The 144179-nt window shown below is 34.5% G+C and overlaps 2 protein-coding genes across 5 annotated transcripts; one reads left to right on the plus strand and one right to left on the minus strand.

Annotated features, from left to right (window-relative positions):
- Nucleotides 1–3020: 3020 nt before the first annotated feature.
- On the plus strand, nucleotides 3021–66380 carry LOC142974347 (roundabout homolog 1-like). 4 transcript variants are annotated; one of them, XM_076116616.1, is made up of 12 exons: nucleotides 3021–3124; nucleotides 27487–27525; nucleotides 47902–48037; nucleotides 57909–58238; nucleotides 58577–58730; nucleotides 59751–59881; nucleotides 60062–60334; nucleotides 60419–61735; nucleotides 61820–62150; nucleotides 62252–62424; nucleotides 63054–63400; nucleotides 63630–66380. In XM_076116616.1, exons 3-12 carry the CDS (start codon nucleotides 47983–47985, stop codon nucleotides 64212–64214), a joined length of 3696 nt encoding a protein of 1231 aa, XP_075972731.1. In that variant the 5' UTR covers nucleotides 3021–3124; nucleotides 27487–27525; nucleotides 47902–47982; the 3' UTR covers nucleotides 64215–66380. The 4 variants fall into 4 exon arrangements, with proteins under 4 accessions (XP_075972731.1, XP_075972732.1, XP_075972734.1 ...); XM_076116619.1 differs by lacking the exon at nucleotides 3021–3124 and adding an exon at nucleotides 23967–24120; XM_076116617.1 differs by lacking the exon at nucleotides 27487–27525.
- Nucleotides 66381–82624: 16244 nt separating this feature from the next.
- LOC142974348 (uncharacterized) lies at nucleotides 82625–86705 on the minus strand. The gene is made up of 2 exons (XM_076116621.1): nucleotides 86603–86705; nucleotides 82625–85917 (listed from the first exon to the last, which is right to left on the minus strand). The coding sequence occupies exon 2, from the start codon at nucleotides 85912–85914 to the stop codon at nucleotides 83203–83205; it is 2712 nt and encodes a 903-aa protein (XP_075972736.1). The 5' UTR covers nucleotides 85915–85917; nucleotides 86603–86705; the 3' UTR covers nucleotides 82625–83202.
- Between the last annotated feature and the right edge of the window lie 57474 nt (nucleotides 86706–144179).

The following is a 144179-nucleotide window of genomic DNA, read 5'->3' on the forward strand; positions in this document are numbered from 1 at the left end:
AACTACCGTCAAATGTACTCAGAAATTGGGGGTAAGTTAGCTTACTTATCTGTTTCAGTCACCTAAAATAACCCTTCTTTGCGTTGCATAACCGGGTAAAAGAATGACTTTATACGTGACTAAATGAAACAATAACTTTAACACATACCTTTTAGATTCAAACTCCTATAATAAATCCTAATACCAACACAATTTTCTTATTACTGCAACCAACATACAAAAAAATACATAAGTACAAAAACACAGTGAAAATTGACCACCAACAGACAGCCCACACTTCGTCCCGTTTCCCACACACAGATGACCATTAGTGATAGCAAAACGACTAATATACATAACTATAGTCAGATAAAAGGTTCTATAACAATGGTACATCCAAACGGACACCACATTCTCTCTCATACAATTGTACTGCGTTAATTTTTTGTGTAGCACAGAGGCTTTTAGGGGACATTGATTAATAGTCCAAAGAGGAACATGTATCTCACTTTTTATTCCCCGACCATTTTATTATGACCTACCTCACCTCGCTGTACCTTTCAGATTGAGAGAAGTGAAAAGAAATGGTACCTGGGAATGCAGGTCAAGTTAGTTTGGTCACAAGGTGTTTTCAAAAGTGCGTTCAGTATAGTAGAAGAGCTCTAAAGAAAATCGCTCGTGTCATTGCCACATTATTAGTATTAAGGGCTTTCTGTAGATAGCAATTTTGTGCAATTCTATTTCTTTAATTTTATAAAGCGTATTTCTTCTTGTAAAGAGATATCCTTTTTCGGTTATCTGAAACCTAAAGTAGTAAAAAAGTGCCAACCTCAATTATAGCCCACTATTCTCTCAGAAATTTCCTTTTATGTTTTTTACTCAACTAAGCTTTTGTTGAAAGTAAAAGTCCTTTCTTTGTGGCTACTAAAAATTGCAAAGACTAATGGTTTAAAAAACATGAAAGGGAAAATAAAAGAATTAAAAATGGTGGAAACAGTTCATTAACAAAAAACAAAACATTTAATGGCGTAATGTGGCCAAGCAGAGATATTAAACAGTGGACATACTTAGCACACGTTATAATGAATTTGTTGCTCACATTTCGTTTTACGACGCTGGGTAACGTGACAGTAAACTGTATAAGTGTGTACTATCTCAGAACTGAGTTTGTAAAGTAACTTGAATAGTGTCACAAATAAACTTACCGGGAAAATATGTGGCAGAGGAAAGGCAGTTTTCAAAGTTTCAGAGGTTCCAAGTTTAAGTCAAATAAATACTTGAATCGATAGAACGTGCACATTTGCTTTGACGTTGTGTATCGTAACATGAGCACTTTGTTTTATTTCGATCTTGTTTAAAAGTGACTGTGTGGAGTGACTAGAATGTTATGCATACGATATTATCATGATATATCGTTATAACTAAATCTTTCTGCTAAAGCATCTTGCTGTTTGTGGTAAAATTATAATAATAATAATATAATCTTTTTATTTCGGGAAACAAAAAAATCACTATTAGGTTGCATTAATACATTATTTTTTACGTAATTGGTGGCTACCATCTCAACTTCTTATAAAAATAAACCATCTGTCTTGCTTATTAGAACGTATAGGTTAATAATAATAAGCCAACAAGTATTTTTTTATCATACTTTTACCTACGTCATTTCATCAACGTAAGCTAAATATACAATAATTTTCCCAGCCCATTACAACCGCAGATAAGCCGAGTTGTGCTGTCAACTGGTACATCGTTAATTTTGCGGGAAACTCAAGTTTTTATTGTGCGTAATTTTTTCCTTTTCCACCCGAATATATGGTGCGTGGTCGACATGTGACAGAATAAATGCATTTATCTTAAGGGCAATAAAATTATGCTTCGTTGCTCTCTTCGGACTATTAATTATGGAGTAAGTAGTTTTAGTTGGAATTGTAGGTTTTTCTCATTAGTTTTCTTTTCTAATTATTATCTTTTTATAATATATCTATTGCTGTCCCACTGCTGGCCAATGGTCTCCTCCCGCACGATTATTTTTATACGTCTAATGAATCAATAACTATAACCATAATATGACGATGAACACTATGGGTAATAGTATGACATATTTTTTTAAAATAACTAGGAATAATGCTATAAAATGGCATATATTTTTTAAATAAAATTAGCAATGAACTCCTTTAGTTATTCAGAGGCTTGTAAGACGTAAGTTATCGGTTATGATGTAGGTGGAATTCCAACCCACGGCTTCTGATACTTAACATATTTTTACAGATCAGAGACGTGTTAAATCCGTCCGTGGTTGTACTTCATAGTCACTGTGATCGTTTGACAATTATTTAATACACGAACTGAACAGTCCTTGTTCTAAATACAGTAACTTAATTCATCTATTCCGTCTTATCTTTGCTTCACCCTAAGAATGATTAGTAGAGAATGCCTACGGCATTATACGTTTACTTCGCTTTGTACTCGTATTTACATTGTGTTTGCGAGTTTAAGTACATTTGAATGTAAAGTATGTCTTATTTAGGCATAGTTAGTGTAATTGTTACCATGTTACAGCATTTTGAGTAGGTATAAATAAAAAATAAGCGACAGCATTCTTTAACAGCAAGAACATTTTCGTAAAGTATAAGTGCTATGTGCGTAGTCACCGTCATCAGTTGATATTTTTTTCTCGCGAAGCTATTTATTTATTTAATGTATTTATGTATAAATATTTTTCTTCTTCTTTATTTCCTTAACATATTGGTTACACTGTTACAATCACAAAACAATTTTCCAATACACTTACGTAACTAACAAAACTCTTGTCAGAATTTCCACTAAGTTTTCCAATTCACAAACGAGACGCTTAACCAGCCCTTATCCGCCCTCTACTGCACTAAGCTCTCATAAACTGAAGAAACAGCTGTGCTATTTTCGAGTCCTAGTACCTTCTAACATATGAAGGCTTGAACCTTTGATACAGAGCTTAAGGTATGCGCGCGTCTAGCCTTCGGTACACTGAAACCCTCCCCTCAGTATCGTTTCGGCTGGCAGAGAGGGTGCACGCGTTTGGGCGGCGATACCGCCAACGATATCGTAACACCGGTAGTGCAGTGTTGTGACTTTGTGATTGGACTTTATTTGATGGATTTATGGAGTAAGTGGCTTTTTACTAATTGGAATTTTTGAGGATTATTAATTTGGTTAAGAATAAGAATTTTGTGAAATAAGTTCTAGCAGTTAAGTAAGATTTTTTTTCGGTTATTAGTGAGATATTTGAATTTGCAATTAGGTTATAAACATAAAACGGTTCTAATTAGGATTTTTATGACATAAACTCAATATCAAATTTTATGGAAAGTTAATCATTGATGCACAATTTTCTTTCAACACTTTCAATTTACTGAATTCAGGATGCATTTCCTTTCATCTTGTAATTTCTTTCTACATCTGCGAGGTTTTCTTAACGTGGATTGATTTATTATAAATATTCAAAATAATTATTTCTAATTTACAACCAGCCATCAAATAGTAAGAAATAACAAGCAATTGTAAAGTGGTGCATGGTAACGACCAATAAAAGCGCAGCCATGGCGTGATATTATTTGTTAATGGAGTTAGTTATTGTTATTTATTTTGTTTACGGTTCATAACGGTTTTGTTGCAATTTTAATTAGTTGAACATGTGTATTTGTGCGAATACTACGGTTACGCAATTTTACAATACGTAAAATAATAATAATAATATGTAGATACTAAGATTAGCGTTGGGAAAATTGACCGGAAAAGGTTGCATTTTTTTATTGGTTGGAAAAATTAATTACATTTTCTGATTTGAAAAGTTTTGTGTTTCGATCAGTGTTTAATTTTTACTAAAGAATGACTAAAAAATAGACCAAGTCATAAAAAATCAAAGTCAATGATAACCATAAAACAAAAACAAAAAAAAGAAACAAAAATCCTTTTTCATATTCGAACTTCAATTCATTTTTTCCGTGAAGCCGTGAATACAAAAGCAAAGGTCATCGTCAAACAAAAATCCTTTCCGAGATCCACCTCACGATTATTCAAATATTATTCTTAGGCCGTATCTCTCCTTGTACCAACACCACAAACACGAATTAAAAAAGAAGAACACTTTTAAACACGACAATACCGGACACGAGCCATCAGGAATAAAGTCATTTAAATCTATTGTCATCTTTTCGTATCACTAAAGAAACAATAGCATAACTCTTGATTTTAGAAATTCAACCTTATATGTAACTACTTAAGTATAGTTTGTGAAAAAATCGTATGTTTTAAAGGTAGCGATAAAACAGATAGCGGAATACAAAGGCTGTACAAAAGATATCATTGCGTATAAATACGGCCTACGCTTTTTTATATACTGTGTATATTATATACGATATTGGACAAGTTAATTCTTTATACAACTATTGTTATGCCTCGGAGTTATATTCATAACGTCTTTATTACTTTTTATTGATTGATTTGATATCCACACTAATATTGTTGAGGTAAACTTTCGGTTGTTACAGAGAATATATGCTCCTGCAAACAAACTTTGTTTATATCAACATTTGTAATATATTGTTTTATTGGCAGGACATAAGTGTAATAATATGATATTATTGTGTATAAAGTTATTTTTGACATGCTAGAAAATTAAATGAAAGGTAAAATTATTGTGTATCTATGATCAAAATTTTGCAAATTATGATTATTTTAGAGCACAATTTTTGTGATGAAATTATGAGTTTATTTTGGACCGTTTAGAAGACGTATTCACACGTCTTGTGGTGTATTACCAATGTCATTTAAAATTGGAAATGGTATTGAAATAATGTACATACCTACTTATTTAACGAAGTTACTAGCTAAAATATATTTGCATATTGTAATATACAAATATATTTTATATTCAAAATAGTTACGAGAGCATATTTTAACGGTTATTAATTAAAACAAAATAATTATTATACCATTACCGCTTGAAATATATTGTCAATAAATTACTTAATTCCCAACAGGACTATTATGTACTTATTTGAGCGAATGGCCGTTTCAATTTGGCCTAAATGAAGGGACAATATATAATTTTTATCATCTATCACATCAAGCGGGTATCTATTACTGAAATTGCGATTTGATAAATCGCCAAACATTATTATGGGCGGTGGAAGAAATGGACTCGCTTTATTCGAAAGTGTCCTGTACGCACTTAGAAATCTCTCGAAAAAAGGACTTTATTGTATTAAAAACAGAGTTTATTTTTGGTGAAACGTATTTGGACCGTGTAAAATAAATATTATGGAAGTAATAAGAAAACATAATGCTACGGATACTATGATGAAAGCGGGTCTCTTTAATAAATTGAGTGAAGGTTGAATATTAGAGAACGAGTCTCACTTGTTGTTTGGGAAGAATTGAGATAGCGTATTTTTATCAGACGCCGCCGCCGTCGTTGAGATTGTAAGAGGATACTTGAAAGTGTGCGGAAAGCCTGAAATAAGACGTTCTGAATTTATATACTTACGAAACTGTATTTTTTTTAGATTCTCTTTGAACTTAGGATGAGTTTTGTACTTTAGATGACTTTGCAAACATGTTCTGGACTGAGTATTTAAGAATTATAGTAAAATATCGAAACATTTTTTTGGGTATTACGCAAATGTTGGCATTTTTTGGGAGTCAAAATCAATAAAAGTTATGAGATATAGTATCTAGACATCTAATTTTCCTACACAGCGGGATAAACCTTAGCCTAACCTAATCGATGTTCACACTAAGACCACCAGCAAGAAAGTCACAATCAATTGAAAAATATTTACATAAACTGCCATTATTCCCGTTTGAATACACTTAAATTGCACATTTAACTATTTACACAACAATTAGGCAAAGTACCACCAGTTCTTAGTACTAATCAGCAGTGCAAAATTTGTCGACTACTAAAACGTATTCATAGCATGTTAAATACAGTATAATGAGTCTTTGCAATTAGCACAAGTTATGCTTATACTATTTTTACTTGAGAAGATAGAATGTTTAGGATCTTAGAAGCACTTTGAGGAGCTATTACGTAAATCTTGCGTTTTAAAATGCTTTCTGATATTTAAAGCGGAAAGTAGAGCTAGAGATTTTGTAACGTAGTATGGTAGCGACGGCGACGTTACAAATCTTTTCTCGCCATCTCATCTGAGTAGTGTGTTACACTGATGTATAGATATATCGTACAAATTCTAGGTTTCATATGGATTTTAACATACTTAATCTTAACTTCGATGGTGTGCAGTATACTGGACATCAAAATTATTGACAACTGTATGTCTAACTTGGCAATGTCCAGTATAGCACACGCATATTCCTAATAAAGCCGAAAATGCATCAGTATGCTATCATATATTTTTCTCTTGCCAGATTAAGGGTTGAAATATGTTTTTTTTGTAGTAAATTTTGAAAGAGTCGTCTTTCTTTCGATTTTTAAAGTAAGCAGTGATTTGTTACATTATTATAATACACAATGTATCTAGATCGTTGGTTATGGTAGCTCACAAAAGCTTGATGCTGCGTTTGACCGCTTCAATTCGGACAAATGCAAGCATCGCTCGCGGCGATTATTCGAATTTTAGACACTGCAACATCAATGCTGTTGTTTAAAATTCACAGTTGGATGCGAATTGTCAAAATACGACGCTGTTCCAATTGAAAAACATTGTTACACGAAATAAAACATTTGATAGGCATAGGAAAAAGTACATTGACACATTGACAGTGTTTGGAGATTGATGGAAAACCACTTTTTATTAACAGTCTAGGCCAAAACCATAGTCACAGCACTTTAAATCTTACTCTGATGCATACTTTTAAACATTACAAATTATAAATATTTTTGGACAACTCACACACGGTCATCTGATTCCAAACCAAGCAAAACTTGTACTATGGTAACCAGATAACTAATAACTAACATACATATTTTTACAATTTACAAATAAATAAACACACCCATATTTCAACAGTAGTTTTATCTTAGTTTTGCAAGTAGGTGAGAGTATTCAAAATTAATACAGTCCGTAGTATATTTGCTTGGGCTCTTTTGAATATAAATTGTTTTGAGGTTTCGCAAAGTTCTTTCCGGGAGGGCGAGAGGACCGAATTGTTACGGCTTTTACACATTTCCCTAGTTTCCTCTACTTAAATAATAATGTGCTTTTAACGTATGTACTGTTATATAAGTATTATGTGGTATTATGAATAGGTTCGCTTTACATCGACCTTCCGTTTGTGGCCGCTCCAAATGTATTTAAACTGAATACGTAAAAGTTATTTATATGATAAAAAGAAGCTGGTTTAAACATACATTTAGAACAAATTATTTAGAATAAAATATGAACATAGATAGGTTTGCTACTTTTTTAAAACTTTGTAAGTATACATTCTAACTTGTATTGCGAGAAATTAAGCAAATCACCGACTTTATATTAGACATATAAGAGTGGTAACAAACTATACTATGATGTATTCTAACATTTAAATTGGTTATGATGTCAAAGTATTTTACTATAATAGCTAAATATATTACAAGTTACTGCACCGAAATTGTTGAGTGGACTACTAGGTATAATAGCCGCGTTTCTACAATTAATTGATCTACTACCAGTAATAAGCTTCATTGACAAGATTTCCGTTCACTACAATAACTCGGACCACTCATAACACTAGCCCTGGGAAGTAATAACGTATTGTCAGCCACGTGCGAGTCCCGGATTACTTTCAATACGAAACATTAAGTTGTATGGTTGTAATCGTATCGGTAGAACATAGGCTTTGTTAGTCTATGGGATGAAGTGCCGATAGCTTAATGGCCAAGGGTGCTATGGGTATGCAGTTGCGGGTTTGGTTCTCACGCATTTTTATTTTTATTGAGATTTTGTCTTATCAATGAGATTTCTCAATAAATGATCTCTAACATGTTAGAATTTTATTAATAAATCTTTGGATTAGTGATGTGCTGTAGAACCTATATACTATAAAAAGGTTTTTTTTAAAGAAATAAACTAAAATATTGTTGTTGTTTAAATTATGCAGAGTTCATTTCATTGCTATCAGTTAAGTAGCTAGATACCTTACTAGATAAATACAGCCATAGATAGTTAACTAAAAGATCTACAGGTTTATCCATTATATTTGCATCAGACCCTTTTATTCATATTTTCATACGTATCCTTGAGCTACTCAAATTCAAAGGCGAGTTTCCAACCAAAAACGCAACCACACAATCGATTACAGTAGACAATCAAAAGAAAGCAACATTAATTTTCGAAATAGATGACTAACCTTGGCAACGGCAACTTTCTTAAACATTCGCACACAAAGCGTGACGATAACTCAGAGAGTTTTCTTCAATACAAATGATCGCGTGTTGTATTCCCTCTGTACCTTAGAAACACGCGATAACAAAATTTTCTAATACCAACAGATTGGTAGGAGGTTTTCTCACAGGATCATGATGAGGGATATTGAATTATGCCCGGATTCACGGGTGATTCAAGGTTAACGTGAAAAATGGAATGTTGAGAACATAACCTTGTTTATTTAGGATAATATACAATAAAACTACAGATTTTATAATGTACGGAAATAAACATAAAGTAAATGGAATAGTTATAAGAACAATTAAAATTATACAAAAATTCGATTCGCAATCCATTTATAATTTAAGCTCTACGACGAAGTACTATAAGGTATTATAAAGAAAAAAAGCGTAAAAAGAACAGAGCCAGAATAGTAATTATTGTTTGTCACCTTTACTCACTACTATAATAGAAAATACCGTATACTAATTACTATAATCACACGAAGCACAAACAATTATCTCTACACACCTCATTACATACACACGCTAGTCACTCAGTAGCATCAATTCATAACAAAACCTCCCTTCACGTCTAGGAACAACGAACCACGATGTGTTAATTTAGCCTGTCATGCGATGAGTTACAACAATGTTCGGATTGGGGACCCTACAAAAGGTACGCACGCAATTCCGTTTTGCGTGGACGAGAAAAAAACCGTTTTTCTAATCACTTTGTATGTTTTTCCTTCGGAGTTGATTGACGTGTTATTTTTTTAACACGTTAAGGATGTTACGGACGTGAAACGATTTTGTTTTGTGATTGGGGTGGTTACATGCGATTAGATTGACTGAAGGAAGTAGAAAATAAAATTCGCCTCGTTAGTATATGTTGAACATCGATATTCTGATATTTATGAGGTACATGATAGAATACGGAACGAAGCGCGAACACATATCTTATCCTCGCATTCCTTTCGCTTTGGTCGTGGTCGCAGGTTGAGTCTAAGTCACCGTTACCAAGACCAGTGTCTGTAAGTTCAAAAGTTATAATTACATACTTTCAAGGGTTTTATTACGAAATAGAGGACCTGCATCCTTGTTTGGCCAAGTGGCTACTTGAATAGAGTTTGCTTTTTGTTTTTTATGTCCCCTAAAGAGATTTCGATTAGATAATGACTTCAAATCTAAACTAAACTTTACAATAAACATCGTGAGCAACGTCTTTAACGATGCCATTCCCACTATCTTTATAGCCAAATCCACCTCAAAATACATTAAAACTTTGTCTCTATCAAAGTGTTTAATTGTCAAACGTCAGGGTATAAAACATACAAAACGCATTTACGAAAAGGTCAAGGCAATAGGAAACTAAACGTGAAAGCGCCAATTAGATTAACAGCAACGCTCCTCGGCTTGTTGGCAAGGGGGTGTCTATCGAATTGTCTCTCCCTCTCCGATCCCTAGACACTGAAAGAGATGGCAACAGGGTAATTAGGCTAGGGCTGTGGTCAGGTTTACGAGTTTACTTTTGCTCGCTTCTATCAGTGAAAATATTTACGTAAATTATACTTAATTGCTTTTCATTGGATTAAGAGGTTAGATTGTATTGTTGTTAATGTAAAGTTTCATTTTAAATATTTATATGTTTCTAAAAATAGCAGCTCGTATATAAGTTAAGTCATTAAGCTTTCTTTTACGGTTTTAAAAGCTTAATCGTCATAAAATCAATAGCAGTGGATACAATTTGAACCAATATTTTTTGTCACCTGCCATATCAAATCGTTTTATTACTCAGTACCTTATAAAACCTGTGGTAAATCACGGACTATTATGAATCCAAGAATAGCTTAAAATTGCGGGGGTTTTAAGCATCCTCAAAGAATTATTCTAAGAAACGAATAAATTTAGAACATCGTGAACAAAACGCTTAATAATAGTATACAATAAATCCATCACAGTCTATTATCTATTGTCTAAACCTATATATTACAACCTTTTGTTTCTTTATTTAGTTTAATGTGCATAAATCACGGTCAATACATCCTAAACTTAGACCCTAGAGACCTCTAAAGCCTTTCTAACTACACAATTGTATCTTCTCACAATAAATTCGTTACGCATCGCGGTAAAAATATTTTGTCCAGTGTCGTCCACCCGCACCCAATTGTAAGACCATTTAACACCCGTGATGCATTTTTGAGAATCGTATGCCCAACAATAGACCAATAATTATGTTACCAACGTAATAATACTAACATTGTAAACGACCATTGTTTACACAGAAGCGGTTAGTGTTCAGCATCACAATTCAAAAATTTATCTTTACGACGCCACAAGGATAATACGACTCTATTAGAAAGAAAATAAGGTTTATAATTGAAAGGATGGTCCGCAACTGTATTTGCATTTGGACGCGTGTACCCAGTGATTTATATTCGTCTTTTGTTTTTGGCTGTTTAGCTAGCATCAGTATCAATGGTGGAGTGGCTCGGAAGGTCGTTATTCTTGCATTGTACCACTAGTATTGTCTCCGAAACGACATCGTTAGTGCGTACACCGGGTGGTCGAGCCTATTGAAATTCTATTGGTGTGGTGATAAATCATTAGAAACCATTCCTTTAATTATTCGATAACAACAGGTGACATTTTTATGTAAATCGAAATAATTTCTCACAACTACACGTGTTTAACAACGGTACAAGTCGTAAAAAGTTAGAGCGTTTGAGGCGTTAAAAATTACGAGTATGAATGCAGTGGAGGAAGACTTTTATAATATCGATAAAAATTGATAAAGCCCCATTCAAAATCGTCAATTTTTAACTTTATCGATTCACATTCGAAAAAGGTTTCCATTCACGCATTTTTTCATACAGAATTAAGTGTCAGCCGTTGATATATCGCACTAAAGACAACAAAGGGAATTCACGTCCGTTTGTCAAAATAAAACGACATCGACCTACGCGTAACATGGGGACATCACACATCGAAAAACAGTATACATGGCTTATATAAATTACCAGTACGACCAAATGTTTCTATAAAACTATTTTACTCTGTGGAAAAAGTATTTGTGATCCTAAAATTCGTGACAAAACCGATATAGTATTGTTGTTGGGAGATGGGTAAGCTGTGATGTCGCCTTTGTCCGTGATCGGTGTTGAACAATAAGTGACCAATGGGAATAGGTTCTTTGTCGATAGCAGCTGTGTTTTTACTTTATAGATGTCTATCGGACCAGAATGTGGTATGTGCATTGATAGAGCTAGTGAAGGTAATAAAGTTACGATGACAGTTGTAATCCTTCATGTTTTTAGAGATATGTTTTTTTGGACATTGCATTGTGTCAAATACGTAATGGTTTCGGCACACTTTTGTTTAATTATATTGAATGTTGTTGAAAAATTTATGGTTTTATTATGAATACATAAAATTCTTAAATCAATTATTTATCATCGGGAAATAAGCTGAAGCAAAAATAACAAATCCTTAAAATTTATATCGGAAAAACATCTTAAACTTAAATAGCAAAACTGTTGTAGAAACGAAATTAATCATACGAGGCAAAACAAAAACGTCTGTAAAAAACCACGTCATAACAATCATACAACGAAATTCAAATAATGAAGCACGCAAAACATGAGCCAAATGACCTCTCAAGCTTAACGAAGCAACGAACAGACAGAATTAAAACGGCAACTGAAGTGTCCACTGAAAGATTTCAGGGGCATTCTACGTTAACACCACTATAGTAATGAGGGGTAGTGAAACTTTGGAACGTTTCCAGCCAGTCTTGTAAACATTTGGGACTTGACCAGGGATGAAAATTGTGTTTACGACTTACGACCAATGTTGGCGCGGTTGTGACACTCGAAATTAATGTGGATGTATTATGTTGGCCAATGTTTGCGGTACTTGGTTTTATTGGCTATAGAAGTTTGAGAAATGATTTGGGAAGTGCTTTTATGGCTTATTGGGTATGACTTTTAGATGGTTAAGTCAGTTTTTTTTCCGTTTGTGATTCGATCTAATTACTGACACTTTTGTAAGGAGAGGTAAAAAATTATAATATACGGTCTACATTACTTAAAACATTTTTTAACCCATTACTGGCTCACGGCTGGGCATGGGTCTTCAACCGAATATTAGGTTCTTATTTAAATAGAGACATTTGAAAAAGCTACAGAATGAAACAATATAGCTACTTATAAAATTTGAATTTTGTTTACAAAATAACATTATACCAATGTTTAATATCATAATCCAAACCTTTTCAATTTTAAAATGTGAATACCGTTGTTCAAGTATTAAATTCTCCCGCATAGAAATTCAAAACAAGCGAAGCTTTAATACACGAACATGTCGCAAAATGTGTGCGGTTATAAAATATCACTTCACATTTACGTCACCTAATAAGACGGCGTTCTCGAACAACTGGGAGTATTACACGTATGCACTTAGCTAAATAAAGTTTATATTTTAGTCGGTAATACAGCTATAATATTCAAGTCACGTCGTTTCTGTGTTATTTCTAACTTTAGATTAAAAGTTAAAATTGAGAAATTTTAAGTTGACTATAAAAGTTTTGTGTTTTGACATTACTTAAATGACAGGTTTTCAAGAAAATACATCACGTTTTCATATACATATATTATTTTTATTCCACCATTTCACGGCTAAAGTTCACTATAAAGATCTTGAGAACAACTTAAATGGTTTCTATTTCATCACAACTAAAACTAATTATAATTAATAGTAGAAAGACAAAAACCTCGTCGAGACTATAATACCTATAACACATTGGGTTACTGTATGTGTGGTTTCATAACTACTAGTAAACAAGACATTACGTGGTGTATAATGAAACACATAAATATCAATCAAGTGAAAGCGCCGCCTTTCTGCGTAATGAATTTTACTATAATATCTCGCTTGAAATTAACAACAAGAGCCTTGTAAACTGTTGTTATAATTATAAAGTCATGCGATTTTTTTCTTGTTCATTGATAATTAGATAATTTATTAGTAGTTCAATTGTCATTCTGTACAGTAAAAATTGTTTGTACGGCACACGCCTAGGGGCGCTGATCATATTTCTGTATAATTAGTCGATAGCCAGCCAGTTGTTGAATGTCGGTTGTAGTAAAGGTGATCTTTCTCGGGTTTTGGTAAAGCGACTTTATGACTGTTCATATAAAGAACAAAACATTTTAACTTGGGCTATTAGCCTAATTGTAAAAGCTATGCAGCCATAGTTTCAAAACACTTAATAATACGTACACAAGAATCTTTACAAATAACTTAAACGTAGGTAAATTACTTTCACGTTATTCATCAAATTACAATCACTCCATTTGTTCTAATTGTTTAACACATTTCTTGAGGGCATGCAACAAAAGTCTTGCCCAGTAGTGGGACAGTAACGGGTTAAAAAAAACGTTTATTTTCTCAGCTTCATGAGTTACCGGTCAGATTATTCCAAAAGTCCAAAAGTTTAACTAAAAAATCCAAGCGAGCTATTTATCTCTATAAATAAATCGTTCCCCGTCGCAGATTAGAAACTTTACGCGAATTGAGTTTTAATTAACTTGCACTTTTCAGAGAACATTAATTAAATTAGTTAAGTCTTACTCCGAGGGGACCTCTTTAGTTGCATTGATTTACCTGTTCCAATTAGAATTTAGACGGCTCTAAGATATTGAGGATTTGATGTTTTAATTGTAATCTTTAAACTTGTTGAAATATTATTTATTATATATACTTTTGAATATTAGAACTTTTGAACTGCTTTGTTTTGTATCTGAAAAATAACAATCTTGGTTGGTTTTGTGAGACAGTTGGTACCTACAGTTCTTTAAGCAAACTTTATGCTTGCTTAGGTTCATCAAAGACCTTGTTTAACTTAAATCTTCTAGAAAGCTCTAAGTTAACCTTATCCTAGGTTTCAAAGTGATGTATATGGTTCTAATTGCAAAAGTCTTTATCATTTTTTTAAACCAATCTCGTTTGAATCCAGGCACATACACGAACGACGACGTTTTCTATAGAACTAGCTAACAATACGTATAATTAATACTTTATTTGAACAAAAGGGAAAGCATTGTCTATGACAATACTAAAATCTGTCTACAGCTGTTATGTTAATGTTTTTGGGAAGGAAGCGTTTCCGTGGCCATTGTTTTATTGACTTAAGCCGCACGCGCATATAGTGCGACGACTTCGTAGGGATCCTTGACATGCACGATTTTAAAGGTTATAATTAACAAGCGGCTGCCCGCAACTTCCTTCAGTGGCTTTAATTTTACCGTTTACACAACATTTGATATTGCTCACTTTTTGATGTCACAACATTTCATTATTTTTGATATAAAAGCTTCTCACCCCTTTCACCTACTTGGTATGGAATTCCCAAAAAATCCTGGACTCTCTTCAAGGAACGCACATGCCAAATTTCGGCTTTCTGTTTGTCAGTTAGTAACGGAAGAGTTGTATAAATCTTATTATATAATTTTGAATCTCCTGAATAAAATAGTCGTGTCAAACCAGTTATTTTTAACTGCACAAGCCTGCGGATCACTAATGTTCTAAATTCTGAATTTTTTTTTACCTCCGACACGACACGAACGTCACGAACTCTACATCCAAAGCTCCCTGCGAAGCTGTCAGACTATAGCACTGCCACAAGAACATTTTGTGTGAGTGGTATTAATAGTTCAACTAACTGTGTTACACTTCAAAAGGGTAATAAAATACAGGTTTGATTGGATGAAACTAAATAGAAAGAGTTATTAAGAGAAATTGCTTTGAGTTTTTGTTAATTGAATTGTTTTGAAGTAAAAAGGGGATTTTGGGCAGCGCGTGCAAGTTGTAAAAGATTCAAAGGACTAACTGTTGTTATCTTTATATATATAATTTATCTGTAAGTGTGTATGTCACTGAACTTCTCTTAAACGACTGGACCGATTTTGATGAAATTTTTGTGTGTGTTCAAGGGGATCTGAAAATGGTTTATATTCACAATTTTGTCCGCTGGACAATGTTTTTTATTATTAATTTTTAATTTATTAGTAACGTGTAGACAGGACAACGTCTGTCGGGTCCGCTAATTTAAGTATAAGTTTTAGATGTGTAGTTGTAGTATTTTATTTATATTCCGGTCAAATAACAGGTCTGTATGTGTGTCCAGTTATGATAGCGAATTTCTCTAATACTAACCTAAATAAGAACTGATAAGATTAGAATTATAATCAGTCACGCAAGTGCTTGACTGATAGTAGTATTTGCATACAATCTGAACATTCCGGTTACATATTATTATGAGTATTTCAAAGTGAGCTCAATGCAAAAGGATACTTACTTTCAAATTCAGTGGTTACTTGCCATAATAGTTCAAGTTATGGACAGAAATTAGTTACAAAATAAGTCAAAATAATTACAGAAAGTTGAGACGCTATTCATATTCTTAGCCTTTTCCATTCAAATTTTAATCAATACACCAATGTTCTATCACCATTTATTACACGAACTGATCAACTTTTAATACACGAACTAATTAACTTTTAATTCACGAACTCAACAAATTCATGTTTGCATAAGATAATGAGTACAAGCCGCGGCGCCGTAAGGCCGGCCTTACATTATCTTCAGAGTTTGTGGGCTTTAAAGATTAACTGTTACTAGTATGTTAGTACATTGCGATTAACCCGTCTGTAACGCGTCAGAACAGTTTTACGTAAACATTTGTGAAGTCTTTTCTTAGAACGGGAGTATTGACAGTGCTTTGATAAAATTAGTTTGTTGTTGCACTTATCTCTTGTTTGATGGGTGTAAACTTAGAAATGGTACGTAAATTTAAAATATGTTGTAGTTAACTAACTTGAGAACTTGAAAAATATACAAAAACATAAAACACGAAAATATTTTAGGTATAAGTAATCTACGACTTTGCCAAATTTCATCTAAATCAGTGCAGTTAGCCAATTTTAAAGGGTTTTGTTTTTTTCATTCTTTTTTGTCGTGGCAAAGCTGTTCCCGTCAAAATACATGGTTTAGTGGCAAACAATACATGGTTTGGTTTTATGCTTTAGTCGAGAATTTAATCTGGTACACATCAGCAGTCATACATACATCTTTACACATGAATAGTAAACAACAGAAATAACATGATAATAAAATTCGTATGACACAGAACTGGAAACTATAATACATTGCGTTGACATCCATCAAAGAGTCCGTAAGCCTTTACTTATAATACATACATAGTTGCGTACTTTTGCATTATCATCACAAGTCTATTATTCAGTGCCAGTATAAACTGCGTTGTATTAAAACGACGTGTCATAAGTGCATCAATTTGTCATTCTACCCGCATCTCATCTCTGATCGCGGGATGAGTTACGTGGGATCATTGCTTAATCTTCGTCGCTTGTTTTAAAATGAAACTGTATTGGCTTGTGTTTTAAAGTTGTGCAAAGTGACACAAATCCCGAATTAATATTTATAATAATAATAATAATAAGCCCCCTAAACAACCATACGTCCAAGTCGACCATCAGACATACGTGGGGGGCGGACACGCGATAATTTTATTACTGGCGCGGCTAACATGGCTCTGGAAACCCACTCAAAATGGAGACTCGATCAATGAAGAAACGTTTAGGACCGCTTCCCGGGGGTGACCGCCGGGGCACACCTGGAGCTGGCGCTGGGTGTCACAGCATACGAACCGTCAGTGGTGAGGAGTTGAGCAGGCGGGCTTCCACCAACCAAAATGCGACAGCCGACATCACATCATCTCATACATCATCACCAACCCATTCCTCATCTTCAAACAGCCTTTTTCCATCACCTTCTTCCTCTCCCAATCCACTACATAAAAATATTCATTCCAAATCATCATCAACTTCATCATCTCCATCGACAGTAGATGTTGTTCAAGAGGCAACCGCCTCTCATGATGGACCCACTACTGTTCAATCACGCGCAAGACGTAAATGGACTCTTGAAATGAACAAGTTTATATGGCGCACTTATCTCATCACCACGCGATTAGAAACTCATACACGAGGATATTTAGACCCACTACACAAAGCATTTACTGAAGAATTTCCCACGATGAACGCATCAAAGCAAAGCGTTGGTGACCAACGCAGAGCTATAATCAACAATAAATTACTCTCCACTACCACTTTAAACGAAATAAAATCCGAAGTAAAGGCCTTTCTACAACAAAATGAACTCCCACCCCCTACACTCACACAAGCAACAACAAGAATGAGATGGTCGAACGATATTAATGAAACTATACTCAGATTATACTACGAGGTCACTGAGCTTGAAACCAACTTAACTGCTCAGAGGAAGAAATTACACCACCGTTTTATAGAAACATACCCACACCTATCTCATCTCTCTGAACAAAGGATATCCGATCAACAAAGAGTTATAATAAACAACAGAATGATATCCGCCACTAGAGTTCAACAAATAAAAAGGGAGGTAGAAACAAAGTTACAAATATCTCGTACAAACTCACATAACCTTTCACCCAATCACTCACAAAATCACTCACTAAATCTTTCATCGAACCACTCACCAAGTAACACTCAACAGTCACTGACACACACACTAGATTCAAACTCACACGAAAACACTCCTACAAACAATGAAACTCCACAAAGGCATACTCATGTATCTACCACGAATATAATTGAAAGCAACAAAATTGATCAAGAATTCCATACCGCATTTCATAAATTTAAAGACACCGACCCTACATCAAGACCATACTTGCCGAAACAGAGACCATCGAGAAAACTAGCTTTAATAGTTGAACACCTAAACAAAAACATACTACCAACCGTTTTAACTTTAGATCAGGATTTTACTACACTACAAACAACCATATATGTAGCAGCGTATACAGCAATCAAATGTAACGGAGGTAAATTAGAATTCGAGAGTACAAATGTACAGACACAAAACTTCAAACCTTCTTGGCAAAGGAGATTAGAAGGCAAGATAGACAGATTTCGGTCAGAAATAGGACATTTAACACAATTCATCCAAGGTAACAGAAGTTTAACTATTTTGAGAACAGTAGAATCAATAAAAAGCAAATACCAGACACACGCACAATACGAAAACAATAACACGGAACTAGAACACTTTTTAGATACACTAAAACAAAAATTAAACGCAGCTTCCAGCAGACTGAAAAGATATTTAGCTTGCTCGGCTAGAAAGAAACAAAACACACAATTTTCTAATAATGAAAGGGTTTTCTACCGAGAATTATCACGAACACATGCAAACACTACCACACAGGAACAAAACACACCATCACCCGAAATTCTAAGACAATATTGGGCTAATATCTGGGAGACCCCTCTTGAGCACAACGCAGATGCCGAATGGATACACACCGTGAATGAAACCACCAGCCACATACCTGATATGCAATTCGAACACATTCCCATAGATACATTTATAAATATTGTAAGACGTACACATAACTGGAAGGCACCTGGTACAGACAACATCCACAATTACTGGTATAAAAAGTTAACATGCACTCACCCATACTTACACAATCATATCAACACATTCATACAATCACCACACAAAATGCCTCAGTACATAACACACGGTATCACATACATGCTGCCAAAAGACAATAACACGGAAGACCCTGCTAAGTACAGACCCATCACATGCCTCCAGACCATATACAAGATTCTTACAGCATGTTTAAGCGAACTTATATACAATCACTTAACTAGTCACGAAATCCTTGCTGAACAGCAAAAAGGTTGTAGAAAGAATAGTCAGGGATGCAAAGAGCAACTGATTATTGACTCTGCCACAATAAACCTAGCATACACTAATAAATTAAATATCCACACTATGTTCATTGATTACCGTAAAGCCTTCGACTCAGTACCGCATAGCTGGTTACTAGAAACACTCCGACTCTACAGAATTAACCCCACCATCATTTCATTTCTAAAGTCATCTATGCAAAACTGGCAAACCATCCTCAAGCTGAAACAGCACTCCCCACCATCTGCTATTGAACCTATACGTATTCTCCGCGGTATATACCAAGGAGATGCACTAAGTCCACTATGGTTCTGTCTAGCATTAAACCCGCTATCTCATTTGCTCAACAATAGCAGTTTAGGATACAAATTAAATATTACCGGGCCTCAATATATGCTATCACACCTGTTTTATATGGACGATATCAAACTTTTTGCCAATAATAAAAACGATCTATTTCATTTAGCTGATCTCACACAAAAATTCTCAACAGACATCTGTATGGAGTTTGGAGTAGATAAGTGCAGAATATTGTCAATCAACAAAGGCAGACTAGAAACTAATAGTTACAGCCTCCAAAATGGGGAGGATATAGAAGCCATGGATGAATATTCTACATACAAATATTTAGGTTTTAAACAAGCACGTAAAATCCAACATAAAGAAACAAAACAAGAACTCATAAAGAAATTTAAACATCGCATAAACTCTGTCTTAAAAACGCATTTACATTCCAAAAACATTATTAAAGCCATAAACACATTCGCCATCCCCGTCCTTACTTACTCATTTGGTATCATAAACTGGTCACAGACGGATTTAATTTTCTTACAGCGAATCATTAACACACACATGACCAAACACAGAAAACACCATCCAAAATCATCCATAGAACGACTCACACTGCCACGCAAAGAAGGAGGAAGAGGACTTATAGACATACAAAATCTACATAACAAACAAATCACAACACTCAGAACATACTTTCACAATAAATCACAACATTCATCTCTACACAAACACGTCACAGACATTGATAAAAAACTCACACCACTTAACTTACAGGACAAAAACACACAACCCAACGAGAAACTCAACACTTTAGAGCAAAAATTAACAAAGTGGGCAGGAAAGTCGCTTCACGGGAGACACCGAACCGATCTTAGCCAAAACTACGTCGATAAAGAAAAGTCGAACGAATGGCTTAAGAGAGGGGAACTGTTTCCCGAGACTGAGGGCTTCATCTGGCTATACAGGATCAGGTTATTTTAACGAGAAACTACAGGAAATTCATAATTAAAGATCCAAACCAAACCACAGATTTATGTAGACATTGTAACTCCGCCTCAGAAACAATACAGCACATAACAGGCGCCTGCAAATCCCTCGTTCAGTCCGACTACAAACACCGCCATGACCAAGTCGCTGCAATATAGTCCACCAACATCTAGCCCACATGTACAAATTTATTCCGCAAAAAGTCCCTTACTACAAATACAAGCCTAATACCATACTAGAGAACCAAACCTGCAAACTCTACTGGGACAGAACGATAATCACCGACAAAACAATACATTATAACAGGCCAGACATCACATTACACGACAAAACCACTAACACTATTTACATAATAGATATAGCAGTCCCCAACACTCACAACATCCAGTCTACAATATCCGACAAGTTGTCAAAATATCAGGATCTTGCAATCGAGTTGAAAACGCAATGGCGAGCAGAAACAGTCCACATAGTCCCTATAGTCCTATCATCAACTGGAATCATACCAAAAACCCTTACGCAAAGCCTTGATATCCTCCACATGCCCACACACTCTCTACACTTATTCCAAAAAGCCACTATCCTCAACACCTGCCGCATTACACGCAAATTTCTCACATCATCATCTATTTCATCATCTTTATTTTCAATTTAACGCGCCGCGCTTGGCTTAGGCCCGCGTGGTGTGTAGTTCACCCCTCCAAAAGAGGGAGATATAAAATGTTTTTCAATAATAATAATAAAGCTTTATTTTCAGACCAGGTCCATAAGGTTTTTACATCCATAAATATACAATTATTATACATATATTAATATTATAACAAATAACTAAGTGGAACATTATTATTAATCTAATTATACATACATATATAGGTAAAATAATTATTTTTTATACTGAAATGACGACCGGTGGGTCGTCATCCAGTGCCACATTATGGGACTGTCCATTCTACCTGCGACAATCGCTACAAGGCTATTGGGGCTATCGCGCACTCGCCGCATCAGGGACGCAATTCTAGATCTTAATAGAGAATTGAAATCGGGAACGCCGGCCTCAGCGAACATCCCCGACGCACTGCAAAAACGCGGTAGCCCCAACATCACCCGGAAGGCGTTGTTGTACTGGATGCGCAGAGCGCTGATCGCGCCTTGTGTATAACCAACCCACAGGGCGCACGTGTACAACGATTGGCAATAGGCTCGGAACAATGTTATTTTGACATCTTTTGTACAGCGCGCGAACCTGCGAGCCAGCATATTACACCTGACCGCCAACGCTCTGCGTTCCCTCTCTATGTCAACATCGTCTGACAACTTCTCAGTAACCCAGTGTCCCAGGTACTTGAACCGAGTGACCCTATTGAGCTGCACTCCTCCCAAAGTTACCGATGGGACAGGTTCATAGGTTTTATTGTTAGATTTAAATATTAAAAGTTCACTCTTTGTTGCATTGTACCTGAGACCATGGGCCACCGCATAGTCCTCACAAATATTTAATACGTGTTCAAAAAAAAGCCTTACTATCGTGTTATAACTCCAGTAAATGGGTTGTGGAGGTCCGAACAGTCGCTCCATGTAAAATACTGGTATATTCAGCTGCACCTGGTGAGTGAGACTGAAAGCGGACTCCAATATAGTTGGAAGAAAGGCTAGGCTGATTATATGCGTGAAAAGAAATCCGTTTGAAATAAGAACTTTTGGAAAAAAAAGTATTTTGTCGAATTTGTACTCATATTGGAAGATTCTAGAAAACTAGTTTTAATAAAAAAAAACAAAAGCTTTAATTTAAAATAAGAAGCTAGCGAACCATCGCTTTTATTTTCTTAATTCAACTTACGTAACGAGAACAAGCCTTTTCAGACTACAATGTGACTTTAAAAACATTTAAAAATAGAACGAACCAAAATAAAACTTCTTTTTCCTCTTACATTTGTGTAAAAAGGCGGTGTACTTTTGTTCAACGAAATAGACATTTACTATGTCCTTTTTACTTCAACGGGCGACTATTTAATGGTACTGAACGAAATAAATCCAATAAGCAGTTACACTAAAACACTTCCAAATCTAAACGATTTTCGAATTGAGCAGCGAGTCTGCGCGTGCAGAACTACTGAACATTTCCTTTTACGTACACTGAACTAAATTTAAACTAGATCAATACGGATTATTCTCAGCATCCAGTGCAATGGCGATGCAGACATTTTATTAATAGAATCCTCTATCTATTAGCTATTTCAGACTGATGAGATCGTGGGCCGGTACAAATTGATTTTTATTAAACTGTTCAATTAAGCTGTACTTTGTTCAAGTAGGAGTTTACTATGTCTGCCGTTCGAGGAATGTCTATTTTTAATTTGATGCTTTTAAATAGATGTTAATGAATAAAATGAAATTTTTTAGTGATGTGTAGAAGTGATAGAAGATAGAAGATAGAAGACTGAAAAAAACCCAAGCAATGCGATACTAACGATGATGGATAACAAAAAATACTACAATAGATCAGTTAGGTTATTTTATTACGATTAAATCTATAGACCCGGTTTTTTATTTAGGCAAAAGTTCTTTCACTTCGAACCTATAACTTACACAAAGAAAATCTATTCCTAGATGACTCAATCCATATCGTTTTTCAAAGTTTCTTTTCATATTCCGAATACTGGTTATAGTTCTTTTTTATCTATGCCTACATCTAAAACATCAGCTTTGACAATGATATTATTGTATACAACCACGCGATGTTCATCATTAGATTGATATCGATATTTTAAGTCTCGATGGATAAATGATGACTTACGAATAGGCTTTGTGTTGCTTTTGCTTATGAAGACATTATTTTGTTTAAATTTAGTACAGCAGGCTGATTGCTAGGTTGCTGGTTCGATTCTCAGACTTCAATATTACTTATTAATCTAATTACTTCGTAAATGGTAAATATTCATCTCAGTAATCTATTAAAAATAAACTGTTGATTATAAAATTGGGCTTTTTCGTACTTGACTTACTGTTCAAAGATAACAGGCATAATTTATTAACTTTTTCACTAATCAAGAAAAACGTCTCATGTAAAGTTCAAAGTGCAAGCGAAAGAACCAATTCAATTAATAAAAGCTCAATTTTGATATCTTGTTTATAATTCATATTACAAAAGAGATTTCAATCTCGTCTCAAAGACAAAACAAAGTACAAAAAGCCCTCTAACCCAAGAATAAATAAAGTAACAAGTGCAAACTTCGATTACGGCCGAGTCAAAGTTTTCAATTCCAAAAACGCCTTAATTATCTTGCGTCGGAATCGCCTTGAGGCCTCAAATCTCTGTTTAGGATATCACGTCAAATGATTTTATCTAATTGAAGTACAAAGTCGACGTTATTAATGCTTAATAAGATACTTCCTTATTGATGCTTGAGCTTGGCCGTTTTCTGGGCAAATGTTGGCCGGGGTTGATTCGCCCTAGCGGTTCCCCCCCACCTCCACTGCGCTCCCCTCAACCGCCCTTGTCTAGACTAGCGACGAGACCGACTTAGTTGCTTCCCAGCTTTCGTACGGGAAGGGTGTATCGCTCCGTGTGCGTTTGGCGCGAATTTCAAACGTCAATGCGTTTACGTGACTTTTTTAAATTTGGTATTCTAGTGGATTGTTGAGTGTTCTAGTGACTGATTGTAGATTGTTTCTGTTATAATGGATTTATGATTATTGTAAGTATTTAACACTGTTTACTATTATTTTAGAAACTTTTATTTTTTGCTCAACTGACTGAAGTTTTATTCGATTTATTATTTGCTTACTAAATTGATTATTTTGTTATTGAATTAAATTTGCATCAACAACATTTCTTTTACGGTTTCATTATGAGTACTAAAAACAACATAACAAAAATATTGACGTCAATATTTACCCATTACACAAAAGTTAATTCCTTACTTAAACAAAGTAATTATTCACTCCGTAATACCACAAAGACGCGCAAATAAATAAACGAGATCAAAATTTATTTGGCACACCCTCTGACAAACATTTGAGCCAACGTCACCAATCTTAAGTGCTGCCATTGTAAAAAAAAAGATGTCGAAATGTACTTAAAAGAGAAAAAGTCATTTCGAAGACATTTTGCGGGGTTCTCGAGAGTTTGCGGGCTGAAAAAAGTGAGTTCCGGCCGAGCCGCCGACCACTTATCGACGCCGTCGTCGCGACGAGAATCAGATGAATTAGCGAAAATGTACTGAAACGTGTGCGAGAATATAAAAAGTAGATTTTTGATATATCGCTCTCGATTTCATGTATGAAAGCTCTACAGTTCAGGGAGAACTCAAACTGAAATAAATATAAAATACGTTGCTCACGTTTCTGAGCAGATTGTTACTCAAAACTTTTTAAATTATTGTTTCGCTATAATCAAATTTTAAACTAACTATGTTTAATTAAAACAAAACAGATTACAAACATAATTTTGTGATACAATTTAAGACTGCACTTTGCTTTTACTATAATTTAAGTGGATGAAATCAGACTTGACTATAACAAACAAAAACAGAACCATCTTTCGGACATCGATTATGTACATTCATCACCAAAAAAATTTACAGCATGACAATCATGCCGTTATTTTGTATAGCATTCTACATTGTCTGCTCACTAATTGATAGATTGATATTGACTATCACAACATCGAGCTTTAACATCTCTATACAATGATACACACGTAATAGGTTCCTAACAGACTCACTATTATCAATTAACATAGTCCTTAATATGAATTATGCAACGTGTGTCTTGCTAATGCAATAACGGTTCAGATAATAGCAGATAATGCGGTATTATTTGGCTATTTAGAATTTACTGTCATGATATTTCAAAAAAGTAAGAGATATGTTAATTTAATTGATTATTTTTATTTTTAAAAAGCTCTATCAACTCTTTTACTCTTAAAAACACGGAGCTGTTGTGACCATTATATTATTCTTTATTTAACTGTTAACACTTGAATTATTATACAATTTTTTTCCAACTTTTTTGACGAATGATACTTACTTGGTCTTTTAATTTTAACCATAGTGGACCAATGATATACTGATAAACTCACTTTTATTATCTTGGCAAGTTGTTTTTAAAGCATATGTCCCTTATCTATACTATTTTATGTAGTTTTTTATAATTTCGCGTAATATGCGTATTTACATTCGAATTTGTAGTATTAGTAAGATCAGATTCTGAACGGATTTCGTAGGATATGTTCAGGTCAAACAAAACACCCAGTCTCATTCAAAAGATATAAAGAATAAAACACCTCAATGCACATTTAAAAGGGTTGTCTTAGCTATAAAAAGTGTATTGGTAAGCAGACACACAAATCACAGTAATAGCCACGTTCCACATCGCAGCAAAAAGCCGGAAACACGCGTTACAAATAGATACTACATAGTTCTTGTAACAACATTTGATACTCTCGCTCTGTATTTCACTTATGGAAAAAAAACGTTTGTTTATTTATGTCTTCTTTAAAGTAACTTTACAAAGTTGTATTAGGTTTTATAGAGTCGATGTAGACTGACGAAAAAAGTAGTGGCAGATTTTTAGCCATTATATAATTTCTTGATTGGAATATTGTGTTGGTAAAATTCACCATGAAATTAAATAATAGTCACTTTTACGTAATACATTGTTTTTAAATATTGAGCCTATTGTGAACTTTCCCATAAAATGTTATGAAATAATTTTCAATGTTTCGTCAAAGATTACAGATAAAGATTACGTTAAAATTATTCATCATTAGCTGATTTCGGTAGGAATTGCTATTAATATGTCATAATTGTTTTGAGTAAGTTAACAGTGAATAGATCGGGCATTGAAACGCTAAGAAACATCTACTTTTGAGGCAGAAGATAATGAAACTACTGATGTGTTTTATCAAATGAAACAATATGTAAATCTAGATACCTCGGACAATTTCTATTAATGCAAAATAACTATACCATATCTATAAAGAAAGCAAGATCTATCTATTAACTAAGTAGTCCAACAAAATAAACACTTCCAATTCTAGAAGCATGAATGAGCATCGATCTTCATTCATAACAGAACAGCACTAATGGCTCGAATCCGTCTAGCGGCATGAGGTCATCGGTTGCACCATCTTTACATACAATGAAGAACAATTTCATGCGCATATTTACAGCTTAACCTGACTGTTTAAAATGATCTTTTGTTTGCAAAATAAACGTTTTCGAAATAATTATAATGAAGAAAAGGAGTTATGAGTCACTTATGTCTGAAGTTTAAAGGATATTGGGAGCTAAAGAGAAATTTTGACAATACAATCATAGGTCGAAATTTCTCTGCAACGTAAAATGTAGTGATTGACTAATTAATGGTCTATAGAGGTTACATAAAGTTTCTACGTAATTCACTTGCCGAATTCCATATTGATATTATATTATTTGTTGTTATTTCTCGCTCATATGGCTGAATCGATTTAATTATATTGTTTACTTTCTCCGCGGTTCCCGGAGGCATAAGTATTTTGTGTGCCCTATAGTATAAATTCGAGATATGCTTTTTAGTCATAGGTAATTATTTTATTTTATCTGTAATGGTTTAATTAGTTGTAATAAAAACAGTAATGTCTTCAACTTAAAAATTTGTTAGCGGAAACATCTTAGATTAAACGACCTTAAAACTTAAATGGTATTTTATTGGGACTGCTTATTTTTCTACTTTCTGTTAAAGAACCAGATACACAATTATAACCTCAATAATAAAAATCTTATCGAACAAATAAAAAGACCATACAAAGAATCAGTCGCGATAAACATTTCACTCTATGAAATGAAACTTTTATTGTCACTTTACTTGAGTTTCTAAGCTATAAAACCCTTATCATTATAGTCATCTAACACCCGATAATCGGAACCAAGAATTCATTCACGTAATACGACACCACCTTAACTTGGTAACAAATAGATCAGAGTCCTGTCCGCATCGAAAATTTCCAATTTCAAGAGGTCACGTAATTATTCCACTTGCTATCAGGCGCCTCTCGTTTTAAAAGCCTATTCTTGTTACAGATAAAACGAAGATATCTCCTGACCCTAGAGTATCTTTAGGTACGTATTTTCAGGATAAGGAACAATGAATTTTAATTCCTTTAGCCGCCCGGCTCGTAAATAAGTCGCTTATCGTATAGGTAATTGGGAATGTGGGCGACCGCTTCCATAACGCATGGGTTATCGATACCGAACCATAAATTAAATTATACAATCTTAACTCGATCGGGTGGTTTGGTGGTTTCGACTAAATGATACAAATCTGCCCCATTTCATCCTTTTATTGGCAGCGGTATATACATTTTATTTTACTTATCAATTTAGATGTTCATGGTTTTATGGCTGGAATTTAAGCACTCTATAAATCCATTATGTTTACAGAAACTTATTTTAATGAACGTATCTCTTTTAAAGAACGACATTAAGAAAGTGACTTATTACAATTGCTAAATTATTCCTTTCGTACTTAACTTTCTTACCGAGGTCACAGGTCAACGTTCACCCATTATGTCTGTTAAACGTTTCAAACAAGATAACACTCTTTCATAAAATATTTATTCTCTCGTTTTCATAACAAAACTATTTGCCTACTTTTAAACGAGACTGTCTGTTTAGTTCGCTGCCTTATCTCTGAGCGACAAATATATCAAAATGCTACTTCAGAAGTTGCCTTTGTAGAATTAAGATAACGTCGACTTAAAATAATATTATAAAAGTTTTATGAGGACACCCAACGCGAATTCATTTAGAATCTTTATTACGTTGGATCGTTTTCCTAAAGATGCTTTGATGATCTTTGATTCAACCGGAAATGTATTTCTGCTTCTATTTTTAGGCAGAAAATTGCTTATAATCAAAAACGTATCACAGCTCATTGAAACCCTTCAGTAACAGCGGGACCTAAATCCACCATCCAGTCTATCAAAATCGAATAAAGTACAATTTTCCCCCATTACCGCCCTTCATATCTTCCGTCATTTCACGTATCGCTTCCGAGCCCAAAAGAGGGTAAGATGTAAAGATGAAAATAATAAATCCGTATCGAATATGCACGGCTGGAGCGAATGAAAAAATTCTTCGCACGAAAATATTATACTCAGCCGTATAATTCGCCTGTCGGGGATTCGTAGCGATCCATCAACAATTAAATGTTGGGTTGTTGGCGATACATTATCGGCCGTATTGCGAACGTTCTGATTGATGGCGCTGGTGCCATGAAACCATAGATGCTTCCCGCTCCATTGGCCGACGCTCCATGGAGACTACTGTCATTGAATGACCGATTGCTGATTCCCGCTACTAAATTCACACCTACCGACACAGCTTTAATTGAAATCATAAAGCATACGGCAACGCTGATTAAACATTTTAATAAACAAATACGTTCAAATAATTCTCCTCGGGGGTGGTCTTTGATAAAATTCGTGCAATAAATTTACATGGAGCACGCAGATAATTACCTCCATTTAACAACCAAACAATGTGCACCTGATAATATTAATATTTTAGAATAGAGCGGCTTTAATCACGGCCTCGAATTCGAGCTTAATTATTCCGTCCGTCGGATAATTAATTAAACAAAAGACGGCATGCAGCCTAGGTGAGTATTGAAACTGACTTCCATTGTTGTTGGGATAACAGGGAAAAATCCGCGATGCTTCCGGCCTCGTCCCTACTCCTTCATTGTTCGACCTTCCGCCTCATTCCAATTTACGCAGTTCTTTCATCGCGTGACTGATGCATTTATCATTCGTGTTTGAGAAATTTCTTCATCCTCTATAAATTGTTTATTGAACGGGCGTTTCTAATCGCGCCGCTATGTCGATCTGGATGTCTTTTTGATTCGGGTCCGTACGACAGATTTGTAGGTATTTAGCGTGAGGTCGTGGGGTGAGTCCTTCGTTCCCATGGCATTGGGGTGTTACGCTATTTTAGTGCGTCGTCGTAGGGTAATTTACGAGCATGCAATGCACACAAGCAGCCCTGCTTTTAGGGCGATGGTCTGGAATAACGATTTTTCGTGAATTTATGTCCCTTTAAAGATGATAAGTGATGGTGCTACGATATTCACACATGAGTTTTGGAGAAAGACATAATATATGGATGGTACGAAATTAGTTGCATCCCTTTTATAAATCATCGGTCATATTTTGATAGCGATCTAAATATTAAATAAAATTACAGTGTTTAGCCAGGTCAGGTAGGAGGTAGAGTGCTTGGGGCAATTAAGTAATTTATTCGATAGTTTACCGAGCGTTAAATTGAATTTATTTTGTTTTTCTTAAGCGGTATAGTGGCTTTGAAGTGTAATACTATTAATTGACTATAATACCGGTATTAATTACAAATTATACAGGATGTTAAGGATTTAAACTATAACCATTTATAACTTACACCAGTAGTTTTTATTATGACAGTTAAATGTAAGTAACACTTGATTCGTATTTGAAACTTATCCTGCTTATAGATGGTTTTCGAATTACAAACTTAACATAATATTATAAATGTTTGATATTTGAGCTTATTAAATTCACGATCCTTTTCAAAAAAGCAAAGCAAGAAACCTTAGATATTTTAAGTAAAGCAAATGTACTTTACTCGTTCCATAAATACAGATATTCCTTCAACATAAAAGGGGATACTTAAAGCTCTATTTCTCCATATGTGGCGCGTGAAATATTCAAATACATAAACAAAACCATTTAATAGTTGAACTGTTGGACCAATTTGTTCTCAAATTATTTGTCAAGACGGTCCATTCCGAAAATTGTTCCAGATTTAGAGGCAAAGGGGTCGGCGACAACCATGTTCCGATTTGAGACAATGTCTATTAGTATTGGGGTTGAAATCTCGTAGAATTGTACCTTAAAATATATACCACGAAGATTGTTATATATTTCAAAAATATTTTTTTTCACCGACCGTGTTATTCTAAATTGATCAAAACAGTTATTCTTACTATTCTTGTCTTCTGTACCCAAGATTACTCAATCATACAGAGTTTGTAGATCTATATATAGATTTAAGACATGATTTTTTGAGACGACAGAATATTTATTGATCAATTTTTCACATTTTTTCGATAGCTAAGCAAGAGCCATCTCAGGTCAGAAAATTGCGTCACAGTATCGGCACCGTCAAATTCGCCAGTCTAAAACATCATTGACATCTTCACCCATCCATAAATCATCACATTATACCAAAACTCGATAATCTTTTATGGCATCGCGCAATGTCACGGAAAGCCCAATGAGGTGCGAGTGTAGCGCATCTGCCAGTACTGTAGGCTTACTCCCGACACTCGAATTAATTTCCGATCGTGTTGAATTCGAGTTTATGTAAAATCGCACTCTAAAATTCCAAACTAACGTATGGTTTAACGCTATTTTTTTATTATACTAGTTAGATTGTTTCATTCAGATTATTTTCATTTTAAATCAGCTTCTGATCAAACGTTGTTTTGAAATTTTATGGTGTGATTTTGACATAAACTAATGTAACGATTGGAATCGATTTCGAGAGTCGGGAGTAAGCCTGCTGTTCATTATAACGATCGTTTGTGTCCAACAACCGTCGGTTTTAGCGCTATTTACGCTACTGATAGCAATTGGCTGTCATGGAAATTAATATGGTTATCATATATGTTTATTACTGCACGTTAGTGGTCAAGCTTATGTGCAATTTAAGTTCGATCGGGATTTTCGGACGGTAATGCTACTTTATTGGTTCGCAAGAGTAAAGTTATTGAGTTGGTATTAGAATGTTATTTGCGTTTAGGATAATATTTTCTTATATGTATGGAAATTAGTTACATTTTAAGATTTTATTCTTAAGCCTGTACTCATATCAATGATGTTTATGACGAATATAATTTACGTTTGCTTAGCGTCTATCTTTTCTAGATTAAAATAACAGCAAATAAAGTAAACAGAGCTTATTTTAAACAGCCTGTATGATTTACGGAAAAGACATTCTTAACATACCAATTCGCAAGCACGAAACACAAATAATAAACAAAATAAAATAGAATTTACAGCTGCAATAACAATTAAACACGCACTTATTTACATTAAACCGCTCAAAATATTATTGAGCAAGCAAAGTTTGTTGAAACAATTTTATTTGGCGCGTCTACGCGTAACGAGGTCTACAACCTCCCTCCAGGAATAGAACAGTAAGTTGAGTATATAAATTAGCTGTCAGGGTGCTAATCGCTCCGACAGGCCGCGATGAAACTTCAGAATCCATCAGTGGTCTTCTAAAAGGCCAACGTGTGTTCAGAAATAACTCCACAATATAACCAGTTATTTATATTGTTATCCTTTTAGCGAAAGCCCTAGAGAGATCGTTACTTTTAACGAATCGCATTCTATGTTTGAACAAGGATTTCAACGTCTTCGATTTATGAATGCGATGTTCTAAAATCGATTTATCGGATTAGTTGCAGCTATTATGTTTTTTGTTATTATTTTCCGGCTCGCTTTTTATTTGAGAACTTGCCCTAAATGTGTTATAAAAATATCCCGCCTTTTACTATAAAGATTTTCATTTGAGATTCACTCGTTGTTATTGTGGGTTGAGTTTAACTTTGATCGGCGTAATGAAATAAGACACTACAATTTTGTATTATTTTATGTAAAGCTTTTGATCAAATCGATACACTAAAATCACTGCAAAACTTCAATTAATACTACTAAAGTCAGCAAACTTCACGCAAATTACGACCCCCTCGTCCGAGATTCACACGGTTCGGGGAAAAAACTGTCGTCTGCCGAACATTGGCGCACAATAGAGCACAATTACTACGTCGGGCACCATAATGAGCGCGCCAATGAGATAGCAATAAAATTTCGCCGCACAATAAGGCCATAATTAGAATTAACTGTCTCATTCCCCGCCCACATCCGATGGCCATCTCTATTTTGTCCGATTCGCCCCATTGACGCTGGCCAGAGAAACTCATTTTGCCAACTGATACGTTCCATTCAATCAGTCTCGCTTACTGATCACGAAGTGCGATAATAATCGTAATGTCCTCTCGCTACATAACAAAGATGTGTAAATATTACCTCTGAATACTTCACATTGTATTCTGCGAGAGGGAACAAAGGCGCGCAGTTAAACGGGAACCAGCTCCGTCGAAACACTAAACTAAAGTGGACTCTTATATCTTCTAACAAGAACGTTGCAACAAGAAATTGAGACAAAAAACCTTTTAGAAAAACACATGCACTTTCTTAAACATCGAAGCACAAAAACCTAATAAAAGTAGCTTTGTTGAAGCATCTGTTGTGTACCGTGCCTTTATAGTTTTCTCGAGTGTTGGTTTTTGTTGAGCTAATTAAAGTTGTGTGTTATTGAAATTCACGGATCGCAGACGGCCCTTCATTTAGAAGATTTAGTAGGAATTATGGAGAATAGTGCATGCATTGTACGAAGCACAATGTGCTATTGTTTTAGGACTTAAATGTGGAGGTTTTGTGTTAATAACTGTTTCAGTGAGGGGTCCGTTTCGTGTTTCGGTATTGTTGTTTTCGGTAGAGTGGAGTTTTGAAATATTCTCTTGCGTCTTTGTGGAGATTCATGAAGAGTAAATAGAAAGGGTACACTGAAGCAACGTGGTATGTTTATTTAACATTTTGGTAAAATATATTTTAATGGTTTGTTAGTTAGTTACACGCAGATTTCTACTAAACTACGATGTACTAGGTCGGTAAGTTTGCATTGTATAACAGATAAACATTCATAAACACTTTGTCGATGTAAATGCGATAGAAAATACATCTAGCTTTGAAACTAAACAATAGTCCTTACTAATCCAACAACACACAATCGATAGCAAAATGTCACTAGCAATAACACCCGCGGGAACGTTCACAAACAAAGTAATATTATTACAACATAATTTATCAAACGGGAAACAAACGTATGGGAAAACAAACACTAAAATGCAAATGTACGTAATTACTTGTACCCATAAATACTGGTCGAATCAAACATAAATAACATAATGGAATCTCTAAACCGAATTCATAAAGCATTCGTTGTGAAACCGGAGCTGTGAATATTAACAGGATTTGATTACGGACTGAAACCGTTTGCCTGTTTTTAGAACAAAAAATACACCAACTAACGTTACGGTATTTAATTATTTTGTTTTTCGTCTGCACAATTTCGGGGAACGTGAAAATGAACAGACTATGAAACTAGTAGCGAGGAGAAAATCCGCTGTAAATGAAACTTTGACTTTTGCTTTTTAATGTTATATTGTTACGTATAAACATTACTATAATCTGTATGAAAGGACTTAAAGGTTGTGAATATGTATAAACTATACGACAGTACGTAGGTTAAGAATTGAAAAATCTCAAATTCTCATATCAAATCCTAGGCCAGGCGATGACAAATGCGGATAACAGATGTAAAAAGATTTCTGAATGTAATTGCAATAAAGTCAATGTAAGAATTGTAGTTAATTCTACCAGTTAACTAACTTAACTGGTAAAATAGACGTTTAGAAGTCTAGATTAGTACGTCAAAGAAAACACATAAAACAAATTAAAAACAAACAGACATTTTATAATTAAAACGTTAAACGTTCTTGTTTCAAAGCGACTAACGTAATATAAACTCAAAGTAATGGGATGTTCGCGAGTTTGTTGCTTCAACATACAATTGTCACTAAATAGACTAACTACTTAAGCGGGATTTACCTCCCTTGATGTGGTTCGCGGCATGTCGCGATCTGTACAATACACGTGTGTACTACGTCATAATTATGTGTAATGTGCACGTGTGTTTACCGCAGCCCGACAATACGTCATCGTACTCGTCTTAACGGATTATGATCTCGCTCATATCCTCCTAATTAATAGGATACGGCTGTTTGATTTTATTACTAAAGTTTTATTACAGGAGTTATACTTTTTATTACACTGGAGTGTATCAGTTATGTAGAATTTTGGATTTATTACTTTCTTTTGGTGTTACTTCGATATCTAGCGTTTTATAGAACTTGCTGCTATTGTAAGTTATCTTATGATAATAAGGCTAATAAATTCGAGGATTTTAACATCCAACATTATCGAAAACGTTTCTTTAAGGTAGAGACTATCAATCAAAGCCTTTGAAATTCAATCTGTGTTTTTGGACCCTTCAATTAAGCATAATTCGAGATAAGCCTTTAATTTTTACGTCACGGGTGGGCGCAAGGAAAGTGTAAGCCGGTCATTAGCCACTTTTTGTAAAACTCTTTTACCTTTTGTCTTAAAACACATCATATTTCTTGAACATAATCCATAATACATGAGATACGGCGCTCCTCATAGCAATTATGTGTAATAAATTTCGACTTAGATCAACAGCTAATGCCTAAATATATTTTTTTATCGTAGTAATTTCAAACATTAAGCACTTACACCTAAAATTGTGCGGTTAATTTTAGAAAAGAGGTTAAATCATATTTGATTTTCGTTCGAGCACCATTTGAGTGGGACAAAATCACTCGACGCCGCGACCCGCGTTATCATCGAAAATAAATGACCAATTAAACAATCTAATTCATTTCGGTCGGGACCCAGTCCTTGGGGTGGAAACATAAATCAACATGCCGTCGAGTGGCGATAAACATTTTGTGACTTCCAACCCAGGTGATAAAAAGTGTCCACTTTTTTGGACAGTCCGCACGCAAAGAGCTATTGAAAGGGTGACATTTTTTAGCTCTAACGGCTCCTTAATTGTTGCGGCCCACCCTTCACGGTTAAGCACATCCCTTTTTAACAAAAAATCATCCTAAATAAATGACCTTAACGAGACATTTGGAAGTTGGCGGAACAAAAAACTAGTAGGTAGCCGGTGGTAATTGGTCGTAATTCGTGTGCGATAAGGGGAAATTCTTTGATTCTCGTTTTACGGACGCCTCTCTTAAAGTCAATATTTTTAATGCCGCATGCCTAGACATTAAGTGGCCGCTAATAGGGTAAGCAAATAAGGAGGTGGACACACTTGTACAAAGTACCAGAGTGCAACCTCGATGCGGATAAGAGGGTCAATATTTTGATAGCGCGCGTGGTACGATGGTTTGAAACATGTGGTCAAACATTGTGCAACCGAGGTATGGATGTTTAATCGTTGTGGTATGTATAACTGCTCGTCTCGGCAAAACAAATGTAACCACGCTTTCGCCACGCTCTCGAGACACGTCGTTCAGGCGCCAAAAATATACACCGCGATGAATCAACCGCTAAGTCGAGAAATTCCTGTACATCAAAGGCGGGTTTCGCGGAACACGATTTTATATTTTGTACCTTATCGTTCGGAACGTCAGCTATTTTGATTGGAGACTCTTTGTACGTCATTCATAATTACGATGTACAAATTATGTTATTAATAAAATACACATATTATTATAATGTGGAACAGCTTGTTTGGAAATAATTAACGAGTACCTAGGTATAATTAGCATGACGTCATGATACATCAAGTTTTTTATTCTTTCTTAGAGTCGTATCACACAAGAATGTCTCATACTCGTGAACGTATGTTTTTTCACTAGCATGACTTATTAAAACAAAAATTATTTCCCAATTTTGAGCTCTTTAATTTTTATCTGCGCGTAAATTCACAATTACAGCATTAAACAAATTAGATTAATTACAGAAAGCAGCGCGAATCAAAAAACGCTTGTAAATTTTTAAAACACCAATTTTAAAGTTAAAGGCGAGGTTTAATGACGTGGAAAATTTGACACTTGGCCGAGGGCGGTGGGCGAGAGTCAAATTATTCAGCGTTTTATTGACGGCCCGGGAGATTTACACACAGCTGGCTCCACGCTCCGTGCCTCGTGGCGATGAGGCGACGTGCGCTAGTGTGCACACAACCTTACTTTTTATAACGTATTTTGCATATAACATATTTTCATGTAAATCCACTGAGGCTTTACTTGGTTATTCAAATTAAAAATTACAAGGTAAATAAAGTTGTGGTGCACCGAACATGACGGGAAACATAAATAACTATTCCGTTATATTTATGACACTGGCTTTATACCGAGGCTTTATTATGTAAAAATTGCGATCGCATAAATCACGTACAAAATGTTATTTTATGGTAACAACATAGCCGTTTGATGTTCTAAAGCTTTTCACAAAATATACTAACTAATTTGTATCGGAACAGTGATTTATCTTCTTGAGTTGGACATTAAATACAAGATTTGTCGTTCGATTTATATGCTTGTTTCATAATCTTCTAGGGTTCCAGTTCAACGAAGCAGCATCATACGAGAAATATTTGATTTGCTATTAAAAAATAACGAATTCTAAGAAAACGAGGAATAACCTATTTATAACTAAATAGAAAGTAGTTATCAGTTTTATTTCTAGTTATGGTCAAAACAGAAGACTTAGTCTATTTTAATTGTATTAATCTCTAACACATTTCAGTAGCAACATTGTAGCAACATCAATTTTAATAATTCACCACTTTGCTTTTGCCAGACAGTGAACTAGGTCATTCACCACATGTGACCATTTATTATCTTAAATACTGAAAGCAAAAACAACACAATAGCTCATAAACTTCCAAAGATATGAGAAAGTCTGAAATATTTTCAAATATTTACTGACCGTATGGTAGTTCAGCTTGTACGGTAAAGAACCATATTTATTTCTACGTACCTTTCTGGTATACAATGAAGTCCATGCCAACGCTCCTCATTCTGAATAAAAACATCATAGAAATATCAGCATTTGGAAAGAAAACAAATTAATGTTTATTTATTAATTTCATAAACAAGAGCTGTATACAAGCGAACTTTATGCCAAAGGTATTCTCTACCAGTCAACCTTGTGGTGACGCAGAAATAAGGAGAGAAAGTGATTCAAACAAGTTAAACTAAAATGTAGTTACAATATATACCATTCCAGCAGCAACAAGCTCAGAGTTTAAACACAAAAACATTTTTTAAGTAATTCTAGATTATTACGGAAACACAAAGTTAAGATTCAAATTGTATTAAAAGGTTTTCGATACATATTTATTTCGCTCATTGTTTAACAAGCTCAGAATCTCGGCCTCTCAGATAATCTTCTTAAATAAATAAAGGAGCTGATAAAATCTTGAAAAATTGTGCCCAAAGTATCCCGATTGATGCCAGATGAACTTGCTATCTATAACATCCGGGAAAAATTTAAGTTCCCATGGGAATTTAAAACAATAGCAGGTGCATAGACAATGTTTCGTTAATTTTTAATACGTTGAAAGGTTCTATTAGACGATAAGGCTTTATGTCTAATATTATTGCCTAAGCTCACATTTTATTCGTTTTAAATTTAGTCTTTTTCAGTCAATATTATTAGGACAAGGAGATTCAGGCTAAGTAGGAATAGGAAATGTTCTTTTTGCGTTATTTATTTATTCAATGGGTTGTTGAATAATTTATGAATTAATGGTTTCTTCAGTAATTAACATTAGTTCTAATCTTCTTTTAGACACGAAATTATAAATCTATCTTATATCAAAGACAACAAATAGTTAAACTAACCGTGAATGCTTTATCGATGACTAAATACCAAAACTATATGACAATCAATAATTCTGGAATATTTGCGGGAGCCCTCCCAGACGGACGACTAAAATTCCTTGATCCACACACATAGTAAACAGATCAAGAATGTACGATAATCCCAAGGTTATCTTACAATTATTCATCTTTATCTTAAATAAACATTCTGTTTGACACAAAGACTGTACAAAAGATATAATAGAACCATTGTAAATATAAATATAGTAATTAAAATTACGTATTTATGTGTCAAATGTGTTAATTGAGTAATTAATTGAATAGGTTGTTGTGTGTTTCAATGGTGGTTTGTATAAACAGTTTTATTGATAAATATCAATTTGTCCCTGTCAATGGTCGAATACGGTGATTAGAATCTATTTAAATGTGTAAATATAATGTGAAATATTATGAAAGTTTTGATATTTATAACATATTGTTCCCATTATTACATTGATGTGTTAATACTGAATATTACTCGCACATATATATGCCTTAGTTTTGTTACAAATATTTTTTGTAAGGTCGTTCTAAGATGTACATAGATAACTGTCAAAATATGTTCAATTACTTTTAAAGACTTTCGGTGAACCATTCTACACTTCCCAGGTATGTATCTGTCGTGTGTGCAACATATCACCGCCTAACACCTTAAACTCGCAGTTTTCTTTACGATCGGCGTCGCCAATCATCCAAATGCCTAATAAAATGAAATGATACCATAAAATATGTTTTATACGTATATTTTATCAGCAACCGCAAAGGAATTCAGAACTTTGATCGGTAAACGTGAACATCACATAAAGTTCTGCTCCTTTAGCCGTTTTGACAAGATTTGGGACGACTTCAAAGTTGCACCGTTATTTATGGTATTTACGTCCTGAGGTTGCAATATATGGCGCTGTTTCGATTTTGATATCATATTTTCTTCCTCAGATCTAAATATGTTGATTTTATTATATAATAACGTTTGATGAGCGGTCATTAAAGATAATTTTGTCATTAGTTTTCGCGGATTGGTCGTCGTAAAATTAAAAAAAAGTTTTATTTATTTCGTTTTTTATGGCCTGTCATAAACGATCACATTAAAGCTTTTTACGCAACATTTGCGGCAAAGTCGGATGCAAAGTTGATATTTATTTAGGATCGAAAGAAACTGCAGAAGATACCTTACCGATCTTTTGACAATCTTCTACACGATAACATGTCATGCAAAAGTTGATAAATAAATCTTAATGTATAACAAACATAAGTCAGACCTTTACACGGTTAAACGAGCTGCTCTATACAAAAAAGGCACAAAATATAAAAAGTTACTTGTACCAGGTGTGTCAGTATTTTTGTGCGAACATCGTAAAGTTTCAGTTCTGTCTCTCTCTCTCTCTGTGATAAATACAGGGTGTTAAGTCCTACGGTCCATTGTTGCATTTTTTGTAACACAATGCTGTTTTTGACGCCTCCGCGTTTAATCTCTTTTTATTTACTCACTTGTCCTGCATTCTTGAACTTTTTTGGACATTTTTTTCGTTACATCTAGGATTATCGCCTTTCATTGGTGTGAATGATATGCCGACAACGTTTATATTACGTCTGTTACATTTACTGTAGATATATTTTTTTACATTTTAAATTATTTTATTTATCAGTCCTGTGCCTTATCAATGTGGTAAAATATTTGACGACTTTCTACGACAGCTAATAATATTTCGTATCTGCGTAAAACTTAGGAACCCTTAAAAGTAAAATCATGTAATAATACCTACTTATTCACTGATGATAATAGGCAATAACTTAACAGAACCAACGTAAGGCTGATTATACATTGCAAATATTATATTTCAAATCCCCAATCATTCATAAGCATCCTAAATCCTCCCTAACAATAATCTTTCGGGCGCTTTGTGAAGCCGCTTCCGTCGTGTACAATAGATGCATGCAAACTTTGTGAAATGGGTAAAAATAATCCTCTACCCGAGCCCAATACATCACGCGAACTGTCAGTACCGACCGCACGAACAAAAATATACCATTGTGAGCGACGAGCCGCGCTTTGTACCAAAACTTTCGTAAAAACTTGCGCAATTTCAGTTGTACGCACCGACGCAATACTACCTACACAATACCCTCCTTACCAACTCGTAATATCCAAAAAAAAGTAATCGTCCCTTGTCAAACACTTTTCACACGGAACGTCTTTACTTTCAAAATTCCGATTGTCCATTAAGAAGGATCGTTAGCTTGTAAATCAACGTCGCTATTGAGGGATTGATGGTACCAGCAATTAAAAAACTAGCGCTGTCGACAAATACGTTTGGGACTGTTCTTAAATTGGAACAGGCACTCGCATCTTACGCGCAACTGACAATTAATCAATTCCAAAAGTGGAGCGCTTCATATTTTAGTAGATTCGAACGATCAATCCCTCTTTGTGTGGGTCCGCGTCGTCACCGCCTCCACAGTTACGGCCCTTCAAAACAAACATTATTCAATATGTATGTTTTCATTTATTTTTATAATAACACCCACGTTTAAAGTAACCGCGTGTGATCGTTACGGGCGCGCAGGTTTCGTGAGACTTTCCTATAAACTTTTAAGGCTACCGTCTAAATATTTTCATATGTAACAATCATTAGGGCCTTGACTTATTGGTAAAGTTGCGATACAGTAAATATAACACTTCCAAATCCAAAACATCGGCAAAATGTAGTGACGTTTTAAGATATTTGTTGTCATTGCGTACGATTTAATAAGCGGCTCCGTATTACTTTGGGATGTTAATAAACAGTGTTGACGAGGTTACTATGTGAAGAATCAACAGTGAAAGCTCCTACGGTTTAGTGCGTTTGCTAAAGTTATCTTCAAACGACGCTGGAAGTAAAAAAGTCAACAGTCGCATTATGTTTTCGAGTGTCGTCCGAACTAACCACGATTGTTGTCACATCCACTTCTTAAAATAACATTATGAGAGTTTTATAAGTTTTCCTAACTTATTTTCAAGTTTACACCCACCCACACGTATTTACGCCAAGTATTTTCTAGAATAAACACGAGGGAGATTATTTCATTCGTGATAATATTAGGTACATGCGCATCACTTTTTTCATTTGTTGTCTTCGAGGAAAGGTCGTCTCTGGAGTGCCACAAGCGGTTATTATATTTTCTTTTTCTCCGTATATAAGGCTTGTATGAGGAAGACAACGTGATTATTTTTCCTACCACCTTCTTCATAATATTTGTAAAGGTGGCGAATGAGTCACGCATTTCTATGAAAACTTAATCATAAAGGTTTTGTTTGTGTAGCTTAATCTAAGTTGTTATCATAACTTAAACACACTTAACCCTTAGCAACAGACGATCACAACTTAACGGCACTTCTCAAGGAGCCATTGTTTAAACAAATAATTATTTTGGACCAAAACTTGGCTGTCATCTTTCAAGTGGCCATAAATTATAAAGTTAACCTTGGCCGTTTGTTTTAAGTTCAGCGTCTAGACGCATCGCATATGCACAGACGCATATGGGTCTAGGCGAGCATATGCACGGCGTGAGAATTGTTTTATTATTGTGGTTAGTTTTATGTATTTCGGGTGCTTTGATTGTTTACTCAGGGAGCACGCTGAATAACTTGAGTGGGTTATAGTCAATTAATATGAGTTACGACTCAAACGATGTTTTGTTTGAAAGTTACGCTGCGGTTGTGCGGGTAATATAGAAAAAGGGTCTGTGTATTAGTAAAATAAGGGTTGATCAGAATAAGCATTTTGGTAACATCTACAAAATTGTTTTGGCAATCCATTATACAATGTTTAGCGATTATCATCGTGTTGAAAACAACATTTGAATATCATAACCGATACTAAACAACACATTATGGAACATCAAACAAAATTCCACACAATTCTGTATGAAAACGGTCAGAATTAATATTCGAAACACAGGCATACGAAGCACATTCCCAAAATATAATATCAGCCGACATGCCATTCAAAATAGATAATCGACAAATCGGTACCTAAATATTCAATCGGAAATCGGAACTCGATCCAACTAAAATATGACGGAACTGAATTGCTACTGTTAAGGCACGTGTACACATGACAGTTTTACGTCATCAATCATCGAACTTAGAACTTTAATAATTTTGTTTTACAACTAATTGCGTTTGAGTGCAATTTCTAAATTGCGCATTTGAGCAGCTGTCTAGGGCATCAATACACTTCATTGTTTATTTTGGTAACTAAATATGCTTAATCGTGGTCAGAATCCCGAGTTTCGACAGTTAAATTGATGGCTAAGCGTCAAAAATCTACTCTTTTATAACAACAGGACTCACTAAATGTGTAAATCGAATCGAATGTGTCTAGCAACTAAAAGTGTCGAGTGTACTAAAGCCTTAACTGATTTTAGATTGGATTCCAAATCGTCGGGATTATCCATCACTATAATGAACTAATATTGGAGATTACTGGAAATCGGAACTGCTTCTATTTCAATACAATTAGGTTTATTGGTAGTTAACAGTTTCCCATTGCAACGTAATGTAGGTATCGTTAAGGCATCCGTTGTCGTGATTCTCGGCTTTATTGAGCTCCTGGTTTGAAACGACTATATTTAGGCTTATACAGGAAAGTCTTTATTGCACTAATGCAGGATTTTAAGATTAAGATCTTTTTGTCTTTTTATTTCTTAAAGAGTTTTTATATTTGCATTTAATATATTAGGCTTATAAATTGTTACTTATTTAATGGTAGACTGCCTACAAACACCAAACAAATAACTACTTTAATACTATTTTGGCCTTTTGTAACATGCACATATATACTCAAATAGGACCGTATCGAAAAAAATATTACTTACTATAATTATTACTTTAAATTTATTTTCTAACTTCATCTTGGATGTTGACGCCATTGCCGAAGAGTTGATCTAATTAAATCCTTACATAACAGATACTAAATATTCCCTAATCCGTGTATTTACAACCGGCCGATATCTTATCTGGCGGCCAGAGCGTTATTACAGGACAATATCGTAACAAAACATTTTCGAAAGAATAAGTTATGGGTGCAATCAGGGCAGCTCTCGCTCTACAGGTTAAGTAGACAATAAAAATGGTGTCTATTTTTTCCTTTACGAAATTCTGTTTCAAACTTAATTGGATATGCGCTAGTAGTTAGTAGGATAATACTTGGAAAAACTTTTAACTTGTCTAAGTATATCTTTTGAAATAACCATCTTTTTCGCAATTCTCTCAAAATCTATTGCCTTTTAGAACTATTTTTTTTAACCCATGATTGTTCCATGGCTTGGCAAGGGTCTCCTTCCAAACGAGGGAGTAGTTAGAATTGTTATGCAAAAATGAATAAAAAAAAGTAAGCGTTTATCATAGAAAGAATTTAAGCCTGTAGACATTTTACTATTATCGTCAAAAAATCTCTATCATTTTCATTTCTAACAGTATATGCTTGTTTTCTTCCTTCTTTGCGTACTCGATTGAACAAGTATGCATATGTTACTGTAAAAGCCCGGACTGTGGTAAATCCTAAGATTTTCCGGTAAAACCTAAGATTTACCAACTCTCTATGGAAAAAGTCCGAACGTTCTTTTATTTCGAACTTTTACCACCATTTAATTGGCAAATCTTAGGATTTACATAATGACACGGCAAAAGTTGATAAAGTCATATTGTAATGTGTTTGAGCCGTAATATAATGATATTGTTAGGGATATAATTATATACCGTAACATAGTTATAATGAGAGTTTGAAGATGTCGCCGGAGCCCCGCTTCGCGGGGCTCCTCCTTCTGGGTGGTTTAAAAAAAAATAACCACGAAGGCTGAGGTGGCACCTCAGCCTTCTAACCTAACCTACCCATGTCGGTTTGCCGAAAACTCCTTCTTTATAACTATTAAATTATTTTATATTAGCTACATTTACCTGACCTTGAGGTATATCCTAAGATTTACCAAGTGAATAGGGGTAAAAGTTCGAAATAAAAGAATTGTTCGGACTTTTACCATTGAGAGTTGGTAAATCTTAGGTTTTACCGGAAAATCTTGGGATTTATCACAGTCCGGGCTTTTACAGTAACACATATATTCACAATCCAATATGACTAGTATCAAATCATAGAGGCAATAAGCGAACGTTACCGCCCGACAGCGGAAGTTGTCAGAACCACTTGACTTCGGATAAACTAATTTGTGCCAGTCAAAAGTTAGGGTCATACATTTGATAGTGTTCATATACAGAAATGGGCAGAAGTTTAATATAACAGACTAATATTATCAATGCTGTTGTTGGAACGATGTTCTGTTTGTGTAATGTGTTTTTCTTTTAGATTGTTTCCTTATATTCATATTTTGAAATATATGAATATATAATTATAAAAGTATAGTAAAACAAAAAATGGCCACCCACGTCAACATTTCCTATTATTATCAGAAGTCTTGGTAAAAGAGTTTATTCGTGGGGGGTTTCCATGTTCGTCACTTATAACAAAAATCCTGCGCAATTATTATTATCACACGTCGAAGAGATGCGGGCTACATTACTATCAACTACCTACTTAACCACCGCTTTTAAGAAAAAAATAACAAACTAATGTTATTGTTTTACCCCTTTTCTATCCAATTATCATTATTGTAACAAACAAATAATTAGCAACCCACAGTCCACTTGAAAAAATAAAACTTAATTCCAACTTTAACTACTACTTCCTACTTGTACTGTCACGAAACTCGCCAAATCCTTTTATGGGGTTAACGTTATACACTTGCAGCATTTCAAATTGAACCTTTGCAGCAGAGAATAAGGTTCAAAATCCTTTATGTATGAATGAAGATTTGGTAAACGCTTTTCACTTGAGTATTGAATATTTGTAAGCAATCAGACATATCGATATATTGGATCAATGGAGAAACTGTCAGTATAATTGAAACATCCTTGTCAATCTCAATCTCTTCAAGTTCGACGAAACGTTCAAGTAGATTTCAAGTACTTTAGTTATGATTACGCAGTTGTGACGTCATTATTGTTGTTATGTCAATAGTGTTTTGGCTTTAAGAAGGGGGATAATGCAGACAATTTTGTTTTATTCTGCATTTGTTATAAAAGAGTCTTGACTAATTAGGGTTTGAAGACTGATAGAGGAGTGAAAACACATGTTTCAGAAAATCTTCTTAAAATGTACTAAAAATCATTATGGGCTACATTTTAATCACCACTGACACTAAGCTGTAAATATGATATGTGATATAAAATTCAACATTCATCACTAATTTCTAATCTAACTAATCCAAAAGATTGGTAGATTTCCTTATTTCTGTCTTATAAATATCGTTGTAAACTTCAGCTGTCTTCATATTAAAGAGGTTTAGTATAAAGACGTTATGTAGGCAGACAAGTAAGCTGTCGACGTGTCTCGGTGCTTCACATGTAAAGCCGATGTATTTATGCTATCCGAGGATCAAGACGTGTCAGTCCTTATAGCACCGATGACAGGTTCACTTGTTATGTCAAGAAAGTGTGTATTTTTCATAGTGACTTTGTTATAGAAATTGGGCTAGATATAATTGCGAGATTTTCTTGGCTAAAGTAAAAAAATAGGACTTAGGTTCTAGATTTTCGTAAACTTTGATATAGTACATCATAAATGAAATATTTTAACGAATTCTATCATCATCATCATTGGTCTGTGTCCATCTATTGCAGATGATTGCGGTGGCGTTAGATAAAATAATAACTTTAGCTAAGAAAAATAAATACATACCAGATAAAAAATTAAAGATCGGAGAGAGGAAAGCTTTAAAATCGTTTTACAAAATATAGTAGAATTAGAACGTATTGTGTAAAATTAGAATGAAATATTGATTACATCAAAGCGTCTTTTACAAAACTCAAAGACGACTCTTTAATCAACTGATTTAGATACTTTCGTGAAATATTTCGTAACAATATTTACTGTTACGAGTCAATGTTTAAGCCAATTTGTCACATTGGATATAAAATATACTATGTCAACTAATATAAAATAATAAACAAACACGAAACGCATTGCCGGTTGCCCAATTCTTTCAGTTCAAAAGTAAAACTAGGTGAATCGAGATTAATAATCGTCATTTTTAACTTCTTCCGAGTGTTTTCTACAAAATTGTGTAAACATAACATATATTAGGAACGGTTTGTGAACTTCGCGACATTTATTGAAAGAACACATAACTACAACACGATAAATGATAGTGATTAAATGTTTAACAACGTTGAAACTCCTAATTTTCTTTAGAGAATGTTAAAATATCTCGTATATTTAAGGCTTTTTAATTAATTTGGATATTGAATGTGACATATTGGGGTTGGCTTTTAGCATAATTTTACGAGTCAAGTATGAGTTTCACGGGAAGAGTCTGCTGATGTTTGAGCTTTTACTACACATTAGAATCGTGATGTGGCAATATGTTTTTTACTGCCAGTTATTGTGACTTTCATCTATTTGAATTATTGTAATCATAATATTATAATCATGGAGGAATATACATATGTAGTTTAACGGATCGTTGAATTATTGTTAATTTTACATGGACAATCAGTAAATAACACGAAATAACATACATAATTAACAAGCCTATGGTTACTTGGCAGATATCCTACAAAACGAAGTTTAGCAATAATTATCAATTTCATGGAGTATAATTGAATGCTTTCATACTTTTTATATGACCTACATACTTTATTTTGAAGAGATTAAGTCTGGCTGACAGTTGTTTACAATGCTCTTAATGGTCTAAATAAATATTATAAAGTTGTTTATGTTATTTCAAGTGTCGTTTGATTGACATGAGATTTGTTTTTATAATTTCGTTATAAATAAATAATAGTTCACTGGAATTGAAGCACTTGGCTTCCAAGAAGTTATTCAAGATCCGTGACTTTTAAGTGTATAAGAAGTAAGAACTTTAAATTACACGAACAAATTAATATTGGATTACATTTTTCCAGAAGTAACCACTTGTGTTATCAAAATTTAAGGTCTAAGGTGCAATTCAGACATATTTATTTATACAGCCAATAGCTAGTTATTTAGTTGTGTCATCGCAAAAGTCGCAGATATAATAATATGTAAATGTCTGTTAATCCTTTTCATCAGCAACTGATGATTTTAACAGCATCTCAATCGTTGTATTGTAAATAAAAATAAAGCAGTATAAATTTGATTCTCGCCCCTCTCGTACCTAATAGATAAATAGACGGAAGCACTCACTCCTCAAATTTACAGCCGGACCCAGGGGCCCAGTTATCTCGTTATATTATTGAATAAAAGGCAAGGGTTTTACCTGATCCAAAGTATAACCAAACTAAATTACGAAGGTCCTAAACTGATGAATATAATAAAATTAACGCGTACCTATTTGAATAATGTTTTCAAGATATTTATTTTGCGTCGAAACGGTCAATGTTTGAGTTGCCGAGTAATTTTGGATGGAATAATTATAAGGACCTTCCATTTTGATAGTGGTTGTGGTTGTTTTATTTTAAGGTTTAATTACTGTTCTGTTACTATAAGAGTAATTCAAATTACTGTATCATAGTTTCGAAAATCTGAGTTTTTATTTATTTTCTTCTAAAACTACTTGTGGCGGTAGACGTATTTACCACTACAACTTTTATGGTGATCACTGCTCTGCCATAAACAGTAGGCATATGATCAAAGTTTGATGATTAACTTGTGAGCTGTCATTCACAAAAATCTAATTCAACCAGTAGATGTAGAGAGTATCGTGTAGAAACTAATCGAAAAAATCTTTCTCTTTATCTTCTTTTAATAGTGTTAATAACACTTCTAATTATATTCTAACAGTCATGTTTTTTGTTCCAGATGAAAGAAAAGACAAAAAATGTTAAAGCCTCTGTGTGCTCATCACTGGTTAAGCTGAGAATGTGGTAGAGCCTCATCAGGATGGATCTCCTGACTGTAGTGTCGTCACTACTTGGACTGATATGCTTCTGCTCAGGTAAGACTTTACAAGTCAAATAACATATTCAACCAATACCAAAAGAAAACTTAATAGTTAGAATGTATGGAGAATGCACCAAATGGCGTCTTGTTATCATTTATTTTGTACCATCGGAAAACAACATGATTTTTTACATTATTGTGTCTTAAGTTCTTTCTATATAAAGTGTGTCTTAAGTTATGCGTCAATTGTCCCATTATTTTTTGATATGCCTCAAAATAATAGTTTTCTGCCATACGTAAAGAATATGCACATAGAGGTAAACTGCATGTGTCTTACAGTGCATGTTACATAAATATTTATGTTAAACAGTTAAATACAAGTCGAGTCAAAAATTCGCAGAAATGGTAATCATTAACTTTATTCACTATCTGAAAATTCCAGGCCAATTAATTCAATGGTTTGCGAATTACCATTTTCCTAGAATTTGCAGCGCGGATATTGTATTAAATTGAAACAGAACACAGTGAATACAGAAAACTTATCCTTTAATAGTAGGTACAGTATTAACATGAGGAAATGTAGTCGTAATATTATATTACTACTAAATTGTCTTTCTTAGTATTTGAGTTTAAACTCTAACACTTTTTATTTGAATCACAATTAACGATCAGATAATTACGCTATTTGTTAATTCTCTAACAAATTGAAAATGTCAGGATATATATTTTTATAATATGCATGAATTCGCGGAAGGTATTAAACGATGTTTATGGATTTCCCTGTATTTTTAAATAATACTCGTTGATTTAAAATAATGATAGCGAATTGTCTGTCACCCAATTAATGCCAAGTATTATCATCGAATTGAAATGTGTGAAACATATATGTAACACGTTTTCATCCTATAGGCAGAATCTAAAGAATGTATGGTAGATATGAGTAAAAATTTCAAAATATGTAACTACATTAAGTCTTTACATAAATAAATGTCAATGCAGTACTTAGTAAGGGTTCCAAGCCTACACTTAAAATCACCCCAAAAATCGGCAGTTAAGTTTCACAAAGTGATAAATAAAATAGAGTGACACAGTTATTTTCGTGGCGGAGTGTTGCCACAAATCTAAGATGGTACGGCAAGGCACTAAATATCTGAAGGGGATGGCAACCCCATGGGATTGGGGCTATTACCGATTGAACCTTGACTGCGCTGATTCTTTTGAATAATTGTACATATAATTTGATATAATTGGCCCATTTTTTCTTTTCTTTTTGTTACCTTTATGGGGAATAGAAAGAAACAACTAAATATCATTGACTAGAATATTTGAATGTAACATAAGTTAATACAAAACTATTTGAGTAATAAGAGCACTATTTATACACTAAACTTAACTATTTTACAATGCCAAAATAGTTTCTCGCCTCGTTTTTGAAATTTCTACAACAATTAGCCACATTTTAACCTAAAAAGTCCCCTATACACATCCGACACTCAATAAAGTTTCAAAAAACTAAAAAAAAACGGCCACAAGTCGGTAAAAGTCGTGTTTTACAAATAAACACAGTATAATGATACTCTCGGGGCTAATACGCAGCGGGAAGCGTAACTTATTGACAAATCTCATTAGGTTAACAAAACACATGTGTGTCCCGCATCTGTCTATAGAATATTTTAGAATCAACTGTGTATAAATATACAGTGTCTGGACATTGTCTGGGAATGGATGCAGTTATTTTTGCCGTCATTTTGTCTATTTTATATTAACTTTTAAACTCTCGCGTTGCATGTTTAATTAATATGGAATAGGATACGGGAATTAACGCGAAAACGCATTTAAGCTTAAAATGCCTAACGTTTCGACGCAGGTAGCACTCACCGTAGGCTGACTATTTTATGTTAAGTACTTGAAGACTTAATCAAAACTAATCACCACTTCGATTAAGCCTGCGTTAAATGAGATAAAGTTTTATTAATACACTGAAAAATACTTTTGTAGGTGAAATAAGCCTTGCTGTAACTCTACGAGGCTATAAAGTGTAATATTAAGAAATACACAATCTATTCATAGTCGTAATTTGCATATTAAAATTTAATAGAAAACTGCATGAAATAAGACAATAATTCATTAAAATAATAAAAATGAACAACATTTGAGAATAACTACAGTATTATTTTCCCATATTATTATATTCTTCAACTAATTCAATAGACCTTGTTACCGCTCTCGTGGAACCCTAAACTGGGACTCTCGCCCGTGGCGTCTATCAAAGCGTAAAGAAGTTAAGCTAATGTTAAACGACGCTTATCTTTTGTGTGTAATGCGTAACGAAAAAACTAGCACAATAGCGGCGGAACTAAATCACTAACATAGAGATTTTTAGGGGAGGTAATAATATTTTTACATGAAGTTTATGGTATCGGCATACTTTATTATAGAGTGTATTATTAGATGATACGGTATTCGGGCTTGGTTACAGTTACTCTTTACTGCCTAACTGATCGTGTGTGTCCGATCATAACTACGAAAAAAACTTGACTTGGGAAACTACTACATAGTCCTGCTTTCTGGGCTCGGGCAGTCACTGTAAGAGCTACGTTTATTTTGATCGCCCTAACACCCAGTTTTTATGGACCAAAATGGTCTAAATTATGCTAGTATCTTTCAACATCTTTATAAACTACAAACTAAAACTATCATCGAGTTAAAATTCTCAATTTTTGATTATATATCAAAAATTTAAACAATTAATGATTATAATAGTATCAAAGATACGCTGCCTTCATCAAGCCAAGATAACTCCAATTACTCTAGACTGTAGTAAAGCAAACCACTTCGATAACAAACCACCCTACAATCCAATATGCGATAGAACGTGGTCCCCTTTCTCCGAAATTACTAGACCGAACAAACGGAGCAACTATCGATCCTTAAGTGACGTGCTCGTCATACATAGTCCTTGTCATAAGGTACAGATAGAAACAAGAGTGATTGCTTGTGACTCCTGCCTGTACCATGCGTGTATTCTTGTGGTATAAAGGAAGTAGTGAAAATTTGCTCCGAATAAAAAATCCTGAACTTGTTCACATTTGTTTCTAATTGTACCTTTTGACACAAGACTGACAAAGTTATGACTAATCCTTATGATGTATTTTAAGCAAATCTATTATGTCGTTTTGCGAAGATATGTTTTTCTATTCTCTGTAATATTTTTTAAAATTGTTCTTCAATTTCTAATATGAAGTAGCACTACTGCGCATAATAAAAAAGAGCTGTTAAAACTACGAAGCTTTGAAATAATAACTCAACCCAGCAACCTTTGTTCCTGTCAGTACAATATCCGAAAACAGTTTGTCTACGCATCAAACGCATCGGCTCAGCTTTAATGGAGTTTTATCCTTCATAGGATCATCCCCGGCATGGTTTTAAGCAAAATTACGTTATGTTCGACATCACGATGGATGCCGGTAGAACTTTGTTCTACGTCCATCAAAATATGGATGCTAAAAGGTTCATATCGAGGTCAAACGGATTATATGGAAGTAGACGAAGAGTTTTAAATCGTAGCGTTTTGATGAAGGTTTTGTATCCTGCAAGGAGTGATAAAATTGTCTGTTAAGTATCTTTAGACAAGCTTAATAAAACAAAATGATTTGCTAATATATCACAGAGCCTTAACTACTGTAAATTTAAACATATTATGTGGACAATAGGATGTTTAAAATACAGTAATAAAATAAAATATAGTATTTACGTTTTTGCAGCATTCTCCCTATTTTAGTCACAGTTGGTCATTATTACACAATGTATAAAACTATATTAATACTCTTCAACTTCTTTATCTTTTTCCACAGCAGCGATAATACACAACAAAAATAAACAGGATACAATGGGCTTATTCGTTTAGTGCCTTCATTGTTCGATATTTCGAAAAATGCCGTATCTCAAACACAGTCTAAACAATGCACTGACATTTATGAACGCTGACACGTGTACTGACCCCTATAAAACTACACTTTTTTTCCTATACGAATATAAATTCCGTTTTTTGAATTCCGTTTGAACAGGAATTGTTGATAAATCAACGTATGGATGTGGAGTATTGATTTTCTTTTTACTTTTTTGTTGAACGTAACGAGTAATAAGCCTTTCAAGTATTTTATTTATACCCTTTCAGAATAGGACCTAATGGTAACGTAATTTTCTAGAACTCTATTGCGCAATAATGAGCGAAATTTTATTTTCAATGTAATATTTCCTATAAAGATATAAGAAGCTTATTCTGAAGGTAGCAGGAAATCTAAAAAAATTATCTCCGACATCAATTTCACTATAATATGAACATTATTTGTAGGCACTTCATGCTCTTCTTAATGAATAATAAAAGGAGCTAAGGATTTATTTTCCATAAATAAAGACTTTATCTAATCAAAATGCAAATTTTGTCCTAGTTTTCAAAATGCAGCAGCTTATCGAGTCAATGTCATGCAAAACTTAGATTCTCATAAAAACAAGGCAAGAAGTATTTCATCACGTCCCTATACGATCTTTATCACGTTCCTAAATAGATGTCGCTAGCTAATCAGTAAGCAAAGAGCCGTCTCCAAAAAGTTTTTGTTCCGAAGATCAGATAACTTTCATTCGCAAAACTTATACCTTTTTTTTAAGATTGGAGAATACCAGGCCGCTAATAAATATGGCTACCGATTTGTTTTTTTTTTCGCTCCATTCAGGTTTTTAGGAAGACCGTGTTTTGTTTTTCGGTGCGTATTAGATGTGAACATTATTTTTTTTGTGTTAAAGCTTGCGTAGACTCCGGATAAGGATTGTTTTATTGGTTTATGTAAATCGTGTACAACAGAGATTGAAATCTGATTACCATGAAACTTTTACAATGGAACATTTTCAACACAAAAGTTTTATAACGCATGTAACATCGAAATAGACAATGTCTCGAAAATAAAATACTATTTTATGGCTCAAGAAAGGCGTCTGAACACAAAACTGTAGGCTTTGAATTTATTTGAACAAACACCAAGTATCTTTGATCTAACACATTTTTGTTGTATCAAAATCTGTTATTCCATCTGCCCACGCGCCGACATAACAACAAAACGGAGACGACGCGACTGTCGCCGACGCATTTCCGTAAACATCACTACGAAACGGCTACTCGCAAAACCAAACAAACTTTACCGCTATCATAAATTCTTTAAAATCGCTTATACTATATTACAACGCAATAAAGTCTAAAATCGAACGTCAGCAAATTGTCCCCGGAATTTCGTATCGTTTATTGCACGGCTGCCCCAGTTTGAACCAGGTATCGGTCCCTAAGAAAGATGACACTATGTCAACAATTTGTCCCTCATGCATTAGAACGCCTTACAACACAAACAGCACAACTCACGAAATACATATTTAAGTAATCCGTCCATCCGTCGAACTAATTCTTAGCACATGTGTTTAAGTTTTTTGCACCGTAAAATATAAGTGTTATTTCATTGAGCGTGACTTAAGCTATTTTGTGCTTAAAGGTTCATTTATTACCGCGTCAGTTTCACGTGTGAGTGTGACCCGAATGTGTGAAATCTTCTAATAAAACGCTAAAATGCTGGATAATGCTCTTTATAGTTATTTTTTATCTGAGCTTTAAGAGTCCCTCAGCCGGGATTATCCGAGTGATGGGCAAGCTTATAAAACGCATTTGTTAATATATTTCAAATGTTATGTGGTAACGGTAGTCTACCCATATTGAAAAAATCGTATCATTGCATAATAATATTGCTTTATAGTAAAAATATGAGATACAACAATGGCGTTGACGATGAATTAAATAATACAAGCAAAATATTTTTTTTAATTTAGGGCAATGTAAACAATAAACTGCGTTGTTACAAATTATGAATGACACATGTCGCAATTTGCAGTAATTAAGCGCAATACCTACCGCTAGGCGGAGTGCCCTAGAGGCATAGAACAAAGGGAAATCGAGTTGCGAAAAATATGTTATTAATTTTGCACTAATTGCGTGCACTCGTTTGAAACGTCGCCAACGCACTGCAAACTAATAACGTCATGCGCTTCATATTGCAAAGGGGTCCAAAATTGAACACGTGTTCAGTCGAAAAATCATGATTACCTCCTAAGGGAGCCAATCACTGCCATTAGAATTAGATATTCGAAATTCAAACGGCTATCAAGTTACTTGGGGTGACAGTTATGAACGCTTCAAAATGTGCGCTCACTCCGTAATTACGCAATTACATTGATGCAATTTGATTTTTCTGTGTAAAATTGGGCATTGCGAACGATCAAAGGGAATTAAGCTTTGAAGATTATGTTTTCGCTGACGGGTTTATTGCAGCATTCAATTCAAAGTTCCGTTTACACTTCAAAACAATATCGATAGAACTGAAAGCGATCGTGTGTTCTAAAAGTTTATTAGTTCGGTCGTGTCCATACGAGAGCTATCAATTTCGAACCGACAAAAAACATTAACGGATCAGTTCAAACGGACTTGCAACACTTTGGCCGCGTGTCAGCCGACTTAAATGCGAAACCCGTGTCTCTATAACCGATTTTTTTTATTTATTTTTCTCTCGTGACGCGTGTCGACATGTGCCTGTAGTAAATTAGTAGGGGACACGAATCACCCTCGCGAACTTTTTTCAACAAAGATTTTTGAACAATAGCCCGTAACTACTTGCGTGTGAGTTGAAAAGTCACTCCCGTTGGCGTTGGCGTGTTCGTCGTGGGTAGAGTCTATAAATTACAATATTTTTAAAGCGTTACTAATATTGTGAGGAAGCTTGTTTTGTTTATGTTTTTATTGAAAACATGTGAACAGAAATCGTTCTCTTAGAAATTGTAACTTGTGTCGTTATACTTATAACTATAGGATTACAATCGAAGTAGTCACTACTCAAGTTACCTTGCGAGCATGTTTGTTTGCTATTAACTATGATTGTGTGGCTAATATTATTCTCACACATTATTATTTCTTGTTTGTTCTTATGATGATAAATTATAGCTTAATTCAACAGGTAGAATATAAAAATAACAATAATATTTTCATATTATCTTACGCAAACACCTTTTACGTCATACAAAGCATCCCAAAAAGCCTTTTGTTGCGTCCTAACCTAAAAATATTGTGCGAAGAATAGACAACACCCATGAGTCCATGTGCATGAATGTGGAGCAAAAAATACTGTCCATACAACTACAGTGTGACAGCTATAAATTAACTGTCGCCGTCGTAAAGAATACGCCGATATGATACGGTTCACTACATAGATATCAAGTTTTGGGCTATGAAGCTAGCGAGCAGTTAAACTAAGAAGGAGCGATTTTGATAGCGATGTATACAAAGCGTAAAGTAATCAAGGTTTCATTTATTTTTACGCTCTGAAAACATAATTTTGATTTTTTATTATAATGTTACGAAACCTCCGGTAATTTTTTGTCAAATTAATATATTTACACTGCTCAACACAGCTACAAAAGTGAGTAACTTGGTTTACTACTTAAGCCGTATTCATTGGACTAAATTTATTATTATAACAAAAACCCTTACTTGACTCTTAACGTAGATAAAATTAAAGTTAGCATTTTTTTATAAACTAGTTAATTATTTCTTTTAGGGGTGCTCCCACACAGCAGTTATATAACGTCAGAAACTGACTTATAACATTTGTTTTTAAACAAATTTGATTTCAAATTGTTTTATTATCGCGTTACACAATGTTGTATAACGTTATATAACTGCTGTGTGGGAGCACCCTAGGATGCTTATAATAATTATGTTCAAATCTCCACTGTAATATGATACTTTCTTTTCAACCGTAAAGCATGGAACACCTAATAAATTGTTATTCATATCACAAGTGAGCTACTATAGCGCTGTTTTCATAGCCTTACATTCCTAGACGTGCAGAGATAAAAATAAGATTTAGCAGATTGCGAGGAACATAAAATATTGTTTATGTTTATCTATACGTAACTTTATCGCACATAAAACTAACTTTATCGTACGGCTGTGCGTTAGAACTATATCGATTATTGGACATTACACTCGATGTATCCTTCCTTGAATTTATCGCTTCAGTGTACAGTTTTATTAGTAGTGTATCATAATATTTGTTTTAATTAGTAATTGATATAGGTACTGATCACGATCGCATAAGAAAAATGATGCAACTCAACTTTTATAAACTAAATATTACGTAATTTGTAAACAGCACATTAGTCAGTAAGGTTATTAATTTGTTGTGAAATGTACCTTTTTTAAAATGTGCATAAGATAAATATCATTGGATCAGAAAGCAAAAAGTTGAGATAAACCTCATTGAGATAATATTCATATAATGTCATCGGTACTGCGCATTTCTTTATACACAAAAAGACTAAAATATATAATACTGAACTTGCATATAAGAAGGACTATGCAGTGTAAAGCATATTATATAGAAAGTTAGCTAAGAAAGGCAAACACGCGAAGTAGCTATTATTCTTGTCACTATTATAGTCACCAGACTTTTTTGAGTAGCTTTTGAAGGGTCTCCAAAGTTTTTTGTTTGAAAAATATTGTGTAGAAACTGTTATGTGTGTATTATATTATACGGATACCGACTTTTACTAACAAAATAATGAAGTACACTAAATAATTATTACATTGAATCAAATAATACTATTATATCGAAAAAAACAGCAAATAGGATTGTATTAAAGTTACAGAAAGAGCTTATTATTTTTAGTTACAGCATTAACAGTAAAGTATTATTATTCTTGCGTAATTGGGTCAAACAATATATTTCCAAAAACACGTAATATAAATAGGGCTGCACACACAAAAATCGAAAGATAGCAAATCGAATGGAGATTCAATTATAGATTAGCCCTTGTATCGTACCGCATTCACAACGTTGGGACACGTGAATAAATAAACACAATTACTACTCACAAAGGAGTAATCCCTATTGATTTCGTTCGCAAAATACAACTTCGCCTATGAAATCGACTCGCATCGATTATGAAGGTTCATTTTGCTAAAATCGGACACCGAATCGAATTTTTTTGGCATCGATTTTTACGTCGTTACAATAGTGGCCCGTAACAATAGACATACATCAATTCGAGTGTCAAAAACTAACATCTGCGCGTTTCGTTGTAAACAGAGTAAAATAGTGGGGTAACCCCTGCATCCTTGGGGGACCGTGTATCGGCAAGCCTGTGTTTATAGCTCATTATTATTGTGCGACGCTTTAGAGTAACTGCAAATGACATACTCCACCTATTATTAAAATAAACCGTAGCCTAGAAAGGTCTTTTGTTGTGTAATATTTTAAAATAAAGCTTGTGTGAGAAATTGCAGTGGGTGGGTTGGATGTCGAAGCGAACGTCGCCTTTCATTACGCTTGCCCAACACGCCACTGCATAAACACTTGAATATAAGTGTTTACACAGTAATTTATATTGTTAGGGTCGATGCCAGTGACGTACAAGTAGCTCTGCTAATGTACTACGTAGAGACAAAAGACCTTACCTGAATATCCGCCATTTACTATGTCACTGTAATCAAAAAATAGTTGCGTTCCAAATGTTATGTAGTTATGTTATGTAGCTATTGGCCGTTTTTTTTTTAAGATTTTATCTCAGCTACTGTATTATTCGAACAAGCCATGTGTACAATTTCGATCAAATTTTATTTATTAATAACTGTCTATTTACAAAATCTTTACTCATGAACAATTCATATTTATATGAAAGAACTCAAAATACTAAGTGTACCAATACATATTATGACTATTTTATTAATGAAAACCAATTATTATTACAATAATTTATTGATAACTGTGTCATTAATCAGCCCCAAAACGAGTTCAAAGTTCTGACAAAACCATTAATCAAGTTCCAATCAACAGGTCCAGTGGAAGGCGGTATGAGCGATGACTACGGCAGCAGCGGAGAGGCGCCGTACATCATCGAGCAGCCCATCGACGTCACCGTGGCACGTCATCAACCCGCCACCCTCAACTGCAGGGCTGGAGGGTCCCCTCCTCCAACCATCAGATGGTACAAAGGAGGAGTCCTCGTCGTATCAGATACTCACAGAAGCCTTTTACCCGCCGGAGGACTGATCTTCCTAAGAACCACCCACGGCAGAGCACACTCAGATGCTGGTGTGTATTGGTGTGAGGCCACCAACCCATACGGCACGGCAAGAAGCAGAAACGCCACTTTGCATGTCGCCGGTAAGTTTTAATTATACAGTCATTTTGCAAATGTGTTCCTTGAAGCGTATTTCTATTTTCTTGTTGTTACTAGGTCGCAGCCATGTTTAATTTTTATTTTGCAAATGGCCTGAACACACAAAAACAACGTAACCTACTTTTTCAACGGTATTAACCTTTCACATTGTAACTGGAATAAGGGAATCTCAGTTGCCGTGTAATATCTAAGAATAGAAAGGCTCATTAGGTCCCGGGGGTGTCGTGAAAGTCAACTAAGGATATCATGTGTATAAGGCTTCATTATATTCTATCTCTCAACCGGAAAAAAACGGTAGCTATATAAAATGATTTGTTGGCAGTTCTTCGTGAGGAGTTCAGATTGGAACCTGTATCGAGTCAGTCGGCGCAGGGTGAAATTGTGATACTAGAATGTTCGCCACCTCGAGGCTCTCCTGAACCAACAGTATACTGGAAGAAGAATGGACAAATGCTACATTTCGATGGAGATTCTAGGTCAGTATTCTTTTTTACTTAACGTTTTCCATGAAACGCAATATTTCCCAGTTATAAAGCAACTTTTTTTCACTCAATACCTTTCCACCTAACTTTGCAATTTAAAATAAGGGAGTTTGAGTTACCCAGCGAAAGTTACGTCGTCCATGATAAAGCGTAGTTTGAAGCAAATTCGAGGGTATGCGCGAGTGCTCTTACGTACCCAAGTGGGATGGTGGAAACGTGATAGTCTTGAATGGCTACTCGAATAGAGTCGTTTGATATCCGATATCTCGTGCGCCATATAAATTCTACCACGAAGTTCACAAGTAATCAAACTAGCTAATTTATGCGGACCTAACTGCGGGAGCGAGTACATTCTTTTAAGAAACGACTTTGTAATGGTCGCAATTTACTCCTGAGAGGGTATTTATAGAGCTTAAAGAGCTTCGGTGCCTTGATTAAGATCTTGTGATAGTACTTTGGGATTCAATTAATATAAAGTTAATGTTTGCGCTAACGCTTTAAATAAAAAATATAATTTTCTCTCAGGTTCTTTCAAAATGTTACTTGTACTACGAAACAAAACATGATTGACTTGTTAGTATTGTTTAAAAATCAAATTCAATTCACCGCTGCAGGGCTTATCTAATCCTGATGCGAATTGAATTTTGCTCAAAAGTTTTATTGCCAAATTTTCACTTCCCACTCTATGAATTTTTATGAGCGTTACATCTTGAGGGCGCGTTGTTACGTATGGTGGAGCATAAAAATAATTAACAGCCGTGCGCAGGGGTAGGTACATCAAAGTTATAAAAGAAGGGGATATTTGAAGAGCTCGACAAGCAATCAAGTAAAAATCTCAATAGTTCTGACTCACCGGACCCTTTATTAAATGTTAATTTCCCATTGAATTATTCCGCCCCACATTTGAATGACTTTGTTACTATGCATTTTGTTCGCAGAAATAAAGAGTTTCATTATAATATATGGAAACAAATGTTTATTGTAGACGATAAAGTTGTTGTTTTCATACCACAGGATGCATTTAGTAGACGGCGGCAATCTCGTAATACAAGACGCTAGGCAAACGGATGCCGGCAGGTATCAGTGTATAGCGAGGAATGCAGCTGGAACGAGGGAATCGGCTGTTGCCATGCTCAGAATACACAGTAAGTGCCACACTCGACGATTCATTACGCAACTTGAATTTCTGCAAGCTTTGCCAGCGAAGATATGTCGTGTTCAATTCATAGCTGTATCTTGTATTATTTTGAATTAATTTGTGGTTGCGCGTTGGTAAGCCGTTTCTCTTTTGTCATGTAATTCAGGAGACATTTCTCATTGCACAGTTAAGCCGTACTTAATCACGGGTCCCGAGGACGTTGTGGCGCAGACCGGCGGCAGCGTCACATTCCAGTGCCGGGTGGGAGGGGATCCCCTCCCGGACGTGTTGTGGCGGAGAACCGCTGGAGGAGGCAACATGCCACTTGGTCGCGTCAAAGTTCTTGACGACAGGAGCTTAAGACTCGACAACGTTATTTTAGCGGATGAGGGGGAATACACTTGCGAGGCTGATAACTCTGTCGGGGCTGTTAGTGCGAGTGGTTACCTAACTGTATATGGTAAGTCATAGTTTTGCACACGATTATATTTGTATGTGATTTTATGAATAAATTACGATACTCATTTTGATGTCATTGTTATAGATCCGCCTACGATTGTTCTGAGACCAAACACGATAAATGTAGAAAGTGGAACAGTTGCAACTTTTACATGCACTGCTACCGGCACGCCAGAGCCAACCATGTTTTGGAGTATAGAAGGAAACAGAACAATTATATTCCCGGGCACAACAAGAGATAAATACTACGCAACGACTGTACTCGACGGAGTCACTGTACTAACAATCAACGACACAAATAAAAATGATAGTGGAAACACGATCGTTTGTTCGGCGGTAAACTTTGCTGGCAGTTCGTTTGTCAGAGGGAAACTAACCGTGACGTCAGACGATGACCGCCCACCGCCAATCATAACAAACGGGCCCTCTAACCAAACGTTACCTATAAAATCGATGGCAGTTTTCCCCTGTACAGCCGTCGGCGCACCTGAACCAATCATTGCGTGGTATTTCGAAGGGGAAGCATTAATACAAAATCATAGAAGGAATGTTACTAATGACGGCACTCTCATATTGAAGGATTTGGATAAAACTGATAGCGGCACGTACACGTGCGTCGCTTCATCTCATCACGGCAAATATGTGTGGAGTGGAGTGTTGCTCGTGGATAGCCCGATAAATCCAAATATTCATTTTTTTCGAGCCGCCGATGTTTCTTCGCTACCCGGTCCGCCAACAAAGCCAATAATATACAATGTAACCGACTCGACGGTTACCATAACGTGGAATCAGAACAATAAAATAGGCTCATCGTCAGTTCTCGGATATCAAGTAGAAGTATTTTCTCGAGAAACCCTTTCCGGAAATAGTACACCAAGGAATTCAAGAGGTTGGATGGTGCTAGCTCGACGGGTTCATCACACGCAATACGTAGCAAAATCATTAGTGCCTGGGGTCACTTACATGTTCATTGTACGAACGGAAAATTCCCATGGGCTATCCGGACCGAGCCCCGTATCAGACGCAGTCACTATTGGTGACGATGCTAATTCTCTATGGGAGACCGGTGTATTCTCCAACAATACCGAATTCAGGAACAATATTCTAACAGACAACATTGTAGAACTGATTGAGGCAACCCCCATAGACTCTAAAACCATAAAACTCATGTGGGAAATACTGAACTTCTATTATCTAGAGGGTTTATTCATATATTTCAGACCCCTAGACAATATAACGACCGAGTATGAAATGAAAACTATTTTACATTCCAACGACGTCTCCGGATATGAAATAACGTCTTTGAGAAAATATACAAAATACGAGTTTTTCCTCATACCTTTTTACAAGAAATTCGAGGGGAAGCCGTCAAATTCCAGAGTGGCTCAGACATTGGATGACGGTAAATACCTAGATTATATTAAATTTTATATTCATTTTTGAATTTATGGTTATATTCTTGCTCATGTAAATTATTTTCTTGCAGTTCCCGACGGTCCACCGACTAACATAGAAATGTTCATTTTAAATACCACAACAGTTCATTTAAAATGGTCCCCTCCGGAGGCACATTTACAAAACGGTGTTATAACCGGCTACAACGTCGTAGTTAATTGGCTGGACATACCTGCGAACAAATCCATGGTGGCCATCAACACGACCGTCCATCAGACAACGAGCCTAATTATGACTAATTTAACGTCTGGTGTCAGTTACTCCGTTCAAATCGCCGCTGAAACCATTGGACTCGGACCTTTCAGCCAGAAAGTTTATCTAAATATAGACTCACGCTCGGTTGGACTGGATCCTTTATCGAGGTAATTTTATGCTGAAATTAACTCGACAAAAGATAATACCAATGAGATGTCATTGTGTGTAACATCGGACGGACGTTTCTGACGTATTTATTTTATTTCAGATATCCGATAAACGGGGAAGTGTCCATAGTGGCAGGGGACTTCGTTATGGAAACATGGTTTTACTTTTTGATTGGAGCGATTGTTCTGTTCAAAATAATTGTGATTGGCGGCATTATTTACGTGCGGAAACACAACATTTTCGCGAAAAAGTCAGCGCTCCCGAACATTTATGGTAAGTGCCAGTACAGTGTCGAGTGCCACCCTCTCAACGATAATAATAAATGGCGCGCGTGTATATCTTTGATTGTTTGGAGCGGATGGGTTCACATAAAACAACCGACGCGACGTTAACTCGAGAGTAAACAGTTATTCAGCTTATCTCGAAACGCTATTTTTTCCGTGGAATCAGCATCAGAATTTCAAAATTAAAAACATTCCTCGGGTGTCGTGGGGTGGTGCAGGGCGCCGAGCGTTTGTTTGATGGAGGCTTTGCCATGCGACGGTAAGGGAGGGGAGCTAGATTACTTTCGAGTTGAAAGGTAGCGCGAGCCCTCTCGTGAGCGCAGTGGATCTCTTTCACTTTGCATTCACGTTCGGGGCACAAAGGAATGATACAAATCCGAGAAATAAAGACCCAGTAAATGTAAATGTTTTCTATTTTGTTTTCTCCAGGCGATTCGTTTGTTGACTCACCCAGTTACCTTTAAGCCAATTTCCCTCGCTTTGTTTGTTTTATATTACGTTTTACATCTTTTAAGTATTCAGTAAACGAGAGCATTTGCATTCGGTTTATAAAATCGTTGACAAACAGCATTATAATGATGCAAATCCCTGTACGCCTAATTGGAGTTGTTGTTTTAGATTCCAACGGTACGAGCTTAGTGACTCAAATGAACATAAAAGCGGCCGTGTCTTTGTCACATCCACTGAGCAGCTGTTACAACAAGAACACCGTGACTAAGACTGAGTCACTGTTGTGGATGGAGAATCAGCCCGGATTATGCATGTCCGGCAATCAGACCACTCAGACCAAAGAGAAAACTAATTCTGAATACGACAAAGTTGCTCAGCAATTACCTGAATATGCCGAAGTGACGTCTTCACGAGCGAATGCAAATGAATGGAACACAAGTAAAACTGCAACTTCTCCGGCGGCGTACGCCTCAGTTACTCTCGTTGCCAATACCAGGCAGTGTGTGAGTTCATTGGTAAGTGTCCAATTATATAATGTTCTCGGTTTCGAAAATTTGAAGTTCTGCCAACTGTAAGTTGTGCCATTTAATTCATCCACTTTACGATATTGCCTTAAGTTATACCGAATTAACGAGATTTATGCTATGAATCATTTAGGTCCTTAGCTAATTAGTGTGTAAGCTAATTAGAACGCGCTAACATCACAATTTCCGCAATTAGTAATTGTGCATTTTTTTTCTGCAGGGCTGGTTTCCACCTACTGGAAAAAATGTCGACTCTTTCGATAATCGTTATGCTCCCGAAGAGGAAATGTACCCGGCCAGCAACGGAGGCTATTACAATAGAAACGTATACAGTGAAAAATACTTTCAAGGTCATCCCAATGTTCTGAAGTTTTATGACCTGCCTTCTTTGGAGAAAACACAGAAAGCGCAGTTGCGATACAACCAGAGTTTGGATGAAAGGAAAGGCGATAAAAACACTAAGACTGATGTAACACAATCGCTTATAGGTCGAACATATGGGATTAGTTCTAGGAAAAACTCTGAAACTGAATCGACGTACCGAGCGTTCGGGGAAGAGGACACAGACGAGGAGAATTACCCCGAGGACGGTGGTTACGATGAGTTGCAGGCTATGCAGCCGCAGCGGCAACGACCACAGCATCAGTACGAGAGGCCGAACTTCGACAACGATGGAACCAGGACTCTTGCTCGTCTGACGTCGTTCAGACAGGGTCAGAGCCTGACTGCTAGTTCAAAACCGTCCCTTGCGCCGTCGCACCCTCCCCCCGCGCCTCATCCCCGCGTGGACTCTGTGACTCGGTAGTATCACGCCTTGCCGATTTTCGGCGACCTGTGCCAAACGGACGTATAGACCGATATTGTTTCCTAGTAGTGTAGTGAGTTAGTGACGTCACTGAGTGAGATCACAGTTCTTCCTCATGTTGTACAGTGCCAGTATTCTCGAGTAAAGGACTATTGATTGATTTTATTCGACGTGGAAGTGACAGTGAGTGATTTTGTTTTCGGAATTTTCATGAACTACTAAGGCCTAATATTGTGATGTGACTGGCCTACCGTTTAACAGCGCACATAAACTGACAGTGATTATTTTATTTAACAAATAATTTATATCTAAAAAGTATTCCTAGTCTCTGTATAATAGATGTAAATAATGTAAATAGATATTAATTTAACAAATACGAATAATGTTCTCGAAGTAACTAAACTTGATAAAGTTAAAATATCAATTCTGATAAATGTTTACAATGTTATTATTGGAATTGGAAATTCAATTGATATGTCCGTCTGAATATCAATAAACGAATTTGTAATCCTATATCATTAGTGTAAGTGTAACAAATAAACATAGAAACAACAAATTAACGCTTGGCAATAATTTGAAGTAACATAACCTTATTAAATGGAGTTCATAGCATTGTAAATATAAATAATAATAGACTTCAAACTTGAATAGTGTTTCTGTTTTTCTTACTGCATTTTTAGGAACAAGATAATTTATTTGAATAAAAAATAATTAATTATTAGTTCTATGATCTATATTATATTATTTAGTTTTATTTCACGTGCCATATGTAGAAATTCATAGCTAAATAATAATAAAGTAACATTGGAGTTGTGAAATGAAATTCAAAGGAAGCTTTTACAAAACTAAAGTTATAATCTACGTAAGATAATGTGATATGATTTTATATAGCCACTTGTTATAATATTAAATAGCACGACTTGTATTGCATATCAAAATGTATTAGTCATGTAATAGTTAAAAATGTTATTAATTAGGACGCTTCCATATCTGAAAATGAAAAAAATATTATAACATGTAATCGTCCTTCATTTTGTAAATATGTCAAATGGAGTTGACTCGCCTTTTATACTTCAACTTGGATGTATCTGACTGTTCTTTTTTGGATTCTCGAATGTTAAACTATTTTGGGTGAAGATCACAAGGATTGCGAGTCGCGGTGACAGGCGCCCGAACGGTAGACAGGCATTAATTTAAATGAGCGTGCTTCAAATGCTATAAAGCATGTTCATCAAGGAATCCCCTCGAGGATTCATTTAAATTGATGTCTTTTCTGACCGCTTGGCCTCGAGTAGTCGCGACTCGTATGTCACTGCCCTCATTTAGATACCTTGCTTTGCTATGTACAGCAAATTCAAATAATGTAGGATTAGACTGCCGGTTCGCTTCCGATACTAAATTCTTCGTAGTTCCTATTTTTGCACTACGGTTTTATCAAGTGGGCAATAGGCATTTCACATAATAATTATGAATAATGAAAGATTATTTATTGTTATTATTTTCAATCATGTGTCAAGAACTTTTATGAACACGTTTATAAAATCAGTAATTATAAATGTTGTTTTCTATTAATTTGAGATGATTGCTCGTTTTTTGGTAAATGCGAATTCTTGATGGTATATTTTTAAATAATTAAATTATCAATTCAAAACGAATAAATCTGAAAGTGTATTTACATATCGAGTAAAATAAAACTTTTGATAAAACTGAACGGAAAATTGCTGCCATTCATTGATTTATATTTATAAGTAATGGGTCCAACTGTTCGTATTTTACATTGAATCGTAATTATTGTAAAATATGACCGCGTAATTAAAGTGAAATTTCAGTGCGCTTTTATCGCAAAAGTTTAATTAAGCAAACGTTTAACGACTTTTATTTCATTTTATATGATTACTCGAATGTGTAAATGTACTTTTAGGTGACCACTGAATATAAAACAATCATAATATTTGTAAAGTATAGCAAGGTGTCTGTGCAAAAACATTATTTTTATCAAAATATCAAAATGCACTGGAAATGCCCAGAAAGCCTATTTTTGTGTGCGATAAGATATGACCATACTTTGAAATAGATGTCAACACAATAATTATATAAACTTTGACGGATTTTAATTTTTGTATTAGTCTTTGGATACCTATTTTTAATAAAATAATTTAAATACTATTTTGACGTATTTTTATTATATACTTACCCTACTTCGATACTATCAAATAAATAAGCGACATCTACTAACTAAGTACTAATGACACAAGTTGGCAAATTTAAAATTGTAGGTGCCTAGGGATTTTGTGTCACACACAAGACTTCCTCCGTATATTTAACATTAGTACGAAAACGCTTACTTTAAAGTCACCGTAATCTAATCTAATAATTGATGAATACTCTGTAATATGAGATGGATTTTAATATGGCAATAACTAATTAACATTAATAACACATAGGTAGCAGGTACAGACAAGTTTTGCATTGTTGATATAATACTGTATTTAATTTTCATACTAGACTTATTAACTCTACAGTGTACCAACCACTGCATTCGGCCATCAATCCAACCACGTACAAAACAAAAATAACACAATTCACACAAAATAAAAGCTCCCAGTAAATCCGGTCAACACATCATTGTCACTCTTATCTAATTCCCGTAATTAAATTCAATGGCGTCCACCAACAAAAGCATTACGTATGAATGAAAATTTAAATCGCTGCAAACATGAAGAGCCATTGTTGACGAACTCATTCAATTTATGAGCTCGGAAATCTCCGTCGTACAGTCGTCGTAAGTTTGTTATTGGTTGGTATTTAGCATTGGCTTGTGGGCAGTGCTGCGTGGCTGTAATGTGCAGATAACTAACACATTAACGCACATGCCGATTGGATTTTGTTTTGTCTGCTGGATGTGAATGTGTTTATGGAATATGCTTGTGAGTCTTGGTTTGATGTTGCTTTGTTGTGTTGCTATAAGGCGCTTTCAGTCTGTTTTATTTACTGGTTGTAAGGCTTTATTGCTTTGGACGTTTCATTTATGGATTTGTATTTGAGCCGAACGTCTCTATAATTTTGTTGGTACGTTAATAAGTGATCATGCTTGTTTAAAATTTTACATAACGTCGTTTAGGGAACTCATTCTCTCTTCGGCTGGTGTAAATAATTATGACATAGTTAATCATTTATTGTACGAAAAATGTTTTAAGCATACTAGTTCTTTGGCTAAGCTAATCTAAGCTTTGTTCTAAGCCCACGCAAATATGACTTTTGATCATGGGTGCGTGGTAATACCCTAGTAATAAGCAAAAAATACAATAGGTATATAAATATTATGTTTTAACTTTATGTCTGCTAGCTATTCACCAGCCTTGTCTATTTATTACCGTTATCATTCACGGTGCTTAGTAGCCAAATTAGTAACGACCACAAAGAGGTTGGCGTTGCTCCAAAACACACGACAGCATGTACACAATGATCCATTATATCACTATAATGTATGTTAGGATTAACTGTAAAGTAATACTACTAATTACTCAATCACATTACACTTTCTGGGAATGTTTTTAGGTATGACAACATTTTCTAATTTGGGGCTGCCATTTTCAGTTGGTTAAAATCAAAGCCTTTTTAAAAATTATGTCTGGGAATCTCAGTGTGCATGGCATTACCGATCGAAGGTACTTTTCGTATACGTACATAATTACGCCTTTTTCCTACAGGGGAAGACAGAGACCAGTGAACGCCGCTTTGTTTATTGCAAAGTAATGACAGAGACAAAACTATTAAACATGAATTCCTTATTTTACAAGCTCATTTCGTATAAAACATCACGGCGTTACACTCGCGTAGTTACAGTAAAAAAAACGTCAGAACAAAACGAAATCCGTCCAACTGCGTTCCGATAAACTTTTTAGAACGAAGTAAACGTATGAAAACACGCCAAGTTTTTCTCTTTCGCTCCACTTTTTTCATATTTCCCACAATGGGTGTGTACGGCAACGGTGTATGTTGCCTCGGGTGCCATTTTAATTTTCCGCCAGCCTGAAATTTACGCGAAACGAATGAACCATCTATTTTAATGAGGGTTTAAAAGTTAACTGATCAACGTTCGCTGGGGCTCGAGAACATAGAATAGAGATATATGATTGTACTGTAAACTATAACGTATTTTTCTATTGTGTGCGTGCTCCATATTTCATGGAGCGACCTGCCCGGTATATAGTGTGTCAGCTGAAATGAAATATAGGGCTTTGCGTATTTTAATATCCAATTTTACTCTTGCACCTAGTTTACTGCTCTTTGTTGTCGATTGTCTTTGTTACGTCTGACTGTTATAACAAAGATAGAGAGATATGCTTGAATTAAGTTAATTCAATAGTCATAGTTTTCACTACCTTGATTGAATGTGTTAGATTCTGCATCAAAGTATGTTTCACTACAAAAATTTGCGAGAGATTGATTTCCAATTTCAATCACAATGCTTTATGATAAATAAACAGCACTTATCACATAAAAATCCCAATCCTCTCCCGTCATTACATCAAATCGGACGAGCCACTCGGCGTCATGCCCAATGACGTATGTGATTGAATTAGGGGTTAATTGCTAAATGAAGTGTCTCCCGCATCGAGTTTGTCCTTTTGCCTGATATGATTTGATGAGGCAAGGTATTTTCCCAACCAATTAAGGTAATGGAAAACTGTACGACCAATACGAACGACGTATAAGTGGATTGTAAAACTGATCGGTGAAATTGTCAATCAATTAGTGAGAGTAAGCAGAGGTAAATGTATTTAATTTTATTGAAACTTGTTGAAGCGATCAATGATGTTGATGGTTTATTTTTATAATGTAATTGTGTTTTTTGTTCCCAAGTTTGTTGATTCGTTATTAATCTATAGTAATAAGTATTATGTTTACTTAGCATGTTGGATTATTTTTTCCATAATAAATAATATGAAGACATCAATTATCGAGAAATGTAACTAATAAATAGAATTAATTTATAGGTTCGATTTGAGATGATTTTGGAATTTTAAGCAAAGGACATTTTTGGTTTCATTTTGGATACCCTTTATTTTGAAGCGACTTCCAAAATGCCTGTCAAACTTCTATTTCAGTTAATCCTTCTGAAAGTTTATTTTGCGAAAACCAAATGCATTTTCTATCAAAAATCCAAGTCATATAGGAAGGCAGCTATAATATACGCTGGTCCTTAAGCCGAAAGTGCCCTTAATACTGTGCTTAAGTGGGCGAGCTTCAGAAATGTTCAGAGGCTTTTCAGGGCAACACTCCTAAGCCTTTTAATATCGCACCCCTAGACGTGCTTATCGGATCTCTTAACTGTTACCGTTTTTAATAGCGTTTGCAGTTAAATCTGGTGTTCTTTTTGCAACTTGTATACAGTGGCTTGTGGTTATAATGTAGGAAAGAGTTGAATCGAATTGTTGCGTGCAATGTTTTGTTTGATGGAAATACCGTTTCAGTTTTTGCAGTAGATAATAGTAGTATTAAGGTTCATTTATTTTTGTTACTCGTATAGTTGTGGCAACGAAAGAAACCATTCACATATTATGTAATATGATGAATCGACATCAATACTCTAGTTGCGTGACGTCCAATTCTACATCCTGACTGCAGCATGCATATAGCATGACAACTCAATTCACAATTGACACAATCAGACACACAAATAGTAATAGGCGCAACTCACGCCTGCATCACACGATAAACGGACGTGTTTCAACTTAATTCACTTAATACTCCTCGGGGTCACTGTCAAAGTAACTACGTACGAATACACAGCGACGATTGCCCAAATTTAATTACGCACTGCATACCAACCCTTCTGCCTCGATGGGGCAAAACGGGCTCTAAACTTCGGCCGCCGTCGGCACATGGGGCCGTACTTTTGTAATTTTATTAATGACGTAATAACAGTTCTGTCAGACGCATGTGTGGGCTATGAGCGATAGAGGAGTCGTTAGCTCGGACGGGTTAATATTGGAGGGTTGAATTGCGGATTATCTATGAAATCTATGGTGTTATTTGGTATTAAAAGCGGTGGTGAATGGCTTTGTCGACGCTCGCGTGTGGGCAGTGCATGAAAATATATGATTCGACAATCTCGCTGTTGTAGATACCGTAGTATACTTTTATTTGTACTGGCTATCCAGAAAAGTTAATGAGCAATGGAAATATTGCAAGGCTTTATCTCATGAATACGTTACCAAGAATTAAGATCATCACTGAACCGGGAAACTTATCATTCATAATTTATCTTTTATTTAATTTGAATGGCAACAGAGTACAATGTTAAACGTTAATAAAAACCATTGTGTTATACAATGTTTCCCTTTCAGCTTTTCTCAGAAAAAAAACTTGTTTATTATATTGATATCACGTTGGTTTTGTTTTACACCGACGTTGCTTTAGATATTCTAAGAATAATACCAATTAGAATGCGATAAAAGAAAAATAAAAGGTGAAAATCAGCTGTGTAGACGATTCAGACTATTTTAATGGAAAACTATAGCTATGCAACTACTAAACTATCCTGATACATAACTAAAAACTCTTTAGAATGATTTATAAGCTATTAAATCAAATCTATCAAAAAAAAGCTTACAAATCAAGGTAAAATTTAGAAAAAGGAAACCAATAAGATAATTCTGAAAAAAAATCTTAACCGATTTTCTGCGGCCGCTCTACCTATTCTCCAAACAGTAAGTTCAAAACCTCGAATACTAGGAAGCAAAACGTTCTATAGCAATCTTAATTAGCCGTAAAACATATGACAAAACTACTCCATAAGCCAGATTAAAACTGTCTCTGTACCAAGTATCAAAGGATGTAATATAACGCACAGATTGCCACAATTTGCTTCCCGAAAAGCTTAGTTGGAAACTAGAAACATTGTAAGGGAGTCTGCACACGATATTGCTTGAACGTGGTAACAACGCAACGTTACTACGGAATAGTCGTTAGCACGTAAGTAGCAGATTGTTTGCGATAGCCCGTTTTATCGTGCGTTTTTGTTGCATTACAATGTGTTGCACCTTAGTTATATCGTTTTTTTTGGTTTTAACCCATAACTATCTCTCTGTCGGGTCTCCTTCCGAACGAGCAATGGGTTAGTTCTATCATATCGTATAAAATAAATGTATACTATCAATGCTTGTGTTGAGTGTGTTCAGCCGTAACGGAAAAACTTAATTTATTTTAAAATGCTTTTTCCTAAACGTTTTTTTCAGTATAATATTGTATGTTGTTAAAAAGAAACATGTGCCTAAGCTGTAATATCAAAATTTTCTCATATGGCCAGATTTTGTCTGACCGCCAGATTAAACCGGTGTGTCGACAACAAGCCTCTATTACTCACAAACTTGATCGTATTAAAGTTTTCCGACGGCTGCTCTGAAATATGAGCAGCACTTCGTCGAAATTCAACTTGCTATCTGATCGAAGTATAAGTGGAGGGGAAATTTCGTAACATTAGTTATTTGAGATTAAATGGAATGGGTTGAATTTTACATTGGCTAGTAAGAAAGTTGAATTCTTCTATAACATTTTATAAAAACGTGACCGAACTTCCATTGTGATTTTTGTAGGAAAATTAATCAAACCAAATAAGTATTAATGCCTTCTTTGATTGTTTGAAACATTTCTTAAAAAGTACGTCACGGTTTTGGTCACTGTCAATAAATTGCATTTCATTATAATAGTTTCTTGAGACACTCAGTGAGCCGACTGTTTATGAGTCTAGATTTCAATAAACATTGCGCTCTAGTCGTGTCCATGAAAACGAAAGGCAAATCGCATGTCGTAACCGAGCACCCTTTCTGATTTTACAGGTATTCTAAACAAATTCTTCTATAACTATTGTGTCACCATAAAAATGTTGCGTGAACTTCACCGATAAATATAAATAAATCGATTCTTAGCACAACTTTGTTCATGAGGCGCCCTTTACTACGCTACGGTGTCTAGACACGTAAATATGGCATACATTTGTTTCCAACTGTAATTATTCATTGTACAAAACTTTGAATGCCTCTGAAAGTCCTCATTTTGTATAACGAGTTGTGTTTAATTCGTTTTAAACGCGAGCGATGCTCGACGGTTTTAATGGAAAATATAGGTGAGATACAAATTAAAATTTTGTAAGCCGAATTTAATTTTCATGTACTTAATTAGACAGAGGCTGGTACTTAAGTAGATAAACGTGGGATAGTTTATAAATAACAATATTCTGGGGTAAGCGTTACCTTTATAATAGGACGTGGAAATTTATGGTATAGCCTTAGGAACGATTGCCGTAAAACTAATCGTAAATAGGTTTTCACGTTTCCTACGACGCAATCATTCATTGTTTATAATATTTGTAAGTTAGTCTAAACAAAAAGAAATAGTTATAAGGACATTCCAGACAACACATCGTTTGACAAAGGGTATACTTTTGTCTCTGCACCCCCCTGTTCAGTGTAGTAGGTATTAGTAGGGTCACCTTCATCATCCTAATCAGAGAACAAGCTATGATGACTACACACACATTAATAAATCACGCTCATTTGACTTAACACCTTGATAGCCTAACCGATAGTTCACATTATCACCGTAGCTCTCAACTAACCGAACCCATTCACCTCATTGATGGACATACAACTGGCCACAACAAAAGGCAAAGCCTCACATGGTCAGCGATGTCGCATAGAGATAAGTACTGCACAATCCATCATTGCATTAGAGGGGGCGGTATATTTTATTGATTACTTTTTCATACAATTTCTGCACCCCTAGGTCTTTTGTTTTTGAAAATCGCGTCCCTGTTGGAGTGAATTTTTGTTGTAAGGGTGTTTTTATAATTAAGGAGTGACAGTTTTAATCGACTGGCGTGGTGTAATTGATGAAGGCATTTTTTTACCTATTACTAGATTTAAATATAACGCCTATACACTAACTATACATCACAGTAGGTCCGCTTAATGTTGCAATTGCTTTACCACATTAAGCAAATCAATTGATTTATACGATCAGAGCAGTATTTTACAGCAGCTGGGGTCATTATAATTATCCAAAACCTTGGCTTTGCAGCAATGTCGTAGACTTTAAATTGCTTTAAAATATTTGTAAACCAAAATACTTCGACATATATTTTTTTTAACCAAATTAACCGTGTAAAATTACATATCAGAAATATATTAAGCCACTAACCTGTTGATATTTCGTACAATTAATAGATTACGTAATAAACGTTTTCAGCTAGTAAAACAAGCAACTTTATCTCTGTTTAAACCGCAACATATGTATATACGGACTTACTTAATGGATATTTGAATTGGTAAACAATTTAACCTGCTAACGATTAAGTTCCTAAACTTTATAACAAACATCATTACAATATTTAGTAAGAAATTCAAATTTCAGTATTAGTTTTCGGTTCTATTTAATCAAAAGTATTATATAAAGGTTCACAGGTAGGTGAAAACGCTATTTTTACTACTGGTAGGTACAATTTTTTTTTATTTTGCTACCTTTATTGTTTTGATAAAGAACTACAACCTTCTACGGTTATATAGCTTATGTAGAATATTGTTTATTTTTTGGTCATTATAAAATATGCATACAGTATATAAAAATAACGTAATATAGTTTGTAACTTTGTATCGTACAAACTTTACTAGATTTATAACTTGAAAGTCCAAAAGTTAACACAGAAATGCAAATTTTCGCATTTGCGTTCTAATTAGGTGTATTTATCGCCTACTTCCTGCAATTAACTGACTCTTACTTCGGTGAATTATTGCTAATGGAAACCGACAATCTCACCGCACATGTTCGGCTTCAAATTAAACTAAAATTGTCGTCAAAATACTCCTACACGGGAATATATTAGACCCAGCTGCTAATTCTTAATAGTTTATGCAAATCTATGTCAAACGGTTCCTGAATAAATCTTCCGTCCCTTTCTAACGTCATCTCTCTTCAAGATGAAAACAAAATGCTGATTTGCATGTGCAAATAACATTGTAGTGAAATACAAACAGCAATTTGGTTGAGTATTTTGAGGCAGCTGCGTCGTCCCTTTTGAGATTGGGACAAGAATTAAACAATAATTTCTTGTTTCTACCAAATGAATCAAGAACTAAAATGTCTTGTTGTGTTTGTGACTAATAAAGCACCTGATCCGCAACCCTTTGAGGTATTGGGGTAATTGAAAAGTCAGTCCTTTGAACGACAAACTTGATTCGCGCGAAGGGTGAAGTGACAGATACCTAAATTGTACCAAAATATCGAATTAATTTATATAATTTATTTTTCTAACTGTCTATATTTGAAAATAAAATAGATAGATACTACACATTTAACGCAATCATTTTAATTAATTAATTCAATTCATTAAACACCATTTACATAACAAAAGACACAGAATTTATCTCAGCCAATAAAAACCGATGACGTAAACAATCTTCGTTAATCAATATTAATGCAATATCCAATTCATCCCATCGAACTAACATGATAAATTATATCTGCGAATGCTGTTCCCTAAAAATCAACAATAGTTTCTATCAAGCGGACGGCGAAAGCATAAAAGTGTCATGTGCATAATGCACACAATAAATATTCCCCTACAGACCTCTAATGGTATTTAGCCTCTAGAGATGTAGGTCACTATGCTATCTATGATTTCCCAGTCTCATTGCATTGTATCCCCTTATTTTGTTTGCATAGAGTCCAATTTCCATATCTCCAAAATACTAATCAACCGTCAAAGGAAAGTCAACTTTATTTTACTAAATATAGAGTTGGTTTTTAAGTGTCTTGTTTGTAGTAGCAAAAAATGCGCACGCGACTAGGGTTACAGATTTGTGCATGCATCTATTGCGTAGGGATCGTCTAATGGTTTCTGCATTCGCTCGGTGCAAGAGTGCATTTAATTTATGGTCGCCAAGAAAAGGGTGGTTATCCATTGTCAACATTATCTTAAATATTTTATGCCCTATTAAGTCGCTTTTTATTTTCTCAGGCAATAAATTTCGCCGCAATATAAGATTGTAAGGGTTCCGAACTAACCCTTTGTTTTTCCTATACCAATATAAAATTCGGTAAATATTTACTCTAACTTTAATTTATGTATTATCAAATAGATTAAAAGATTATAGAATATTTGAATGTACCACACAGTTATACACCAAATCAATCTAGAAAAAAACAAACCACTATCTATGCCAATTTGTTCAGTTGTGCATCTACATTGTGCTCAGTAAAAAAATACAAATAGGTCACTACAATACGGGCTTAATGTAATTTACAACTAAATCTATTCTTCAGGAACAATTAACTTTGTGATACTTTAAAAACTCACTACTTTATATTATTATTTTAAACCACCAATATTTCCTTTCTATGAACAAAAACCAGAACAAAACCCCCAAGCCCGAATTTCCACCCATTTCAGTTGTCACAAACATCCAATCCATAGCAACAGTACCCAGTACCATAATATCCATACATCAATAGCAGTGACAAACTCCGTAAGCTCGTAATTAAAATAGACAATAAACTTCATCCCTTATACCGCGTCTTAAGCCCGTACCTAAAGGGCAACAACCCCGATCTGTTTGCACAGTAACCTACATAACTACTTAGCATAAGGGATGGCATCATTAATGGCGGACGATCGGGGGAGACCGTGACTTTGAATGCATTGAGCGTCATTGAAAAGTTTGTTTATAAGATTTTAAGCTAATTTGGAAGTGTCAAAAATGTGTTTGTTAGTGACAGTTTAGGGGGAAAGGTAATCACGATGATCAAAATTTTAATGAGTTGTCAGTGAACGCATTTTTATTTTCAGAGCAGAAACCATCTTGCAATATCGCTCACCACCTGTGTTAATGCGTTACAATTTGTCGCAAGTAAAGTTTACGATACGATAGAAAAAATATATATTCGAGCATTTAATAACTCATTTACAGTAGTGGTTCTTAGCAACATTGTATTTTGTTATTGCTCTCATATTTCAGGTTGAGTTTACATACAGTAACCAAAAACATGCACAACTCTCTCTCACACGATAAACTTTAAATTGCCATGCGCCGGATCGAATGGAACAAAAATCTACAAAACTAAAATTTACATCTGTAAAAACCTTTTTCCTATTACATATCGGCTGATTGGATTCCGTACTAAACCATGGGTCGTATAAAAGAAAATGGACGTTAGTTCAGCTCCAATTTCAATATCAGATCGAGTCCGTGCCGATCTATTGTGAGGTACGTCCGAGTGGTCGGAAGTATGCACGATGAGCGTACAGTGGGCGTCACCAGTGCCTTTCATGCCACCCTGTACGTATATTCCATTCAAATTTTTACCCTCAGAATGGTGAGCATGCTCGATGAGTGCTCTAACGTCCATTCAGTGCAATTTGATGAAGCCAACGCGGTGTACCCTATTCAAACTGAATAGGATTGGCCACGACAATGCTATGATTTAATAGAACCGCACCGAAATACTAGTTCACGTACTTCACGTGCAACGACAACGTTGTTTTCGACGTATTCAGTGTGTAATAATTGAGTTAATATTATAGGAATTTAAGATACGATCAAAGGCGTCTCCGGCTTTGTTGGCTTGATAGAAATTCTAACAACAAAGGTGTGTGATAACGCTGTTAGTATAATGTAATCAATTATACGGTTAAGCGTCTATTTCGATAATGTAATTTGACATATTTCGTTATAATTTGATGTCGTATCTCGACACATGTACTTACGCTCAGATATTATTTTAATACTATACACGGATGATTAGCTAAATATGTTAAAGGTTAACGTAAAATAAATTAGGAAAATGTTGCCACATTTTTGTCTCAAACCATAATTGTAATCGACGATACTTGAATACCCTCTGTTCTTCCTTGTCTCTGAGAAACACAAACGATCTAAACTCTCATAACATTGTTCCTAAAATTGTACACTAAATATGTCGTATCACAGACAATTGTACACAGTAAAAGCTCTTAACACAATCTCAAATACATACGGAGTGCAGAAACTCAACGCCAAAAACCGCAAGTACTTAGGCGACAAAGCGGCACATTCAGACACAAGGATACTTGTCGCTGTTTAGCGGATTTCACTAAAGCAATAAATCTGCCAACGACAAACAACTAAAACTGAGTTATAACAACAAAGTCAAATTACTGAAGGAGTTTACCGCATCCAGAGGGTAGAGGGGAGGCAACCGACACGGGGAGACTACGGCCGCGGAATACTGATGCAACCGAGACTCCTAACTCTCCCAAGATTTTCGGATCGGGATTTTCCTTTCTTTACAATGGGTCCTACTCTTGGGGCATATCAATTGCACGCGGTTATGTCGTTAGAAAGTTTCTTGCGGGCCACACCGGCGTCCCCATCGATTTTCGAGCTTAACGGGAAAGTATGTGCGTGCGGCGAGAATAACTTAGCCGCTGGTTTTACACTGTTGACGGATTCAAGTATGTGCTTGATTTGTGGCGGGTGCTTGTGAATAATGGGCCCAGCGGAATTTATTTCAGTAAGCTTACTTAATTCGATGGTGAGATTATGACGGGCATTTTATAAAGTCTAGTATTGACACGTAGGTATACATTTTACCTACGTGTACTTTGCACTAGCAAAGAAAAGATTTTGTATTTAATTACGAAGATTTACAATTAGGACTAGGTGTTACAAAAATTCTTTGAACAGTTTGCATACATATCCATCTTGCAATAGAAAATAAAACACAATTTCCTTTCTCCAATAAAATCAATTCTTCGTTTCAACTCAGTATATCATAATAGACTTAATACCCAAGGGATCACTATTTGGTACGGATAATCCCCTTTTACAGAAAAATGAATAGCCAATACTTTCATGTAAATTAAATGAAGGGATCGCATGTGCCTAATGTGGTACATTTGAAGGGCGATCGATTATTTCATAGAGAATTACTTATAAGCTGGTTAATGCCGGCCAACTGTGCGAATATTGATTGATACTGTGCGTTTGACCGTGTGCCATTGATATTGCAGTTCATATGTCTGAATGATTTTAATTTGGTTAATTTAATTATGTAGCTGTGTTGTTGAGTATTGTTGTATGCATTGGACTGAAAGATCAGATTGTAACAAATTGTAAATACATAGAATATTACAATTTCTGTACCTACTATTAAAAATTTTTGAGTTTTATTTTACAATATATTCATCAACAAATATGACTTTCCTACAAATCTGAAAAGACTCGTTTCGCGGCAGATTTACAAACTTACATACAACAGACATGAATCATAAACAATTTAGTTAAAACTAGTGTTGTTTTTTTTCTCTGTATTAATATTAGTATTGCTTAAATTATAATTAATATATTTACATCATTTAGTTAAACTTTATAAAAACTAAGTTTAAACCAACATAGATATAAAGACTTATCTCAGAAACTAATTCAGTCAAGAAATTCTTGAAATTGAATAAAAGAAACAGTTCATTGAATTCAAACCACATTTAATTTACATAGACAGCGGATCCCGAGTTGCAATTGTTTTCTATTGCCACTAATGTATACGTTGTTACGATTGTACATCTTGATTTTAAAGAACTTGTTTTAGCAACTGTTTTTATTTAACCTTTGCAGAACTCAATATTAGTCTAACAAACAAACTACTTTATCATAACAAGAGGAAGAGATAGATCAATAAATTATAAGTTTGCATGATAGATGCAGATAATCGTTATGTCGTGTCTTAAACTGCCGTTTAGAATGAGAATCAAATCTGCTACTATATTTTACTTTACTTTTATAACAATAATAAAATGTGTGATTATAAGAAGATACAACTACCAACCACGCTCGCCTATACTTATTAGAAACTTTAATTGTTTGATTGATACCTACTTTAGGAAGACACATTATTTTAAGAATAAATAAAACTTGATCATATAAGACCACTTAAAATAACAATAATACTTACATAGTACTCTACCAATAACTTTGAGCTAAGTTAAGCTCATCTTTCAACATGCAAAGACATCTTTATCTCCCGACCGTCAACTGTTCCGTTGCCTAGCAACGAAATAAGGCAGTAAACAGCACAGTCAGGTAAGAAGCCGGATCAGTGCGGGCCCCGCCTAAACTCTGCTCACGCAGTCGGAAAATTGCATTCGTTATCGCATATCCGTATCCAACTGCCTACTTGCATCCGCTGCGATCGCACTGAGGGGATCTGACTGTGTTCGGATGAAGCTCAAATAATACTTAAGTGTCTGTTCTTTGTATATAATTGTTGATACTATTAGATGTTATTAGATTTTATTTGTATAAAGTATTCAATACAATACAAGTATCGGTTGATAAATTACCTGATAAGCAAATCGTAAAATACATTGCACATTCATAGTTTTTGAAGATGTATTCAATTTAATAAATATTTTTATTTTGTTGTTATTTAACTGCCTATGCAAACATGCTATTTAAAAGTAAATAATTATTGAAGCCTTGTTTTTAGAGGTAAAGAAATAAATTACACTGAAGCAAAAGTATTTTGTTTGCCACTGACCACTCATATTATCCAAACACATGTAAGTGCAAAAATAAAAAAATATATTGTATTAAAGTAAAATGATTTTGTTTGCAACCTGACCACTCATGTCCACACTATCCCCAACTCTACAACATAGACAGTATTACAAATGTCGCACAGTCAGTATAAATAAATACCGGGCACAATTGATTTATTACCGATCGCGGCTCAATCTACAGCGAGTCCAAACCAATGGACAACCATTATTTAAACCGAACACATACATCACTACAATCATATGGGAAAAACACTAGTTTGTTATTACCTACGATTATGTTTTTGGTAGATAAGTGTTGGTTAAGTTTCCAGTTAATGTTTGTTGAGGTGTCTCTCTCATGACTCACGTCAACAAACATTACTAACAGTACTAGCGATGATATGAAGTTGTAAGGAAATTATTGAGAAAGAAGTGTTTTATGAAGTAAAGTGTTTGTTGTTTTTTGGTTTGGCATAGGCATGGCTATAAGGGATAGGTTAGTAATCGCTCGGTTCATTAAGGGTTTAAAAATAATACATTCCATGCAAAAAAAGTACTTATTGGTATAGAATTATGAGCGATTAAAATATTAAATTGGCGTGTTATTATGAACCAACAACCCTTAAGCATAACATACTAATCTGTAAATCTTGAAAAAAATCTATGTATTTATCTTAGAAACTGAAATTAACGAATCAATCAGTTGATTAGTAACGTTCAGAACCTCCCAATATTGCTTATACAATTGAACTATTCATTTCCAAAACACCAAAGCTACACCCCATTTTTACCTGTACACAAAAACTAGGAAGCATAAAGCTGATTCGCCCCACAACTGCGAGCTATACAAACATACATACATACATGAATCCCGCCCCTCTCCGTTCAGTCTTGCGACAGTCGACATCTTCTGAATGACCTATTCATTCCCCACGTTCATTCTACTAATGGAGTTGCCTTTTTAAGGTGCAAATAAATAGTCACAGCTCAAAGACGCCCCCTACCGGTGAAGTGCTGCTAATTAATTAAAAATTTCCTACACTCAAATACTTTGCTACTTTAGTCTGAGTTCCTGCACATTTCTCTCAGCTTTCAAACTATTTTTGTTCTTATTTTGATTATTATATTAATGTCTTCTACCGACGGGTTTCAAAGGACATGTTTTATTTTTCTTTTTGCTGTTTAGTAGAAGATTTTATGTTGGACATTATTTTGCTTCTTCGGAGAATAGATACGTTCAAGTTAAACAATGGCTCGTGCTGATATTGCTGCTTTAAATATGGGTGATTTTATATGTTATTGTTTGTACTTCGTTTTATAATTCTATATTATACGTTTTCTCATTAATTCAGAGTATAATATGGTTATATATCAGCCGTGTAACTAAACTAATTTAATAAGTAAATTTAACAAGAAATGTTTGATATTTGTCAATGGTGTAGCGAACTCCATTTTGAGAGTATCAGCCTTACTATTTTTTTAATTACATTTAATTTAACAAGATAAACAAACCTGATAATATGCGGGCTGAATAATCGAATAAATTTAATTTTAACATTGTCTTTTGAAATTCCGTTATGCATTATTAGCGAAGACAGCCCAGTCTCGCTGGCAGACATTCTTTAGCTACTGGTGTACTCTACATGCCAATATAATTGAACATTCTCCTCGCCGAATATTCGAGAATAACCATCCACAGATTTTACAATTTCAATGTGACAATTATTAAATGATTATTGAATAACTTTTAAATTCATTATAGACTAACAGCCTACCCCGGTTTCGTCTGATTTGAGCAGGTATTTAAAAAAACCTTTACAAATTTTACACATAAACTTTTCTTTTGAATCACCCTATCTATTAAGAAAAATCAAAATCCTTTGCGTAGTTTTAAACAGACATAAGGACAGACAGACGCGAGAAGCGATTTCACTTTAAAAAGCGATATGAATAATATTTAACGTAAATATTTTTTGTAAATGGTTAAATAGTGTGTGAGTAAGTAAGAGTGGTGTATGCGGTTGCTGAATACGAGGCCAGGCGAGGAAGTTGAGTTTTAGGTCAGACAAAGTACGATAAGGTTGTCCGATTTCTAAACTATTCTCAGTAACCAGCAGTGAAGTAACTTACCCAGTATGAGGCACAGTATCCGCATCTTGTTACACGTCTATAATTAAAAGCAACATTAAATTATTGTATTTTATACACTGCTGTCTGTATTTTTTTCGTACAGTAAGTGCCAAGTTAATAAACAGAAGAACAATAAATATAAATCAACAATATTTATTCGCACTGTTGCCTAAAAACTCATAACCATCATCATGTACAAAATGCTGATTTTCAATTACATCCAACCACTAATGACTACTTTCAGACGTAGGGCTGTTCATTGTTCCTCCAGACAAAATACGTGAAGCAGCAGATGTCCGCTCTTATTTCATGCGGTCCTAATAAGTCGGCAATAAACCGGCTCTTGCATTTATAATCCACCCCTCATTCAACCGGGTTCGTATTGATAATGAAAATTCGAGACGTCTCGCCGCGGATTTCGCTGTTGTTCAGCGGATTCGATTCTGCGCTAGGAAATTATTTGTATAGCATGAAATAATGTTGTTTATTTTTCTCTATAAACGTTTTGTTTTGTAGCTGCTTTTTATTTTATAAAAAGAGAACTTCAGTAATAAGAATTTACCTTCTGCCACTTTGTAGAATAGGTTTAAAAAGCACTACCAGAATCAACTGTTTATGGCTTACATAAAACTTTATATTGATTGTTCGGAATGGGAATCAAACCCACGACCCTGTGGACAGTAGTAACAATTTACTTTATAACAGAGCTTCTGTAAGCTTTATATTATTTTATAGTATAGTAAAATCATTTTTTATATTTGACTTCTATAGAAAAATGAGGCTTTGACTATGAAGAAGGGTCAGTAAATTATACACTTTATAGATGAAATTAGGTTTTATTTCATCATCACAATCGGCTAAAATGTTTCACATCAATATAATAAAGTGACTTAATCTAAGTTTTACTTACTTTTAGCAATTTCAATTAATATAAATTGACAAGTTTAACTTTCTTTCAATACAAAATAAATATTCCCAAATATATTCAAATTTTAAACAAAAATAGGTATGTTTATATTCCTGTAGTATTAGATACATCTGAGACAGTCTTTCAGATACAAGGTATAAATGAAAAATAATATAATATAATTAAAAAAAATAAACTCGTTAATTTCAGCTTTACTGAAATAATTACAAATTAATCTCATTTTTGTCAGAGCGACACGTCACTACGCTTTTTAAAGACTTATCTTAACTTACACCTAACGCTTGTGAAAATCTAAAATAGTACAAATCGTATAAAAGTACAAACGTTGAGCATCGTTACAATCATCACGAACCAATTTATTCTTCCAAACAGAAGCAGCACAGCATCCAACGATGCGATGGACACAGGAACTTTAAGCAGCCGTAGCATTGTTCAGAATATTTCTTCTTGCCATAAGGTTCACAGTCCTCACATACAGCTCTATTTGCAGCTACATATTCGGATATCCCTGGTTCGTTCATGTTGAAGCAATCGGTGCATAAAATATCATGATGTACAACGCATACTACTACAAAACATCTTGAGCATTCAGAGAACATCACCTCTTTATCAATCAGGCAGCAGATTCCACAAGCGTTCAAAGGACCTCTAACTCTAGTAACGGATTTCTGTACTGGTTTTAGTGAAATCGCTTGGTCTGGTATTTCTGGAATTTGCAGTTTTACTTGTTTTTTTTTCTTTGCTTCCGTTTTTCGTGGTGATTTATGCTCACTGGCCTCTTTTTTCTTCGTGGTCGACTGAGGTTCTTTTTTTTTGTCTTTATGGACTGATGTGACCGGTATGATCGGATGTGCTGGTAGTATGGGTGGATACAAAGCTTGAGTACGTTGCACGGTAAAGTTAGTTGAATGTGGACCAGAATTGAGGATTGACGTTGATATTGTTGTTTGAATTGTCCCACCTTGCATCATTGGTGGGTACATATAATTTGACGTAGGGTTGTTCAAAAATGGTGCAACCACCTGGATCGGTATGCAGGGTCGAGTAGATGGGTAAATAGTCTGAATTTGACTTACTATCAGATTTGATGGCAGCCATTGAGTATTTAGGCCCGGTGGCATTCGTTGAAGAGGGAAATTAAATTGGTTGGATGGACGCGTGAATCGTGATTGCGGTACTGATGGACTTCGTTGCATTGCCTCTGATCCAGATGCCTGAAGCGGTCTTGCAGCCCGGTTTGCTGGTGAATATAGTGATTGTATTGAACTCCATTCTACATCATGTCTATTTGAATCCACTAAAGGGGTATTAGTGATATTAATTGGATGTACCGTCTGAGTTTGTGGTCCAGTAAAACTAGGAAAATATTTCGGAGTAGTCATTGGATGGATTTTAGCCGGATTGGACTTTGGTTTATTCAATTCGATACTAAATCTCTGGCGCTCTTTGATGATTTCATTAATTTTTGCTTTTATGTCATCACTTGTTTCTGAATCAGTTAATCGGTCATTCAAATATGGCAGCATTAAATCCAATGCAAGTTTGTATAGGAAATCACCACGGCTGATAGCTGGTTTGCCATATCTTCCTCTATTTAAGTTCAGAATGGTAAGTGCATTAATGCCAGCTAAATCCAAAATAGCGTAGAAAATTGCTACAAACCAATTCGTTGTTGGTCTTGAGCAACTGTATCTGCCCAACATACTACTTATAATATTAACACCATCTTTTGTTGAGTTATAATAATCAAAAGCTTCTGGGTTTCCTTCTGGTTCTTTGGTCGCTGATTCAAAGTGCATATTAGAAATAAGAATATCGGCTTCCTTCCTTCCCGTATAGTAGCTGGACAACTGCAGCTGATCTGGAATGTTGTACAGAAATATTGACGTACCCAAGGGTCTGTTTTCTGCTGTGAGTATGTCAGGTGGAATTTCTTGATGTCTTTTATCCACTGATCCAACGGTAGTGATTTTGTATTGGTTCAGCATGGTTCTTGCTAAAGGAATCGAGGTGTACCAGTTGTCACCATATGTGACGTTAATGTTTGTTCCATGTATAGGCGTAGTCAATCTTTCCACAAGATACTCAGACAACATTGCTGGACTCCTTGGATCCTTATCCCAGTAGGGTATTCCCGACATAACGTAGCGGTTATTGGAATCACACAGAAGTAAGAATTTGATCCCGTACTTCTGGTGGTGATGGGGAATCGGTACCTTTAATTTGCAATTTCCGTTAAATTCGACAATCACGTCGTCAATAGTGCAATTTGTAGAAGGCCGAAATACTTCAGAACATTTTTTCGTAAAGCTCACCCAGAGATCTCTAATCAGACTGAAAGGATCACGCTTCATTTTATTCTCTCGGTTAGTATATTCATCAAAACGTAGACAGTGATTCAAATATTTAAATCTTTCTTCCGGGATAACAACCTTATAAAAATCATTCCCACGCCCATTCCATAGGCAAAATTTCGAATCATAAGAATCATTTTTAGCAGCAAAGAGGTATAAAATACCGATAAATGCTCGGAGCTCGTTAACAGTTAAGGGGTAGACACATCGCGGCGGTGGACTGATGTAATACTGTGATATTTCAATCTCATCATTCGTATTTAAGATAATCATTTGTAGCATGTTCTCCGAAAAATATACATCAAATGCAGCCAGTTCAGTCTCTATCTCTCTTGCTGCTCCTATCGTTCCCGATAAGTAAGGTGCTATTTCTCCTACGGAAACTTTGTGAAATGGCGGCGGATCGGCCAACCACAGATACCGGATTTGCCCACCACTATGTATATACATATTGTCTGTTGGTTTTAGAATACGACCATTGATAAAAAATATGGTGTTACCGATCTTCGTGATCCCTCTGTTTAAAACAGGTATCATCGGGAACAGCGAAGTCTTCAAGTAGTCAATCACTTTCATCCTCTTAGCTGCTGAACGATTTTGAGTCGGCTTCGAGTTTTGTTTTCGATCAGGATTCCTTCCATCATTCTTGATGCCAGGATCATCTTCTTCGGCAGTTTGTGTTCCTCCATTTGACGGCTTTTTATTAGGATTCATCACCTGTAAAAGAAGAAAATCTGATAAACAATGCCCGATATTTCTGCATCTATAGCTAACTGAGCGTAAAATATTATTTTCATACCGCCTACTTTTATTAAAAATATATATCAAATCCACGTCTAAAGTCCAGTACAGTACAATATAATGCTGGACACAAATCGTTCTCAATTATCTCAATAACATCCGGCTATCCATCTCGCGTCATACGGTACGATAAGCAAATAAATCTAAAGTATCTTAAATATTTATAAATTAATTCACCAAACAAGCAAAAATGCAAATATTATGTTAAAGTCAAACTTATTATTAGGTATTTTAGGTTAAAGCAAACAGTATTTTTAAAACAAAAGCTATTTTATTAAACACTGTATAAGTTTAATCTATTCCAATATGAATAAAAGCAATATCAAAACACGATCACTTCATTTTAAAACCAAATAAATGCATCACTAGCTGAGAAGTGAATCGCTTGAAAGTCTATTTCAAACTAAAGTTTTATCCAAAGCTTTTTGAGCACACCGTACGCGAGACGACAGAGATGGGTATACGAATGAGCGAGATAGAACGAACGCGGCCGCCATATCTAATATTAATTCCGTATTAACGCGAGATACACTAGAATCAGACGTCTGATAACACTAGAACACGATACAATGCGTTAACAGAAGTAAAACGATATACGTACCTATGTTATAAATGCAATTATTGTCGATAAAAGGCGGGAGGCCCGAATGCGGGTCGGATCGCGCAGCGCGCGTCTTTTTTCCCCGCGCGACGGAGGGTGACTGACGAAGGGTGCAATACACCGAAGCTGCGCAGTTCGTCAAAAATTAAACAGATATGCGCGAGAAGCTAGACATCAGGGCTTAAACACCCTTATTGCACTCACCTGAGGGTCGATCATTCAAGGTTATTTGTATGATAAACAAAGATGAAACTCCGTGTCCGGTCCCCTTGCCGGCCGTACAATATTGATTAATTGCACTAAAGTGCAGTGCGTAATGTTTGATTTGTTGCGTATTTATGTTATTAAAGTTGGAAATACTGGGGAAATTGTGGGGAAAACTCGTTTCCCTCTAATTTGTTTGACGTTGAAATCTAAGTTTCCTTTACCTAATAAATTATGTCGACATTGTTATCGTCGTAAATAATTTTGTTTAATAAATACTTAATACGTTTTTTCAATGAAGTTTAGCTTGAGATATAATGAACATCGGGTTTGAGTTCGCTCTAATGGTTACGGGTCCGCCAGAGGTCAGCAAGTAACTCGTCAAAGTTCACCTGTTTAAGGGTCACTAGGTCAACATCCCTGACGCTTATAAATCGAGACTGTTTTAAAACTCATTTTATCAAACCTGTTTATTTTGGAAGGGTGGAAGGATAATAGCCTTGTCACTGCAATTGCAGCGTTATATGTATTTATTCGATTTCATACCCAGACAAAAAAAGTCGTTTTGAATAGGTGCACAGTACCTATACTTGAAGAATACTTGTTCAATCATTCATGTGCGAAATTAAAAAAAAATACAATGATGTCTAGTGTGTAGGTACACAAAAACGTCATAGGTATGTTATTATTCAGGATAGTATTTCATAAAACAGAACATTACTTGGAAATCTACATAATAACCAAACGAAAAAAGTACCTGTTGCACATTTAACCTTAAAATCAAAATAGTAAACAAACTCGTTCCAGTATAAAAGTAAATAGCAAAATGCGAACATTGACTAGTATTCAGTTGTTTGTATTTTCGCAAATGATTAACTTGCAGACAGGTGGCCGCTCTCCTCTACTAAGTTCTGGGTATTACATCAATGTACTCTTAAAATAAATGGTTAGTCCTCAAGCCAGTTATATTTAGAGACCACCCAACGCGTAGATTAACACGTTATGTATTTATTTTACTATCATATCAACAGATACGACTGTAAAATGATATAAAGTCAATAAACTGGCAGTCTTATTTGAGTATTTTAAGAACTTTTCTGTAGTAGTAAAGTTAGATGAGTAAATAAAATTGCATGTTTCGTTTAAGATTTGTCCTGAATTGAACTGAGTGGAAGTAGGTTTATGAATTTTATAAATGTTAAGTATATGGGCGAAAAATAAACTAGAAATATTGAATGTAGAGTAATAATATAGTTGGCATTCAAAATAAGGTATAAGTACATGTCTGTTATTCCGGGATAATATTTTCATAACATGTAACTTTTTTTCGGCTTCCTTTGGATAACTCAAAAAGCCAAGTCCACCGTCAATCAAGATGAGTACATATTTGTGGTATATTGATACTAAAAAGACGAACCGTGACAGCATGAATTCCGAATGTCAAGCTTAAACTGGCTAAATATATTACAAAAGTAGTATCCAAACTACAAACTAAAAATCACGCCGGGAAATCTATAGTGGAAATTTTCCGAACTTTAAATGCAGTAAGGATAACCGTGACGTTATCGGGCTTTGTGATCGCAGCGCGGCCCGACGTCATGAATGAGTAAAGGAGAGGTCATGAATGTTTTATAAGTTGTCGGTGATACGGCCCGATCACACCTACCTGAAGGACAATGACACATATATTATTATTCGTGCGGTTCACGGATTTTTTTGGCATTCGGTTAGCCGTTTGGTATGACGGGTCGGGAGTGTAGTTGGGTATGAATATAGTGGGAATTTTTCAACTGGTATTTTTTGTTAAGGATTGTAATCTTTAGCTGTTATAATACATAGTTCTATTCAATTAGGATACTACCTAATGAGGATTTCCTTGTCCTTTATTTGAAGATGTTCGTAAAGTCTTTAACAGTAGCTTATTTGGTGCAAATTATAATACCGTAAGAGTTCATTATGTTCAGATTATTTTTTCAAGTTTCTTAGACACCCTAAATTCAAGACCTAGTTCAAACGTTGCCATTAATAGCCAAATAAATCTATGTTTTAGTTGATTGTTGCTGTTAAGTTTTCAGTGAGAACATTAAAGCATAGATAATTTCCAACTCCCATTAACCAACACACACGAAATATCAATCGTAACAACAGATTTCCCGGATCGAAGCGAGGCGGACATTCTACCCTATACCCCATCCGATAATGGCGGAGGATTTATAAAATATTCAACGTCTTCAATGTTATTTATGAGCGCCTCCGTCGAACAAAAGCTTCACGTTAGTCTCCCAAGGTTTGTTAATGTGGAAATAAAAACAAGTTCTCGCTTAATGGTAGACGAAATGTTCGTGGGTGGGTTTTTCAGGTTTGCTTATGTTCGATGTGTTTTTGATGGCTGAAAATGACTCCTCTTCAAGCTACACATATTTTTTAACGGTTCAATTTATATTATAGATAAATATTGTTTTGAACAATAGCTAATCAGAACATTTATTATTCAGGAGATGAAAATTTTAATTAAGTGTAAAAGCATAAATGTGTGTTCAACGTTGTAATTTATGAAACGCTTTTGAACTCTTCTAAATTAAACGATCACAAATATACCTATTGTAAATATGGTAACATATACTTTATAATGCCCTAAATCAATGGGTTTCACGATTCTCTGTTAAATATATGAAATGATCACATTCATCACAATCAAAACTATTTATCACAACAACTTACACATCAATATTCCTTAACCCTTACTCGTAATCAAAATTTCCCCACACAAAACGACAATAGATAATGAAAAAGAAAGTCCTATAGTATGAATACAAACGTTAATAAGTGGCAGGTTGGAAGGAACGATAAACACATATCATTGGAAGAAAGGGTCGTAGTTAATTATATGTTTGATTCGTATTCACGCGTCGTATGATAGATTGTTTAAGGACCTCGTATATACGACTTTATTTGAAATCATTTTTGTTCGGTTATAACTTTATTTGGATTGAAATGATTGATAGCCAATATGCTCAATGAATGTGTCGGTTTTTAACGTTTCAATTGTAGAAACGTGTTATTAGTAACGATCATATTATGCTGTTATATTTACTAACTTAGCTCAATTATCTACTTCTATTGACTACCGACAACCGACCTGTCATCGAGAAATTTTGTATGAAAATCTGTACCTCGATTCTCTACCACTATCGACTACCGATAACCGGCTAGCTATCGAAATTTTGCCTTTGGAATGTACTGCCAAAACATTTCCTACGACACCCGTCAGAGGCGCTGATCAGATTTTCATACAAAATTTATCGATGACAGGTCGGTTGTCAGTAGTCGATAGTAGTAGAGAATCGAGCTGCTGTTATCGAGATTTTTTTTATGAAAATCTAATCAGCGCCTCTGACGGGTGTCGTAGAAAATGTTTTGGCAGTACATTCTAACTGTACAGAATCGCGCTACTGTTATAAACACATATTGCTAATAGTTGTACAATTTACTTGCTATAGCAACTTAATTAACTGCCTATGCTGCCTGCGATGAAATCTTAATTGCGATTTTTTCTTTAAAATAATATAGGTATAAATCAGAAAAAGAATTATCGTGAATGCTATCTTAGGTAGATAGCATTCACGATAAAGTTATCAACGCTACCATGATTTAATCGAGGTAAAGCTCATATACTATACTAGCTGACCCGCGCAACTTCGCTTGCGTCACATAAGAGAGAATGAGTCAAAATTTTCCCCGTTTTTGTAACATTTTTTACTGGTACTCTGCTCCTATTGGTCGTAGCGTGATGATATATAGCCTATAACCTTCCTCGATAAATGGGCTATCTAACACTGAAAGAATTTTTCAAATCGGACCGGTAGTTCCTGAGATTAGCGCGTTCAAACAAACAAACAAACAAACAAACAAACTCTTCAGCTTTATAATATTAGTATAGATTAATTTATGATTGCACAAAACAAAAAAATGTTAACACAAAAACTAAAAGCAAATAGAAATTACGTACGTTTCCAAGTCATAAATATCAATTCACCGTTTGCATAATTATGTCAAACCACTGGCGGTGTGCAGGGCACTTTTTATGCGATTATACGAAGGAAACAGCAACGCCTTTTGCTTGTCGCAAATAATAATTACCCGTCTCCTTATACGTCATGGCTGTGGTGAAGCTTGTAATAAAAGTGCTGTTGAATTTCTAATTATTACTACAGAATTGTATTTTGTTTGATTTATTGGAGGCTTTTTTTTGTTTGACTCCTGTCTGTGACTTGGTCTCGTCTGATATTTAAGTATCTGTAGATCGTGTCACTTCATCATCATATTTTCGAATCATACAGTCCTGTTATAAATACACATATGTGCATATTTTGGATTTTCCTTAAAGTTTATAGCATATCTGAAACATCTTTAAAAGTATTTTACGCCTCTTCTTTATGAAATACGAGTAATATAAAGCATTATGAACCGAATATATATTATGAAAATCCGTAGGCGGCTAGCAACAAATGGTTCACAAAATTTAAAAATAATTTCAGCATTCTTGGACTAACACAAACAATTACCGCTATCTCACTTTTCAAAACTCATCTGCCCTAATCCCTCAATTTTCAAAGGCGACCTTCAGGATTTAAAGGTCAATTTCAAAAATAACTGAAATCAATTTCGTTTGAATTAAAAAATAAAAGGTGCCGATGTCCAAGGGGAAAGTTTCACGAGATTAATTCTCTTGATAAAATTTCACGGTTCAAGAAATCCAACTACCGGTTGCGTGGGGCGATGAACGATACTGATTATGTTCGTCTCGACTCAGACTGCCGAACTTTTAGAAATGGACCACTTTTGTGCGACTGTCACAAAGTTTTTCGTCCTGTATGTTTGTTTTATTTTTTTGAGTAAAATTGCAGCAGTTATTTTTCGTGTTAGTCGCTAACTTTAGAGTCCCGTGATAATATTTTTACATAACATCGGTAACTAGCTAATATGTAACATATTAAAACTACGGGCCATATTTTTGTCTTTAACTTACTATAACATAAATCTTATCTAAAATCTTGGCGCGAATCACCTTAAAACAAAAATAAAATTAATCACACCAGGAAAGGCAACAAGTAAATGAACACGACTTCTCAAATTTCCCTTCTGATATTTCACTAAGTCTATTTTTGTTACCGTAGTCGCTACGTCTGTGCTACGGGTCGTAGAGGCTCTACGAGTCCCCCGAGATAGAAGCCTTCGTAACCTTACAATATTCTGCCTCCGCTTAGAGCTAAGCTTCGCTCTTATTATTTTCTAGATGATTTTTAAAAGCTGTTTACATAAGTTCATGTATCTATTATGTTAAATATATTTAAGAGGTGATCGAGGAAGTTTATGGAGTATGAAGGCTTTTGTGACGTCACGGGTTGTGAGTTTGCGCTTTTAGCGTATTTTTATGTCATCACCTATTTCGTACAATGTGATGAGAAAGTTTTTTTTAGTACAAACTTCTATGGTTTGTTTATTTCAACGTATCAACTGTTGGGTGGTGCTTACTAAGCCAAATGTTTTATAATTTACTATTAACTAGTTAATTTCTAATGTTTTGCATCAATGTAAAGTGCTCTTCTTTGCCAGAAATTAAAACTCAAAATTAAACATGTCCATGAAACCCTATTTCATTAATAAGTAGAAAGCAACCTAACTAATAAGTAATAGGAGTTGTATGTTATCTAAAAATCAACTAATTTTTTGTTAGTTTCGGACAAAAAAGGTATAATTTGAAACCCACATCACAAAAGGGTTTTATGCGATTACTTCACCAAATGAACATTCTCAAGACGTAAAAAAATCCCACGAGATTATTGCATAACATTTTCTTTATGCCAGCGGTAATAAACTAGACCTTCTAACTCTAGTCTACTTAGAAAGTTACAGGCAGCCGCCGGCTATGAGCCAAGCCAATCTGCCTTGTTATTTCACACAATTAGCCAGACAACCAGCCTCTGATACTTAGTTAGGGCTAAGCTGAATTTCTTGCTAATGTGAGCTTCAACCTTTTTTGGCAACTCGACATGCAGACAGTTTTTACGACGATGTTTGTAAAAGGAACGCTAAAATTTTACAGCCAGTACTTTTTAGGACGTTTTTGTACTAAAAGTGTTTTTAGTATAAAGGCTTTAGGGATTTGATAACAGTTTGAAGTGCTAAGCGAGCTGACTTATATAAGCAGAAATTTGGTTTTATTTTTTCTTATAACAGATACACTGGGATTTTATATTTAGGTCTATTTAATACATATAATTGTATATTTGTGAAATCAAGAACACAATTTTACATTAATTGCTAACTTAAGTACCAACTTAGGTATTATGGAACGTTAAAAGTACAAAAGCAACCTCTAAATGGATACACTGAATTTAAGCATATAAATATACAATTTACTTTTAACCATAATAACTGAAGTTCTTGTCGGTATCATCACTTTTATAGATTTACAAAAAAGAAAATACAGTCAATATTTTTTTGATAATCGTTAGTGTCGCAATGCTGGGCAAGGAGATGAACAACAGTCCACCACACCAAAAATGTGACATTAAAATTTTCATGCTTTCCAAAAAAAGTACGTTGAAAATAGATGAAACAAAACGTAGTTATTATTTATTTTATATGGCGCATAACATTAGAATAAGTAGTTTTCTTAACTCGGCGGTGTTGCGTGTTAGCGGTTGCAAACTTGCGCTATGTGCAATAAAAACTGTGTCAAGACGAGGAACTCGGTCTCCAAGTAGAATGAATGCGTTATGAACCTACGCTTGCTAGTTTTCACACATCTAAGGCGTAGGAGGGAAGCAGTATCAAACGTTATTATAGCTACGTAGGTGTATTTAGTTTTTTTTTAAATCTGTTATAATAATAAATAAATATAATTGGACAACTAACATACGGTCATTTGATTTCAAACTAAGCAGCGCTTGTTCTATGGTAACCAGACTTATAATAAACATACTCATATACTTATAGAACCGATATGAAATGATTGTTTGAATCCGTCTTCTATTTTTAAATTGGAGCGTATCCATAAACGCTGTTCGAATTTTATATTTGTTAAGAAAAATTGAGGTGAAATAATAATATGCTTTGCTTTCTTTCCTTGTTATCTTAACCTCGAGCCGCAATTTAATAAGAACAATCCTGAAAAAATCTAAGAAAATGTAATTAAACAAAGTTACGGTTACAGTTAACGATAAAACAACGTCCCAAAAATTTCATTTTAACAATTTTTACAACAGCCTTACCTTATTATCACAGAAAATATCAATTACTCAAGGAAGGGCCTGAACAAAACATGCTCGGTAATAAAGGGTAAAAATGTAAGGATAATATTTACGAATTTTCTCTTAATTTCACGTTATTATCTTTATCTCATCACGGTAATTCTCAACAGACTGTTATTACGTAGAATAATGTTCAACGTTCACTGTGAAACAAGGGCCCGACGTGGCGTAATTTATGTGTTAGGGCGAGGCCTGTTCATCGTAGGGCACATCTGGCTTTATTCAAGACACTACCTTCCTACAAGAACCGAAATAACGTAGTTGCTATTAAAATCCACAGGATAACATAGAACGCCTTTTGTGAATGAAGCAGCAATTTATAGTTACTTATATATATTTTGCTATTCGATTTTCTACAGGCGCTTATCTGATGTTCGAAGAAGTGGGTCCTAAAATATATTTGTCGTTGTGCTTCATGAACATTATCTGAACAAATAAATACAAGAAATTGTTACAATCTTATTAAAATTAAAATAACATATTAATAACATTGTATGTATGTATATAACCTCTCGAGCGCCCCAATGTCAAAATTCAAATATACCGTTAAGCGTCCGGGCCAAAAATGGCGCACGTAATTGAATTGGCGGTTGGCGTTTAAGCGCCGATTCCGTCATATTTTAATACTAACACCCTAGTCATACCTTATATATTTGGAATCTACATAAAATTTGCTATAGATTAAAAAAATAAACCACAAATAATATTTGATAGTGGTAGTACAATAGTCGGTTTAATCTGAATATTTTGTGCTTTAGGCATGTGTTTGAAGAAAGTCTAAAAAATATTTTTAGGCAAAAAAATTAATATGACGAAAGGTCTTATCGTGTAGTTAATGAATAATGACATTAAAATCCAACTGTAAAATATACTCAAATCTTTAAAATTAGTTAAAAAAAGGATTTTCAATATTGGTCATAAAGGAACATGTCGTTGGGTCAGATGTTGTTTAAGGTGCTCTTTGGCCTATATCAACCACTTATTCAAGTGTGTGCATTAGATCGTCGTCTCGTTTCATCAGCTTCAATGTCAAATATGTTTGAAAGGGATAAACATAGTTTTAGCATTTCGTTTCTACGTTTTTTCAATGTAAGATCGTTTTGCCGTACCACGGTGGCGGGGCGCTTGACGGGGGTAGAACATTCAACCGTGACACGGTGGCCGGGCGCTTGAGAGGATAAGTATGTATTTAGAAGTTTATAAGTATGTTTATCAGTTATTTGGTTAGCATAGTACAAGCTCTGCTTAGTTTGGAACCAAATGATCGTGTGTAAGTTGTCCCAAAATATTTATTTATTCATATTAAATACTGCCTGTTTCTATGTCACAGAAAATGTTCAACACTTACAGAACATAACGTAGTTAGATATGGTTACAAAGGTTAGTTATAGTAATTTACCCCAAAGAATTTATTTGAAAATAAAAAACAGGTTACGAGGTCAGCTGACCGCTCTAAATATAAAAGATACGAACGAATCTTTACTTTTCTTTTAAAACCAAATTCCAAGGTGCGTTAATAAACTTACCGCTATAATTTCATGTTTAAAACAAAATCGTAATTATTATTCATGTTTCGGTATCTTACACCGTATTTCGGTTAAGTTCGGTAATGGAAAAACTTTTTTTAACTGCCCAAATCTCAGGTCCGTTCATAAATATCTGTTAAAGCAAGCTGTTACGCACGACCGCTGCACTCCTGGGTTGCCAGATTTCAGAGTTGAATTTTCGCATTTGTAAGTCGAAATTCAACATGGTTTTAGTTAAACAATGTTCATTTAAGTCTGTAGTTGGGTTTTAATGTGCAAATTGTAGCCATTATTCTGTGTATCAGGGTGAAATCGCATTTGTATTCCTAGAGAACAAAAGCTGTTTATTCAAGAACATATCTTGTTCTAGTTTCAATAAAAGCATTTAATATATCTGCGATAGAGTGAAAGTAAAATTATTCCAGTATTTTATATTCAAGTAATGTAACTTTTCGATAATAACAAAAAACTAACTGGAAAAGTTGACAGTTTAATGTCTCTTACAAAAAAAGGAATCCCAAGATTCTTTGTAATATCTACCATCAAATCAGGGTGCACCCTTTCTAATCTGGCAACATTACGGTACCTTCAGTAGATCACAACGAAGGGTCAAACATCACGTACATAGGTCATTATTTAAAGGACCTCATTTTGAAAATATTTTTGTTTTTTGTAAGTCGTAAAACGTGGAGAGAATAGACGATTTTCCTTAAAGATTAAGTTAAATTAGGTACAGCGTTAATATGTTTCAAGTGTTCTTTATGATTTTGTACTTACATAGAAAATATCTTCTTCTTTTAGATAAAAAGTGGTATCTGTTATATTTTAAACTTTGTATAATTTTATTCGAAGTAAGGAAATCTGGTTAATGTTATTCTATCGTCTCAAATCCATGATGAAAACCAAAAATACAGTTACTGGTATTCAGAGGGCAGATTTCTCTCAATCGACTACAGAGTTTCAAGTGTAATTTACTGTAATATTTTTTTATGGACATATAATCAGCGTCGCTAGCGTGTCCCGCTAGTTAATTTTTGATAGCCGACAGACAAACTGTCATACACACGATATATTCCAGGCGATACTATAGATTCGAATATTTGAAATCGCTCTATCCCTAACAACGCATTTTTTAACCAAACAAAATCCCCAATATGCCTATAATACTAAAACACAACATAACTTTAAACTGCAGCCAAAACCTATTCAAAATCCATTTCACCGTCGATAAATATTCTAACTTAAAATATATTTCTAGCTAGAACCTTTACAGCAATGCCTTCGCATTTAAAACCACAAAAGGAGGTTCTCAGGTCGAACTAGGATGTGCTATCAGTAGCCAACCGGAGGTTCTCTCTTTGAGTTATGGCCGACCACTTCCGTGCAATGTATTTCCTGTGTGCTCGATCGCCACGGTCAGTTAATCGCTCAATGAATCATTGCTAATCATTGCTTAATGTCTTGTTAGCTTTTTAGTGTATTTTGGTAGGAAATGTATGATACATGTGGGTTGAGATGTAGATATTTTGTTAATTAATTTTGGGGTGTTTATAATAAACGTCATATGCCACGGATTTAAACCTAAGGTGTGTATAAAAAAACACAATTGCAGCTTGATGTAACTATTGACCTGGTCAGCATTAGTCTTTAAAGTATCTTTATAGGTCAATTTAAAATGAATTGCGCAAAATGACGCGATGTTTAATATTTTGCATTTTGAAAGTATTTGATTTTAGTCATCTCTTTTAATATTAAAAAGCTTTTGTAATTACAAAAATTTACCTACCACGTATAATAAATTATCTTGCATCTTTGAGGTCAATAAACTTTAAAAAGAGGCAATCAAAACCAAAAGCTTGCAAAATAATAGAGTTATTTCAATCTCAGATCATAAACTGACATATTGTGGCTAATACCCGCTGTGTCTCATAATCGATTAAGAGATTGTGTATCAGTAGGGTGGGCACAGACGTCCCGGAGTGTGATAATAAGATTATACTCTGACCTATCAAATGGATGTGATGCAATTATTATGACTGCACATGGATTTTTCGCCTATTAGTGTTTGAACAAAAAAGATTTCGTCTGTAAGTCTATATCAAATATTGCAATTTAGAGAGAATTTCAATACAAATTTAGTGGCATGGGCCATGCGTCAAAATAATAAAATCAATAAAAATTGTAATTTAATAAGTTACCAGTACATACTCCGAATTGGTGATGAGGCTCCGAGGCTGTGCCTCACAATTTACACACTTCTGGAGACTGAACGCACTTGCTTTTCTTACTTAAAAGAAAGTCTTTTCACTGTTAACTGAGTATAGGGCGAATAGAAGGAACTATCAATTTAGTTGCTATGTTGCTGGTAAATTCAACAAAATTGATATATGTTTATAATGGCTTATAATGGCTACATAGTGTTGTATAATGATATGATCGATGAGAAAAAAAAGTGTGTACAACAAACATTCATGTTTTATTTGTCGCATATCGAAACCCTAAATCAAAACATCCCGACAATACACTAGAAAATGAACGCAAAAGACAAAAACCGTACAAACACAATTTACATTCCAATACTTCCCTATTATGATGTAAAAATTCATTTCTTTATCTACATGTACGGAATATTTTAAGCTTTCATTAATGTTTGACTTTCGCCACGATCTCGGTTAGAACTCATAAATATGTAATACGGTGAGTCGCGGACTATGCAAAATTTTCAGCGCTCCCTTTGTAAACAGGTCAACTTGAATTTGATGCTGCGTACCAGCGTGTTAGATCGAGCGTTAGTTTGATTGATATTTTATGGAAATAGATCTACGATCTTTCAGTTTTAAAAATCGTTAGCTAAGCAATTTTTTCTCAATTTCTTTATAACTACGTTTTCGGTGGTTACATAGCAAAAGTCTTATAAACATTGTTTCAAATAATGTCAATTTAGCTAAAGACACGTTTCATTTTATCTAAGCTAAGAGAGAAGAGATAGGCAAAATATGAATTATAAACTGCTATCATACAATTTTATTTGATAAACAAATCTTGACGGCTCAAAAGATATAAATCTTGAAAACAATAAGAAATTCTAATTACTTACCACAACAGATGTTTAGAGGTTACCCCTCAAAGCAAATGCAAAAATTCATCCACGTTATAAAAATCCAAGACATTTTAAAAGGTCAAGATGGAATTCCATTCGAGTCAGCAAAATGTCGATTTGGTCTTATTTATTAAATTCCTTCCGTGCCATCCGTAACAGAAGCAAAAAGAAAATATTTAAAAATGTACACTTCTTATTTATGCTTAAAAATACCACGTTTATGGTATGAGAAAGGACGTCTTGGAATTTAATTTACTCTTGAATCGCTACTGGTATTAAATAAGTGGGTAGTTAATTTTAAAATAACAGCGACGAGATTGTCTCCAATATTAAAACATAATTTGGATACCGGGAAGAGGGGTTAATACGAGGGCTTAATAAAAGAAGAGGACACAATGTAGGTACGTTTTGTATTTATGTAGCGGGCTTAAGTAGAGCCAAAAACGGGAAATCAATAATTCCACTTGAACAGGGTAGGTTGAGCAACTGTGTATGACGAATTTCCGAAGTCAGAATAGAATGAGCATCATAATTTTGTTAAGATAGTTACCTGAAAACACAAAATTGGAGGAAAGGTTGTTGCAGAGTTTAAGAAATCAAGCGCTTACTACAATGGTTCTAGCTGTGCGTAGTACACATAAATATTTCTGCTATTTTTGGGTAGATACTACTGATATAAATATATTTTCCGTGAAAGAGAGAGCTTGGGCGAGTTTTCCAATAAATTAAAGGTCAACCTGTATAAAAACCGTAATAAAATTCATCTTCAAAACCAAATCAACTTCCGATCCCATCCAACACAAAAATGCTCATCTCGCATCCTGACCTATAAATGCTTAATTCATATTCATATTTCACATACGCGTCCAAAAATTTTTCCATCACGAATCTAAATAAAGCCACCCCTTGACCGGTCCTCATAACTTGACTCGTCCAATAATATCGTCATATTTTTCTAACATTGCGAAATTGGTGCGGTAAAGGAAGGGAAAGTTGGAACGAAATTGCTGGGGTCGTGTACTCGTAATAAATAATATACGCAATCTGCGACTGTTACTTCAGACGACAAGACACGTTTGGGCTACGTGTCCGAACAAGTTCAGAAATAGTAATCGTTTCTTAAGAAATGTGATTTTTATGTATCGTTTACTTCAGTTTTACTTTTATTAGTTTTGGGGGCGAAATGTTGAATTACGTAAATGCTACCAGGCGGATTTTTTGTTGCTTCCGAATGTCATTACGTTCGCGTAGCTTAATAGTTAGTGTTTAATCACTGTAGTAGTAACAATAAAATCAAAGGGATATTTAATGAATTGAGGTTTTAAACTAAAACCTCAAAAAAGTTAAGTAAATCTATTCTCAGATTAACTGACTGAAACAACTAACTGAATAAAAGGCAGAAGAATGTGTTCCAGTTGTTTTTATCTGAAGGCGTTCAATCGATCATCTCAATGACTTGCTGTTTATGAAGAAATTCAAAAGATTCGTTTTCATCATTTCGTCGCTTCACTGTTAGCAATCTTTGATTGATGACAATGAACCTGTTGCTGAATATCTTTTAATAATTGCTTTTAAGCGTCGTAATTTTATTTTTAGCCGAGTTTAGTTTACTTTTCCAAGCATGCACTTTGACACTCATTCCCAATACGTCGACGTCGGTATAGTGCTAAATGTCATATTTAAGTAACATTGTGCGAATTAGTATTCAGCATATTATTCTCTATAGTACCTAAAGTTAGTAATTGTTAAAATTCTACTGCAAAACATTTAGCTAAAACAAACAATATACGTATGATAGTTTACGTATTAAAACCAAAAACACATAAAATCCATTTTATTTCGATCCATACTCTAAATAGATAGGCAATGGACGTTTTGTTTTCGTCTATCAAGAAGATATATTGAATATCCCCATTTATTCATCAATAAGGTTGCAGATAGCGTCATTTATCGGTACAAATGGGGTTGTCAATTATCGTAAATAAGTGAATAGGTGCGCTAGTCGGGTGACGGCCGGTGCCGCCTATTCGCTGTCTCTGGCAAATGAGACGGGGCTGATGCGCCCCTTGCATTCACCGATCACTTTAAAGACGTTCGAATACAACGACTTGGCGGTACTGTTTGTTTATGGGATTATTTTCTTAGTATTTGCAGTAATAATTAGTTTTGTAATAAGATAGTTTGTTATAAGAGCAATTTATTTACTGCTTAAGTTTCGACACAAGGGATCATTTTCTTAGATTTCAGTGATTAAAATCTTATCCGGACCTCTTAGCTTTTACAATTTATTCACGTCGATAACCCAATTTTAATGTATTTTTTCAATACTTTTATTAAACTCATTAAAATAACATCGCTAAATGTAATAAATTAATGACAACGTTAAGAAAATTCCGTCTGTAATTAATTAATACCTGCTAATTTTTTTCAGAGAAATTGTCCCGATTCTTATAACTTAGACCAAAAAAGAAATTGAACGTAAGATTTTCACCTATTCACCTAATAGCCAATTGGACCGTCGAGTGAAGTTAATGAATGAGTCGTGAACTAGAATTGTTCCATAGAAATGACTGTAAGCTTGAAACTTTATTTGAAGATTCATTAGATTATTTTTCGTCTAAAATATATAATTTTGGAACTCACAACAGTATATTATTATAGTACAAAATCAATCCAAGTCACATTTGCTTGCATTATGGTACATTAAACATGATAGTTGCAAAATATCCTAAAAGATGACAGCGGTGCAAATTAATTCGAAAATGTTGTAAATCAGAGTAAAGAAAAGTCATACACTAAAGCAAAAATTATCATCTAAGTAATAAAAAAATGTTTTTTTTTTATATACCAATAGCGTTCATCAGTTCCCATGCTTGAAGAGAAGGGTTGTTTATGTAAGACAAAGTTGGTGTCGCAAGTTGTGCTACGTGCACGGAGTTGAATTGTGGGCTAGACGTTATGCGGAAACTTGCTTCCTTTACAGGTTTACTATGACAATGAGACGTGTAATTTGTGTATTGAAACGACGTTTATTGTACAATAGGTTTGTACAATGAATAGGTAGAAGCATTTTGATTCTTTTTTGGGCCATTATCTTTATTTTTGAAATGTGAAGGGACTTTAGCTTTGAGTTAGATTTTATTTAAAAACTGTATTGATATAAAATATATGAGAAGCCAGTTTTTATATCATACTTTTATGATTTATGGTGATTTATAAGCTATGGTTGAAAAATATTAGTTTGAAAAGAAAAAATATGGCTTTACTGAACGTGACTACGAAAATGTTTTGGCGGTCGATATAAAACCACTATCGAAATGATTTTAACGTGTGCCACATTCAACCAATTTGATCCATTGGGCATGATTCCAATAACACGATACGTTGAATTGACCGAGTTCAACATACACTGAATAAAATATGCGCTTAAGCTCCGAATATACACATTTTTTATACACTGACATTTCACAAAAATAAAACAGTATAAATCTCCTTTCATATCATTTTAATTACGTAAAAAGTTATGTCGGTGGCCTTAAAACAATTAACGGACGTGTTCATAAAAGGACTGTGAAAAAAAAACAAAATTAAAATAAGCGTAAAAAGTAACATCACGCACAAAAGTTAGTAACAATAATACTGTGTGTTCAGAATTAGCATAATGCTAACGTGGTGGAGGCCCGTGGGAGCGCACACGTGGCCAAACATCGAGACAAACGCCAGTGTACCCCCGGCCCCGCACACCCGGGCCCGACCACCGGAAAATATTGTGACATTACAAAAATACAGAATTGCAAAAACAACGCTTGTTGATGTTGCAATATGTTTTGTTTTAGATATAAAAGAACATTTCTTTCTCTGTTAACCTCATAGACAACCGCTTTGTGCGCAATGAAAAAATAAAACGTGGCTGCCAAAAACATAAAGGGAAAATATTTTCGTTGTAATTTTACTAAAGTCATAAAAAATATAATTTATATTTTCACAATAACTGATAGGATTTCAGTATCTACCAATGGCCATTTATTATCCGTGAAAAACGAGATATTGGAAACATAAAACAATTCTACACATCACGTAGTTTGTAAGTTTATTAAACATATAAAACCCAATAGTCCCTCCGATTCATAAATGCACCGCACCAACATTGGGTTAGATTCCCACGGCTACCAAATATTTGTGTAATCCACTGATAGTTGTTTTAGGTCCACATGATATGTATTGTTTCTTATTTGACTTTCCATTTGTCGTGATTATTCTTATAGTACAATAAGCTAAAGTACAGATACCAAGCATATTGGTAAAAAATATTCTAGTCCCTTATTATAAGTAGGTACCGCCTCCAAATAGCGTTCTCAAAGAATATTTAAAAATATATTTCTCGGAACACTTTTGTCACCGAATATCCGAGCCACCTACTCTAAAAAAATCCTTTCGCTCGCAAATTTTCTTTCAGTCTCAAAATAAAAGCCCAACTTGTTGAGCCCCTGTAATAAGCGGACGAAAACATCAGACTTCGTACGGTAATATTTTAATTACTTCCCCTACTGTCTTACAACTTCTGAGCATATTGTACCCTCGGCCTAATTAGATAGGAGGCTTTTAATTAAGCTTTTCATATAACAAAGAATTTACACTGTCGTGAACAAAACGTACTTGTTATAACCGTCTAAGTTGAAGGCTTAAAGCCCGTATAGAGAGATTATAGGCTAAGTCTAGTCTTAAGAACTTAGTTCAGATGTTATGTGAGCAGTAAAGCTGTGGATTGCTTGTGTAATAACAATGTATATAGTCTGCTCGATGTGGTTTAGTGATTCTAGTGTCTGTTTTCAAGTTGTGTGTGAGATTTAAAGTTTATAACTACTTAAGTTAGCTTTAAGTATCACATTAAGACAATTAAACTATTTTATGTTTGTAAACATTTATCTCACGACTACATTGTTATTTAAACCCTAGATATTTATATTTATTAATAACCTATTCTAACAATCCTTGTCAATAGATCTGGTATAATCCTCTATCTGTAAAATATGGGCTACAAATCGTCCTAATTCCCTGTTCATAATATATTATATTTTCACCTGTTCACCGGGTTTTTCCATAAATATATCATAGAAGATACTTCACGCAGTAATCCAGTGGCTACGGCAGGATAATCTACCATAACGACGCATCTCAAGCAGGGTCAAACAGAATTATAAATCAACAGGACTTCTGAGTGTTTAATATAATATTCATACGGTAATGTATGGTTCGTATGTAGGTCACATTTACATGGATTTTTGTATGAAGTTGATGTTTTCTGACGTTTTCTTTTTAATGCAATAATGTCGAGTCATTACTGTTTTGTGTTTGAGAAGGGTAGCGTTTTATAAACATGTGATATACATTGACATATTTGGCGTACATTTTTCTTACACTTTTGAGATTACTTTTCTTCAATAGAAAAAGTTTAAGTTGAGTTAAGTGAAATGTGTATGTTATATTGTCATTTATATTGTCTTTGTATATCGTTACCGGACAGTTTAGGCTTGATTAAATGCATTACTCTTAGTTTCACACGGTCCCGATACAAATATACACAAAAGTCAGTTACTTCTTCATGCTTTTCATCTATCGTTTCAATTATTCAGAATGTCGTAACTCCAACTTTTAGTAAAGAAGATCTCTCAAAACATAAATATTTTGAACTCTTTTTCAGCTTTTTAGATATTTAACAAATTCACATCTTGAATGAAGCTTTCAATCAACACACTGGTATACACTGGTAATCTAATCCATTGTTAGTGTAACTGTGCAAAGGATTTAGACCTCATGAGCACACAAAGCAAGAGGCGTCACAACTTAACTACTCTTGACTAATGGCAACCCAATCTTGGACTAATGGATAAGGACTGTGCTTGTTGAATGACATTACATGTGTAGAGAATTGTTGCCAGTATTGAATAATAGGCGATGTAATTTTTAGCGTTGGTAACATTAAGGCGCAGCGCAGACGGCACACTTTTTGTGCGATCGAGTCTGTGTACTGATGTGGTAAAGTCTATTAAAAACTTAAACTTACCGTATTTTGTTTTTTTCTTTAGACTCATACATGTCCAAACAGGAGCGGAATAAACAATACAACACACTTCATCCCACATTTTTCTTTTTAAATGTCTATCATGATATTCTGCAGACTCGATCGCACACAAAAAGTGTGCCGTCTGCGCTGCACCTAATCCTGTTATGGTGCCTTGTTAAGAGTGTAATGTGAAAATAAAACTGAATAGTCCATTGACCGTCTTTTTATTTCTAACTACAGTAAGATTTGAGTAGATGGAAATTTAGATTTTTTTTGTATTTAAATATTCGGCAAATCAGATGATACTTACAAGAGTCTACAGAAAAAAAATATATTCAATATAATAGAGATAACTTAGTGAGGGCTTAATAACGAAGTTGAATAATAGAGGTGCTATTTAATAATATAATTTATTAATAATTCAATACTACTATAATTATTATAAAAACAATTTAACACAATATAAATTGTTACGTGCATAAATAGAATAGAAAACGTTCATTAAAACTTTAACCATTACCTTCGCTATAAATAGAAACAAAAGGCCATTGCCTTACCTAACCCAGTATTTTCTGCAACTGTTCCATTTCCCTCAACCCTAACATTACGTCAACTAGCTAACAAGCAACTTCAATAATATTAAAGACCACGTAATCGTCTTAGGAAAACCTCCCCGGTAAAAAAAATTGCAAAATTATACACTACAAAGCGCATCGATGTCTTAGTAATTGAAAAATCGTTGACTACTGCTTCAAACCCACGGTCCAAAGGTTGATCACCTCTGCCAGCAATTGATTTTTGCAATGCCGCATTATATTGAATATTTAATCAGATTAGCGAGGTGAGCTTTTTCTATAATTCCTATAGCCGCCTAACTAATTATGTACTGTAGTGGAAAGTATAGAAAATGTGAAGTGAATACCCAGTCATTTGTTGTTATTGTTACCGCATAATTGAACTAACACACGGAATATAAAATGTAAGGATATTAAAGGTAATATAATATTTCTCCGAATAAAATGCGAAGCATAAGTTGCTGCATCAAATTATTATTGAGCAGCCTACGTCGGTCTTCAAGTCTTCGCGTAAAAGCAGAAAGAAATCGATATAATTTGAAACCCAAAATTTACAATAAAGAAAATGAAAACATATTTTTTTGTTTTTTTTTTGTATTTTAGAGGGGAAAAGCAACCACTTAGCCATACATTACGTAACAATACCGCAATACCAAAAACCCTAAGCATAAAACAACTGGCAAAGAGTCAACAGTCGCATTACACAGCCTTATTTCAAGCAGATAAACCACGACTATAAAACATGACCACAACTTCACCAAACAAAGACATTGCTTAAAATTTCACCTTTTGATCTTTTCACCGAATACTTTTTATAAAAGAAACATTTACTTTAAGGATAGCGTTGGTGAAAAATTAGATAATAATCTTAAGATTTTTTCTTCTTCAGCCCTTCGGTGTAATTACGTCTTTGTGGGACTAGCGAGCTCTTTGTTTGAAGGTAAGGCTGTAACAAAAGGCTGTATGAGGGAAGCAAACAATGACGTCTGCTGTGAAACCATAGCTCGGATGTTTCCCATTCACGTCATCAAAAATCAATAGCGCTGTAGGAAGCTGAAGGCGCCTAATTATAAGGATAACTTGTCTGATGTTGTGTACAGATTTTTCTTGTGCTTTGTATGTAATTTGTTTCCTTTTTATGTAATTGATATGTATATGTACGTTGAGGTTTTTTGAGGAAGTATTTTTTTAGAGTCATTATCGTCGTAATTGGCATTGATATGTGATGATTCCCAAGTAGGATTTGCGTAATAAAATTGTGTTTTTGTGATTCTTAATTATTGGTAAAATGAATTGCGTATCACCTAAATCAATGATATCAAAGTTTCACTTTAAGGCAATAGCCGGAAGACAGACGTAAACCGATTTATAATTATTATAGTTAAATATTTTTATTAAAATGATCTTTTATTACACTCGGTCTAGTCTGAACTCAATGGCCTTTCATGAAAGGTAATAGCAATCTCATACATCATAACATATCAATAAAAATTATCCGCGCGAACGCGTTCTCCAAAGATAGTTTTTCATCTGTTCAGACATAATGCTCGATTAACACTCCATAACGGTCAACCGGAAGTGCGGCCGCCATGTTGGCAGCGAGATAGCGGAAATATATCGCAGGAAGTCGACAGCCATTATTCAGGAAAGGAGTTCTTCCGTCATCGGTGTGTGAGGGCTCTTATTATTTTTGGCGATATCTCGAACTACTGATAAGGTATAATGAGTTATTAGGATATTGATACGAGTGGAATGGTTTGTTACCTTTCTAATTATTTATTAATGGTGGTCTTTGTCTTGTTTATTTGTTTCGGTAAGTTAAGGGATGATTGATGTATATGTAGAGCAAGTGATTAAGTGTACGATGCTTAATATAACAACTTAACATAGTATGGGCTTAATGTTCATGCGGCGAATGAAAGTGATAGTGTCAACTAATTGTGTAATTGTGCGATCCACAAATAATTGTTTCGGATCTGGTTGTACTATGTGTCCGTCGTTTGTATGTTTGCAAAAGTCTCCGCGACACAAGAGCAATTCTTAGTGCGGGAGTTGTCTTCATAAAAGAACCGTTGTTCATTCAATAATAACGATTATACAGGGTGTAACAGACAGGCTACCGAAAACGAAAAAAAAATGATTCTAGACATGATTCTGGTGCTTATGGCGTTGAAAATTTTCATCGCTTTTTTCATGATTTTTCCGATTTTTTATGCGTTTTTTTCATTTTTTTTCGGTATTAATTCGTTAATACTACACAGTGCAACATGAATATGAGAAAAAATCCGTCATATTACTGTTTTTCACAAAAAACAGCAATGGATTAAAACAACGTATAAATTCGCTATCAGCTGTCCGCGGCCAACGACACCGCGCCGGCGGCGGCCGGCCGCGACGGTCGACGTACCTACGCGCGCCACACAGACACGATTACGCACACAGCTGTCAGCCTCACTCTCACTAGTATGCAGCGTTACTTAGTATTTGTTCTTCTATGTTAAAAAAGAAAATGACATAATTATCCCGCTCTCCGATAAAAGGTACATTAATAAGATTTAAAATGTGTGATATCTTATTATTATTACACGTACAAATACATACAGAACGACAAAAAATACTATTGATATTCTTTAGCGCTATAAAAATCTCTAATAAACAATTTAACAAGTATTGTCGCTTTGTTCTATTTGTTCTTGCAAACTTATTATTCTATTCGATATTTACACGCTCATTCATACAAGCGCGGTGCGACTCGAAAAGTAGATGGCCGTAGTGACGCGTGACGCCGCGACCGCGCGTGGATGTTACATAGATGGGATGCGACAAAATGAATGCTAAGTAATTCTCCGGGGATAATGAATTATGATAAGTTAGTTTCTCTGATAAGAATATTAATGGATATTGATTGTTATCATTGTTATGTACCTACATTTTTTATGGTTTAATTAAATAAACGTTTCGTGTTTATTTTATTTACTTTAATCTGATTTTATGTTATTAAATATCAAAGTAGGTATTTTAAACTTACATCAATAATGTTTGTAATGTTATTCGGTATTTGAATAAAACTACAATGCAACGAGTAACAACTGTGACAAGTAAAAATAGTACCTAATGCCACATCAATATTTTATTCAATCTAATCTCTCGCTGGGATCCTAACTCGTCGCTCGTCACCAAATCGGCGGCGCGCGCACGGACGGCGCGGAGGGAGCGGGTGGCGCGGGCGAGGGGCGGCGCGAGTGAGCGGAGAGGCGCCCGCGCCGGCGGCTCTCTTTGATAGTTCGAGCAATTCGCTCGCGGAAGACGGAAGCTCTTCACCGGTGTCGTTCGTTATGTCCTATTCGTCGTGTCGTGTGTGAACTGTTGTTTATTATTACTTGTTATTGTTCCGGTTTTGAGTTGTTAGTGTTTTTATTGTTATTATTTTTGTTGTTATTGTTTTCGAAGTGCAGTTGTGTTCGTAAATAGGAAGAAATGTTGATGTGCTATGTATGGTGAAGCACGTGGAAGTGCACGGCGTGCTCTGCACCTGTACGTCCGGATCCAAAGGTACCTACTCAAACTCTCGCCATACACCAGGTAATTGCGTGTTGATAGACATTGATAACAATTCGTTTTAGCACTTTCTTATTATTGGTTACATTTTGCTATTATTGTTTGATTTCACGTAAGCCAAGTAGGTATCTACCTACTTACAATTTTACTATGAGCTATTGTAACATACGAGCGTACTTACGATACCTACCATAAACGATACATGAGATTGTTATCTAATAATACATACTAGTGAGCGCATAGACGTGGTGGTACGCGTACGTACCGCTGATTGTTGGCAGCTCCTCGCATGATCAATTATTGTATCAACCACATTGTAAAACTTTTGGCGATTGAAAAGAGTGGCCGTGAGTTTCTCGCTAGCTCTTCTCATAAGGCTCTACCCCCTTTCCGAGCTAGTGGTAGATTCAGTAATTGTAACGACTATCGTAAGTGTCAACATTTGACCTAAATGAATAAATGATTTGATTTTGATTGTGATACCTACGACGCGTCGCGACATGTCGTCGCTCAGCGCGCCGCCGCCGCCAGAAATCTCGTAGGCATGCGCGGTGATATATCGCGTTGTTCACTATACATTGAATGCTCAAAAATGACTAACTCGGGAACCAATCATTTCCGAGAAAAATGGTTGAAGTAAATTTCGCGCATTTAGTGTCACAAAATTAACACTGAAGTTTTCGGTTAACCGTCGTTTACACCCTGTATAATGGGCAGATAAGTATGCAAAGTTAATATCCTAAAAAACATAAAGACCCATATGCTATGGTCACAATAAAACTAAAATAATAAACTACAGCAGTAACTGAATTTCAAATAGTCACAACTGCACGAACAAAGTACAAACAGTAAATTGAACGTAGCACAAATTAAAAGCTTGCCTAGTAATTTTAAAACTAATTTCAGCTAGTGTTAATTACTAAATTACAAAGTAATGAGCGTTCCAACTATCGCTCGGTTGCAAATTTAAAAAGCTAGAAACCCTTCTTTGAAAGTTTGCAGTCTTAAGTTGTAAAAGCGGAGCGAAGTATAAAAATAACAGTTCGGTAGATCGCCCGTGAAATATCAATACAAGTTCCTAACTATTGGAGTTCTGGACGTTCCAACTTTCATATTACCTACTGAGTTTTTGTTTTAGAAAATAAGTTGCGGTACCTGATTCAATTTGGCGTTTGGTGTTTTTGTTGCAAATTCGGTTTTATCTGATATTTTAGACACATCAGTGATTTGCTTTAAATGACTATAATCAAATACATGTTATGTAGTTACTGAAATTATTGTTACGTAACGTTTTTTTATGAAGTTCATAAATATATCTATACTTCTATACTAATATTATAAAGCTGAAGAGTTTGTTTGTTTGAACGCGCTAATCTCGGGAACTACTGGTCCGATTTGAAAAATTCTTTCAGTGTTAGATAGCCCATTTATCGAGGAAGGCTATAGGCTATATATCATCACGCTATGACTAATAGGAGCAGAGTACCAGTGAAAAATGTTACAAAAACGGGGAAAACTATGATTCTCTTATGTGACGCAAGCGAAGTTGCGCAGGTCAGCTAGTTGTTTTATAAAATGTGATCGGAGAACATCATCGTCCGCCACCGCAAACTATTCTTATACTTCTTTTATCTGTTTTTTCTGCCTTTCTATGAGTTTTGTGTATATTCAGAAACATAAAGTTAAATGACGCGAACTAAACAATAAACTTAACCTTAGTATTGATACGCACTTGACTTTATTAAAGAACGCTACCTATATTATCACGACAAACCAACAAATAACAAGAAAACCATAAAAAAACCAACACCAAAACCTCATTCTTTACACCACAAGTAAGTTATGAACAAAAAACCATCACAATGTTCCCTGGAGACGAGTCGTAGAGCTAATGACGTGTTCTCGTCTCGACACGTGTCGGCCACGCGCCAACATAACCTCTAATGTGCAATACGGAGACTCGAGAGCAACGCAAATTGGCAGGACCTCGTTGATGACAAACCAAAGGGTGGAAAGAGTTGTTAAGGATCGTTTCTTTTCGTGTTACACTGTTACGTGATGAGATAGGTTAAGGAGTGTTTGATTTTGATAATGTATTTGTTGGTAATTTTGAAAGAGTTATTGGGGTTCTATGCCGTGTGGTTTGCGGTTTCTATGCTGCTGGGCGTTGTAGGTTCAATCGCTTTTGGTCACAGATAATGTTATGTAGAAAGATATGTTCATAAATAGTTCTAACCCCCGGTTTGTGAGGTATATTTAGCGGTAGTTTATCTATTCAATAGCGTTTAAACTCATACAAAAAAGAACGCTATTGAATAAATAAACTATATTGTGTCGGCCAGGCGTCAACGTAACTTCTAATGTGCAATACGGAGACTCGAGAGCAACGCAAATTGGCAGGACCTAATTGATGACAAACCAAAGGGTGGAAAAAGTTTTTAAGGATCGTTTCTTTTCGTGTTACACTGACGGAGTTAAGGAGTGTTTGATTTTGATAATGTATTTGTTGTTGATAATGTTGTACGAGAGAAGTTAGTAGTGTGACGTGTCTGACGTGCGCAATATCGTAAGTTCTATCCTTCAAAGAATTTGTATGACGCACTATACGCGATGATAATATATATACGTAGTGGTTTGCTTGTTTTAAATTATGTTCGTGAAGTTAGTACATCCTATAGAAAAAGAACTGCATTATTAATACAATTGCATACGTTTAAATTTATCAGACACTAAAATAAATAAGGTTTTGCTATGTAATTAGACAGCTATTTCAGCCACAAATTAAAACTGTTTTTGTCGTTAATCTTGAAAACAAATGCTAACAGAAAAGACTTGGTATAAAGAGTTTTTCTTATGAAATTGTTAATGAGTGTTTTTCTAGGAAAGCCAATTTTCAGGTTAGTTGCCTCTAATGACTATAAATGTTCGCATCATATCCTCTTATTACTTTGTCTCAAGTAGTCTCGAGATACTTCGAGGACACTTAAGCAATGAGCTTAACTACGATCTCTTGTAGGTATTTTTTAGTAAATAAATAAATACTGCAAATTAAATATTTTATAATTCTACCATTTTCAGTATAATTCTATTTCGCAGTTGTGCTATTGTACCTATTAGGCTTAGAATTAAATTGAAGTAAATAGTTCGAAAGCTGTTTCTTTTGATTTCTTATTAATTCCTAGATACACATTTTGATATGATTGTTTGTTTGATACTGAAATCCCAGTCACGACTTACCCAATTTTTATTAGAAATATTATTTCACTAGTAAAAAGTTGCAGTGCATTATTTCCGACTACCATAGGCTACATTTTATTGAAAATTCACTCGACACCGCGAGCCTCAATTATCTATTAAACATGCTGACATAGCAATCACAATCAAATACCACAGCAATTACATTAGGGAAGGCTAATGTCACCTTGCACCATGAATAGCTTTAAACCAAAGTGCATTACTACATAATAAGACTAATATATCTGAGTACCACAAATCCATTAGTTATAATGAATCGACAGAACGACACCGCATTCGTCTGTTGACATTGAAGTGTTGTTTATCAGTAAGATCGTAGATTGATTGATAAATAAGCTAAAAAGCTGTAAGGGCGACATAATTGAGCGAATTTCCTCGCTTTCCAACATAGGGTGGTGTTACAAACCAACAATAGTGACACACTGTGATGTTGTTTGGTAAGCTAGTGTTTGTTTAAGATATGTATTGACAAGCAACTATGAACATTGAACATGGTGTGTGAAAAAAAATATAAAGTTTTGTTTTATAATGTCAATTTTTTTACTGAAGTAAATTGTAATGTGGAGTCATCATTATTACTTAGTGAATGTTAACAATCATAATTGGATAAAATGAGCTAAAGTGTTTTGTTTCTGTTATTAATGTTACTATCGGAAATATCGGATTGAAAACAAAATATTTGATAAAGAGATAATTACAAAAGCGGCCTGTTGTTAATTACCTCCTTATTGAAAAAGATGCAATGTATTTTTTAGAACGAAACATTCCATTTCAAATGCATTATGCCCTAATACTTCATCAAACGAAATCGCAATTACATATAGGTAAAAAAAACTTGGATCTCGTTTGTAACTTCCAATTTTTATCCTTGTTGTTTGTTTTGCATGATGATTTGATAAACAGCCGTGTGTACCACACATTAGGGTGTGCATCGTACCGTGCGACATATCTCAAATTAATTCATGTTTTGTCATACCCCACTTTATATTCCACATTTAATGACGTAGCACTATAAAACATTTTCACTATAAAGCCTTTATCCAATGCGTAAGATATCGCGAACGTGCGTATCGCTGTAAATGGAAAAACACGGCTTTGCTCTTACTGGACCACGGGTACGGGACCGACAAAAACCAATATTTGGAAGGGGTGCCATTCAAACTCACCCTTTGGTTGCAAAAAAACGGGATATCTTTTGATTAATACGTCGAGGTAGACATGTTATTGATTAGTGGATTTTTGGACCTATTTAGAATGGGAACATACAAAACCTTTCAGTGTTGAATGACGTGGAGGTGGAGTTATGTCAATAGTTTGTGAATGACCGTCAAATAAGATTAATAGGTATTCGTAACTATAATACCCCACTTATAAATTCTCATAGCTGATCATGGGATCCGCCCACTTAGACAAAAAAGCTAAATAAAACCCTCGAATATGACGATATTCAATTGTTTTTTAATGAAATTTATCTTCTAAAATAATTGCCAATGCAGGCATCGGACTATTTAGTATACATTAAATGAATCTATGAAATTAAAATAGAATTTAAACAAATAAAACTATCTCACTTATTTTTCTAGTGACGTTTAATTAAAGTAAAGTAATGATTCCTTTAATTATTCGTAATGAGTTCGGGCATTGAAGGGCTGAAATTCGTTGAAATATTTTATTACGGCTCAATGGAAGCAATGAGAGTAATGAGCGCGCGTATAACTGTCTTTATATAATTACCTGAACATACAAAGGTGCATAAATTTAACGAAATGAGTAATGTATTTTGTAATTAATTCCGTCTGTGGTTTTTAATCAAGCGGTATGTGTTGAAAATATGCGGTCGACATTCATGCATTCATTTAAAACAACTATTTTAATTATTCACTGAGAATCAGCTCGTGTTTGAATGCCAACAAAGTTATTCCGAACAGAATGTTTCGAGCTCAAAATTACTCTGAACGCAAGCGAGCGTGACGGAGGAAATATTATTTAAAAGCCAAACTTTGTCACGATTGATAACCATAAAAGAAGTATGAATATATTCTACCTTGCTCAGATTTATTAAAGGTATTACAGGAAAATGGGGAAACGTTATTCAAGCGCAGGTGTGCTGACGATTTGCTAAGTTGCCATATTTTTGTAAGAGAATTGAGTTAGGAACATTTCTCAGATAGCACGTAACGTATTGTTCAAAATCTTATATCTGGGGCCATTATTTACTGCGAGCGGAGCCTATTCAACGATGTGGCACGTTTATTGCGTCATAATTTTACACTCGGTGTACTCAGAGATGTATACTTAATATTACTTAGTGTCGTATAACGCCTTCTCCAAAAAGATGCCAAGATAATGCTGTAGATTATTTACTTAGGAGATTTACGAGTTTACCAGCAGTATCTAGCATTAAAATACCTATATTTTAGGTGGAATTTTCAGCAGAATCATTTACATGCCGGTCACGTACAAATTAAGCAAAATTAGTATTAAATACGTGAGCCTATTACTAGTTAATGATCGGTAACTTGATCAATGATAGTTCAATTAACCTATAATGATGTACAAAATCAATTACAAATTACTGTTGATATACGATGCTTACATAAACTGCCCATTTAATCAGTATAAAATTTAAGCCCATGTCTGTCCATAATTACTTAGCTTACAATAAAATTGATACCACCATTAATAAATAAATATCTCATTATTATTGTCGTACAAATAAGAGCATAAACAAAGGCAGGTAAAAGGTATACCCGTACAACAAGCTTACATTTACTTAGCATTAATAATTCATACTCATTTTCCTTCGCGACAGTGTTTCATCTAACGCGTCCGAAAGTAAACGAAGAAGCAGAACACAAGTACTTGATAATAGCCAATATGCGAACCCGAAATTGCTTTCCTAACGTTATTCCCGTAACTAATATTGTACTAATCCCATTATCGCTGGTTTCTATTACGTGTATTAACGTATCGAAGGTTTCTTTTCCCATCTTTTTTTCTTTAACTAGAACTTTGTCGTTGGGTTTTTATTAAAGATTCTAATAGCCTTTCGCAATCCTTTTTCCTATACGTGCCCGCGCCTCCACTGTGTGTTTAATTAAAACTGGTATTCTCTATTGTTTGCCGTTCTCGTAGAAAATAATTTGTTTAATATTTTTATCGGAGAGATTTTTTTGTTTAGTTTTTTATGGCTTAATTAAATCGTTTAAGAAACATTTATAGTCCTTGTAGGGAAATTAATTTCAAAATATAAAAAAAAACATTACGTTCAGTTTTTTTGTTTATTCATACTGATATATAATTGTATACATATAAAATCATCCTTTTTTTTTGTCACGTGTAAGCAGAACCCATAGAATGACATTTGCTACGACCCAGCAAACTACTCTATTTACAAGAATTCATATATCATAGAAGGTATTTTATATTTAGTTACGCTATATATTTTCTTAACAGCTTTAGTCATAGTCATAGTTATTTGACTAATGTTAAAAAATGTCAAGACTCAAAAACTATTTGTAGAGACTCCGGTATTGTGTCTTTTTCGTTTGGTATATTTAACCGACGCCCGTGCAAGTCAGACGACATCTCGTTTCACTAATGGTACATACAGCTACCGGTACTGGATTGGATGGATTCACTTTTTGACAAACCTTACTCACGTTTTATGGAGCTACAAAGGTTAACTTTTCAAAGAAAGATAAATAGAAAATAAGATTTAAAGTTAAGTTAAATCTTATTTAGTTATTTATTTTGATGTCTTGCAAAAACGTCAGCGTAGTACTCGTAACCGGCGGTTCTGAATGACAAGATGTACCTAATAATGTGTATGGAGCAAGTGAAGTTTGTAAGGATCGTACTAAGTGGTGTTTTCTGGTCTCTGTCTACCTCTATGGAAAGAAAGCGTGATTTTATATGTATATTATTAAGTAAACAGGTTAGCCTTTAATATGAAAGATATTCTTATTTTCGTTGCATAATAATTTGTGAACTTATAATTTTCTTGGTCAACAACAGCAGCGTGCGTCATTCTAGTTTTATAAGATTAAAATTTGGTGTCGTATATGTAAAACATTTTTAAGATTCTTAGACGTCTGCCTACCACTAAAGGAAAATATGAGTGGTTTTATACATATATGAATTTATATGAAGATTCTTTTCAGTTGAATAGGGTGAAGACATGCACTTTGACAGTTACCGGTGACTTGAATGCATGGAAATAGTGTCAAGTGACATGTCAAACCGCCACTTGTATATGATTGTATATTGATAGAGTTGACTTTTATTAGCAGTGTATATTTGTTTACCTTTTTCTGTTAAACCGTGTAACCTGTATTTTTAGTTTATGATTTTAGTGTTAGGTATTGATTTTAGTGTTTCTTAAGACTAGGATTTTTATCATAACAGAAGAATTACGACAAATTACATACATACGCCAAATCACTCATCAACTAGATGAAAGAACCAAAGAACGCCACATGGTACGATCCTTACAAACATACAAATGAATTATTATTTAAAGCACTTTAGTTCAAAGTAGAGTTATCCACTACCATATGGGATTCATAGCATGGAAGAGAGAGAGAGAGTTCAAAGTAGAGTTTAAAATTGCCAAATGATGATCTGAATGAATGATTTTACCAAACGTATACCATACTATATCATTTCGTATTCGTCATTAACAAACGGCAAAATTTTGCTTTGGATTACTTTCTGTTCAAAAACTGTTTGTATATACTTTTATATACACATCGTTAACCTTTAAGCGCAATTCAGACAGAAAACGAGTGCTAAATCAAACTTTATCATCATAAGCTAACTCCACTTACTAAATAAATATGAAATTGTTCTCTCATATCCAGCTAATATCACATAAACTATCTCAAAAATGCTACTTTACTACAAAGACGTTATCTAAAATTAAAACTTGCACAATACTGTGTAGTCTAGGCTAGATGGATGGCATGTACAATAAGGCTATAAAAACACAAAATTACACCGGCCTATTGTTGTTGGGTGAAGTGCTCTTGCAACTCTTCGCAGACAATATGCATATTCACAGTGGCCGACCCTTGTGTGCGTGATTATATACACTATACATGTACAGTACCTGCGTCTTGGTAGTGTTTTTTTAATAAAAGTGCGAGTTTGTAGTATGAGAATTTGTGAGCTTGGGATTGTTTTATTGAGTTTGGTAGTGCACGATTGGTAGTTTTTGATACTAATGTTGTTATAGTTAATTTTAACATTTGATAATTAATCTTTTATATACAGGGTAGAAAATTGATGGGTTGTGCAGGGAAACTACTTTAAATATTGAAGATATCTGAATTGTGTATAAGCGCAGACTCACGAAGTAAGACGACTTTTCATTTAAGTACAGTCCTAATTAACTTGTGCTAATTTGTTGGGATAATTATCTGCATTTACGATGCATTGTTTACTAAAGCTACATCAATCGTCAACTCAAACATACCAGTACAAAATATATCCAAAAAACAACATTACACCTAAATAAAAAAGGAAATCAAATCCGTACTTTAATAACATTGTCACAATACACTTATAGGCCAGTATTAATACTGTAACAGAACACTTTTTGGCACACGCTCCACGTCGCAAAGAGCACCAATAACCTAAGGTAACGGCATAAGCCTACCGCGTATGCCTACTTAAAGGCATTTATATTCATACAGCCTGCTATTTACATAGCATCCCCAGTGTAATGTTAGGAAGTTCCATTTCTAAGGGCTCCCGTAGAATACACTCGCAGGGTAAACCAATGTCGATAAAGATAGTAATCAGCCAGATTTGTGCTTTTTTTGTATGGAAATGTAATATTGTTGTTTAAATAAGTTCGGTTTGAGTATTGCGGGTGAAGAATGGTTTGTCGTGAAATTTATAGTAGTGGTTGTGCCCAGATAGAAGTAAATAAATCCGAATAGAATGTTCGTGAATAAAATGTAGCAGTTTTGGATGGAAATAAAATAAATCGGAAAACACAACAATACAATTTTTTACCGAGTTGTGCTTCGTTTCTTCACTCGATTTCTACAAACCATAAAAAGCCTTTTAATAGCCCATGAGTATACTGCTGCTGGGTCAGCCCTCAATAAATATGTTCAAAGAAATTAAGGCATGCAAGATTTCATCACGACGTTTTCTTAAATCGCTGAAATAAGTGATTATTATTTTTAATACACACGTATCTTAGAAAAGTTCATGGTGCCTCTAGCTCACTTGCGTGAGAGACAAGTTTAGATCATTCGGCTGCATTGCTAAAATATCACCTGTGCGTTTTATATTTTTTACATTTTGATTACTTCTAAAATACAAAAAATACGTAGCAACATCCAAAAGTTCTCAATAGCCACCGAACTAGTAACTAAAAGTCACTTTAGTAATTTCAAAGCATTTTCAGACAAAATAAAATTTATGACAAACGCTTCATTTGATATTAAAAACTTATGAAACTTACTTAAATACATAATCTGTAAATACATAGTCTGCTAAAACATCTTCCGAGACAACATACCAATATACTACATGTCATAACTCTCAACGAAAAATGGAAACATCAATAGCACGATTCTGTGCAACTATCGACTACCGACAACCGGCTAGCTATCGACATTTGACATTTAGAATGTACTGCCAAAATGTTTCCTACGATACCCGTCAGAGGCGCTGATCAGATTTTCATACAAAATTTCTCGATGACAGTTCGATTGTCGGTAGTCGATAGTAGTAGAGAATCGAGGCACAAATCAATTGATACAGCAATAAAAATCAGTGTTCCATAACTTGCGGCTGAGTTATAGACACATGAGATACGAACTGCAATAGGAATGTAATATCCAACGAATAAGCACTTGAAATATTCTACCCAAGAATTTTATAACTGAGAATAAGGCAAGACGGATATGAGCTTGTATTTCTTGATACATTGATATGTTTTATATTATGTATTTGCTTTTAAAAATATGTTTCTGATTGGTACTGTAAAGATTTTACTTGTAGTTACTTATGTCGGAGCTGTTTTTTTACTGATTTAGAGTTTTGAAGTTGATTGACAATTTACTCCGGTTAAATAAAAATCGAACCATTTATAGTATACAGAGGTGAAATGTTAAAACGTGTCATTATAAAAATTACAATAATTAATCGTCATTTCAAAAGATAGAGCCAATAAGATGATGTGAAGGTATAAACATCACATCATACTCAGAAACAAATAAAGCGTAACCTTTCTCACTTCTTAGTCGAAACTTTTTACGATTTCATGTCTCGTGGTTGACATCTGCAGAATGTAAAAGTAATATGGCTTGCACAAAGTGTCTGATATTTTTTTAATAAAAAATGATAAAATAAATTAGTAACACCGGTGGAAGGCGTAGCTAATTTTATTCTTCAGAAAATGTAATATTAACACGGTATCGAGATAGCTCGTTCATAACACACTCCATACCTTCGTGCCTGTTCTGCTATAAATTCCAGTGAGCGTATTTAACAAAAGAGATTCATCTAGTAGATAGCTAGTGAAATAATGAGCGCATTTCCTGATCCCAACGCGCGCTGTGCAAGCGGTTGGTTAGTTTCCTGTACTGGACTTTAATACCACGTATGTTGCTTTTTCTTCGGCTTTTAATGAAGCATGGTAATTTCAACTTGAGTTTTCTTTCCATCACTTTGGTGTATTTTATTATGGTGCTGTAAGGGTACAATAAATTGAAGAACATTACTTGACACGATATTTACGTTCCTATTTTGTTTTGTCCATATTCGTAAATCTTGTCGTCACAGTCGTCAATGGTAGCTACCACTCGTCATCCTCTTTGAAGAGCATTAGGGATCCAATTGTGCTGGTTTCTCTCAGAAGATATTCCCATAGACTTTAGTGCTAGCTTTACTCGCATTGGTTCGGTGACATACCTGAAACACTCGCAAATAGGTTGGGCTAAAACAAGAATAGGTTAAATAACATATATATTATATAACGTACGTTTTAACAAAACAAGACATTGCAACCATTTTAAATGAGATAATTAAATAAAATAATAAACAAAGTGTTTTTTTTTCTTACATTTTATTTAATTCTCGCGAAGCGACGTTTATCAACAATCAACTACAACATTGGATTCAATATTCGCGTAGGGCTGTCAACATCGAACACAAACATGATAAATTAATTATATCGGCCATTACGTATCGATGTTGTGACAGGTATTGATGACAAATATCGGTGGACCAATGATTATAAAGTTTGGTCAAACTAATTGAGTGCTTTTGAGTACAATTTAATTGATTCATTGAAACAATATGCGTCTTTTTAGGAGATATTTTGTTAACAACACTGAACAATCACATTATTAGGTAGTCAATAGTGATCGTCACCTAACTGGCCTTTTAGTAAGATCTCTTATATTTGTCACTTAGACATAAAAGATAAACATTAAAGCAGTAAAGGACATTATAGTACTTACCTCCTCTATGTTAAAATCGATACTATTAGTAGAAAGGCAACTATTGAATTTAGAAAGTAGGTAGAGCCCAAAAACTACAATTTATTTTCACATAGAGGCCGCCCGCGACCTCGTCCGCGTAGAAACTCTGATGTGTTAACTCCGATCCAAAAGGAACTCCGGTATACAAAGTGCCCTATGTGTTATTTTGGGTCTAAAGCTTACTTTACTACATACCCAATTTCATGGTAATCGGTTCAGTAGTATTTTCGTGAAAGAGTAACAAACATCCATACATACTCACAAACTCTCGCATTTATAATATTAATAGGACTGTAGGATAGAAATCAAAGAACCTAAAGTAATCAAAAATGAATTTGTAGACCACACCAATATGTATAACATATCACAGAAACGTATTAGCGTGCCGACCTCAACCAATGCACTCACTGCATACAAATACTATCTAGTTTATTAATTTACCTCCAGCTATTATCAGTACATAAGTACAGCGATAGATATCGTGCCTGCGTTGTTAACACAAACACGCCTCGGCCCATTTAATTATACCTTATTAACTTAATGGCTATAGCCAACTAACTTGCTAATTTAAAAGGTCACGCGTACCTAGTATTCTGAAGGAATAAACTAGCCTTCTTAATTCGTTTGGGTTATACACTCGGTTTCTTATTAGGACTTGAACACCAGGTGTTTTGGAGCGTAAGTAAATTAAAATATATATTTTGACTGGTAAGAAAATTGGTTTTCTTGTAGATTTCTGTAGTTGTTATTCCGATTTGATATAAACATTCAGTGTTGGCTTTAATATCCAGATACTGATATTATAAACATAAGTTCAAAAGCTTTTATGATCTCTCGCTCTAAATTGAGTATGATGTAGTTTCGTAATACAAATTGTTTACTATCCGAAATATCTATGCAAACGAAAACCAAAAGATTAGTAGCAGCTAAAAAAACAACTATTGCCAGGTTCAAAATATTAAAGTCAAATTAGGAAAATCGGAAAAAAATTTATGAAATCCGCAATATTAATCGCTTTTCTCTTTAATTAATTTCATGAATTACGTTTCCCTTAAATATGTGTTAATTCAGGTAACTTAAATAAAGTAGAACCTAAATTAAAAGTCGGTCCAAACGCTGCTGCTAAACTATAAAACAAGTAATATATCAAAATCACCCCAATTCTAATAAAACGCAGCGACTTGACGTACCGTTGTTCACTGCATACCATAACGCTGTCCATACCTCAGAGTTTCACTAATGAAATAAACTTTCAGGTAGAGTGGAGAAAGTAAAGCCTTTAATATTCATAGGGTGTACGGAACCCCTGTAAATGTTTTATTCGTTAACGAGAGTACAGGATTAGGGCAATCATGTCACGTAGTGTGGGCTCGCAATTAATTCCTAGTAATCAATTACGTTTTAGTTATTACGTCACCGTTGTGACGTGTTTTGTGAAGTTTCATTCATTGCCTGATTATAAGGTTTTGTATCATTAGCTGTTAATTTTGATCTAATGAAAACAAACACGGAGATAAACATCTTTTTTCTGCATCTCATTGCAACGTCATAATAAATGTATGTTTCAATATACAAAAGTTACATTTGATGAGCAAGCAGTCCCAAAACGAGTTAAGAATAATATAATTTAGATACACGATTAGTAGTCATAATTTATATTTTGTCGTTGTTCACTATACATATCTGTATCATGTATCAACTGTACTAGAAAATTCAAAACAGGTTAAATTCCAACGCAATACAACTCGAGACGTCCAAAACAAACGACTCACCGGCCAAGTAACAATCGATGTCATTATTATCTTCAAAATGCGTTCATTTCAGTATAATTTGCGCATTATTCGCATTATTTCCGCTCTGAGTAAACCAATGTAAGGATTATCTGTAAGAGACGTCCCGACGGTATCGTCAGTGTCTGGTGGGCTTAAATTTTCATTATGTTTATTGGATAATTCGCTTTCGAGCGGCGTGAGGAGCTGAGATAGAGGGGATTGTCAATGCAACGCTGAGCATTCCTTAACGCACCACTATCACCCGTCTAGCTTATACGAATATAACAGAGATGAGTTTACTCTCCATTGCCTGATTTTAAGAATTAGTAGCTGATTTAAAAAATGAAGTTAGTAAGTAAAATTCGAATGAGAAGCAGTATATTGCGTCTTAACTTTGGTACATGCAGAAATATCCAAATTTGGGTAAAATGCAGCAATAATAATTATGCTTAATTATACGAATTTTTGGAAAAGTTTTTCTTATATTCTTATTGTTTAAAGTTAATGATTATTCTTACGTATTAGTACTGATAATATGTATATAATAAGGCATAAAGGAAACTCCTACCAAGAATTAGTATTTTTACTAAAACCTTCGTTTAGTTACTGTTGCAAAATCTAATTTTGTTATTTGCGTAAAAAAATATACTTGTTTGCAAGATCGGCATATAAAATTGATCCAAGAATTACGTCACATTTCCGAAGAAGCATTTTAATAACGAACAGTTTCACACTCGAACGTTCTCAAAAGCAGGAAATTATTTCATTTTGTGTATCCAAATCCCCCTTATTGAATGGCGGAAATAAGAGAATGGAATTTTCGTGTGTTATATTTATATTTTGTTGCGTCACTTGACAGATTGTCCAATGTTATTAGTTGTAAGCAAAACTTTGCTATTCATATTAGAGTAATTTTTATTTATCTTAATCATTTTATGGCTATACATATTACATTTAGATACGAGTTTCATGACGTCCTTGGGTTCGTTAGAATTCGACTTACATGACATAAAGTATTAAGTATAATAGCGTTATGTTGCGCGATACTCTACGGTATAGACGGTTGACAATCGGTTAACTATCGAGATTTTTTGTATAAACATCTCATCAGCGCCTCTAGTGGGTTTAGTCAGAACTATTTTTGCAGTGAATTTTAAACGTCACACTCTCGATACTCGGCAGTACCGAGATGCGATTTTTTTTTTCTCTATAACTACTTGGTTGTCGCTTGTCGATAGTAGTAGATAATCCAGCTACTGTTCATAAATTAAATAGCAACCTACTTTGTATTATATAAATCATTTTGTTTACCCTTTGACTATGAAATATATTACCTATACATAAAAGACAATAAGTATTATATAATATTGTGATATAGATATCATATCACGACATCATATCATAGCCTTATTGTACAGAATATTGGATCGAAATGGAAGCATTAGCCTAATGTAGGCTAATGTTGTATCGAACGTACCTGTGTTATTGTTTTGCTTTTATTGGTAAAATATACAAACAGAATACCTTGTTAAGCCAACAGAAAAGTTAGGTAGTTTTCTTTAATACTATTTCAGAATTTTCCTTCCCACTTTCTTGTTTTAGCTTCTGCAAATAGTAATAATACCAAACTACTAGAATAACATTTTCGGGTTGGTAGAAGATTATCTGAGTATTTTGTACACGAAAATATAATGTTTGTAAGGTTTTTCTTTTTGGTTTTTAAGTAGAAAGTTGTAGTGCTAAAATAGCACGAATTTGAACATAGAACAGTATATTAATGTAATTACGGTTTAAACACTACATTCATGTAGATCTTTATTGAAAGGTGATTGATATACTTCAAAATACTCATATTTACGCAAGCATGGCAAAATAAAAGTTACGTAATCCGGCCACTGATTCTCATCAAAAACTCATAAGATATCCCCAATAATACCAACCTAAGCAAATTGGAAGCACAATATTTTGGCAGGAGGCACATATTAATAACACATCGGGTTCTGCCCAGTTCGCAAAATGACTGACCCAGTTTCCCTAAGTTGACACTATTAAATGTACTTACTGCTTACGTGTAGTTTACAAAGTGCAGACTGTGCGCCAGTTTATATGTATTATTACGGTCCATACGGAAGCATTTGATGTTTATCCAAAATCGTATGTTTGTTTATTTTGCTGGACATAATAAATGTTATTATGTGCTACGGTATTCTGCTACGAGCCTACGAGGCTACGAAAACCTGCTACGCAATCGTCTAAGGTACAGTTTTAATTGTTTGCTACAGTGCAGTGCTGCATCAAGGTGAACTTCAAGGCTTTTGTTAAAATTGTGTATATGTTTGTACATTTTTCAAGTTGTCTTCAGTTTCCCTCACTACATGATACTAGCCAGAACGATAACATATGTCACCTATCATAAAAATAATGTGTAGTTTCATCGTTAGAAACAGTCACAAAACTCCATAAATGAAACAAGATCAGGAGATCATTTACTTATCAACACTTATCCCCCAAAAACTCCAAAATTAAGTGCTCAAAACATACACAACACATGGCCGACAGTTATCCAGCAAAACATTGTTGATGTTAAATAAAAGCCGCTGCAATCCTAGCCAAGAGTTGGGTGCGACAGCTCCAGGTCAGTCCCGCGGGATGATGAAGGCGCGTAATTTACTGTGTCCCCGTTACACCGTGACAGATGGCCGGCCATGTCGCATAAGGAGGTGCTTCACCTACGAAACGATGGAGAAGGTTTCTGAAATTTCTGGAAATTTTCATTCTTTAGCTGACTGAAATAAGCTTTACTCCTATTCGGTAAGAAAGTGAATTTCGACAGCTAGTCAGTGCAGGGCACGTTTTTTTCTTTTGCAATTAGAAAAGTCTCTTACAAGTTTAAACAAAAATCCATAATCTGTAAAAAATATCTTGTCACAAAATAATTAAATAAACATAGTCTTCTTAATATAAAAATGAGTATCTTTACCCCTGAATCATTAATTATTATACCATCACTGCACACAAACGTTATGTCCTTAATAAGTACCTAGACTTCTAAAAAGACACAACTAATTCTCTTACACCGTTTGAGAGAGAGGTTTTGGAACTTTCAACTTACCTTCTCCACATTCACTCATAAGAATGAATGTTTCGTAGCTGAATTGTAACGTAGGCCTCATTTACTAAAATATCCGGCCATCTGCGACCTCATGGCTGTTTAAGGATATTTATCATTTGCACCGTACCGTCCTTACATATTATATTCTTAGAATGCAATTTATTTGAGTGGTAATACGAATTTGGGGATTAGGCTATTTGTTTATTCTTATTTATGACTGAATTTGGAAAAATATCTGTCGTTTAGAATGATAAAGAGTTTTACAGTTATTAGTTAATACCACTATCAACCAGCTACCAACAGCCGGCTAGCTATTGAGAAATGTTGTATGAAAATCTTAACAGCGCCTCTGGCGGGCTCCGCAGGTACTATTTTTGCAGTATACTTCAAATGTCAAACTATCAATATTTGATAGTACCGGCTGTAGAGAATCACGCTATAGTTACTAGCTTTTGGAATACTCGTAAGCAGTAAAACAAATACAAAAGATATATCAAAATGAAAGAGCATCGATGAGATGTTTTGATATTCTTTCAGTGACATTTAACACAGTCATTGAACACCAAACACAATCAGGACAAAACAAACCCTATTTCTTCTTATTAACTTCGCAGTTAGTTCAACCTTTTGCCCTTTCCTAGAAATAAAGATAATTCATTACGAAATGCTACTTACTGGTATCTTTGTAATAAATAGTCCTCTTTTATTTATGGCTCAGGCACCGAGACAGGATATTTGGCTCCCTTCATACATAAATATGAAATAGTTTCTTCATTTACCTTAATGTTAGTTGTTATTACTTTATTCATTTGTTACTATATAGTTTTATTTATCTTAATAAGATAAACTATAGAGAACCTTATGAAGTGAATAATGAAAATAATTTTTCGAGTGTATTTTTTCGTTAGCAGGAATAATAATTATTGATCATGTCCTAAAATGACAACTTTAATTTAGACACCTACATCAAGAAGTTACGTGTAAGTATCTCTTTTGGTTCTGTAGTATACATACCTTTATTGTTGAATAGACGTACACAGAAGAATATATTAACATCCCCGTACACTTATTTCGTTAATTTACTATCAAACCAATTATCTTCCTGTCTTTCAAACCACTACTCTTTCACCACAATAAAATTATTAAAAGCAGGTGCAAAGACCGAACTTAATTAACGGACCTTAATTAATCAAGACGATCAACGTCTTTCCAATTTAAATTGATTACGTTGAAACAATAAAAGTAAACAGAACTACCGGTGTGGGGAAAGTTTGTAGATTTTAAAAACAAAGTTTTAGCACTGGCGTGAAACTGCTAGAAAACTTAAAAGCTGGTTAAGCTTGTGTACCCACGGGTTTATAGTTGACGTTACTTGATATTTTGGTTTGAGAACTAATTAGTTAGGGATTTGTAGAGTTTTGTGTTGGTGCGGTCGAGACGTCGTGGATTGGAATACAACACACACTATTGACGTGACTCGTAAAAATCATCTCAAAAGACTCGTTTTTAAACCTTACTTTAAGGTTTTATAGGATTGCTCATGAAACAAAAACTTCCTTTTTTTATTTGCTTATAATATCAATATTAAGCTACCCAAAAATGGTACTCTATGTTGGCTGTGAAATTTAAGTAAATGATGACACCATATAAATTATACTGTTTGATTTATATTACTTCTGGTGCGTCACATTAAACTAGATTTTCGAAATAATTTGCTTTGTATAACTGTATTACATACCTATTAACAGTAAAATCTATGTAATGTATTAATAAGTATCTATTTAACGTGAGAACATAACCGTAACCATATCAAGTCGGAAACGTTCGGCACTGATCATAGACACATTCCGTTTTATGGTATAGGTTTGTTTTCGATACCATTCGGGAGCACATGAGTACGTGTATAATAGAGAGACAGAATTATTATTTTTATGCTGCTTATTTAGTTATCATTATATTTTCTTTCGGTTTTACAAATATGAAGGCTGTGTAAGTGACGTCAGAAGTAAAAAAATGTCGGCCCTTGTTTAAAAGTACAAAAAAATATTACCACTTTAAATTATCTACGAAATAAACAAACATATTGACGTACAGAAAATAAGCATGACCAATAATATGATTACATTAACTTCGGGCGTTTTGGTGTGACCTTAAATTCCCGTGCATTTTGGACAAAAATCCTCGATTGTTCGCAGCAAATCGTAAGCAACTTCATAAGCAGAATGCAGACAAAACGCCTAAGTTTATAGCTCTGCTGGCAGTAATATCAGTCCGTATATTGCATATCGTAAGCCGACATCAGACAACACCTTGGCAGGCACTCCAGCGAAATTGGAAGAGAAAATAAACAGAAAAGTTCACGTACAAGATTACACCTGAGGAGCTGGATGCAAACACGATTTCGGCAAGATGCTTCGACTACTGTAGTTTCGATTATGCTAAGTTAAATAATGTGTATAGACAAACCTGCTATGGCAATGATTAGATGAAAATGGAAGATGAAATTTAGTAAAGAATTTAACAATTGAAAATCTCATGGTGTTTCATATGTTATTGTTAGTGCAGTTGACAAATAAAAACTGATACTTGAATTTTGTTCATTTTTATTTTTTCAAATAAAATTCTAATACTGACAATACTATTGATATTGTTCCCTAAATGGTCTTTAAAAAACAACATAGTATTACTAGAATTATAATTTTAAGTCGAACTCTCTTTTTGATCCTACATTTGTTATCATTAACAGTATTAAGATTACTACACTTGTAACAACAGCTCAACAACGACTAAGAAATCACAACAACACAAAGTGAGTTGAGCACCGCATTATCACGAACAATTTTGTACCTCACAATAAAGATAATAATTATATAACAGATCCTCAAATAAATTAAATTTATATCTTACAATTGTACATCGTTAAGCAAACCACACAATGGATAAGTATGAACTTAAAACCAGAGCACGCAACTCGTCGAAAGGGAAAACATAACCAAGAAAAGGTTTCCACGTGCCCGAAATCCTTTTATTATTTACAAGCTATTTTCCGCCAACTACCTTTGAGCATCGCTTTGATTCTCACGTGAGCCGAACGTTAGTGTAGTTGTGGAAAAAATGCCGTATGATATGGAACAATAAATTTGTGGTAACTTTTGTTTTAGAAATATTATTAGTGGCCTTACTTCGATCTTTGACATTTGAAATGTACTGCGTGGGTTCGAGTTGTTCTGTCGTTTTTGTACTGAATTGTTCGGAGGTTACTGTTAAGTGTTTTCCAATATTAACTGAAAATCTTTGTTAAGTCTGAAGTGCCTATTATTTTATAGTATAGTATTATTTATTAGGTCTAAATAAAGTACCTTTTACTTACCATTTCAATTTATTTTACTTCGCGTCTACACATTTTAAATAAATAAATTTCAGCCTTACGACAGATATTAAATCGCGGCGTACTTAAGCCATTAGGTGAAAAAAGACGTTGATCATAAAAAAGTACGTGAATATTCGAGAAATATTATGTTATATTTTCCCTCTTAAACACTGTAAAACCTACAAAAAATAACAACGTGCATAAAATATCTTCATGTGAAATTCATATCGTCGTAAAACGTTTTAAAATTCGCGTCAGGCACTTAAGCCGTTATTCATCGAAGTGCATAGTGCATAGAAATCCTTTCGAGCGAATAATGCCGTTGTAAAAACATGTAACTTGTATTTTTATAAAGTTTCTAGTCAAGTGTACCAGTCTTTAAAGATTAAACAGATAAACTAGAAAAGTAAAAATGTATCTGTGAATGATGACAAATAAATACACGCTTTTAAGATCAGCTAAAGTTTTGATGAATTATTTCCTTATTTCAGTTTTGTATCAAAAGTTTAACAAACAGCTAACATTTGCTAATTTATTAAACAAAAAATATTCATTATTTTAAAAGAAAACATCATTCTTTCTGCAAAATATCTTGAACTATCAAAAATAACGAGGTCACTGCTTCTAGTCTAGCGAACAAAAATATCCATGTATATTTTCCTTTATACAAACACCAACAAAAACGGTGTGAGTAATTCAATAAATAAACTATTTCCTTAGTTCTACCGCGACAGATATCACCATCTATTTATATACGGAAAGGGTCAGAAAGCCGATTACAGGTCGCGCTACGAACGAAAAGCTTTCACTTGTAATCCACTAATGTGAGTGGCTTATAAAGGACGACCAACTTATGATAACTCTGTCGATGGAATATTATCGGAAAATCTCCTAGCTGCCCTTTAAAAAGGGTAAGGTTAGCCAAAGTTTAGCTTTTGAAAGGTTTTGAGGCTTGTGTAATTAGATTTGTATTATAATGTAACTCAATCTATCCGCCTTTACAGTTTATTTAATCCAATTAGGCACAAATTAACGTAATCGAATAAATACAAATTATATTACCTCATAATTAATTAAACATTTATCTTACACTTGTACTTGGATTTAACGCCTACTTTCAAAGTTTTCATTGAGATAAATCTAGCAAAATAAATCCACAAAATTTTATAGTACCCAATCAGCTGCTATTGTGTTGTGCGCATAATGAAACCTTTAGTTTTTTAGTTATTTCTGGGCTAACACTATTTCTGAAACTAAGTTGTAATAAGTCATACTTAATTCTATAAAAACGAACTTTTTATTCAAACAAATGTGAACGAAACTACACATTCAATCTGTAAATTCGTTCTCATATTCTAACCTAAGTAGAGTGGCACACTACAACTTAAACTTACCCACTGAAACTAGTGGAAACAAGGAAATTATTAGCTTATAAATACTCGACGGGAAGTCGACGAGGCCACAAATCCTTTGGCTCGAAACTCGTACATTGTGTACCTGAAACTACCCTCAAATGTGTTTTTGTTTCAACACGAAACAATAGTTTATACATTATTCATATTGCCGAGTAGATTAATCTTTGTAAGAGGCATGTTCGTAATACAAGTATATTTTATTGCTGTATATTGTTAGTGAAATAGATGACATGTTATTTGTATGTTATATGATTATGCTTTGTGTTGAGGTGCGTGTGTTCTGAAATATACTCGTTATTCTGTCTATTTTAACGAAGGACAAATAAAGTTTTATTAAGAGACAATGTACATAAATGTATTATAAAATTATGATTAAAGGATGCATTTTGTTTATAAACTGTTAATGCCCAGGACCGGTCCTATTGGCGCTCGATGGGGGAGGCCTTTGTCCAGCAGTGGACGATTCCCGGCTGAGATGATGATGATGATGATGATGAAGAGACAATGTATTTATATTTGTAGTAGAATGATATTTCTAGAATTGTGCTATATTCAAGCACGATTATTACTTTTCTTGTTATCTTAATCAGGTCGCACAGAACTTCATCTTCACCTTATCAATGTAATGTAAACTAACAATGACGAATATTCAGACTAAAAAAAATCAAAAGCATTTATTTATTTCACTTTGAGGCTACCATATTTAGAATAATCCCCAAAACGAAAACGGTTCATTTTATTTAAGTTGTTTTCTCTACAAACGTCCTTCTAACCTACACCGTCTAGACGTTCAAACTACGTAACACCTCATTCATGTTTTTACCTGAATGAACATCCCTACGTCTTCGTAACCTATATTTAGAGTTGCTCATTCACATGTAAACTAGGTGTCAATTTAGGTATATTTCACAACCTACACAATTGAATATTAATTAATCGCTTCCTAGTATAAAAGCTCAATAATCGGAGAGGAAAATCACATCACACCTGAACTTTGAAGACAACACACACTCTCACAATAGTTCTTCAGGAAAAACAAGTGCAGTTATCAACATGAAGTGGTTCTCAATCTTGTCACTGGTTGCGTTGTTCGCTTGCTGCAGTTTGGCGCAAGAGGCCGCTAATAAGTTCTGTGGTCGACGGCTCTCGATGGCGCTTGCGGCAATCTGCTTGAATGAAAACCTGGTGAAGCGCGACGCCGGTTGGTGGCGCCCCCTCGAGGTCTCTGATGTCCACGCTCTGTCCGGTGCAAGAGGCAAGCGTGGCCTCGTGGACGAATGCTGTGAAAAAGGCTGCACTGTTAACGAAATGCTTTCGTACTGCAGCTACTAGAAATACCATCACGTTGTTTCATCATCATCGTAAATATTACTGTTATCAGTATTCCGATGAATAAGTATTGTATTCTCTGACTTGGACTGATTAAATGTATTATAAAATTATGATTAAAGGATGCATTTTGTTTATGAATTGTTGTTATTTTTGGTACTACTTACTTCTTGTTTAAAATTGAAAGCCGTCGGCAAATTTTGGAAAAAATATACATGATAATACGATACAATATTTTTTGTTATTTGAAACCTGCAGGGGCATAATAGTAATCATATTAAAATGATATCGAATAAGATCTCACAGCACAGAAACCTTTAGTTCTGGGTTTTAGGTCACATTTTTCATAGTTGCTCACTAGAGCCACTATTAAAAATGTGACCTATAATAAATAATTATCTAAACAGACTTCTAAAATTGCTTAAATAAGTTTTGTTTATAACAAAACAAATGACTTTCTGTAATTCTTCCTTGAAGTAGGCTAACATCACGGAATAAAAAAAATATGCATTATACTATAATAATGGCAAATATTATATTTGAAACTAATAACTATTGAATAGTACGGTAGTTCTTCCAAAGCGCAAAGTGACAGCACCATCCACAGCTACATTTTAAATCCCTATCTTAGTCTGATGAATCGATAGTTCTACATTACTAGTAGTCATAGTATTAAGATAGATAGAATACCTCTGTGTACCATCAAAGGACTCCACAGGATTCGATGCTATGTGAAACGGTGATGACCCCATATTTCACACTCATTAAGAATTTCGTGATGAAAAAGCTCAAGCTATATTTTTAGACCTCACGCAGGTTTTGAGCTAGATAGTCCGTCACTGTGATATTTTAAAGATAAATTAAGTGACAGTACTTGTAAACTAATGTCTTTCTCTATAACTTTACCACCTTTTAGGCTGAAGAAGGCAAAAGGCTTTATCCAATAGTAGCACGCAAAAGTGCCTTCTTCCATGTTTGGCAGCTCAATTTCATTTTTATTTCTTTGAGCATAGTTTATATTGTTACTAGCTGACCCGTGCGGCTCCGCTCGCGTGAATGATTTTACTAATACAAAGCTTAATTATTCCTTAACAACAAAATATGCTTTTTTTCACGAAAAATATTCTCAAAATTATTTATATCTCATATAACTCGCGCTAAAGCATATCTGCCATTAAAACTGTTGCCATGACAACGGAATTTTGTTAATTCAATGTCATTATAATATTGATTATTCGCGACTTCGGTGGCGAAACCTGAATTTTCCCGGGAAATGCGTCATTTTCCCGGGGTAAAAAGTAGCCTATGTCCTTTCTCGGGTATCAAACTATCTCCATACCAAATTTCATGCAAATTGGTTCAGTAGTTTAGGCGTGATTGAGTAGCAGACAGACAGACAGACAGACAGACAGACAGAGTTACTTTCGCATTTATAATATTAGTATGGATAAGTATATATAAGTAAGTATGGATATCATACATTAGAATTAAATTTCAGAAGAAATAGATTTCTGGCTAGAATCATATTTAAATCGAAATTCGCTGTTCGTCGAATTATTGTAGGTCCTCAGACAAGTTTCTATTTCCGTACGACTAAAATGGAATATGTATGCGGATCGAAACATCAAATTTATCTAGTCTGTCTATCAAAGGACTGACTTGCTGACTGATCAATCAACGGAGAGCCCAAACGGCCGACGCTTCGAGCTGAAATTGGAATGTAGATCACTTTGTTGACGTGGGCGCACGTTTAGAAAGGACTTTGAGAAAAATATTGAACGGAATGCCTTTATAAGTATAGCATTTTGTTTTCTTTACTGCAACCAATATAGTCTGAACTTTGCACTGCACTCTGTTCTACAAAACAGTCTTTATTAACAGAGAAAAGAATAATTGGTCGTAGTTAATCCAAAATCACTCCATCCACACTTTCACCACAATGGAGTTAAAAGTATGTTATAATTCTCCTGAGGGTCAAGGTAGTAGGAATAGTATTTTCCATGTACATTTTAAAAATAGGGATTTCACTACATCATAGATTTGACCCTCAAGAGAATGATTGCATACTTAACTCCATTGTGGTCAAAGTGTGAATTGAGTCCTTTCTGCTTAACTACGTCCAATTGTATACCAGGAATTGTTCTACGAAGACACAGCTGGTTAGGTAGTTATTAGATGAAGAAATTATGGTTTCGCGTCTTGGTTATCATCACGGCTTGCTCTGACATTATCTGGGGGCACGGAAGTGCCCCCGCAAGTCGAACAAAAAAAAGTAATGATTTACTGGGGAGGTTTGTTGGTTCTTTGCGTCTTTTAAAAATTGTATCTTTAAACTGTAGCGCAATTCTGTACAATTTGAGCCAGTACGTATCAAGAGTTTGACATGTTATTACCATGCCAGCAACCCACTTAGTTAGTTCAAAACGCCCACTAATTTGGTTGGTGGCAGCGAAAATGTTAAAGGGTACGGCGGTAAGATTACTAGAGGCGCTGATCAGATTTTCATAAAAAAATTCAGCCACAGCCAGCAGCAGCCAGCTGGTTGCCAACAATCGATGGTAGTAAAGAATCGGCCAACTGTAGCGCGATTCTGTACAATCGGTACTTTCGAGTATTTGAGCTTGACGTTTAAAGTTTAAAATGTTTTAAGTGTACTGTTAAAATAGTTTCTACGACACTTGCTGGAAGCGCTTTGATTTTCATAAAATATTTGTTGATTTTAATACTGTAACTGAATAAACTTTTTACTGATTTACGTTTATAAAGTCGTGATTGTGTTGTTACGTGCCTTTAAATAACCTGTCTTTTTTAATCAATCAATTTAATACAACCATAAATTTGCATGTAAATTATGAATATATTTTTGAATGGAGTTTGGTATTTGGCAACCTGAATAAATACTGTAGTAAATATAAAAGTTAGGTGAATATGAACATGACAGCGGAAACATTTTTAGCTATCAAGTTGGCAATATATATATTTCTTTTATACGGCCAAAATATTTTTTGTCCTGATAAATTATTTCTCCTATGTATAGGCCCGTAATAGTTGGCCGCAGTTTAGGAACTAAATTGTCATAAATCCAAATAATATGAGTGCAGTTGTTTAAATATAGTTTATTTAAAACACTAAAACATATTCAGTCAATCCATTTTACAATACAAGTACAAAATAAAATAACAAATCAATAATCGTTAGCAGTATGAGAGCATTTCGTCGACAGTGCAGCCTTTTTCACAGCATTCGTCGACAAGGCCACGTTTGCCTCTTGCACCGGTCAGAGCGTGTACATCAGGGGCCGCTAGAGGGCCCCACCAGCCAGCATCGCGTTTCACCATGTTATCGTTCCAGCAGAGCGTTGCTAGCGCTATGGAAAGCCGTCGACCGCAGAACTTTCTAGCGACATCTTCCGACGAACTGCACAAAGTGAACAACACAACCAAAGTAAGCACTGAGAACCACTTCATATCTATGACTGTACTGCAAAAATGTCTACTACAAATTAATGAGCTACTGTTGTAGTCGAAGTGAGATTGTAATGTGATGATTTATCGCAAAATCTGCAGCTTTTATACCAGGAGAATTGAATGAATATTCAGACCTAACAGATTTGTGTGTAGGTTGTGGCATATTTACCTCATATGTCACCTTAAGTTTACAGTTGATTGAACACTGATATAGGTTGAGATATAAGTGTTCTTGGTAATTCGTATTATAAGCTCAATGAAATCGTGAAGAAGGGCGATTTGGAAATATTTTATTTGATATTTGATTAAGATTTATGTTTTCTACCTAAAAATGAGTTTTGTGCTTATATCAAGTACAAGCCTGGCGTATATATTGTGACATTTTTTTCAAATTACACGTCAACTGTCAATCTGTTGATAATAGAGCAACGAGTGTAAGAAACGCACAACTCATTGATAACCACTGTCACGATCATGTAAGTATTAGTTTTGTAAAAAAATTGAATCACATCCACCACTCTAATCAATCAGGCAAATAATAATGACGAGGCGATGGTTATAAAATAAATGGTCGAAGATTTTACGTAATTTCCATTCCTTATTTGTTCATGAAATAGCCTTAACAGACATTGACCTACAAAGTACCACAACTTTTACAAATTTCGATTCTCTAACCGGTAGTTTGACAGGCTATTCTACAAGGCGAGGTTCATCATCGTCCCGTAAGGACCGTTACAGCGTGCCATATCTCGCCCCTACGAGAACTTTACGAATGGGCAATTGTATGGAGATCATTGCACCCTAGTGTCTAATGCCTCGCTATCTTCGCATGACAATGCTTTAGAACAATATTGCTGTTTTAATTCTTTTAGTGCTTTGTTCTGCTTAATTTGTTATGTTATATAATAAACTTTATTTATAGTGTTTTTGCAATTTTATTCATGACAGTTTTATAAGACTGTACTAGCTAGCCTTAGCTTTCCAGGATCATAACTACATAACGTAGCATTTTTTTTTTGTGAATACAAGAGCACAGGACTTGATAGGACCTCGCGAGACTAAAATAATGGCGTGACGTCTACTTTAAAATTGCACCACAAAAAGAAAAATATATATTACACAGTTTCATAGTTTTACAATAAATAGACAAACAAATCCGTATGGACACTAAACCTTCTTTATTTTCAGTCATTGGTTGTTTAAGCTATACTTTACTCACTAGCAATATCATAAAACATCTTTCACTATGACAAAAACTACTACACAGCTTTAAACAAGCCTTTCTTCAAGTAGTGGACATTTTATTTCGAAATAAAATGCAGTGGCATTATCGTACAACCTTTGGCTATTAGACATCACACCTGGGTCCATTGGATGCAATTTCTTGCTTCATAGAACTCACGTTGGAGACGCTCCCCTAAGGTCTCCACTTTTAAGTGGCATATAAAATGGTACTACGATACATTGATACTTTTGAATAAATACTATTTGTATTGTAGAATAAATATGTATGAATAAAGAATTGAATACATATGATTATTCAATTTCCTTAACTGAAATAAATGTTACTGTTTTTCGGTATTTTTTTTTCTATGTTTTAGTAGGTGGGTTTAATAGTTACTATTAACAAGCCAACGCAGCAAAAAAAAGAAATTAGCAATAGTAATACAAACATTCTCAAAACCTTAAAATAATAAATACAATGACTGCCACATAAAAAATTATACAGTACACTTAGTAGTATTTAAAATGCTTACATGACTGAACCGCAAAAACAATTTTGATAACATTTTGTATTAATAAATACAAAGCCAGAAAAATACAACCTTTTTTATCTAGATTACCCGAGTGAAACCGCTCGGGTCAGCTACTTTACCATCTAACTTACAAACACATACAAAGTAAATAGCAAAACTATGGTGGTCGGTAAACATAGTGTATGTTATAACGCATGTAAATCTAGTAGTGAAACATTTAGACCACGTACCGCCCCTCGGGTAGGAACCCTTTGACGATGCGCCCCGAATGCGATACGTGGACTTTTTATCCGTTTGTTTTTCGTTTTTGTTTATTTGTGTTTGATATGTGGATTTTATAAACATGACGGGACTTGACGGAGAAGTTAAACAAGTGTAATATTAGTACATTTTAACTGAATTCAAAAAAGGAGAGTGTTAATTATTGCTCTAGATATTCTATCAATTATGTTAGGCTCTTTATTATAAGAATAAAATGTGTTGAAATTTTTCGTGCATATCTAAAAGCGATTTTTATTTCATTTTTTGTCCAAAAAAACTACTATGTTAAATTTTTTTCTACTAAGGACTGATTTTAACAATTTTCATATTCACTATTATTCTTTTTTCTGAACGATATAGATACTTAAAACTTTGCACCGAGGAAGTGTAAAGCATAATATCTGGAAAAACCAGGTCATCTGAGGTCAAATTCCTTGCACGATTCAAAGTAAAATAAACATAGTAATAAACCAGGTGGTTCGCTTCCCGTGCATGTCAAGGAACTGTCCAAAAAGTTCTACCAAGTTTCTACAAGAAAAAGTTCCTTCACACTGAAACTTAGAATACTTTGTAGAGATATATTGCTTTTCTTATTTTTTACACCCCATTTAATTTGTTTATGAATTAGCAAGATAATATTATGACGCCGGTGTTTAATATTTATACGTTTTACGTTGAACATTATACACTTTTAGTTCCAACATTTTACTCCAAAAATGTTGCTATGTTGTTGTTGTTACTAATAAATACAGGTCAATACATAATTATGTTATTGACTGATAGTCCCTAACTTTACGCTTTAACTAAAAAAGAACAATACGTTACTCAAACAGTCTATTTTTTGCACTCGAAAACCCAATGACGTCACATAAATTACCTTTTCAAAACGACAAACAAAATAACCAAATAAACAAGCAGTCATTTATTAAACAGTACATCTAGGCACCTTTAAACCTCGTCCAATTTATTTGGACGACATCGGGATAACCGCAATGATGTTGACAAATCGGCCAGACTCGTCGACCCGCCTTTTTGATGTCCGATCTTTTAGCTACTGTTATTGAACCAACCGAAGCTTTGATAAACTCGGGATGTTTCGATAAATCCGATAATTTTAGTTATTTTGATACAATAGAGTTACGGATCAGAAGGAAATGTTTTTTGTTTATTTAACAACTGTACATAATTTAAAAAGCAGATTCAAAAGCTTTTTACTCACGACTAAACCCGACAAATAATGAAGAATCATAAGTAAAAATACAGGTTTTGTACATATCTGTGATCAAAATATCATCTGTTGAGAAATTTTTACATGAAAGAGTAACAAACATACATACGCATACGTCTCATCCTATCAAACCCTCCCATTTATAATATAATAGAATCATTATTTGAAGAAAATCCCCTTCAATTTGCTTTGAATTGTTGCACAAATTATCCTATCCGGCTAAACGCTATGCAAAGAGGCTAGCTTAACCTGGTGTCGTGTAAATTAACGATTGAGCTTAAGGCAGGTGAGGTGCCTCTTGATCAAGCTCCCGGCCGTGCCACAAAGACGTGATACTACTCAGAAACACACTCAGGACAAATAAGCATTGAAGTCTTATATTTAGAAAAGATTAGTAGTTTATATTTCATAGGTTTTTATTTAGTACCTATCTTAAAAATATAATATATATCACTATATTTTATTTATTTAAAATTGAACCCAATTCTGCATAACCCTATAAAAAAGATGTGTTTTTATGTCTGTAGATATTTCAAAGTTTTAAAATACATTTTTTGCTTCAACAACCTTTCTTACTATCACTGATTTGTGCCAAGGCTTAGTTTTCGAAATCTCAAAAGGATCGCCTTTACTTATAAATCTTATAATTATAATCAGCTTCTAAGTATATAATATTAATCAAACTAAGTTAAATTCTCCGTCAAATAATTTAGATTATGATGAGCCAAATTACAGATTAGATCGTCGGCTGTAATTATAGATTTAAATTAGTTTGGTATTTAAATTATTCAGTCGCGTTGTGTGCCGAAGATTTTGAAGATTCCACGGAAATTTCTGATATACTACATGGATACATATAGAGTGTATGTGTTTACTATGTTTATGAGTCAACCTTATAATTTATCTTACTAAAATTATAAGTGTGATAGTTTGTTATAAGGTTGTTACTCTTTAAGGCATAAAGGCATGAACTACTGAATAGATTAAACAAAAATATAGCTAATAATCTGTTTTCCCACTTATCCATTCCACGCAGAATAGGTTAACGATTTTTTTTTCATTAAGTTACAATGCATCGCATACTTAAGTTTTCATAATAACCTAAGTAATTTACTTACTCTCCAACCAAAGAGTACTAACTTAAAAACTACTTCATTTGAAATATGTCGATTCATCATATCCTTTTCTTTTTAAATGACCGCTTTATAAGCAGCCAGTTTTTCCCAGCAATACAGAAACTAGGTGAACCAGATCTCCCGAGGTTCCTTACTCTATTTTATATGTTAAGTCATAAAACGTTGGCGAGCTCAGCATCAGCATAAGAACTTCACCGGCATGCACGTTCGTCGTTCAAGTTATTTCTCGCCAGCCAACACAGCATTTCCATTAGATGCAAGCAGTTTTACATAACTGCACTCGACTACTGACTATTAAAGATAAACATGTCTTAGTTTCGTGGAAGAAGGACTTATGATCAAATTAAATAAGGATAATTTTGTACCTTTCTAAACTTGGTAACTGCTTAAAAATAAACATAACGACTAAATTGTTTTACTACAGCTTACATTGTCCACAGTTCGATTTTTGCCATCTTATAAAGATAAAATAATAAGATTATTTTGTTTACTAACTGAAGGTTTTTTGATTTAAAGCGGTATTTCGACCATTGTCTATCATAAGCGAAAACGTTCAAATAAAATGTCAATTACCTCTAATTTTTGAAATAAAAAACAAAGTTCCTTACCTTTCTTATATAATACTAGCGGACCCGACAGACGTTGTCCTGTCTACACGTCTTTTATTTGAAAATTTTAAACTTTTTTTAATAATCTAAACCATTCTCAGATCCCCTTAAACACACACAAAAATTTTATCAAAATCGGTCCAGTCGTTTAAGAGAACTTCAGTGACATACACACTTACAGAAGAATTATATATATAAAGATTTTATATATATTTCCATCAGCAAATCAAAGTAAATATTACATACATTCAAATATTCCCTGAGCACACAAACAATACACTATACTGCAGCTGCAAACGATACAGACCGGACCTTTTGTTTGTCCTATAAATAAATCAGAGTATTTAAATACTTCGATGCTAAAAAAACGGGAACAAAAATGTTCAACGCAATATTTATTTTAGATCGCCAATAAATCATAAATCGTATTTACGAGTGCTTTGTTATTTTGTAGGGTAGATAAATATTTAGTTTTTGTTGGATACGGATGATATCTAGTTGTTCAACAGTGTATATATTATCATATTATGTTAAATGGAATTAAACCTCATGCGATAAAAGTAGATTAATGTTTCTATAAAACTGATACATTTTTATGCATGCGATTCTCGTTAAACAGTACGACCATGAACATCTGAAAATCTTATAGTTTTAAACATAAAAAAATCAAACTACTTCACTATGCTCAACGCGAAAACTCATTTCATATTTCAAAACAGACACCTAAGTAAACACATCATCGCAGTAAAACAAAATATTACTTACAAACTGCACTCTAAACAATAAAACAAAGCCAGTTTTATTACTAAACCTCTCATCAAGTGCTACAACACGCTACGGCGTAGCAGCGCTACGACACCACTACGCCCCGGCTGGCCATGACAAATTGGCCACGTCTCTTGTGTGTAGCCTCGTTAATTACGCGCTGTAAATAGGCAACAACAATTATTGTTAAGCTCTACCAGTGTACGCTCTACTATAGAGACTATGGAGTAATTTGTAGAGCCGTATGTTCAGTGTGACAGTTTTTGATATAGTGTGTTAAAATTGTGTAGTGTAAAAATGGAAACGATTTTACAGAGTAAAAGCAGATTTAAGTTGTTAAAAACAATTTGTTTGAAGTTTGTTTTTTGATGCTTTAGTTATACTATAAGGTAAAAATTCATTGCAATCGGAAGAGATATGAAATAAAATTTACTTATGTGACAGAAAAGGGCATCTCACTTTGTCACATTCTTCTCACAACGTAGCACAAAACAAATAAAAAATCTAAACAATGTAAAAAGCTCCACATTGTATCAAGCCAGGCCGTTAACCCCCTAAAAATCGTAAAGACAATAGCCGAAGATGCAACAAACTTTACGCCCTTATTGATCCGATGGGTGTGGACTAAATATAAAGTTCAATAAAAGTCCCCTACGCGATACCAAGTCCCGGATTTATCGGGCTAACCCCATGTAAATAAATAAAGTGGAAGACCATGCATTTCTTATGAGCCAGAGCGGGTTAGAAAAACTATCGATTTATAGCTTGAAAACTTCATTGTTATGATTGACGGAGCGCCGGACGTTCTTTTACAATGTGATTTTCTTTTTTATTGGAGTAATTGCGATATAGTTTTGTACTTACTGCCAGTTGCATTTCATAAATTATGAATGCGCTTTGACAGTGATTGTTATTGAACGATTGGCGCAGTGCTAAAAGTATCTGTTCATATTCATATTTTGAGTTCATTAAATATAATGGCTATTACACAAATGGTTAGATGATTATTTTTTTACCTTAGTGTATTCTTTGAAACTTAAGAACAAACCTTATTTATCGTACTGTATATACATAGATTTTGTGTATATTATACAATTGCTTATATTTTAACTTACTCAATTTAATCCAATATGTGAGTATACACAAACTTTAAAATTAAGAAAGTTGACTACAATACTTCCGGGACTTTCAAGTCGAACGTTTTACTTGAAACGATTTATCTAAGTCGTAACTTCAATCAGATTAAAGTACGTTTAACTGTAGGTAAAAGTTCAATTTGGGGAAACCGGCAAAAGAAATATGGGCGAGGTGGAAGGAATTCAATTCAATCAGTTCCCTTGGTGGCTCTCACCACGTGATTTGATGAGATTGTTGAAAATCGAAACAGCGACGTGTTCGCTCGGTGTAGATGCGCAGATAGATGTAAAACGTGTGCGATGTGTTTGAATGCATCAGTCAAATTAAAGATAGGGTCGATGGAGTTTTTTAATGTTTTTCGTTGTGTATATTGTAAGTTGCTAATGCATATCATCGAGTATTCGTACAGTGATAAGTTTAACTAAACTTGCATTGAAATTTTTACTGAAATTAGATCTTAGTATTTATTTATTCCCGTCCAAAACTTTTTTATTACAAAACAAACTGAATCCAAAATCTTTGAACAAGCAACAATACAAACCTTGTCAGAAAGTAATTGGCATGACATCAATTTTATATCAGACTTAATATGCTTTTCAACCAAAGCAATATCAATCAACACACCAAAACTAAGCCATAGTTAGCATCACGTCTCTTTAATCCAACGCGCTCCAAACAAACATTTGCTCATCTAATTCAAATATCAGTAGCCGAAAGTCGGAAAATCGGCGTCGGTGCATTGGTTGGCGGTCGGTCGGTGCATTACACCGGAAACACTGGCCGATTGTTGCGGTCCCGCCCGTAATGGGCTTAATTCTGGTGCGGCTTTGGCTTTTACCCATTGTTTACCTGCACACAACGACGTAAATCTGCATTTGTATAGTCTGGCCTTTGATTCGCGTGGATTGTGGGGTTATGATGAACTTGCTCTTTTTTTTGTTGAAATTTTAGATTGCAAAAGCGCTCATTTTTCCATCTCTCATTTTAAAGTATTGATTCACATGTCGTCTTTGCATCTCTGGAATAATCAAGCTGATTAAAAGTAAACAAAATAACAAACAATTTCTTCATTTTCGAAAAGAATTAAGCTTCCATTAAATCTTAAACTTCCAGAATCTTTAGTACTCTAAATTTAACAAATAATTCCAAACTTCTATATATTCAAAGTACCTACCTACATATTGTAAAGCAAAGTAATACTGTTTATTCAGTTATCCCAGTGGTTGAATGGCTGCTTACCATAGATCTACGCGGTGCAGTATCGAAGCCGCGGCGAGACGGTCGGTTGTCGTAATTAGCTGAAGCCAATGAGCCTGGCAACCGAACTACGTGGCTGCAATGTACAGCTACAGATAGCTTGTTGTGTTTTGTATTCAACTACTTTGATACTACAATGAAAATACTGAAAATTAATTAAAATTTAAGCCGCAACAATATTTCTGTTAACCATTTAATTTAGGTCTAGTTAACAGTATTAGACATTTTGATGTGGATCTGTTCAAATTGTGATTAAATACCAAAATATCACTAAATTTTAAGTAAATGCAAAGACATCGAAACGCAAGCTTTTTTTTATATAAATTTATTGTAGTTAGGTATGTAGGACAGAAATAATACTTTTGATTAAAATTTAGATACGTCATATTTCAATATGTTCAATGCAAACGCTATACATGTTAACCCTGTTTTAACTGTGTAATGAAAGTGACAATATTTCGTTACTAAAAAATGCCTGATACAACTGTTATGTATTGCATACAAAACAAGCCCAACCCTACATTGACATCCAGCAAATTTACTAGCGAACTTCCAATTTTATGACGTCACGTTACATACCCTGTCGGGCCAAAAGTTAAATTGAAACTGGTAGACAAACCACGCTCGTATGATTTATTGGCCACATGTGTATACGTTAGTACCCACTGTGCAGTATGTATGTAATTGAGCATATTGTGAAGCCAGCTTTGCCTGAGGGAGCTGCGGTTTAGCACAGTGGGCCGTTAAAACTTTATATCGTAAGAAGTTTCCAGTTTTATCCGGTTATGTCTGTCTGACTAATCAAGTACTAGGGTGTTTCAAGTTTCGGGCGTTTTATGTTTATTGTTATTTTGTGTGTAT

This window comes from Anticarsia gemmatalis, chromosome 7 (genome assembly GCF_050436995.1).
Source record: "Anticarsia gemmatalis isolate Benzon Research Colony breed Stoneville strain chromosome 7, ilAntGemm2 primary, whole genome shotgun sequence".
NCBI classification, from domain to species: Eukaryota; Metazoa; Arthropoda; class Insecta; order Lepidoptera; family Erebidae; genus Anticarsia; species Anticarsia gemmatalis.

Bases quoted from the DNA above. Each gene is read 5' to 3' on its own strand.
- LOC142974347 (XM_076116616.1), top strand. From the start codon at position 47,983: ATGGATCTCCTGACTGTAGTGTCGTCACTACTTGGACTGATATGCTTC. The intron at 58,239-58,576 runs GTAAGTTTTAAT...ATTTGTTGGCAG, and splicing joins CGCCACTTTGCATGTCGCCG to TTCTTCGTGAGGAGTTCAGA. The intron at 62,151-62,251 runs GTAATTTTATGC...ATTTTATTTCAG, and splicing joins GGACTGGATCCTTTATCGAG to ATATCCGATAAACGGGGAAG.
- LOC142974348 (XM_076116621.1), bottom strand. From the start codon at position 85,914: ATGAATCCTAATAAAAAGCCGTCAAATGGAGGAACACAAACTGCCGAA.